At 37.0% G+C, this 135,303-nt stretch overlaps 1 protein-coding gene across 5 annotated transcripts; it reads right to left on the bottom strand.

Moving 5' to 3' along the window:
- Positions 1-20,770: 20,770 nt before the first annotated feature.
- On the bottom strand, positions 20,771-82,351 carry LOC140153540 (uncharacterized). 5 transcript variants are annotated; one of them, XM_072176315.1, is made up of 29 exons: positions 82,199-82,351; positions 78,381-78,508; positions 76,993-77,088; positions 76,424-76,511; positions 59,150-59,215; positions 56,887-56,925; positions 54,067-56,276; positions 50,211-50,411; positions 49,510-49,626; positions 48,630-48,654; positions 48,051-48,139; positions 45,423-45,500; positions 45,026-45,136; positions 44,497-44,568; positions 43,887-43,991; positions 43,136-43,167; positions 42,554-42,644; positions 41,640-41,697; positions 41,118-41,255; positions 38,275-38,413; positions 37,704-37,805; positions 37,041-37,101; positions 36,257-36,292; positions 31,317-31,384; positions 30,694-30,762; positions 29,796-30,124; positions 29,047-29,387; positions 28,149-28,200; positions 20,771-26,050 (listed from the first exon to the last, which is right to left on the bottom strand). In XM_072176315.1, the coding sequence occupies exons 1-28, from the start codon at positions 82,314-82,316 to the stop codon at positions 28,153-28,155; spliced, it is 5,055 nt and encodes a 1,684-aa protein (XP_072032416.1). In that variant the 5' UTR covers positions 82,317-82,351; the 3' UTR covers positions 20,771-26,050; positions 28,149-28,152. The 5 variants fall into 5 exon arrangements, with proteins under 5 accessions (XP_072032416.1, XP_072032413.1, XP_072032415.1 ...); XM_072176312.1 differs by lacking the exon at positions 59,150-59,215 and having other exon boundaries at positions 74,558-76,511; XM_072176314.1 differs by lacking the exon at positions 59,150-59,215 and having other exon boundaries at positions 55,861-56,276; positions 74,558-76,511.
- Between the last annotated feature and the right edge of the window lie 52,952 nt (positions 82,352-135,303).

The following is a 135,303-nucleotide window of genomic DNA, read 5'->3' as shown; positions in this document are numbered from 1 at the left end:
TCGGCGTCAGTACGGCAATACCAACCACTTGTCTTCAAAAATGAAAATGAAGATTTAAAAACTAGGATAAATTGCTGTTTTTTAGCTTTAAAATGACATCATGCTTGTTGAAATCAGATACAGAAAAAAATATTTTATGAGGCAAAACAAGCTCAAATTTCTTTTTATTTCCTTTATATTTTCTCATTTTATTTCATTGTTATCTACGAATGAAGCCAGCCGACAAGTGGTCAGTTTTGGTGTGATGGGTCACATATGCATTTTGAAATGTTGTTTCTAAGGTCACAGATTAGTTCATGTCCCTATCATTGCCTTAATGTATTCATAAGGTTAAATACTAGTATCTTTAATTCTCTATAATGGAAAAAATATGTCATTTCATCAAACACATTTTTCTCATACATGAAACTCTCACTACAAAAGACATTATTTAAGAGTAGAAGAGTGAATCCCTAAATTACTAAATTTCAACATATGATAACCTGAGACATTTCTTGTTTTTTAAAAACCACTAAAGTGTAAAGAAATCAATTTTACAGTGCGCCATCCTTTTTGGTACCTAAAAAGAACACATCAGGGTGGGAAAAAATTATATCCAGAGGATGAATTTGGGAAACTTTTCATCAAAATTGTTAAATCATGGTAGAAAACATTCTGCACATTATTCTGAAATTTGCACAATTTTGGCTATACATATTGGTATTTTTCAGTGATTTTTAAGCATAGGCGTAGAGCCGTGGGGGGGGGGGGGGATAAATCACCCCATATTTGCCGGGGGATGGTCCATGTAATCATCCCCCAATGTTGACGGCTGTATGTAGGTTTCTGAACAAATTAACCTCATATTTGGTCATTTTGGGCCCAAAAGTGCAAATATTTGCACGCTTCACTCACATTTGTTCATTTTTTGCACCATATTTTAAGTTTGGCATCAAAATGGCAAAATTTCTCGCGCGCATTTGTACCATAAACTTATTCTGTCGCTAAAAGGTACTGGATTCACTACACTTCAAGAATTTTTTCAATGTCAAAAAGAAATCTACGCCACTGTTTTTAAGCACCTTTTGCTCATGCCATGCCATCGCTTCTTTTTTTTCCCAACCACTGACCAGCTCTAATTGTGATATGTGATCATGAAGCCATATTCCAATTCTGAGACAGTGACTTTATAATGTCTGGTATTTCCAGTTTTCTTCACAGAAATGTGACTGTGTCATTATTTGAACAGACTATGTTATTTTCACTTTCTGAGCCCCAATGTTTGCATTCTGTTTCCACAAAATAGAGATATCAATGAGCCTGATCATATATACCAGGGTTGATCTAATAATACAGCCAACATATTTATAATTACTATACAAACATGCTATATTGCATAGTAAATATTAGATCTGTGACAGTCAGTCTTACTGGCGGACCATGTGCGTGTTTGGCGCAAATGATGCATGATGTAGGGCAGGTATCATATTGAATATGACATACAGTACTTTAGCTTCAGTACACACCACTGACTTGTCTTAATTCTATTAAACGTGATCGATCAAATTTGAATTTAAACCACATAATTTAAATACCACAAAATAGCCTCCCTGAAGCTCAATCCTTGAAATTTCAGAGAGAAATGGAACTTCTCTAAGTTACCTGTTTTTAATTCAGGCCCGGCGCAAGGGATTTATAAGTGGCGCGGCGCTAGAAATATACTATCCAATTCGAGCGTAGTGAGCGACGCGAGCGGAGCGTCTAACGGCGTGGGGTGCAGGGGCCCGGTTAATGACCCCTGAAATTTTTTTTGTTTCTGGATGCGCTAGGCCATTTCCTGTTGTTTTTTAAACAAAATTGTGGATATTCTAGACTTAAGTTAACACCAAAATACTAGGTCCCGGTTGCGCGAGAATCACGAAAAAAAAATCACTCTATTATAATTTCCCCCAATTTGCAATGGTTAATATGCAGATTAAGAACTTCACATTATAAAACCCGGAAAGGGGGGGGGGTGCCGCTTAGAATTTGAAAGTAGACCCATCAATATATACAAGGTGTCAAGGGCGGATCCAGGACTGCTTCCCGGGTGCTTTAAAATAAAATATCGTAAATGTAAAAAAATGTATCCTACGTGAAGCGAGCATCGTATCGCAGGGGGGGTGTCTGAGGGGGGATGTGCCCCCCTGAGAAGTAAGAAACTTTTTGCAAAATGAAGACCTAATTGAAGCGATTTGGTGGACCATTTTGTCTTTATTAGTGTGTAGAATTTTAGTTTGAAAAAACCGACAATTTGTGAAATGACATGGCATGAAGCCTTTCGTGGACAAGTTTTTCCTATTGTTGTAGGCCTATGTTTAAACATAAAATGGGCAAATGTTGAAAGCAGAAGCGAAAATGAACACTTGTTTATCCACTATGCAGGGGGTGTCTGAGGGGATATCAAGTTCCCCCTCGGAGCTGCAGAAGTTGGAAAATTTTGCAAAATGAAGACCTAATTGAAGCGATTTGGTGGACCATTTTGGCACTATATTAGTATATATAAATTTTTAGTTAGAACATGTTGAAAAAGCCGAAAATATTTGTGAATGACGGCCCGTCCATATGAAGCCTTTCGTGAACAAGTTTTCCCTATTATTGTCGTCTAGTGACTTTGGTGACAAAATGTGAAAAGCAATTTGCACATGCTTTTGGTACGAGGACCCGCCTTCAAGTAATGCCTAAAATAATCAGGCCTATATTATAGGCTTCCGATCGATGTGCGGTTTTTTAGGCATGGACCTACTCAATTACGTGCAATTTAACTTTTTCTCTCCTCCCTTTCTTCTTTTTTTTATAGCTTTTTTCCCCCTTTCTCTTCTCTCATTTCCTCTTTTGTGTGGGGGAGGAGGGCCCGCCCCCTAAACCGCGCCTGATGTAAAAGTTATGACCAATACGGGGGTCCAGTGTGTTGGAAGGGGCAGCGTCCCCTTGCCTGGGGAAATTTTGCATTTCTGAACTCAATTCGCCCGATTTGGTGCATACTTTTTCCTTTCTTTCTCTCTTTCTTTCTTTCTTTCTTTCTTCCTTTTCTCTCTCTCTCTCTCTTTTTTTTGCTTTGCTCAAAACTGGTGCGGCGATCGCCTGACCTGTCGCATAGGTTGCGCCGGCCCTGTAATTTGATGCCTTTTGGAATTTTACACATTTCTTAATTTGGTGACATTTTTAAAAATAATTTCCCAGGCCGTTTCCTTAATAAATTCTGATCTCTGTGCAGGAGAAAGTAATAATAATTTGTTTTTTATCTCTACAGGTAAACATGTAATTATTTTCCTTGTACTGTAACATAATAACTTCAATGTCATCATTCACTCTGAGCCAGTCATATCAACATGATACCTTGTGATGTTAATATGGGTCACAGATTACTTCTCAGATGTGACCCAGGTGTGTTTGATGTATGGGTCATCATTACATTAGTAACATGACACATTACTATGCATGAACCTACGGTGAGATGAAATAACAAGTTTAACTAGTGGCAAATGGTGGTCATAGACCACAAACCTAGCTGGGGCATGTTGGTGTTTTGGAGGTATCTGACCCCTGCAAAATGTTCGAAAATGTTCCCTGGTCATGAGGTTTGTTGTCACCGAGTTTGAGTCCCATACTCCTTACAGATGCCTAGAAAATTAAATTAATAAGATTTGAACCAGATAACCTTTGACCTGACCCCTGCACAGCGTTCCAAAGTGTTCCCCTGGTAAGTAAGTTTGTTGTCAGTGAGTTTGAACCCCGTACCCCTTACAGATGTCCCGAAAATGCATTTGACCTCTGCATGACCTTTGACCTGACCCCTGCAAAATGTTCCCTTGGTCATGATATTTGTTGTCACTGAGTTTGAGTCCCATACCCCTTACAGATGTCCAGATAATATAATTGTAAGATTTTACCCCCTTAATGACCTTTGACCCCAATTCTGTGTGTAAGGTATGTGCACTGGGTAAAGCCGATGCACATGTGTAAGTGACGTCATTGTGCTATGTAATATGTGGTAGAAGAAGCATTTTGAAGATATTTGGTTATATACCGAAAATGCCCCTTTAATGACCTTTGACCCCAATTCTGTTTGCACCATATGGGCACTGGATATAGGCGATACATATGTGCAAGTTACGTAATTGTAGGGTGTAACATGTAGGAGGAGAAGCATTTTGAAGTTTGTTGCCAGAAGAAGAAGAAGAAGAAGAAGAACTAGTGGCAAATGGTGGTCATAGACCACAAACCTAGCCGGGGCGTGTTGGTATTTTGGAGCTATACGCCCCAATGTCAGGGATTACTTCCGCAAGGTACAACCCGGTCGGAGTAACTTTAATTATTTGACCTGACCTTTGACCACGGTTGTTTGATGGGATCATTTATTAGTTTTTTTAAACAAAACGTCATGTATAACCAAATTTAAGGCATAAACAGCTAAAAGTGATATCATGCTAATGTATACAGATGCTTTTGAGCCATTCCCAACTTTAATTTCCCCTCTTTTGGCAGTATTAATCTCCTAACCCTTGCAAAAAATAAAGAAATATGATTTAGGATAAATAGCGCCATCTATAGTTTGCATTTAGTTAATAATGAAGCCAATTCTATATACATCAAACAACCGTGTGACTTTGGATGACCATTATGGTCTCATATTCCCCAAGCGTCAGGGATCGTTGTCTGCAAGTTACGGCCCAGTTGGAGCAACTTTAAATTTCTCCTGACCTTTGACCTTGGATGATCTTTACAGTTTTATACTCCCCAAGTGTCAGGGAACCTTGTCTGGGAGTTACAGCCTGGTTGGAGCAACTTTAAATTTGTTCTGACCTTTGACCTCTGATGACATTTGCGGTTCCATACTCACCAAGGGTCAGGGATCATTTTCCACTAGTTAGTCCAATCGGAACAATACTAAATTTGACCTCCAATGACCTTTGCGGGTTCATACTCCCGAAGTGCCACGATTGTTTTCCCCAAATTACAGCACAGTTGGAGTAACTTACAATTTGACCTGACCTTTGACCTTGAATGACCTTTGCGGTTTCATATTTCCCAAGTGTCAAGGATCATTTTCACTGAGTTCCAGCCCAATCGGAGAAACTTTGAATTTGACCTGACCTTTGACATCAGATGACCTTTGCAGTTTCATACTCCCCATATGTCAGGGATCATTTTCCACAAGTTACAGCCCAGTCCGAGCAACTTTAAATTTGACCTGACCTTCGACCTCGGATGACCTTTATGGTTTAATACTCCCCAAGTGTCAGGGATCATTGTCTGCAAGTTACAATCTGGTTGGAGCAACTTTAAATTTGTTCTGACCTTTGACCTCTGATGACCTTTTGATTCCACCAGGGATGTTGGCCAGTATTTGAAAAGAAGAAGACATAGAGAGATACATCTCAAAACAAAGAATGTGTTGACACTATTAAAAAATACATTAGCACTATTAATGACCACTACACTAGAAGTTTGCAAAATTTGATGTTAATTTGATCTCATGAAAAATCTAACTACTTCCAGTATATAATTGGACATAGTGTTCAAATGAAAAGTAATAAAAACAAAATAACATTACAGACTGACTTCGATTATTTTAACAAAACTAAAGAAACTGTAATATGGTTTTGATTTAGAATTTGGTTTATTGAAACTCAAGATCATGTTTCAAAGAAACAAGGAAACAAGTGTATAATTGCAAACAAGAAATCAACTATGAATGAAACTATAAGCAACATTTAGGCTATACCAATATTGCCTATACAAATAAACTGGAAAATTAAAGAATATACATGTGAAATATGTGAAATTCAAGTTATGTTACTCAAAATTGAGTATTTGATTGAAACGTATATATGCTTATTTCATTGTAAGACAGAATAGCTTATGGGTGAAGAAAGTAATTCTGAAACCATGTCGCTTTACGTATATAAAGGCATGAGATGACATGCATAAAAACAGAGACAAGTATGTATCTGATTTGAACGAGATACCTTTACTTTAAGCTCCAGACCAGTTACTCTCTAAATGTACACCGAGTGGAAAGAGTGGAAAATGAGTGAAATGGAGGACAACCCCTTGAGTGGAAAAATTCACTCTAAAAGGATTGAAAAAGTAGTCTATAATATGCTCTCAAAATTGTGAATATTGCCTAAAGAAAATGTACTTTATTTAATTTTAGAGTGTTTTCCACTCACATGCTCGAAATGGGTTGTCCTTCATTCAACTCCTTGAAAGAGTGGAAATTCACTCTTTTTTACATTTAGAGAGTAAGAACTGCTGACTTTAATACCATACCTGAACTATTATGTGTATGCTGCTTTTAAAATATGACTGCTTAATTACTTCATGTCCTCGGAATCTCAGCAAGCAGAACCAGAGCACAACATGATATTCCAGTGATATTCCATACTATATCTTACACTCAAGTCGAAAATCCTGCCATACAATAACTGTTACAATCACTTTGTACACCAAGGGCAAAGGTTACTATGAACATTTCTTCGTTGTTAGGGCAACACAGATGAATTATAACTTTTCCAATATATAATAATTGTGTTTGAAATAAGAGCTGACTATCACTACACTTCACCAGGGACCATATCCAACTTCCTTAAAGATTTCAGTGAGAACTACAGCTGAAGCTGATTTGTAAATTTTAGGAAGAAGATGCTGAACATTGCTTCCAGCACCCTAAGTTCCAGGGTAGAAGAACTTTCATCTTTTCCAGAACTTTGTACCAGTGGAAAATGATGAGTTGAACAAAAACAAGACAACTCTAAAGGTCCGTTCATATACCACCGCATTTGCACTTACTAGTATATTGATATGTTCATCAATATATTGACATTGATATAATGTTATTATGCATGTTTAATCTTTCAAAGAATTGAGATCTATACTAGGCCTATGTCACAGACATGCCTTATGGAAACAATGTTCCATTCTTACAGGAGGGGCATGTGAAGTGTCATGTTTCATTTCCCCAGTTACAGCCCCATTGGAGCAACCTTGAATTTGACCTGAGCTTTTACCTCAGATGACCTTCATGGCTTCATACTACCCAGCGGGATCATCACCCCCCCCCCCTCCACCACCACCACCACCACACCACCACCATCATCACCACCACCAGTTAAGGACTTTATTTTTCCGTATTCATATTATAATGGGAAACAGATCATTATATCTTTTGGCCAAAGAAACATATAAATATATCGATGTGGCCAAAAATGTACTACCCGTGTTTCCAGAAATGAATTATTACCCACTCACGACACCCAATCCAATCATGTTCAGACAGGATAGAATCCTTGAGAATTGTGATTCCTTATTCCTATGTCCACACTACTACATGTAGAAATCCTCAAATTTTGCCCCAGTCAGCTTTGGAATTGCAAAGGGAAGCTAAATATGTCCAGACATGCACAAACTCAACATTCATCACAAGTTTACCCCAACTGGGCACTCTACTCAAGGTAAATAGGCCTGCCCATTTGCTCGAGTTGAATACTATACCCCTTGTACCATACTTGGTGATTTTATTGCCTAGTACCACTCCTGAGGAGTGGAGTCAAAACCCATGTATCACTCCCATGTTTCACTCCAGACATAAGGAGTCACATGAGAGATTACTTGTCGCACCCTCTAGTATATACTTCAATAAGTAAACAGACCCACCCAAAGAGATGACCTGCTCCAGACATAACACATGACATGGTAGACTACTTGTAACATCCTCATAAACAGGTGTGCCCAGAGAGTGGTCCTTGTTTTCAATTAAAATTTTCCAGACAACATTATGTAACCTCACAACAAGGGTTCCATGTGAGTATATACTTTGAGGACACAACCATGACCTCAGCATGTTTGTAAACATAGATTGTCAACATACAGCATAATAGTGTAATAAATAACATGTGTTGGCCAGACAGTGGTCTCTTTTGCCATGTATCACTCTGGGCTGGTACAAGTAAGTTATTCCACTCGTGGCCTGAAGGCCACTCGTGGAATAACTATTACATGTCTGAACACACCTTAAATTGCACTTTGTGGCTGTGATTACCCAAGTATACAGGTGTCAGGGATGATCTCCAGCAATAGCCAGCGGTGCTTCATATCTACAAGGTGTCCTGAGGTGTCTAAATGTTAGCAAAAATGGCTTAATTACTTCAAATATGCACTTTAACGAGTGGCTATTAAAAAAATTAACATTTCTCCCCAAACACTGGTCAATGGGCCATGCATCAGTGCAAATGGCATCAACGTACTATGCTGCATGTAGCAGATATAAATTTTGAAGCTTTTTAGACTTGTACGGAAATGACCCCTTAATGAACTTTAACCCCAATTCTGTGTGCAACCTTTAGACACTGGGTATAGCCGATGCTATATGTGGAAGTAATATATTGTACTATGTAATTTGTGGCACAAGAAGCATTTTACAGGTATTTTGTTTTTATACCGTAACGCCCCTTAATGACCTTTGACCCCAATTTTGTGTGCAACCTATAAACAGTGGATATAGCAGATGCTTATGTGCAAGTGACGTCATTGTAGGATGTTGCATGTAGGAGGAAAAGCACTTTTAGCTCAAATCACATTTATGGCCTATTTGACCCCTCTGTAACCTTTAACCCATTCAAAGTCACGTGACATGTATGGTCGTGGTCAATGATGGTTGTGGCCAAGTTAGGTCAAAATCGGTCAAAGCATGTCTGAGCTGGAGCAAAAAATGTGTATTTTGTTGCCAGAATTTGGTGACCGATTAGGAAAACAATCCCTAGCCGGGAGAGACCCGGCTAGGTAACTAGATCTGGTTACAGATCTGGACCTAGCCGGGGCCGGAAATGCCAGTCTTATCTTAAAGTTTGAACCGGCTATTATGGACATCTCACACCATTAATGGTGCATCACTGTAGCATGTAGGTGCTTTATCCGTCTTCCATAGGCTGAGATGCAGCTACTTTTCCGTAATTTTAAACATTTTTTGGCAAATTTGACGTTTTGACCTCCTTAATGACCTTTGACCCCAAAATAAAAAAAACCTTATATACAACAAGAAAATGCATTGTTACAGTTTAAATTTAAAAAATCTACTATGCTTAGTTATGGAGATAAAAAGTCTTAAAGTTATTTAGCTTAAAACCGGAAATGACGTCTAAATGACCTTTGACCAAAAAATAAAAATACCGTGCATACATCGGGTAACACTAATGCATATATGAAGTTTATGTGACTCTGGTCTGGTTACGTTTTGAGATATAAAAAAATTAACATATTTGATGATTTTTGGTTTTTGACCGGAAGCGACCCCTTAATGACCTTTGACCCCAAAACTGTAAGCACCCCAAGGACCCTGGTTAGTAGCAATGCAAGTGTGTTAATGACAACACTCTGCTATGTAATTTGTAAAAGCAGTGATTTTTTGAATATTTTTAGCTTTCAGACCGGAAATGCACCCCTTAATCACCTTTGACCCCTTATCTGTGAACACCCTATAGACACCGATCAAAGTCAAGTCACATGACCTAAGCATGTCACCATCACATGTTATTTGTGGAAGAAGAAGCATTTTAGAGTTTTTTTGCATTTTTGCCATTGTGAGCAGGTCAAAGGTCAAATGGAGTTCAATGTCATGTCACATGTGGGGACATGGTCAGTGGTGTTTTGCGACCAAGTATAGTCAAAATCGGTCAAAGCATAACAGAGCTAGGCGTAAACGTGGCAAGTCACGCATGCGTGTTGCCAGAAAGAAGCAGAAGAAAGATCCGATAGCATCACAAGACCTAGCCGGTGTCCCGGCTAGGTAAAGAAAGAAGAATCGGATAGCAAAACAGTACCTAGCTCGGGGGGTTGAAAACCCCCCAGCTAGGTAAATATCAAGAGCATACTATAAATATCAATGTAAACTGATCTGATTTCTGCCACTGTACTGTTCTATAATAGACAACACTCAATTGGTTTCCAGGATTGCCTGATTGCCAGACCAAATGCGCAGTGAGTGCCACATCAAGGCGGTGGCAGATGTGATAAAAAGTAGCCCAATTTACAGTCAAAAGGCACCCAAAATCCTTCAATTTGGGCAGTTCTACCTGGGACTACCAGTGGTGTCAATCCATCTTAAAAAGTGGGGGAGAGGGGGAATTGAGCCTCAATTTCCCCAACATAGCTGAAAGTTACAAAAAGTGGCTAATTTTCTCAAACAGTGGGAGACGGCCAGATGTCACCCAATTGACACCCATGGGGACTGCTACTGAATTCATAGGGAAGAAACCTATTAAATTCAAGGAATCACCCATGGGGGATGACTACTTGATTCACAAAACATCCTTTACAAAGGGATTGATCACACTTGGAAAAGACCATTAAACTTTTTGAAGACTCCAAAGGCTGTGACCATCAACAAAATAAAATTGCCATAGAAACATCAGTACCGACAGCCGTAATACTTAAATGCAGCCCAATTTTGGGGAGTGTGGTATAAGTAGCCCAATTAGGCTGACAAGTCACATAGTCAGTTTCCAGTTCAATATATCAATCATAAACACTACGTGTAATGATTAGAATGATGCCAAGCAGTGGGAAGTTGTAACATAGGCCTAACGTCCAATTCTTACTCCACATCGCAGCGCGATGCGATGCTTTTAAAACCTCGCAGCATCCGCAATGAAATTAAAATGTACATTTTAATTTCATTGCGGGATGCTGCAAGGTTTTAAAAGCATGTGGGGTCTGCATCTCCTTTTAGGCCCTTCACAATTGATTCTTAGTTTCCTGTTTCATGGTTGAAAACAAGGGATGAGGCGACTTTTAATTATTAATTATTAATTATCTATTATTTTCTTTATTTTAAACCAAGTGGTCGCAACCTACATCAACCCGTTTTGACTAGGACCATGCATTTAATTATTTTACATCTATGTTTGATTTTATAATAAGTTATGGTAGAGTTAAATGTTCTTTGTTTATTCATCATTATAGTTGATATGAGCAAAGTCAGAAGAAGCCAAGGAAGTCATTTAAAGTTATTTTAAAAGAGAAAATCCAAAATAAAAATAAAATAATTAAATATTTTGCAATTCTCAACTTTGGACGCGGGCGGGAAACAGGAAACTAAGAATTAATTGTAAAGGGCCTAAATATGGTCATTCTGCTGATCAAGATTTTCCAGCAGCCAATCACAAGCCTGCACGGTTGCGATATCGCAACGCGATGCTATAAAGTTGAACAAAATCCAACTCCATCGCTGACCGAAATTTCCACAGCGCGATGAGAATTTTTACCGCCGAGCTTGTAAAAACCTGGCTCAGATTTCAGTTTTTATAGCATCGCATAGCACTACAATGTGGAGTAAGAACCGGACTTAATACATACAACTGTGATAAGGCTTGCAAGATATGCCACAGATAGCATTGATTGGAACATTAACCCATTAAAAGTTTTAATGGCATCTATAATTCATTTAATGAAATCCATGTGTGGTGCGAGTCTGATTACCAAGTGTTTGTTGCTGAGGTCGTAAGGGACCGTTCACAAACACTTGTAAGGGGGGCCTGATGCAAAAAAAATTTTATCTCAAAAAATTTTCGGGCCCCCCCTTTACAGACCTCAAAAATTTCAGGGCCCCCTTTTTGACATGAAAATTATGGGTCAACCCCATAGAAAAGCATATAAACTTAATTTTTCCAGGAAAATTTGTGATCATTTTTTTCAGGCCCCCCTCAAAAAAAAAAAAAAAAATTTTCAGGGCCCCCTTTTTGCATCAGGCCCCCTTAACAAGTGTTTGTGAATGGTCCCTAAGTTCAATAAAAGAAATGTTGCAATAAAAGTTTATGAAATCTATTTTGGGCCCGGTGGGTTCAGTTTGTATTTAAAGGTAGGACGTATGACCGTTCCAGGATTTGAAAATGACCCCTATTTCACGGGGAATCGAGGACATTTGCAGCAATTTAACCCCTATTTTCGCGAAATCAAGGAAAATTTGCCCCAAATACCTCCCCTATTTTCATCATTTTGAGGATGCATTTTCATTTCACCCCCTTATCACAAGGAATCGAGGACATTTTTCCGAAATAAATACCCCTATTTTTACCATTTCAAGTACGCTTTTGAATTTTACCCCTATTTCACAGGGAAATGAGGACAATAATAAAAACTGTAGCATTTCAAGGACAATTTTGCTCCAAAACACCCCTAATTTGGACAATCGCGAACAATTTTGTCCTCGAAAATTCATGGACATTTCTTGAAAAGTACCCTAATTGGAACCATCATGCGTACACATTGTCAGTGAAGACTGAACCCACCGGGATTTTGGGCTGCCAGCTGGCAAACTTTTTAAGATGATATTTAGCAAAACTGATACTGCTTCAAACCCAGATTTAATGCAAAATTTTGCTAAACATTTTGTTTGTCCTATTCTTTTTACCATCCTACAATGATGGATCCGCAGTGTGTCATAGTCCATTTGAATTCAGACCTGTACATGCATGTAGTGGTATGCATAAACGTTGGTTCATTAATATGTTCCAGGTGGTACAGATACACTACTTAGCATATGCAGGTGTGATGTGCCCTGAGTAATTTAATTTAATTTGATTATTTAACTTTGTTTACAAGCTGAAAGTATTTCATGAGATGGGAAACCCCCTGGTACGTGCAAGACAATGGTGTGGAAAGTCATTTTGGTATTCCCCAAATTATTGTAAACAAAGTCAGAGCTATGTTTGGAACTTGGAAAGCCCCAGTTCATTATTGCACCATCAGGAAAACCCCCCAGGAAGTGATGTAATGTGAAAGGTGAATGTGTGTAATTAATCTTGGGAAATCCCAAGATTGCAGCAATGTTGTGAAAATGTGATTGAAGTAATGGTTTATTTATAGATGATGGTTTTTTTGCATGAGTACTGATATAAAAAGCTTGAGGCTTTTGTTGGGACTTTACAGAATGTTATGTGAGATTGAAAACTCCACATGTGTGTGATGGTCTTCGTGCTTCAAAAAAGAAGTACATTTAACCAGTTTATATAGCCAATAATTGAGCTAATTTTAATACAGCAACGAAGAAGACAGCGAGCACACAAAAGTGCTCTTCCTAATCAAAGGATTAAAAGTTCTTCTGTCAAATTGCTGGAGTTTGCTGGGTTTGTGACTTCGCAGGACAAAAAAACAGTGGAGCTGTGTTAAAGAAACCGGTTCCCTGGAAAAAGAGTGATTGGTGAAAGAAACACCATTTTTGGAGAAAGCAGCGCAAGGAGATATATTTGAGGAGAAAGCAGCGCAAGGAGATATATTTGTGGAGATAACAGCGCAAAGGAGATTGGAGAAAGCATCATCATTTTCAGTATGAGGATTTTATACGCATAAGGATTTATAAGCGCAAGTGTACACTGGACTTCGTGAGGACAAGCGAATAAGGATATATTACATCAGTCGTCCAGAACATTGCAAGAACTCTAGGATCACCAACAAGAAGACAGCTGGTTAAGTAGTCATAGAGTAAAACTGTCATTGTGTGATTTTATTGTATATGCGATATTGTTATTATATGTACCGATCATACTCTATTTTCAATTAAAGACTTAGATTGTGTTAGCTTAAATAAACAGTGTATTTGTGTTGTGCATTCGTGTGAGTTCGGGTAAAAGGTGATTTTGGCCTTGAGTCAAGTACGACTCGTAACAAAAATTGGGGGCTCGTCCGGGAAGATACACTGTAAAAAAGTTGACATTAATATACTGAGTCTTGAAAGTGAAAGTACAGTATGACAGAGTTCAAAGCAGAAGAGTTTCTTGAAACTATAAATTGGGAGAAGTTTGATGAGTTGAAGAAGCCTGATTTATTGGCATGTGCCCAACATTATGACAAGAAAGCAAATAATCAAAAATGCCTTGATAGATGTTTTGGTCGGGGAAGATATTTTTGATGAATCCTATTTGGAAGAGAAACTTGAAGTAGAAATTGGTGGGGACTCAGCATTTAAGTTGAAAAAGAGTTGGAAATTCAATTAGAATTGAGGAAAATGGAAATGGACCAAAAGAAAATGGAAATGGATCAAAAAGAAAAACTGGAAATTATCAAGTTAGAGAATGAAAAACAAGAAAGACAAGAAAGATTAGATATGGAGAAACAGAAAATGGCAATGGAAGACAAAGCGCCATGAAAAGATGGCGCTGGAAGCACATTTGAAAGAAAAAGAAATTGAGTTTGAACAAGAGAAGTTGGCTAAGCTAGGTGACAAATACTCATCAAGTTTCTCCTCAAAGTCAAAGTCAGGGTTTGATGTTACAAAGTATGTAAAGCTTGTGCCTAAATTCAAAGAGAAAGAAGTTGACGAGTACTTTCAACATTTTGAAAAGGTAGCTACAAATTTGAAATGGCCTCCAGAGCATTGGACCCTACTGTTACAAAGTAGTTTTGTGGGGAAGGCCAGGAGACTTACTCAGCTCTACCAATAGAGAAGTGTAATAATTATGAAGAAGTTAAACAGGCAGTCCTTAAGGCCTATGAATTGGTGCCTGAAGCATACAGACAAAAGTTCAGAGATTCAAGAAAGCAAGCAGATCAAACCCATGTAGAATTTGCCAGAGTAAAAGAACAAATGTTTGACAGGTGGCTTGGTTCAAAAGAAGTCAAAGATGATTTCGCCAACTTAAGCAATTGGTTCTTATAGAAGAGTTCAAGAAATGTGTCCACGTTGACATTAAAACCCATTTGGATGAAAGCGCTAGCAAAATTAAGACGCTAAATGAGGCGGCGACAATGGCGGACGACTATGGCTTAACTCACAAATTGAATGGGAGTAGATTTAGTCAGAACAGAAGTTATTCAAACAGGTTCAGCCATAATCAACCTAGAGCAAATCAGGGTGGTACACAAGAAGTGAAACCTCAGTCTAATTCACAGCATAGTGCTGGTGGTAGAGGGACCCCAGGAGTTCAGGTAACAGAGCAAAATTTGGGACTGAATTTAAAGCCAAAGTAACTTGTACTCATTGTAAGAGACCAGGGCATCACGATGACCCAGTGTTATTTCTTAAAAGGCAGACAAGACGCACAAAAACAGCAGCAAACTGCTAGTAATACTGTAGGATGTGCAGTGTCACTTGAGTCAAAGAAACAAGTCAGTCAAATCAAGAAACAAGAATTCCCACAAAAGGGAGGTGAGACAGACAAGGTGTGTGAAGAATTTGAACCATTTGTGTTGGAGGGAGTAGTATCACTTGGTGAGAATGGTAGTCCAAAGCCCATCAAGATTGTGGGAGATACGTGTTGTGCACGGTCTATGATTCTGGAAGGAACTTTGCCCTTTAATGAGGATAGTTCAGCAGGTAATGCTTTGATCCAGGGTATTGGGATGGAAATAATTAGTGTACCTCTCCACAAAATTAACTTGACATCTGACTTGGTTTCTGGTCCTGTAACCATAGGAGTTAGACATGAATTGCCAGTCAAGGGAGTGTCCATGTTGCTAGGAAATGATCTGGCAGGGGGGAAGGTTTTTCCTGACCCAATAGTCACAGATAAGCCCTGTATACAGGATGATGATAGTGAGGAAGAGGAGATATTTCCTGCATGTGCAGTGACACGGGCAATGAGTAAGAGAGCCTCATTAGAAACAATTGAGGACAACCAAATTGATGACTTAGGCTACAATTTGGAAGACACATTTGTGTCAAAGTTGAATGAGAAAGAAGATCAACTTCCGTCTCCTGGGGATAAAAATACCCCTCAAAATGACACAGCCTCTGAGCATGAACAAATTGGGGAAACCATGAAAGACCCATTAAGTCATGACAAGCTGATTCTGGAGCAACAAAATGACCCAGAACTCAAAGAGATCAATCAAAGGGCATTGACCCTAGAAGAAGCAGAACAAAATTCTGTCTGTTTTTACAAACAAGATGGTGTGCTAATGAGAAAGTGGCGCCCACCTGATGTGCCTGCCGATGAAGAGTGGAAGGTAGTGCACCAAATTGTGGTACCAAAAGTCTACCACACTGAAGTTATTAACATAGCACATGATAGTCCCATGGCAGGGCATTTGGGTGTTAAGAAAACTCATGAAAGAATTCTGAGACATTTCTGGTGGCCCACTCTCAGAAAAGATGTTTCTGAATATTGCAAAACATGTCACATATGCCAAGTAGTAGGGAAGCCAAATCAGAAAATACCTCCTGCTCCATTAAAGCCAATTCCAGCCTTTGATGAACCATTTAGTGGGGTTATTATTGATTGTGTAGGCCCCCTACCAAAGACTAAGTCAGGTAATCAATACCTTCTGACAATTATGTGCGCGTCAACACGCTTTCCTGAAGCCATACCTTTGAGAAATATTAAAGCAGTGACAATAGTGAAAGCTTTAACCAAGTTCTTCACATTTGTGGGGCTCCCCAAGTCCATACAGTCAGACCAAGGATCAAACTTTACTTCTGGAGTATTTCAGCAGGTCATGTATCAATTAGGTATAGAACAGTATACCTCAAGTGCTTACCATCCAGAATCACAAGGTGCACTAGAAAGGTTCCACCAAACATTGAAAAACATGATCAGAACATACTGTTTGGAATTTCAGAGGGACTGGGATGAGGGAGTGCACTTGTTGTTTGCTGCTAGGGAAGCTGTTCAGGAAACTTTAGGATTTAGTCCTTTTGAGTTAGTGTTTGGACACACAGTGCGCGGGCCCTTAAAGTTGTTGAAAGAAAAGTGGCTCAATGAGAAATCAGATATCAGTTTATTGGATTATGTCTCCAATTTTAAGCATAGGCTTAACAGAGTAACTGATATTGCCAAAGAAAACTTGAAACAGGGTCAGGCCAAAATGAAACAATGGTATGATAAACATGCCAAAGAGAGAGTGTTCAAACCAGGTGACAAAGTTCTAGTACTGTTTCCAATTCCAGGACACCCATTACAAGCCAGATATCATGGCCCATGTGAAGTGGAGTCAAAAGTGGGTGAAGTAGATTATATTATCAAGACTCCTTGTAGACGCAAGAGCAGGCAGTTATGCCACATAAATATGCTCAAAGAGTATGTTGAAAGAAGTGACAGTGGCATTCCAAAACCTGTGTGTACAGTAAAACATGCTGATAATGTAGACAAACATGCCGATGTAGACAAAATCGCCAATGTAGACAAGAGTAAAGATGACAATTCTGATGTCACATTTGACCAGGATAAAGAGCTGGAGCACAAAGAGTATAATGTAAAATTGAACAATTCTGATGTGCTCACTAATTTGGACTCAAAGTTAGGTCATCTTTCTCAAGATCAACAAAAGTCAAATTGCAAATTTGATTCACAAATTTGACAATATATTTCCTGATACGCCAAGTAGAACAAATGCTGCATTTCATGATGTAGATGTTGGTGATACAAAACCAATCAAGCAGCATCCTTACAGAGTCAATCCATTGAAAATGGAACATCTCAAAAATGAGATTAATTATATGCTAGACAATGATATCATAGAATCAAGTAGTAGTGAGTGGAGTTCACCATGTATTCTTGTTCCCAAGCCTGATGGTTCATACCGATTGGTCGCATGAGACATGAGAGCTGCAAATGTTCATTCAAAGACAGACTCGTACCCAATTCCAAGAATTGATGATTGCATAGACAAAATTGGGAATGCAAAATTTGTTAGCAAATTTGATCTTTTGAAAGGGTACTGGCAGGTTCCACTCACAGACCGTGCCAAAGAGATTTCTGCTTTTTGTACACCATTTGGTCTTTACCAATACAAAGTTATGCCATTCGGGTTGAAAAACGCCCCAGCAACATTTCAGAGAATGGTGAACCAAATTGTGGCAGACATAGAGGGATGTGAAGCGTATGTAGATGATTTGATTGTTTACAGTCAAACTTGGGAACAACACATGGAACAACTCCATCAATTGTTTGAGAAGCTGTCTGAAGTACAGTTGACAGTCAATCTGGTAAAAGTGAGTTTTGCCATGCCACAGTCACATACTTAGGATATGTTGTAGGTCAAGGTCAGGTGAAACCTATCAAAGCCAAAGTTGAAGCAATTGAGCAATACCCCACACCTGTAAACAAGAAGGCACTCATGAGATTTCTAGGAATGGTTGGCTATTATAGAAAGTTCTGTCCAAACTTTTCAGAGATAGCAAGTCCTTTGACTGATTTGTTGAAGAAAGATGCAAAATTCATTTGGTCAGAACAGTGTGAAAATGCTTTTCACAAAGTCAAGTCAATACTCATGAGTTCACCAGTGCTAACTGCACCTGATTTTCAGAAGCAGTTCAAGTTGACTGTTGATGCCAGTGACATAGGCTGTGGAGGTGTTGTGATGCAAGAGGGTGAAGATCAAATTGACCACCCCATATGTTACTTTTCAAGGAAATTCAACAAGCACCAGAGAAATTACTCCACAATTGAGAAGGAGTGTCTAGCATTGCTATTAGCATTGCTACATTTTGATGTGTATTTGGGTACCACAGTATACCCTGTGCTTGTTTTCACAGATCACAATCCCCTCACCTTCATCAACAGGATGAAGAACAAAAACCAAAGACTGGTGAGGTGGAGTTTGACCTTGCAAGAATACAATCTGGACATCAAACATATTAAGGGAAAAGACAATGTAATGGCTGATGCCCTGTCCAGAATTGCATAAAAAGGGCTGATAAACAAAAATTTCCTTTAAAAGGGAAGTTGTGTGTGACAAGTAGTCACTGTGTATGATGAGTTAAATACTCAAAGTTGATAATATGTTGAAGTTGATGTAAAAGAAGAAAACATTTAAGAAAGTTTTCATTACATTCGAACTTTCTTCTTTTAAGGGGGAGGGTGTTATGTGCCCTGAGTAATTTAATTTAATTTGATTATTTAACTTTGTTTACAAGCTGAAAGTATTTCATGAGATGGGAAACCCCTGGTATGCGTGCAAGACAATGGTGTGGAAAGTCATTTTGGTATTCCCCCAAATTATTGTAAACAAAGTCAGAGCTATGTTTGGAACTTGGAAAGCCCCAGTTCATTATTGCACCATCAGGAAAAAACCCCAGGAAGTGATGTAATGTGAAAGGTGAATGTGTGTAATTAATCTTGGGAAATCCCAAGATTGCAGCAATGTTGTGAAAATGTGATTGAAGTAATGGTTTATTTATAGATGATGGGTTTTTTGCATGAGTACTGATATAAAAAGCTTGAGGCTTTTGTTGGGACTTTACAGAATGTTATGTGAGATTGAAAACTCCACATGTGTGTGATGGTCTTCGTGCTTCAAAAAAGAAGTACATTTAACCAGTTTATATAGCCAATAATTGAGCTAATTTTAATACAGCAACGAAGAAGACAGCGAGCACACAAAAGTGCTCTTCCTAATCAAAGGATTAAAAGTTCTTCTGTCAAATTGCTGGAGTTTGCTGGGTTTGTGAAGGCCACGCATCTGTCAAAAAACAGTGGAGCTGTGTTAAAGAAACCGGTTCCCTGGAAAAAGAGTGATTGGTGAAAGAAACACCATTTTTGGAGAAAGCAGCGCAAGGAGATATATTTGAGGAGAAAGCAGCGCAAGGAGATATATTTGTGGAGATAACAGCGCATAAAGGAGATTGGAGAAAGCATCATCATTTTCAGTATGAGGATTTTATACATAAGGATTTATAAGCGCAAGTGTACACTGGACTTCGCAGGACAAGCGAATAAGGATATATGACATCAGTCGTCCAGAACATTGCAAGAACTCTAGGATCACCAACAAGAAGACAGCTGGTTAAGTAGTCATAGAGTAAAACTGTCATTGTGTGATTTTATTGTATATGCGATATTGTTATTATATGTACCGATCATACTCTGTTTTCAATTAAAGACTTAGATTGTGTTAGCTTAAATAAACAGTGTATTTGTGTTGTGCATTCATGTGAGTTCGGGTAAAAGGTGATTTTGGCCTTGAGTCAAGTACGACTCGTAACACAGGTATCATAGGTAGTGTATGTGTGGCATCTAGTGGTACGTTAGTCACATAAAGCTGTTGGTCCTGTGTACCAAAGAATCATGTCAATGTATCAGAAGCTGTTTGTAAAGAGATATACGCCCACCCCAACCCATCTTAGGCTGCAGGATATTGTGCATAGTTAACTGTGCACGTAAAGCCCGTGAGACAATTTTACTAAACATATTGAGGTACAGAACATAAAAGGATAAAAGAGGACTAAAAAAAGGCTAAAAGTTTTAAGCAAACGAACAAATCAAACAGACCCAAATTCAGAATTTGGGAAGAGCTATGCTGTGGTGGTGAAAGACTAGACTAGTACTAATATTTACACAACCAAATCCAATAGCATTCTTACTGAACAAATTTTGCACAAATTGCTGCAAAAAGTAGATTTTTTTTTACAAATTTGGTTTTTTTCTTGGAAGTGGTGGGGGCAAGAAAAATATTGTGGGGAATTCCCCCTTGTCCCCCGTAGTGCCGTCACTGGTGCTAAGTGGATTTGCTGTATGTAATATGTGACATGATCTGGTCCGTGGGGGCCAAAGGCGGCAAATTTGAAATTGAGATAAAGGCAAAAATATGGAATAAAAAACAATAAAATACATAAGAAAATAGGCCTCACAAAACATCAGAACTTTAGAACGAAGTATGGTAGACCTTGGTTGTTTTCAGTATATGATAGCCTAATGTTTGTGTAAGGTAATAATTATTGTAACTCAATTTTCAAAAATGCCTCCTTTGGCCCCCATGGAGCAGACCGTGTCACATAGAGTAATTTAACAATAAGTAATGACACTGTAAACACAAAATATTTATCATATAAAACTGGTTTCATAATTTATTCTGCCATCACAAGCAAAATACCATTGGCAAATTGAAACATTTTTAACTTTCTTTCACTCTCCTATATGTGACCATCCAGCACAACTGAGCCCTGAAGTCGCCAATCATCATTTTTGAGATATTCAACCAAAATATTCTGCTTGAAATTAGCTTTAAAATTATGTATATCATGTCTATAGTACTTGACATTTAAGAAGTGAAAAATCAATAAAACAGTCAATAAATCCTTTGTTTCCTATTGTTTATTGTTAAGTTCAATGGAGCATATTCAATAGTGGCACTGGAGACATCCGGGCTCAGTTGTAGTGGATGGTCACATATTCAATTTGTATCCTGTATATGAGATACAGCTACCTTTTATTTTCAAAAATTCAATCCTTGCACACAAAAATATCATTGTGTTGGTTCTTTTAAATCAATTTTCAAATGATGATTAGCCAAATATTTCAGTATTTGTGCTATTAAAACTGTATAAGAACTAGCTCCGTTCTTGAACATCACAATCTAAAGTGCGTCTGCAGAAACTGAAAGATGGCTCAGTTCCTAAGACTAAAAGTTGCCAAGCTTGGCATTGGACAATATTTCACACACACACCCCCACACGCACTAACTACTAATATAATCATTACCAAATATAATCACATTTTTAGGGTATTCCAATGTATCATTTGTTGACATCTTTTACAAAATCAAAAAAATATTTTAAAACAGATATTCTTACTTAATTTTGCAAATTGGCAATAGACACTAACTAAAATTGTTGCAAGTATACATAATGTTTATAAGCACCAACAAGAATTTAGCATTTGCAATAATGTACACAGCATCAGGGGCATGTCCAGAAATAAGAGAAAACCATTGTAATCGAACATGGCGGTACACCACACAAATTGAGAATCTGCACTGCCCTGTATATTGGCGCCGTCAGCTATGGGGGAATAATTGGGATAAACAGGTCCTTTGCCAACAGTACGAGGAAATAAACAAAAAAAAATGTGACAAATTTTTATAAATATGTGCATGTGTCACGCCTTCGATGCAATCACGATTTCACTATGAAGCGTTTCAAATTGCACCTATAAAAGTCTGCAAGTGCCAGCACAAGCAGTGTTTATTTCCCAGGCAAAACATGGATACACCCAATTATTACCTCATACCCGAATAAAGATGGCAGCGAGTCCTGATTCTTCTTGTCTATTTATGCGGGGTATACCAAAGTACTCAGAGCATTTTAAGAGAGGACCACACACAATCAGTTCATTGCATATTAGAAAAAACATCAACCAAGTTGTTACTTTTATTAAATTATTTGCCCAAATTCCGAAAAATATTTACATTTTGAGCATCACAATGTTATCGCCATTGTGATGTTTTGTTGCAAGTTTGAACTGCTTCTGAGCTCTTAAATCAGAGTGGCAAGTTTTTGGGGTTTTTTTTTCACCAACAAATAGCGACAAGAGTCAACGTTTTGTACCATATGACCCTAAAAGTGTTTTCATAGACCAAGCTTTTATCTGACACCAAATTTATTACATAACCTCCTACAGCAAACTCAGAAACGGTGAGAAAATTCACCTATTTAGTGTATAGGAATGGTGAATTAGTGTGGTCCCTCTTAAAAAGTTTTATGAGATTCTTTCATGATCCTGGGCAATTCAATACATACTTGTGCAAAATCAATATTATTTTCATAGGGAGATGTTGCAAGAGCATCCTCCACACCAGTATACAATTGTTGATGTTTACTCAAATTAAATTATCCTCTTATCGCCCCAGACATCCAGATTTTCTCTTGGTAGGGGCTACATTTGATTGACAAAATCATACAGAACTACAACACATTATAATACAATGGAACCTTGGAACATTTTACTTTCATAAAAGGATAAAAAGAATTGCATGTATATGTCTACATCTAATATACTATTTCACTGGTTCAAACATTGAAACCTGCTAATATTACAACATTTTCTTTAATTTGACTATAAACTATGTTTCTATATGGTTCCTATTTCTGATATGAAAGTCAAACTGAAGCAGACATGCTCTGCTTGCATTGTATTGCACAGTATAAAGAGAAAACAAAAGACAACAAAACAAAGCAACTTATTAAAGATGGAATGGATCTTATATTTGCCTATCAAATAAACTTTTAGTGCTACATTGTTTTCAAATACTGATATTCACAACTGGAATCAGTGAAGTCCATCATGAGTCTCAAAGCCAATGAATTGAAGTAAAGAATGCCAACTCCAAAATGTCTGTATTATGTTACTTATAATGGTCTACATTTGGATTCTTTTACATGCACCCAATTCAATGCGCCTGCTCCGAGTATCTACTATTTTGCATGTCATGCAATTTAAACAATGTGCTAGAGATTTATATGTGCAAACCTTTATAATCGTCATGCTGTCCTCATATATGACAATCCAGTATGGTCAATTTTATACAGTAAGGAGTCCATTTTGGAATCCCATAAGAAGTCCACCTCCTTTGTAAATTCTTCATTCCAAACCAATTTATGTAACTTTGAAGCTATGACTTAAAACCAGCTTACATTTAACAGATACCTTCAAAGAATTATTCTTTGCTTGGTAAATTCTCTCAGAATTTTCTTTCTATGATTTAAAAAAAATTCCCAAAATAATGCTGCCTGATACAAATTCAATGTATCTCATAAACAACTAATACATGTACAAGGAATGTCATGGCACATCAGCAATGTGTAACATGATCATACATAATACTCAAATGGTACATTGTTTGAAGACTATTAAATTCTGATTGGGAGTTTCAAATGTTCTGAGGTGGTCAGAGAATTTTGTTATATCCTTCCAAAAAAAAGTCAGAATTTCCAATTTGAAGTCAAGTTGAACTACAGTTGAACAACCTTTTGAAAATCAGTTTAGCATGACTAGATTTTAAAGGGTTTGTGGTTTTATGTTGCCTTTACTAGTGACATTGATTGCAATATCTCAATATGCTTTATGGAATAGTGTACACATTTACTGTTATTAAAGTCATTTCAATACATATGGGACATGATCAAGGGGAATGAGTCACATGTCGGCCCTGGTCGAAAATGAGTTTTACACATGTTTCTAAAGAGGACATTTAGAGCTTTCAGAAACTGAAAACCCCATGTTGATACGACGTTTCTTTGTGAAGTTACGTCAATTTATCAATCGCTGAAAACAATATAAAACAAAAGAATTTTAACACTTTCTTTGCCAATATCTCAAAATCAATATTACCGACATCCGACTCATTTCCCTTGATCGTGTCACATATGCACTCAACAAATATCATTATTACAGGTAACCTTCCATAAATTCATAACAACACTTACCACATAAAGCAATGTCATAATACACAGAACAAGGGTGATAGATTCTCACTAATACTGCGCATATTCTATGGCAGAAGGTTAGCTGGGGTTAGTAAATATATAAGTAGCAGGATGATTTAATGAGCAGGGTAAACTTAAGGGTTAACTTAATGGGAAACCAATGTAATGAATGGATGGGTAAACTGCGCGCTAACTGCAACAAAGGTTAAACTTATTGGGCAAAAATGTGATGCTATTCATAGGTGTAGAGTCCAGAGAGATGGGTGATGAATCCCACCAATATTTTGATAAGGGGGGATATTCCATACAATCATCCCCCAATGTTGTTGGTTGCTTTGAAAGTAAGCATCCTGTTAGTACTACAGCTACTTTTCTTTTTCCTCAGGGGTGAAAAAGACTAAAAAACACTCTAAGAAATTCCTCAAAGAAAACAAGACAACATGTTATTTTATAACATTGTGTTTATTTGTTTTAAACCCACCCGAGTGATTTATGAATCATTATCAGAACAAAATACTAACAATTAGAACAATCGATATGTAACCCATCCGACAGAGATTTCAATTGACTGAGAGTAATTCTAATTAATGGCATGTTATAATCAAAGACAGAAAAAAAAGTTTCAAAAAAAAAGTTTGCATCTGATGACAAATGACATGTTAAAATCAAAGTTATATTCAGACAGAGATTTCAATTGACTGAGAGTAATTCTAATTAATGGCATGTTATAATCAAAGACAGAAAAAAGTTTTTAAAAAAAGTTTGCATCTGATGACAAATGGCATGTTATAATCAATGTTATATTCGGACAGAGATTTCAATTGACTGAGACTAATTCTAATTAATGGCATATTATAATCAAAGACAGAAAAAAGTTTTTAAAAAAAGTTTGCATCTGATGACAAATGACATCAAAGTGATATTCGGACAGAGATTTCAATTGACTGAGAGCAATTCTAATTAATGGCATGTTATAATCAAAGACAGAAAAAAAAGTTTCAAAAAAAAGTGTGCATCTGATGACAAATGGCATGTTATAATCAATGACAGAAAAAAAGTTCAAAAAAGGTTTGCATCTGATGACAAATGACATGATATAATCAAAGACATAAAAAAAAGTTTAAAAAAAGATTTGCATCTGACGTCCCTGTCAATCAAACTGTGGCACGACCCGTGATTGGTATGCATAGCGTAACTAGGGGGCGCCATCCCTAGTTAAGCTATGTTAACCGATCATGGGCCATGGGAAGTTCGATTGACGGGGGCGGAGGCGAATCTTTTTTTTTTTTTTATTCTTGTCTTCGATTATAGTTTCTGGAACTTTGTATTTAAAAGGAACTGACAACATATGATGTTAAGATGTCTAAAAACAAGACTGCTGTCAAAATTCCTAAAATTGAAATGAAATATGAAAAAGTATGAGCCTAAAATCTCTGTCAGAATTAAACAAGGTAAAAATATGAAGACAAAATGTCAGTTTTGGGTTTTTGGATTTAAAAGGAACTGACAACATATGATGTTAAGATGTCTAAAAACAAGACTGCTGTCAAAATTCCTTAATTGAAAATGAAATATGAAAAAGTATGAGCCTAAAATCTCTGTCAGAATTAAACAAGGTAAAAATATGAAGACAAAATGTCAGTTTTTGGAACTTTGGATTTAAAAGGAACTGACAACACATGATGTTAAGACGTCTAAAAACAAGACTGCTGTCAAAATTCCTTAATTGAAAATGAAATAGTATGAGCCTGAAATCTCTGTCAGAATTAAACAATCCAGGTAAAAATATGAAGACAAAAATGTCAGTGAGTGGTGATCCATGATCGGCAAATATAAATAATACTATATACAGAGTTGCTTTTGTTTTATGATATATACAAGTCCGGGTTAAGAAATCTGTAAGACAAAAAAGACACAGAAATACAAGATGGTTTAGTGATTAGTGATGTGGTAACAAAAGGATTAGTTCATATCAGAGAAGGTATCTGAACACTTCCCACAATGCATTTCTTCCCTGTGAGAATTTACTATTCAGTGTACTATAATATGGGTCGATAGTGACATGAAATACTTAAATTGCAAGGTCTGGATGAACTCTGTTAACCCTAACACCCATAAATACCACTTCTTTCTTTGTCTTCTCTCTTTTTTTGTTTCTTCTATAACTTCCGATAGCAAAAAGCAGGGTCGGGTGTTACGGTTAGATAGCATGTATTTTTCCAGATTGAAGCCTATGTTAACCCTAATACCTATAAATACCACAAAATACCACGATGAAAACCACTGCGCATGCATGAGTCCCAGAGTCTGCGATGACACAATCACCCTAAGTGTTATATGCTCACGGAATCGCTGCACGGGGCAGCGTAACACCCATGTAGCTACCGGTCCATGATCGTGTGCTTGGCATGCGGGGGGCCTAAGATGACTTCTTTCTTCATCTTCTCTCCCTTTTCGTTTCTTCTTTAACTTCCGATAGCAAAAAGCAGGGTTGGGTGTTAGGGTAAATTCAGATATTTTTTGTCACCATCGACCCATGTTGCACTGAATAGCAAATCAGTACAGGGAAGAAATGCATTGTGGGAAGTGTAAGACAGCTTCTCTGAGGTCATGTATTAGTTCATGTAATTTGACAACTTCATGGTCAATTTCAATTTCTTATCTGCATCAAAGGCTACTCTGAAGGTCTTGCCTCTGATATGATTAACAGTCTAACATGTGTGAGTGCAACCTAGTCATTTCTCATCATTTCAGTGCAAGAAAGGTGTACTGGCTATTACTGAGTTGCCCTATGTCACTTTCAAATTGATAACAAATTCACAATACATGGAGCGAACTCCAATTATGATAGCTGCCACATGCAAACAAGGCAGTTTACTTTGATCACATACATACAGTCTCCTTGCAGTCTAACATTAAAAGATGATTATTAATTCTACACTCATCATGTTTCATTTTGGTAATTGGAAACTCATTCAGAAAAGGTTGTATGTTGCCATAGCACATACTTACATGCCATGATATTGATTGAAAAATGTATATTGCCCGATCAGTGTAAACATTCAAACTGACATTGAGTTTGGTTTCCAGGGACGCATTGTTTACTTTGACTCTCATCTTTCTACATTTTTTAGCAAACTAATCTGATCTCAATTAGCGCTCGTATCTAAAATTGAAATTCCAGTTAGTAGAAACAAATGTGAAAAGTCACGAAAGGATCTGGAAATTCCAGTCCTTCTGTGAACAATACCGATTCCCTATTGCTGCTTTACTTCCACAACGAGCTAGTACTATATACTTATGAATTACCTCACCTGATGTGACTCAAATTACATTCAAAATAATAAACAAAATAAAAGAACAAACAAACAAGTCGCTCTACCATCTCATTCACAGCACTGATCATGTGCAATGTCGACTCCAATAAGTATTACAGATATATGAAAGCACAGTGTATCTTCATATTTTCTAGAATATTATTGTTCTATTTCACAGCTATTTGCTTATTCTGTTGAAAATCGGGCAGGTAACAAGTGAGGATCAGATGATACGTGGGATCGGAGTAGTAGGTACTACATAGGTCACACACAGTCTAAGGGTGATTGGAGACTAGGGAAGAGTTCTCCTATAAAAGAGGAGTCCAGTCCTGCAGCTGCTACACAGATTGAAGCATTTTATTATGTTCTTCTGACCAAGGGCCTACTTCTGAACTGGGCTGTGCCAGTTGAAATCCACACACCCACTATGGAAGACATGACCTTAATCTCCCACACAGGAAGTGTGAATTTCAAATGGGATTACATGAATGGGTGACTCCGTTTGAAATCTACACCCCCTGTGTGGGAGATTAAAGTTGTGTCTTCCATAGGGGGGGGGGTGTATAAATTCCACCCAATGATATAGCTCTATGTTACAGAACCTGTTCAACTTTGTAACTTTTGTTACAGCGATAAAATTAAAATCTCTTTTTATCTACGATATGCATATAACTTACCGATTTATGCTTGATGTTGGCTCTGTGAGCCTGAAGGATGCTGTTGCTGATCCTAAATAAAAATTTAAAAAAATGGTAAATCCTTGATGAACAACACAAAGACTTTTGATAAAGATAGTAAAATTTGGACATAGCATAGCATGCTCAATCTGAGGCTATTGACGGACATGTTGATACTACGCTTTATTTCGTACAGACATGAGTATTGCTATAGAGGGCTATACTACAGGCTGTATGCATTGTAATGTACAAACCGTAGTCTGGGAGTGGAAAAGTAACCTCAGATCGTGCACTGTCTATGTTTGTTCCATTGGGCTATGCCATTTGAAACCATATACTCCTATGGGAGACAAGACCTTAAACTCCCACAGCGGGTGTAGATTTCAAATGGAGTCCCCCATTCAGGTAACCCCATATGAAATTCACACTCCCTGTGTGGAAGATTAAGGTCATGTCCATTTTGCATATCCAAGATATTGCCTCCCAAGTATCTGCCATGTTATGTACTTACAGTCAAAATGTTTATACTCGAGCAGACAGATGGAGTAACACCGCATTTAAGGTCAATCGGAGCAGTGCTTGAGCTAGCGGAATTTTGTGCTCAAATATTGAGAAAAATGAAGCACACACTCACAGGGAGCTGTATTGATTCAATACGTGATATCCCAGGGCTACTTGTAATGGGTTTTATTTTCCCTCATGTGCATGATTTTTCCTGGGAGAGGGAGGGCACCTGACGGGTCAGTGGTTCAAAACCTGCTCCAGAGGAAACACTAGAGAAAAAAAGTTTCTCCTTTCTTTCTTCTTTCCTTCCCTGGGTGTAGGATTAAGAAAGAAAAACACTCTTAACATCGATAACATCAACTGATGACGTAAGTTAAACAAGTTTAAAACCTACCTCCAATGGTGATGAAGTCCTTGGGCCACCTCTCCGTGGTGGAGGTCCCCCTCTCATATGTGGTGGTGGTGGACCCGGTGGAAAGCCATGTGGTGGTCCTGGTGGAAACCCATGTGGTCCAGGTGGTGGTGGACCACGCATTCCAGGTGGGCCATGGGGTCCGAATGGTGGTGGACCGTCAAATGGAGGGCCATCGAAAGGTGGTCTGGGGCCATCAAATGGAGGGCCATCATAAGGTGGTCTAGGACCATCAAATGGAGGACGACCTGGAGGGCCATCGAATGGAGGACCAGGAGGGCCATCAAAAGGTGGACGTGGGCCTCTGCTACCTGGTCTCATACCTAAGAATGGTGTAAAAAAAAATGAGATACACATTTTAGTTGGTATTTTGCACACTGTATCAAAAACTGTGAAAAAAAGATGACCAATTACATTCCTACATCACAATTCTTGCCAATACTGAAAACCAAGCCTATGCACTTAAATTAAATATTGAATGATTTTAACAGACCAAGTACATGCACTACGTTTTTTTGGGTTCGAAATATGTTTACAATCAACAAAACAGAGAAAAGACTAATATAACATAATACAGGTCTACAATTAAAACAAACTTTCAAGAAGTAAATATGTGCCAGGGGTTTTCATATTTTTTTAAAATCATTAAGTATTCAATTTGTGTTGAACAATGATCATACCAAAAAAGGTTAAGGCCAGAAAAACATATCATAAATCTACTTTTCACATACCATCGCCATGGAAAGGTTCTGGTCCTCTCATCGGATCTCCATACCGTGGACCACCGTACCGTGGATCATCCATGTGTGGAGGTGGGGGTCCTCTGAACCCTGGTGATGATCCCCTCCTTCCAAATGGAGGTGGTGACGGTGTGCCCGGATGCGGGGGTGGTCCAAAGTCCATCCTAGGAGGTGATGGTGTGTACCTATCATCGTAGTGATGCGGAGGTGGAGGACCTCGTGGAGGTGGAGGTCCATCGAATATCGGCGGAGGACTATCCATTGGTGGCGGAGTGTGCTGCATACTGTTACGGCTTGGGCCTCGTCTTGATGGAGGTCCTCTGTCAGTGGAGAGAGAGACGGAGAGGTTATAATACCACTAACATTAATTTGGTTGAATGAAAGTGACTTGAGTCAATATCAGAAAATTTGAAAAGGGCAAAATTATTAAATGAGCAAATAAATGCAGAAAACATAAGAAATTGTGCATTTTAGGATGTCATAACTTCACAACCACATACGCTAGAAATATGGGGTTTTCAGCATAGCAACGGTCACCAAACGGGAAATAATAGCACAATTGTAACTCAAATTTAAGTAGATCATTGTGTCACATATTATAAGGACTTGCTTGTATACTTCAATAATGCATGTAAATGCTGTATCCAAGTAGATTGTTACCCATCAAGTTTCCAAGGGTTGCTACATTAAAATGAAACATAATGCTGGTTTCTTACAGTCATGCCGCTTGCCCCTGAGCGACGTGACGCTCACGCATATTGCAGACAAACAGACACAATCAAGGCTTGTGATAGGCTGATACATCATGCATTTTGATACAACCTGTAGAATTGACTCTCTTTGCATAATTACTTCATTGATATGATGTATATGAATATTAAAAACTTACGGTGGATGGAATGGAGATGGGCCACCACGTGAGGAAGCAAAATCCAGAGATGATTCCAAATCAGTCAGCCTGCGAAGGGGAAAACAATCATATGAACAAACAGGTTATTTAGCTTCCTGTGTCAATGATGCACATGTTCTGAATAAGGAGTAATGGGCTATTACAGTTAAAATCCATATCCCTCCAATGGAAGATTTGGCCTTAAAAATCCACACAGGGGGTGTAGATTGTAAATGAGTCATTCAGGTGACCCCATTTGAAATTCCATAGGGGGTGTATGGATTTCAAATGAAATTGACCTTTTCTGTAAATCCTATAATTCCTTGCGGTTTATACCTGAGATGTTGCAATGCGCAGAAACGACGTGTGATAAAAGATGTGCACATCGGTGTGACGTCTAACCGGAAGGAATTATGGATTCATCATAAAGATCAACAGCCCAATTTTCTCTCAGACTTGCTAAAGACCCACAAAAGCCCATGTACCAAAATCACATGACTAGGAACAAGTGCAATATTAGTGATTTCTCCAATATAGATTTTCTTCCATTTTCTACCTTTTTGCAAGCGTATGTAATGCAATCATTATGTAAATACAATTCTACAATATTTTTTTCAACTCACTTGTGTCTTAGACCGGCATTCTCCCTCTCTAGTTCTTTGACTTGACGTTCTGCTGCTCTAACTGCCAACTACAGGATAAAGAATACATTGGTACAAGGAAATAAATATGGAGGCAAGTCAGAGGAATTGTTAACATTGTTACAACTTTATTTGTACATGAGGGCGCACCATCAAATCACTCCACATGACATTTGATGTACCAGTGAAATGCAGTTAAAACAGTCCACCGCTTATTTGAGCTTGTTGCGACTTTATTTTCTAAACGTATGGACAAAATTTGTAGGTTTTTAGCTGATTTGCTTCCGACAAGTATCTACATGAAGAAATCTGAGAAAATGTCCCAATTTTTTATTTTAGAAATAAGTTTTGTCGTGAATTTGAACAACGTCCAGTTTGGAAAATTAAGAAATTTTTAGGATTAAATTAGCACCTTTTTCTTTGTGGCAAAATAGCAAAAAAGTTGGTGGTTAGCAATATATACCGTTAGCTTTAATTTGATACTAAGCTTTATATGTTTTTCAATTGCCAAAATGGATCCAGAAGTGCATCTTTCTCTGTGTAATTCAATGGCGCGTTTAATGGTGGTGCGCTCTCACATGCCAAAATAATGTTCAAATTTACAAAATTGTTCTTTCACATGGTCATGATAAAAAACATACTCTTATAGTCAAAATCTAACATGTAAAAACATCTGACCTGAATAAAACATGTAATTGAATTAAGAATGCAAGATTACAACAGATAAATAATAAACATCTATATAAATAAAAGGAAGATTGCTCATCTTGTGCGCAAGTGTTCTCCGAATTGCCGTGACTTTCGACTTTGATTTAGTGGTTTATTGATCGGGTACATATTGCCATTATTTCATCGGACATTCGTTTTTGCACAAATTGATGGTAACTAAGAGAATAACATAAAAAACTGCTGTGTTGCTATGCAAAATCGCATGCAGTGGCATTGTGGGTAATAAGGACAGTGTGAATCGCGTAGTATAAATATTTACATTCAAAACCATACGCAGAGCAACATTGCCCGTTTTCTGCCAACTGCGAGGTGGCCAAGAAATGATTCAGGCTATCTAGATGCGCAACAACGCATAATTTATTAATGATCTTACGAGCTTTTAGCCTCTACGCATGAGCTACGCGCCCCATTTTCCGCCACTGCATCGAGGTTGGCAGCCAAGAGAGTAAGGCTACGACGCGTGAATCAGGAGCCCCGAGGTGGAGGCAGTCAGTGTACAATTTCATTATTTATTCTAGCTTTTAAGCCCCACGCAGAGCTACGCGCCCCATTTTCCGCCACTGCATCGAGGTTGGCAGCCAAGAGAGTAAGGCTACGACGCGTGAATCAGGAGACCCGAGGTGGAGGCAGTCAGTGTACAATTTCATTATTTATTCTAGGCCTATGAAACGTCGTTTAGTTTTACAGCCAAATTCATACGGGAGATTGAGGAATATATATACGGGAAATGCATTTGGTTGAAAACGGTCAAGAAATATGGTTAAAACCGGGTGTTTTTTCCCCGGGCTTTTTTATTGTCGAAACTCAGTGGTAGCGCGTAGGGCCTACCGTAACTAACTGGCAGTGCGTTGGCGTTAGTGCGTTGGCGTACAAGGGATGTGACGCGCACGCACGGGCGCATATGCATAGGCCAACTTTCCGTGCCTGAGAAAAATACTTCATGAGAAAAGGAAGCTAAAATAATGAGAACATAATTAAATGCAAATGGGAAATCACACGCTAAGCAGGAAATATGAAAACTGGGAACAAAATATGTAGAAAAAAGCCAAAGCTAAAAGGACAAACGTAAGAAAGGGTAGATTTATAAAATAATAAATAATAATAAATAACATCAATAAATAAATAACATGGAAACGGAAAATAACAGCATATATTTATTGGAACAAAATAGATCTATGTAGAAGAAACTGAAAAGGTTACAGTAATAACTAAATGAAACGGGAGCAAAAACTAATCAGCAAACGTAAGAAAAAAAAGCTAAAATCAGATTAAAATCAATCAGGAAATATAAGAAAAAAGAAGCTAAAATAATGAGAACAGAATTAAATAAATAACATGGAAACGGGAAATCGCAAGCTAAGCAGCATAAAAAAGAAGCTAAAAGGAAAGCGTAAGAAAGGACAGATTTGGAACATAATGGGAATTCGGTTAGGCCTAAATAAATAAATAACATGGAAACGGAAAAGCACTAACTAAATAGCAATTTTTTTTAAATGGGAACAAACTAGGCCCATGTAGAAGAAACTGAAAGAAAGAAAGAAGCTAAATGGAACTGCCAGAAGGGGCAGGTTTAGAAAAATAAAATTTACTTTTTCAATGATTCTACTTTTCAGTAATTCCTCCTGTTTTAGTGATCGCTCCCATTTACTCATCTAGCGGGGACCCGCGCGAAGCGCGGGTATCCCGCTAGTATAACAATAATTGAACATATGCAACAAAGCAAATTGGAAAATAATAATGTTCTCTCCTCATAAGAGTCAATCAAGTTAGGACTTCTGCACATAGCTGCACACCCACACCAGTCCACCCCACTCACACAACTAACACGCTCACCCCCACACCAGTCCACCCCACTCACACAACTAACACGCTCACACCCACCCCTACTTAAAAAAACATGTGCTTTCGCACACACCCACCCCCCCTCACACACACTTTTAACAATATGTGTACATCCATATCAAAACGATGCACTTGTCGGCTGCTACATGTGTCTCATTTCACATAATAGCTAGGAATAAATACAAGACTCATCTCCGATGTGGAGGTCACTTCAAATCATCCCAAGTCACATGGTTTAAGAATACAGATAACATTCCTTATACAATTTGACTTGGGGATGATTTGAAGTGACCTGCACTTGATATGAGTCTGGTATTTATTCCTAGTTATTATGTGAAATGAGACACATGTAGCAGCCGACAAGTGCATCGTTTTGATATGGATGTACACATATTTCAAAAAATGTGAAACATAAAATGTAATCAAAAAAAAAAATTCAAACCAAATCTAAAACGATTCCATGATCGTAATTATTATCATGATCACAAAAATGTAAATAATATTTTCAACAGGTTTAAGTATGAACGGAATTGCACCAAACTTACATGTGAAAACTCAGTGCACCTCTCCTAAGAAATAAAGAGTAGCAATTGTGAGTTGATTGATTTTGAATTGATAGATAGTGCTGCTTGAGTGACATTAAATTGTCTGATCCATATGACAGTTTAGCACCAATAACTGTTTTTATAGTCAGTGATTGGTTTATCAGTCCATGTGTTATACCATGATTCTTTCCTGGTAAATCTTTTGCTTATTTAGGGCGGGCCAGTCATCAAGGTTGTTCCAGTTTAGAACATTTCAAGCTTGGGACATGACCCATAAAAATTTGTACCAGTGCAGCATTGGGCTATATTCCATGTAAAATCCACACTACCCCTGTGGAAGAATTAGGAAATATCTTCCACAGAGGGAGTAAGAATTTCAAATGGAATTAGCACATCAACCAACACTTTTTGGAACTCACCCTCCCTCTGTGGAAGATTCAGGTTGAATCTTTCTCATCAGAGGGTGTATGAAATTCAAATGGAGCTGCCTAATGTGTTCATTCCATTTGAAATTCATACTCCCCCTGTGGAAGATATTTCCAAAATCTTCAACAGTGGTAGTGTAGATTTTAAATAGAATAGCCCATTACATTATCTATCTCTTCACTCACTTATTTTCTAATCACACAGATAGGTGCCGTCATTTTTGAAAGTCAAATGCGATTTACAGTATAAAGAAAAAAAAAAGAAAGAGAATATAAGGCCTAATAAAAAATAAATGAATTATGTAGGTGTCCCATAACCAAAATGAATGCTAAAAAGTGCTCCTAACATTTTATTTACCCGTTGCTGTTGTTTCCTATTTTACACATTTTGTCAGGATTTATGATAAAATATGCCTCAAATTTCAAACAAATTTTGGAAACTTGAATAGGTGTAAATAAAGTTTGTGACTGATTGTCATAGATTTTATTATTTCCTGTAATAATAAGATTTGCTCATAAATATTCCAGGTAATTTGTCATGATATAATTTATTATTCCCCGGTACTTTATTTCTTAAACCAAAACTGCAGAAGGGCAGTAAAATTGTTCATATGAACCATCCTATAGTAAGCAATTCAAACATTTTACCAGCAATGTTGAAGTGCTTTAAGGGATCTGGAATGAGCGTTTTGAGCGTTTCGACAGTATTTTTTGTGAGACACGAGAGCACATCAGACATATCGAATTGCATTCTGAATACGAAGAATGTCTTTCTGATATCAAATAATTTTCATTTTTTTTATGACAAATTATTAAAATTTGATATTTTTCACATTTTTGATATATAACAGTCCTCAAAGTAAATTTTATAAAACTAATGACATATTCTTAAAGTGTATGTAGCTGGGAGGAAAAGCCGACGATCAATTGAACATTTTGACCTTTCATATTGAAGATATGGATTTTTTTCCCAAAAAGGCCCATTTTTTTTTAGTGTTTTGGGAAATAAAATCCATATCTCCAATACGAAAGATCAAAATTTTCAATTGATCGTCGGCTTTTCATCCCACCTACATACACTTTAAGTATAAATCATCAGATTTATAAAGTTTACTTGAGTACTGTTAAATATATATATCAATTTTTAATCATTTGCCATAAAATGTGTATTACACTGCAAATTTCAAAAAATCAAAATTATTTGATATCAGAAGGACATTCTTCAGTATTCAGAATGCAATTCGATATGTCTGATGTGCTCTAATGTCCCACAATAAATACTGTCCAAACGCTCATACCCCTTCCCTTAACTATCAAAAATACTGATAAATCTTCTACAAATTACTCCAACACAAACGTTTGAAAAAGCTATTGCTCTTACCCATGCTTCATGTGCCTTCTTGTCATAGGCTTGAACCTACAGAGAATAAAATACATAAATAGGATCAGCAAATTGTGACATGATCAACGGGAATGAGTCACATGTCGACCCTGGTCGAAAATGAGTTATACATGTTTCTAAAGAGGACATTTGAGCTTTCTGAAACTGAAAATCCCATGTTGATATGACTTTTCTTTGTGAAGTTACATCAATTTATCAATCGCTGAAAACAATATAAAACAAAAGAATTTTAAAACACTTTCTTTGCCAATATCTCAAAATCAATATTAGCGACATCCGACTCATTTCCCTTGATCGTGTCACAATTTGCTTTTATTTTCAGTTTACAATCCTACTGCCCACACAATTTACTCAGAAAATACTATTGAGACTTCGTAAGTGTTTTGCTGTCTCAGTATACTTTGCACGCTGCTGGTAATCAAGGTGGCCATACACCACTACACCACCCTATTCAATCTACAGTATAAATCAATGTTGCAAAGATCAGCTAAGTTTCTTATGGGTAACCTGCAACAAATTAGCATTGCTGTCCTAAACTACTGTCCAATAATGCATAGCTACACAAACAAGCACCAAAGTAGCAGAATCCAGATTCACTTGAGTTTCACACAGCTCCTCCTTTGAGAATACACGGCATAAGTTGTATTTATCAGTATAGGGTATTTCACCAATTGAAACCATTTTCTATACCATGAAACTACATCACCCTCAATACACTTGACAAAATCTCTATTTTATTGTGCCTGTGCTTTATGTTAATTACCTCGTCCTTGTGGAGTTTCTCGGTCTTTTCCATTTCTTCTTGAAGATCCTTGTTCTTTTTCCTATAATAACAATAAGATTAGTCAAAATTACCAATTTGTAAGGTAGAAGTGCAGATATGTTTGGGTGAGTGTGTGTATCTGTCTATCCGAATGTTCCTCAGTGTGTGTGTGGGGGTGTGGGGTGTGCATGTTTGTGCGCATATCCAAGCGGGGGTGAACACTTTATGTGTATGACTACATCTATACTTCATCTACAATCTTAGAAAAAAACACTTTAAAGGCCTACTTGGAAATTATTCCCCTTTCTACCCCCTAAATGTTGCAATGTACAATGTGCTCATGTTCACCATATCGTCTCTCCACATTGATTGGCGGGGAAAGGGGAGGGAGTGTGCGCGAAAACAAACAGTAAGGTAACTCTATCATAATGATTAGTTTCTAGTGACTCATACAGTATGCGCACTTTGGTAAGAAGAACATGGGAATTAGAGTAAAAGTCCGTTCATACTACACCGCATTACTTTTTGCTGCAACTCGTCACATTTCCAAGTTCAAATGTATTTAACTTTATTAGGATAATGCAATGCAGCATTTCGCAGTACAACATACGGGAAAATCATACTACTTGGCATGTCTGTCTAAGCCCTGACTCCCATACTTACAAGAGGCTACTTCTCTCTGCAAGGATGGAAGCTTTGCTGTCAGTTTCCTTTTTCAGTTGGCTATCAGTCTGAAGACGCTGGGCTTCTTCCACACCAATTTTCCTGTGCAACACAAGAACAACACATAATAAATTTAACGGTTTTAAATTTTAATGAATTTACATGTAATGTTCTTCCCATAGAATTCAACAAAATATTCTACTTCTTCATGAGTAAGACAATAGCTGATCTTAAATATATTCACAGACGAAATCATTTTAGTGAGTTAGCTCATGTGACGTTTAGCCCTTCCTTAGCACCAAAACAAATTTGTCACTGGTGATGTAAATAAGAGGGGGGGTCTTCTCACCTCTCTCATTTAATAAGTTGGTAAGGGATGAAATCAAAACTCAACCGGCGGTTGACCTCCGGTTCTGCCCAGTTCCATCCGGTGTTTATTGTTCTAAACAATGGAAACTGGACAGAACCGGATTTGACCAGCGGTCAACCACCAGTCAAATTTTGATTTCATCCCTAACAATGTGCTTTGTTCTATCGGGGCATAGAACTGACATTTATCCATCAGGCCTACCTCTGCATATCAATTTCTTTGTTCTTGAAATACTCTTGCAGCACAGACAGCTTAGTTGTTGATTCTTCCTTCTCATATTTCATCTTCTTATTTTCTTGTCGAAGTGCTTCCATGGTGTGCTGATCGGCACTTTGCTTCACTGAATATAATCATAATAATAATAATATTTAATAATGCCATTAAGATTTAAAATTCAAGGACTTTTCAAGGACTTTCAAGGTCCATAAGCATGATTTTCAAGGACTTACCACAACACAAAAATCATGATGCGGCTCTCCAAAGTGACTGCTCGTCTCCACTCCCCAACTTTTGTCAAAATTATACTTTAGGTAAAATTCAATTTTCAAGGACCTTGTGCAAATTTCCAGGACTTTCAAGGCCTGGAAAAGGTGTTTTCAAATTCAAGGAGTTTCAAGGACCGTGGGAACCCTGCAGAAAGCATATGATTTTAAAAAGTAATGCTGTAAAATATGAAAGGGAGTAAATAATTTGGCTGAAGCAAAATTCAAACTGGCGATCTCTGATTTGTGTGACTAGTGCTCTACTATCTGAACTAACAAGCCCTATGATGGCCGGATATCCCAGTTACAAATATCTTTGTTCAAGGCGCTGGTCAGAGTCATATCCACATTATGATACAACCCAGGAAGCAACAGTACAGGGGATCAGTAGAGATGCTGCTTTTACTAAATTTACAAATATTGAAAAAAATTTTTTTTTAATTCAAATTCAAAGTACATAAACTATTCCCTGTTTGGCTTAGGCACTGGGCTATACCAGTTGGAAGACATGACTTCAATCTCCCACACAAGGGGAGTGAATTTCAAATGGAGCCACCCATTCAGTGTCGTCTGCTCCAAAATGGGCTATTCCAGTTGAAATCCATACACCCCTATGCAGGCCCACAAAATCCACGGGACCGCGGGACCGGCGGTCCCAGAAAGAAATTAACAGCTGCAGAAAAATTTTTAAGCCAATAAAAAAAAATTAAAAAAATAAATAAAAAAAAAAATCGCAAAAATTGTAAGTTTCAAACTCTCAAACTCAACTTCAAGATTTATTATTTATTGTTTTCCACCTTATTATATGCCTCTTTGTCCATTTTCCCTTCCCTGCTCCCTATCTCCATGTTCAATTTCAGTCATTATTATCCATAAAATAAACTCAGTAAGCGTCGTGGGTCGTCGCCAGCGACTCGGTGCTCATTAAAATTCTGCAAGGACAACGTTAGTCTTTTGTACAGTCTTTGTGAGCCTACTTCGCCCACGTGCTCCAAGTACCCGGATTGACACAATACGATGCATGCGGAAGTGACCAGTATTAAATGACAGACACCCAACACGCTATTTTTAGACATAATTATCTTGCTTAATTTAATTATTGTTTGGTATGAGTTTCGTATGAAAATGGTATTCCCAGCATCAAGAAATATTTCTCATTTTGTTTCTGCCTTAGTATCAACTTTTAAGTCCTTTTTGAAAAAAAAAGGGTTTTATTGTCAAGCTATTTTACGAACGAGGCAATGCTGACTCGTGAAGCGAAGCAAACGTAAACACAGCCGGAAGGCATGCTGTCAGTGCACAATCAAACTTGCCCCATTGCCACTGCAGGATTTTTGCAATAGAAGCTACCGGGAACCAAATTACATGGACGGCAATGGCGCCACTGCACGACCCCAATTGAAACCAGCCAGTCCACCTAATTAATTATTCATGAGCCCAGCACATGACCAGATTCGCAGCCATCGGAAAAAGCCGAGGTGGATTTATGAATGAAAACAAGCTTTTATGAAGATCCGGAAAGTACCGATTGATGATTTTCGGAAAATTAAAGATGGCGGGCTGTCACTACAGTTTTCAGAATGGGAAAACATGCTACCGAGCGGAAGTTATAGCTGTTTGAAAAATGACTTTTACCAGCATGAAAACACACAAAATTTGTGAGTGTCATAGAAGCTTAAATTTCATCCTTTCAGTAACTTGATTTAAAAATTTGTTATGGTAAAGAAGGAATTAGTTTAGCGTAAATGGAAGTTTGTTTCATGCAGTCATGCTCTTGTTTACATTGCTCGGTTGTGCATTTCCCAAGGCTTGTTCGCAAGCAATATTCATGATGGTTTTTCTCATGAAATTCGACCAAAAAGGTACCCATTTAAAGGTGCAACATTACATATTTTCACACAATTTTTATCAATAGCAGGTCATTTTATGCTATATGTGTTAATGTGTTTTGAAATTTAAAGTCCTAAACATTTCCAAAAATGGTCCAAAACTAGGCCCAGATCGCACCAGAGAGCATCAAAATACCTTTGGCTTCCAGGGCCCTAAGGCGGGCCCTGGACCCCAGCAACCGATGGGGACTTCAGGCTACGCTTCGTGATATTTGACAGAAAATATTTGCCATTACAATTTAAGGTCCCAGAAAGAGTTAACATTTTTTGGGGCCCTGCCCCTATGTAAGACTTGACCTTAATCTTCTACACAGGGAGTGTGAATTTCAAATGGAGTCACCCATTCAGTGTTGTCTGCTCCAAAATGGGCTATTCCAGTTGAAATCCATACACCCCCTACGGAAGACATGACTTTAATCTCCAACAAAGGGCGATGTTCATTTCAATGGAGTCACCAATTCAGATAGCCCCATTTGAAATTCACACTCCCTGTGTGGAAGATTAAGGTAATGTCTTCCATAGGGGGTGAAATAACCCATTACAAGCATGTGCTCAAACATGCAAATTTAGGACATCACAGTTCTCTCAGAGAAACACTTAACTTGTGGGATAAAAATTAATAGTCAAACTAATCCTCAGCAAACTTGCACTTAAATTCTAGGAGTTTACTCACGTTCATGTTCTCTGATCTGAGTCATTGCAGCATCAAGATCTTTTTGCAGTTTTTCTAGTTCTTTCTCCATCAGTGCATTTTTAGCATTGACCCGGGATGTATCCAGCAGCTGTCTGACATGTTGTTCATTGTCAACTTCTGAAAACGAGAATTAAACACAAAATTTAGTAATTAGCATTTCATGTAAATGCAAATACATGAACAAAAATTGCAAAAACAAAATCCATACAGAGAATGCAAAAACATTTAAAGGGAAAATGCAATACAAATACAATTAAAGCATTCTAGAATAAATCTCCCAATGTATTGCTATTAAATGCTCAACCAATCATAGTTATTTATATGAGACCTAACACCAGTAAAGGAGGTGAATATGGAATCAAATGAGGTAAATTGGTAAATTTAAACAAACTACTTATACACATCACTGTATCAGACTTTGGTACTTAATTTTTTCTGAAAATGTTTACAATTATGATTAAGTTAAAAGATTTTTAAAAACAGTATACTGTGTGTACCCACCTGTGCCATCTTCGTCGGTCTGGTTGCCTTTCATTTGAACCAAGCAGTCTTTCAATACCTAGAGAGTGAGTCAAAATAAAGCAAAATTATTGGTCAAACTGAATTCTCTTTTTGCATAAACAACTTTTTTTTTTCAATTATCCAGGTTGAACAGGAAAGTGATTGGTCAAATATTTCACAGGGACATTGGGATATTCTAGTTGAAATCCATACCCCCTATGGAAGACATGACCTTAATCTTCCACATAGGGAGTGTTGATTTCAAAAGGAATTTACCTGAATGGGTGACTTCATTTGAAATGCACACTCCCTGTGTGGGAGATGTCTTCCATAGGGGGTGTATGGACTTCAACTGGAATGCCGCAATAAAAGATGCTTGCTGATTATTTTTTGGGAGCAATTTTTTGGAAAATGTTTTATACTGAAAATCTCTAATTGGGCCATTATCCGAGATCAGGTTTGCGACTGCACTTTCCCAAAAAAACTTAAAATGTGCGTGAAATTGGGCAAAAAGTACCAAAAACAGGCTGAAATTAAATAAAGTTATGGAAATTTTGACTTAAAAAAAATGAATTCAGTTTTTAAACTGAAAATTCTCTTGCCTGCGAGATACTGACTCATGTTACGTTTGGTGTTTGGTGTTGATTCTCAATGATTCAGGGGCACGGTGGCGTAGTGATCCACAAGACTTTTACTCATAATCGGGAGGTAGTGGGTTCAAGTCCCAAAGCGTCAACATGTTGTGCACATAGACAAGGCTCTCCACCCCTATTGACTCTCCCCACCCATGTGTACAAATGGGTACTGGCTTTATTCAGTCTGGCCCAATCACCATGAGTGATGGGCACTCAAAAACTGTGAACACAGGTTCATCACTTTCACCTTTACAAATCTGAAACATCTGTGTAACTTACTTCAATTTCATTGGTCTTGTCATTCACCTTGGTGTCAAGCTCTTTGTTCATTTCCTCCTGGAGTTCCAGCTTCTCTTGGATTTCATTCAACCTAAATAAAAACAAAAAAAATGTTTGTTATATGATTATAAAAAAGTATTACAAGCGATGGTTAATAATTATTACAAGTCAAATAATTATGAAAACTTGTGTTTTTATATTAAATTATTCATATTACCTAAAACAGTGTAATGATAAGACTAGAAACGTCACGGTTTTCGATGCAAGGCATCGATTGGGATGCCTTCACCACGGGGCGATTTAATTTTGGAAATATATTATAATAGCTATTATGTCAAACTGTATGAGTGGCAAACAAACATATCCTCACATGACCTTTGATATCTGTATGTAACCTTGGATACTACCAATACTATAACATTTGGCATGGTGGAGCCAACCAAAAGGCTAAAAAGGTAACAGGCTGTTGACTCCTCGCTTAAGTGCAATAAATAAACACTCAATACTGGATGCATTTCTTTAATCATAGTGGGTTTATTTTACCCCCACCCCCAAAAAAAAAAACCATACACATGGACTCACCTTTCATTGAGAGATGTGAGGTTCTCATTCATCTAGAGGGGAAACGAAAAACAGAACAAAGAATTTAACATCCTCATTATTATATGGTCATATAATCTAAGATGTTTTCCCCCACATTAAACATTACACACCCTGTATGGAAGACATGACATTAATGCTCTGCATGCTAGCCATAGGCTTCAACATAGAGAGTCCAAGTTTGGAGACATTTTCTCAAAATATCAAGAGCTATCTCAAGAACCAATGAACCAATACTAGGCTTGTTTGTACTCATTCTAATGCATTTTTAATGCTGATTCCAAATATGGTCATGAAAATTTACATTTCTGAAATTTTTGAATTTTTGAAAATTTGTTCAAACTAGTCGTCTGCAGTCTTTAATCTTCCAAACAGGAGGGCTATAGATTTCAAATACAGTCACCCATTCAGGTAACCCCATTTGAAATTCACACTACGTACGTGGAAGATTTAAAGTCATGCCTTCCATATGGGATGTATGGATATCAACTGGAATAGCCAATATGTGCCAGGACTGTGGTTCTAATTACTTTTGCATTCCAAGAGTTTGACGAGGGAAACTCTCATTATGAACAATTTTACGAGTACAAATTAAATAAACTTGTTTTTTAGGCTGCCGATGCACAAGCAACACACAAATATTAGCATTAAAGCCATATATATGGAGTCCGACTAAACAAGTCGACCCAAGTAAGCAAGCAAGCGTGACAATTTGCCCAGATTGTGATCTCACCATTTTGCTAGAGCCAAGCAGTTCTTGGTTCTCCTGATAGATCTTGTCATTCTCTTGCTTCAGCTCCTTGTTGGCTTCATCCACATCCTGGCTGCTTTCTTCCAACTGCATGATACACAAGACAACATAAAAATAGATGTGTGTTAGTTCACAGGTTTAATTTTAACTAGAATTACGTGGTTCATAATTAAGGTGGCCCCACAACAAAGGTTGGTAAATATAAAGAATATTATCACAAGACCAAGTTTGAAGTTGATCTGTGATTGCTTTTGAGTTGCAGAGTGGATTAACCGAAATATAGGCAAAAAATGCAAATGAGCTCATTAATATTCATAAATATGCAAATAATGTGACACAAAACTATACAGCACATGATGCCACCATACCCTATCACAGTACCAAGTTTGAAGTTGATCGACCATTGCGTTGGAGCTGCACAGTGGATTAATGAATTTGCTTCCTCAAAAGATATAAAGAAACAAACAAAGAACCATCGGGGCAATAATGTGGGGGCCAAAAATTTCACACAAAATGACAAATTTCCAACTTATGCATGATCCAGAAAAGATTTTGAAGAATAATTTGCGTATCAATATCTATTTCATCTTACCTCCTGGATCTTTTGAAGAAGTTCACTGTTCTCTCTCTTCATTCCCTCCCTTGATTCTTCATACTCGTTGATCTGGATCATTAAACAAGATTGTAATAAAACTGTAAGCAACTGTACAACAAATGTCCCAGCCATAGACCTAAGGTTGAATACAGTACAAATACATACATGAAATTGAAACTGCAAAAAAACTAAATTTTAAAGCATTTTTTTTTCAGAGGTAAACCTTGTGGAAGCCCAGGTTGCTGTAATTTAAATCATTAAACAATGTTTTCTGCATAATGTACATGTACCCTAGTGTTACTGTTAAGCTTTATCACATCACACCATGTCAGCAAACGGACTGGTAAATCAAATCAAAGCTGAGAAAAATCTTGGGAACTGACAAGTTGCGACACACATTTTAATTTTTCCATCCCCATCTGACCTGAAAGTATTTTTACAAAGGCACAGTGTTCCCATCCCTTTGCGCCCTCCCTTAACCCTAACCTTACCCTAACCATAATCCCTAACATTGATCAGTACTTACCTTTTTCTGAGATTCACTGAGGTCTGCTTGAATCTGGTCATATTTGTTCCGCTCGTGATCGAGTTTGATCACAGAAGCATCTTGCTTCCTTTCCAAGTCCGCACGGATAGCCTGTAGAAAAAATGTCAAGGATTCAATGAATTACATTGGAGAAAGTGGACTGTGTTATCAAGGGGAAAATACTGCACCTCTATGCATGCTGAAAAGTTCATCAATGCCTTCTTGTCTGCATTCTGTATGTCACTTAGGCGCGCTCTGCTCTTTTTAGCCATTTTTTGATAATTTTCATCAAAGTTCCCCCTTGCCACACCACTACATAAAAAATCTATGCGATCAAAATCCATTTTCCAACATGCAACCTTAATTTCTTTTATCACACAACTGTTTGAAAACTTACCAGGAGTTGCTTGTTTTCCTTCTCCATATTTGTGTAGTTTTTCTTGATTTGAGTCAGCTCCATGTGGGATTTCCTCCACTAAAAAAAGTATAAAAAAATACGTTGAAATTCACATACTAATATACTTTTTCTATTAATTCTGAATCTAGGCAATGGTGTGCTAATGTCATCTGGCGGTTCAAGTGACCTTCAGAGATTGCGCTACTCCAGCTGAAATCCATATGTGACACGATCAAGGGAAATGAGTCGGATGTCGCTAATATCGTTTTTGAGATATTGGCAAAAACAGTGGTCAAATTGTTTTGTTTTATATTGTTTTTGGCCATTGATAAATTGAATACCTGAGTGGAAGAAGGGCCCAACTCCAATTTTTTACAAAAATTAGTTAGACCCATCACTTTATTGCCAGCAGACTGTTCTTCCTTGTGTGTGAAAGATGAGCCAAAATCCTCGCTCTAAATAGTTTTCCATGTACCCTTAATCATGGTTTTCATGGAAGAAGGGCCAAACTCCAGCTCGTATTAAGACCTGCACCGTTGCCATGAAAACATCATATATAATTTCGAATGTATGTAATATTGTATGTTCATGTATTGAAGGTCCCCTGAAGACGAAAACATTCTGTCTATAAAACTTTGCAAAATATTACGTTTTTTCTTAATATCTCAAAAACAGTTTTGATGGAGTTGGGCCCTTCTTCCACTCAGGTATTCAATTGCTCATAACTTGGTAACCAGATGTCCTATTTTGGTGGGGTTTGCATCAAAATGTAGCATTCGTAAACTGCAAGAAAATGAAGTAAAAATCTTGGAATTGAAAATTGCCGACATGTGACTCATTTTGGAATTGAAAATTGCCGACATGTGACTCATTCCTCTTGATCATGTCACATATATCCGCTATGGAAGACACAACCTTATTCTCCTACACAGGGAGTATGAATTACAAATGGGGCTACCTGAATGGGTGCTTCAATTAAAAATTCACACTCCCTGTGTGGAAGATTTAAGGTCATATCTTCCATAGGGTTGTATGGATTTCAACTTGAATAGCCGTTTTTGAGTTTTAAAATGTTTACGCCCATTTTATTGTATGGTTACCATACATACACTTGTCATAAGTTAAATTAGAGCATGTTACACGGCTCATTTGGTCTTTTTAAAGCCTGTCAAGCCCCCGATCACGATTGTACACTTTTTTGGCAATTGTAGCTAAATAATTTAAACTGTAATTTTATCTAGCATTATTAGGACAATGTCACAGGGTTCAAATTACACACATTTTTTCTAAAACCAAACACCTTCATAAAACTGTCACATACAATATAAATATCATGCACATGATGATCAAGGGATCAAGTAATTTTTTCAGAAATAGTATTAATCAAATTGCAAAAAAGACAGGAAATATTTTCTCTCCCCCACATTTCCTTTCCCTCCCTCCCAGGGCTGGATTTACCATTTGCTGGCCCCTGAGCATGGCAATATGACTGCCCCTCTGGCTCTTCGGATGGTAACAATGTGTGCAAAGCATCACACACAAAATTTAGCCATGTTGAAGCTAAAATGGTTAAATATGGTTGAAATTGGAACAAATTTGTGTAAAGCATACAAAAAATTGAACTTTTTAAGCTGAAAAGGTCAGATATGAGATTAATTTGGTCAAAAATCACACATGCAAGCATCAATTTTGGCCCTCCCCCCCCCCTCTAGATTGTGGGCCCCCTAGGATCAGGCAAACTTGGCTCTGTGGTAAATCCGGCCCTGTTCCCTCCCTTACTCATTCACCTACCCAATCACTCACTCCCTTACCCAATTTCTCACTAACTCACTCACTCAATTTCACTCTCTCTAACTCACTCACTCAATTTCACTCTCTCTAACTCACCGTAACCACTCTCAAACCTTCAATCACATATCCGCTCACATACGTAAAAAACTGCAGTAACTCCTAGGGTAAAATATATCACATAGTATGATCAATGCAGTGTGGATGCTTTCAAGTCAATGTTGTTATTGTAAAAACAACATGAAGCACAAGAATTATGTTGATGGGATTTTCTCCAAATATATATTCATACAAAAATCATCGGACCATCATGGTTTTACTTAGTTGTACTTTACTGTGTTCGATTTTGGAAGGTACGGGTAGAGGCTAAAAACAGATAATGAAGCTCATACAAACGTGCACTTTAATGCAAAACTCCTTTCAAGTGAACTTGATTATGTTAAAATACAACAATGAATCGTAAGTGGCAAGAGATACCTCCATTATTTAGGTACTGGGTACATATGATATACCAATTTTTCACTCTGATATGGCATGTGCGCATTTCATTCAGCTCAGCTTCAAATAGCTAGCTCGGAGCACTGGGGTAAACATGCATACGCTTAAAGACGTCACACAGATAAAAAGCTACTTTAACATGTTGACGTCACTGCCACATCAGGGTGAAAAATGGTATAGCATGTGATGTGCTGGAGTTCACTCAGGGCACAGTGCATTACAATTCTGAAATGGACATTCGGAAGAGCAACAGCAATCATGCAGAGCAGTGTGCCTATGAATTGGCGGTAGTATTTCCTAGTTAAGAAACAGAACAGCATCCCCATTTGCAAGTCAACTTACCATGGTAGTATTCATGTCCAGGGCATCTTTGGTGTCTCGACATTGACCTTCAACTGTTTCCAGCTCTTGCCTGTGTGCTATCAATAAGGCTGTAAAATATAAAGTATTGTTAACATATGCAATAGACTTTGTCAAATCAAAGTTTTCCGTAGACAGTTGTTTGTGATGACTTCGGGTCATCATGCATTTCATGCAATCGTTAACTTACGCCCAGTACTTGTACTAGTTGCGATTTAATTGCGAAATATGTGTCACTGCTGAGCGCTACAAGTGTGAATTTACCTGAGCGCAAGAACGCTAGCGTTCGCTCTATTATGCATGTAAAACTTTTTACTGATAGTACTGACTAAATTTAGGCAAAATGCTGATAACCTGATTACCAGAAATAGTTCAAAGAAGTTATTAATTATTTCTTTTGTATTTCACCATTTTCTCAAACACAAAAATATCTTATTTTAGAAACATTTTCCCTATAATGTAACCACACAATCAATTTGCTTTAATCACAATTAAATAATACTGACAGTACAAATAAAACCATACAGAGTAATAATGAACTAAATCATGGAAATCTCTTACCTTTTGTCTGTCTGTTTCCACAGAACTGTCAGGAAAAGTAAAAAACAAAACAAATAATATTATCAATTATTATTATTAATAAAGTCCAAATAAATAATGTTCTTGATTTTGTCTGATTTCACACCAACTTGTTGACATAGAGGGTGTCTGTGCAACCAAGTAAAACTGACAACAGAAGTTTCAATGCAGGATTTGCACTCTACATTCAGTTGAATCTGGTGCATAACTTTGAATTATTGGTGTGAATTATGAAAAGCTAATTACAGGCAATTTCATTCTGAAATACATGCAGCCCATACCCCTTCATAGCTGCCATTTTCAAGTGTTACTATAGAGGCCTTCAGCCTTTCGCCATCTTGTGGGTACAAATGATACGCGTGTTCATGCGTCGGACACTACGCGCAGGGCGCAGCTTGCCATGCAGCTGTTATCACGCATCGACACAGTGATTTTGCTGTTCACGCATGGAGATCGAACGACCATCGCAGTGGGTACCCACAAGATGGCGGCATATGACGTCACGCTGACGGCCTCTATTGGTCCAGTTAGTTTAATGGATAGGGTCTGTACTGTTCTATAGCTTTATTTAGAGAATAAAACATGCAATACCCGAACGCATTATCGCATGATCACTGAGGATCAACATCACTGTCCACTATTGTGTGAAAACCAATCAAATTATGTGAATTCTTTACAAGCCACAACCACTGAATAAGAATCTCTTTTAGCTGATGCTGCGCAAGTTTAAAAGTACAGGTCCTGGGCGTGCCCGTATACTCCTGGCTGGCCAAAGAACAACCACATAATGTCATGTCACCTCGTCTACACACCTACACTGTAATGATTATTAATTTTCAAATATATTGTTTCTGACACTTACACAACAGGTGAATACAAAGAAGGTGAATACGATGGCGGCAACCTGCAGGAGTAAAACCACAGACCATGGGATGCCCAACAAATCACTATGGAGTACCGCCTGCATGCCTTCTGGCAGCTAGAACACAACAAAAACAGTCATCATAAATTATTGTTGATATCAAAAAGCTAACTACATAAAAACGATAGCATGTATCCAATATACAAACCTTTTTATCAATCCAAGATGTCCATTCACTTTCTAGTGAGAGATACATATACGTGGATACAGGGTTTCTCTGCCAGAAATTTGTTTGACCGAAATTGCCGTCACTGTGTATCCTGGAACCTGAAGCGTACATCCCACAAGAAAACGTACTGTACGCTCTGCTGATTGCGTGTATGCGGTGCTAACAGATGCACTCTCAGAACCGCACATATTGTATTGTGGGAAGGAATTTTGGTCAAACTGACTTCAGGTAGATAACTCAATGGCCACATATTGAGCAACTGCAGTGATTTACCTTTTGTGTGTATCACATAAATTTTCGTAACATAAGTGTAAAGTCATGATTGCCTTTTGTGTGTATCACCTAAATTTTCATAACATAAGTGTAAAATCATGATTGCCTGTTTAAATCTGGTCATAAAAAATCAGCATCTACGGTCAGATCTTATAATTTTTGTTCATTTTTTATGACAAAATCTTACAAATTCACATACCAGTTCAATGGCAGGTGCACAGAAGTGATGAAGTCCAACTATCATTGGCCACACGCTCTCAACGGTAGAAGATACAAAATCATCGATCACGGTGAACACCGATGTTGAATTCTCTCGTTGGGTGAAATCGATTTCGTTCTCTTCTTCTATTTCAACTGTGACTCCGTCGTCATCGTCATCTTCGCCAAAGGTTCGAGTAAACTAAAGGTCAAAGTTCACAAATAAAATATATGAACTCAACACATCATGCAATTGTGCCTGCATATATCTTATTTACATATGAAGTTATGATGGTTAAATTACTTACATATCACTATGGGGACACTGCAATTGGGAAGGGTTAAAATTGGATGTATCCTTGGTGTAAGATATTCACGAGTTACACTAGTTTAACGACTCCATTGATGAATTAAGCAGCCTATTGACTGAAGCTGTATTAATTCTGCAACAGAAGATGCCAGTGCCAGTTCCATGCAGTTTTACACTAAGGATAAACCTAAATTGGGGCACTTTTGCACTATACATGGGTGAAATAATGTATCCCAATAAACATCATTGAGCATTGCTACTCGGGTGATCAACATGCTAATTCACGATGCCAGTGCTACCTACAGTCAAAGCCACAATGCAAGCTTATGCAAAACAAACAGCGCCAATATCCAATATTGTATGTGACAGGGTCTTTAGAAGTGACTGGGTCAGAGACTATAACAGACCTGCCAACCTACCGAAGTCAGAAAGAGGGACATTGAGACCAAAACCTTGTACATGTACACAAACCAGGTACCGACAAATTCAAAGACTTGAGGTGTGCAATACTTTCAGACTTCAGAGAAGGTTTTGCAGGTCTAAATTTATCACAATAGACTAAGGAGAATGCTATAGCAAAATTTTAAAGTGAAATTTGCATCATTTTCTGCTGTTCTTTCATTTAAATTTGCCATCACTGAAATTTTCAGAAAGCAGGACTGTCCCTCTTTTTCACTTTGGTAAACCCCAAATGAGGGACAGTCCCTCAAAATGAGGGACAGTTGGCAGGTCTGAGACTAGTATACCTGATACTAGTCTCAGGTCTGGACAATATTGCAACTTCATCTACTAAAAGATTAAATTTTATGTAGGGTTTTATAATGGCAAATTCTACTGTACAGTGATCTCTACGATGATTCAGTTTACTCTATGGCAGGGCTCATAATCAACTGGCCTGATGGCCCCAATTTGGATTAGTTTGCTGTGGTCCTCAACTTGCCCATGTGTACTTCAACTTGCCGAAATAATTACGGTATGTGATAGGTGCTTCCAGTGCATGATAATGCAAGTGCCTCTATAGGTGACATTTTACTTACAATCCTGGAATTTAATTTACCAAACCCAAACTTTCAGTTGCCAAAGGGTAAGCCCTAAATTAGGCTACTACGATTGAAATCCATACACCACCTGGGAAGACATGACCTTAATCTCCTACACAGGGGGTGTAAATTTCAAATGGAGCACCCATTCAGGTAACCCCATTTGAAATTCACACTCCCTGTGTAGAAGATTAAGGTTATGTCTTCCACAGGGGGTGTATGGATTTCAACTGGAATAGCTCCCTGTGTGGAAGATTAAGGTATGTCTTCCACAGGGGGTGTATGGATTTCAAATGGAATAGCTCCCTGTGTGGAAGATCAAGGTTATGTCTTCCACAGGGGGTGTACGGATTTCACAACTGGAGTAGCCACTGAGCCCTGCTGTACAGTAATCTCTAAAATGACAATGTTAATTTAGGGTTATCTGTAAGTCCTAACAGGCACTACAGTAACTCATACAAATATTTATTTTTGACAATGATCTTCGTTTTTAGGAAACTTCTTATAATATTATTTTGTAGTATCTCAGTCATTTTACATTTTTCCATGAAAAAAGAGATAAAGCTAACATGTTTTCCGCAGAAATTCTGACATCCGTAACCAAACATATACCTATAAATGACTCAAATATAATCGCAATTTTTAATGAGCCATAGGATTTTGAAAATAAAATTGTGCGCATGTGCAATTTTTGATCAGGCAAACTCAATTCAGCTGATATTCAGAAAAGTGCAAATAATAAGGTGTTATTGGAGATATCTGGTTAGTTGGCCATATATACCGTTTGCAAGTCAAACCCAAAGTTTAACTTGCGACTCCCGCCAGCCACCGATTTTAGCGCTGAAAAGGTCAATTCTCTTTGACACACACCAATATTTGTAGTTAGGTTGGAATGTTAGCAAACCACAGCCCCCTTCTGTTAAAATTTAAATAAAAGTATGAATTGATCAACTTGAACTGATCAACTTTTCTATGAATTGAACGAATCCTGCAAGTTTATCAATATTTCTTTCGGTTTTACTTCTCGGTGACAAGACAAGTTTAAAATAAATAAAATAAATGTTGGTATTTACACAACGCCTTTCACATGTACCAAAGCGCTTTACATTTATTCCGCTGTCGTTAGAATATGTCAGCTGTCGTACAACGCCCAACGTATGCGCATGCCTTTAGGCGATACTCAATGGACAATATTCATAACAGCTCCCCATTTCACCTCTGGGTAGAGAGAGTAAGTGCAGTAAAGTGCCTTGCCCAAGTGCACAACATGATGGCACCACCGGGGCTCGAACTCACAATCCACCAATTACAAAGCAGAGCCCATACTGCAGTGCCACCATAAACTTAATTACTGCACAGCATGTGATATGATAGAGCCACATGAGGAAAAGGTTGCCAAAGATATATTGAGTTTGATGCTTTAACATAAACATATCATTGTTTCAACTTCCATTATTTTTGCAGTAGGCTATCATGGTCCCAAATTAATGAGGTTTTCAAACTTGGCAGTCTCTACTCAAAATGGTGCTCAATTTTCAATTCAATTTGATATGGGCCATTTAAAAAATACCCATCACAATCAATGTTATGTTTGCTTAATTAGATATTGTTATAAAATGTGATAAACCTGATGCAAGATCGATCATAAGTCTTTGTTAAATGGCCCTACATGTACGTCATATTTTTGCATGCTGCAAATCTGACATGTTATTTTGACTAAGATAATTTCCCCTGTAACCTATCATGGCTATATCATACAGTCTCATAGTAATGTCACTATTAACCTCTAGAAATATTGAAAACAAACATGATTTTGTCATATTTCCAAACAAAATGAGGGTGAATGTACATCATGATTATGATGAATATACATGTGTGCTAACAAACTAAGGAAATGTTGGACATTTGCTAGGAACATTTTTTGGTTATTTCGTTTTTATCTTTTGCCATAATTCCAAACCACTTTAAGCAAGCACTCACTTGGAAACAAAACACAATCGAGACACAATGTCTCCAACAGACAAAATGTATCAAAAATGTCCCTTGCATATTAACAGTAAGAAATGACTCATACATATATGCAAATTAACATTGGTGTTATATATGGCTAAGCACATGTGACAATATCAAGCAAACTGAAGATAAAAATGTTGCAAAAGATGTTGTAGAGCTTTAGGCTGATTTGCTCAGCTTAACCTGGCTATCCCAAGTCAATAAGTAGAGAATTAGATCACAAACTGCAGTATACCATGCTCCATGAAGTGCCAACATCTTAGTGCCAACAAATCTATCCCCACTTTGCTTGATTTGGTCACAAATGGTGAGAAATGATGCAAGGAGAAAGAAAGAAGAGCTGAAAGAATGACAAAACCAAAAACATACTACCATAAAGAAAAAAAAAAAGCATGTGACTTCACCACAGCTTGGCTGGCTGGCTAGCTGGCTGGCATGCTATTTGCAATTTCATCAAGAGACAAAGAGACACAAAGATAGCTTAAATCTCTCACCCTTCGGTTGAACCTTCCTCTCCTGACCGGTTCAGGCTCATCCCGAATCGTTGGCTTTCTCTGCTTCAAGTCTTCCCTCTTGGCTTTCGTGTCCACGCTTCCATGAGGCGGGGAGTTCACACTGGCAGGACCAGGAGGATGCACCTCTTCGCTGTCGTCATGGAAAACCTCATCAGCATGTTCTTGTTGTTGTTTGAAAAGATCTAAATCAATTTCAACAGTCAATTGTTCATCTACACCACCATTATTATTATGGGAATCACCAGGCTGGGTTTTCTCTTGAACTGGTGGTTGTGTTACCTCAACAGTATTGATGTCTTTAACTTCCTCTTGAACTGGTGGTGGTGGTTCTACCAAATCTGCCTCTACCACCATATCTTCAGGCTTATTAACATGGGAATCACCAGGCTGGGTTTCCTCTTGAACTGGTGGTTGGTCTACCTTGACAGTATTGATGTGTTTCAAATCTGCCTCTACCACCGTATCTTCAGGCTTATGATCAACCTGATTGGGCTCTTTTTGAAACTTTTCACTAGCCACAACCAAGGTTGGTTTGGCATGATCTGAAAGTCCGCTGTCCTCAATAGTCCTATCCACAACATCCTCATTTGTCACCGAATCGCTATGAGGGACATCTGCATCGAGATGCCACTCCTCAACATGACCCGCAGGATCTTCCTCTTGATTGCTCCCAAGAGGATCTTCTGGTGATTCTTCCTGGACTTGTTTTGGATCATCAAAGAAAAGATCTGCATCATTCTGACCTACTACATGTAAGTCTTCCATTGGAGCTTGTTGCATCTCTTGGTCGTGGTTTTGGTTAATGTCATCAAATGTAGGAATTCCATCTTCATTATTCTCCTCTGCAATTAGATCATGATTGGTGTCAACAGGTTCATCACTTATAGGATCAGTAATAGGAATATCATTGTCATCTCTTTCAGTTGGAATTTCTATCTCTGGTTGATGGTGTTCTTCCGTTGGCATACCAGAATCTAAATGATCCAATACCTCGTGTTGATTTTGAACATCTTCAACTATATTGGGTCCTTGCTCCTCTACCTTCTCCACCTGCTCTCCATGGTGAAGTGTTGCCGAGTCTGATCCATCACTACTTGTCTCCTTGGTTTCTACTGGAGGAATATCTATAGATACCTGCTCTTGATGGTCTGTTGGAATATCACCTTGCACTTGCTCAGTGGCATCACCTTGATTCTGCACTGGTTCCAATTCTTCATGTTTTTGGTCCATTGGAGGACTCTCTGGCTTAGTATCCCCATGCGGTCGGTACGGTTCAGATTTTTGAAATCCTACCCTTCGTACAGGATCTTTGATTAATCTCTCTAATTCCGTAATAATGCGTTCTGGATTCCCTACAAACTGAGGATGTTTTGAAAGTATCTTAACATACTCTGCCATCTTTACTTGATCGAGATCAGGATCGGAAGGTAACGACAGCGGTCTTTGTGTCTTGGGCTGCTCATCTGGAAGACTTGGTGTTCCTTCAATGTGCGAATCTGATGACAGACTATCGATGGGTGGGGTTGGCTCTAAGTGTATTCCACCATGACCCGGAGCATTGGGGACAGGAGTAGGTTGTAACGCGATGGTATCAGATGCCATATCCGGACTTGGAGTCGCATCTTCATAATCATCAAAGTAAAGAGTTGTTCCATCGATGACTTCATAGGACGGAGTTGCTTCTACTTGTACGGTTCCGTTGCCTTCACCATCGTTTATTTCTAAATTAACACCATTCTTATGACTAGAAACACTTATATCGAGATTGTTTACCTCATCAGACTCTCCTTGGTTGACTTGAGGTTGATCAAAATTAGCATTAGGATCGCCGCTTTCTTCTGGCGCACCAGCATCATCATCCCCTTCTCCAAAACCTTCGTCCTCATCGCCGCCGCCATCATTCCCCTGATTTGCGACAACACCTTCGCTGTTGATACCATCGTTTTGATGCAAATCATTCTGATTTTGTTGATGATTTAACATTGCATCATCCCTACCAACACCGTCTTGATTGATGTTTGTCTCAGGTGTGTTTGGGCCAGCAGGTTCGCGATTATGAGGGGCTTCTTCTACAGTCTCCTTTGGAGACTCAATGTGCTCGTCTAGATTCTGTCCAGCAGCACCCTCTGATGGTTTAAGGGTGTCCTCCTGTGCAGGAACAGTGCCATCTGGTGGTGTGTTGGAAGAATCTGAAATGAACAATGACCAATGTGTATGTTAATATCTAAGATTGGCAAAATGATAAGGGCTCGCAGCTTGAAATTTTAACATCTATATAGCTTCAAAGTTCAAAATTTGCTGTAATCAGTAAAAAGTACAGGTAGGATTGTTAAGGTTAGCAACTATTTAAACTGTTGCGATTTGGTAATTCACAGCATCTTCCGAATGGTAGTGAGATATACTTTTATAGGTATTGTGGTTTTTGAGTTATATTGTAAAGAGGGCTGAAACAACAACACTTTTGAAAAATGTACATAGCTCATTAACAACAATAAATCAAGCAAGTTTTCAAAGTATACGATTTGTAGAATGAACTTTTGCAAAACATCAATATGTTATTTTTCAATAATACATTGATTTAGATAATGAAAATCAATTTTTCTGGCTGCTTCGACCAACAATACCTAGTCTACACTTAAAGGTGAAAGTACTCATCACATGATTATTTAAACAAGCGGAAATCTGATGGGGCTGTCATTTGGTTTTACAAACGAATGACCGAAAAAGAGAGACTACTGCATGAGCTGGCTTCACCGCTAAAAATATTGGCAACTACATATAACTGTAACTAACACATACCTCCAACTCCTTCATTTGATGTGTCAGAAGATGTTTCACCTAAAAAACAGTATTAAAAGAACAAAATTGGTTAATGTCTTGGAATAGACTGTAATAAAATAACTTTTAAACTGATTTTTTTTTCATTTCCTTTCTTGTTGTATAATAGAAATTAATTAGTCAACATTGTGTAAATTTCTGGACAAATTAATGTTCATCTTGAAAAAAACGTTTTGGCTAAAATTGGTCAAATACAATCACTGTAATTAATATTCAGTTGTCAACAAAAACATTCCCTTGTCTGCCAAATTCTAAATTGACCATGCATAATTTTGATCTTTTTTTCCCTCACTGACTTTCAACACATTCATACTGTTTAATTTAACAATCACATGCAATCATGTACACCATGCATTGATATGAAAGCATGCGTCGTGGTAATGGGCTAATCCATTTAAAATCCACACCACCCCTGTGGAAGATTTTGGAAATATCTTCCACAGGGGGTGTATGAATTTCAAATGGAATGAACACATTAGGCAGCTCCATTTGAATTTCATACACCCTCTGTGAAAGATTCACCCTGAATATTCCACTGAAGGAGGGTGTGTTTCAAACGGAGCTACTGATATGTTCATTCCATTTGAAATTCAACCTCCCCATGTGGCAGATATTTCCAAAATCTTCCACAGGGGTAGTGTGGATTTTAAATGAAAAAGCCCAATGAGTGAACATCTACAAATGATTTAAGTAGACATGCAAATGTAAAAGGGTTAAAAATGATGAAATGAAACACTTCAAATCTCATGCATTTTATATGAAGAGATACAAGACAAACATGACACACTATATTTAAAGATGTTGAGAACAAAGGATCCCCCCCCCACTCCTCATTCTCACGACCTTTCCCACTGACTGCCCCTCCGACTTCAGGTACCCTTTACTGAATACTAGTGAACATGATTAAAGCGTATGTAACACCCTTGAAATAAATTGTCTTAAATGTATTCAAAACACCCCTGTGTGACTTACCAACCCCAAATAAAAGTACTTTTCCTTGTTCATATTGTTTTTAATTTGGGAATTCTTGATCCCCTCCCCCAATCAAATTCAAATATAAAATACCAGCACCTAATTTACATACCTTAATTATCATGCAATATATTTATGAGTAATGGAAGGTTTTGAGCTTTATAATTGATTAATTTTATGAGGTAAAATGATTTGTTTGTTTGGATTGCATGTACAGCCACAGACATTTCAGTCAAAACTAGAACCTTTGCCACAGATTATTTGACGCATAAAATTAGTCCAAGCTGTGCGTGACCACGCATAATTAATAAGTACTTTGTAACATCTGTGTTTAGTTGTTTATTACATATAATGGGCTATTCCAGTTGAAATCCATACAACCCCTGCGGAAGACATGAACTTAACCTCACACACAGGGGGTGTAGATATCAAATGGGAGTCACCCATTCATGTAACCCCATTTAAAATTCACACTCCCTGTGTGGGAGATTAAGGTCATGTCTTCCAAAGGGGGTGTATGGATTTCAACTGGAATTGCCTATTTAGTGAGCATCAAATGGTTCAAAAATTCTGACTAAAATGACGTAAATCTGTGTTCTTAATGATGCAAAACTCATTTTAAAGCATATGTAATTGCTTTCACAGAGAATGGGATTTTGGTTTCAGCAAACATTTTCAAAATTCTCAGTGAGGGTGGGGCTTATTAAGCACAGAAAATGTGACAAAACTTTCACGTTGACTGGTGGCATCTTCAGATTATCCATGGTAATAGTTTTTAACACTACAGTTATGATAATACGACTTACAAATATACAAAATGATACAACTGTGTATTTCACATGCATTCAAAAAATGGTGATAAATTCAGAGCGCATTATAATTAAGGAAAATATTCCTTCTTACTTTTCAATTAACTATCTATATTTGTACAGAATCAACCCTGGACACTACTGGTCATCTAACAGCATTTCTGATTGGTTGATAACTTGAATTGCTCATTTCAATTGCCAATTATGACTAGGCTTTAAACTATTTATGGTAAACTTGCATTTGCAGATTATCTTATTAATACCCTTCTTGATTGGTTCAAAATTGGACACAATATTCATTTTGGCCAATCGGCAGGTAGTTCTCATGGGGTTAAGGTTTGTTCCTTTTTCATGCAGGGTGATTGCATAATGATCATGCTATATAATACAGCAAGGGGAAATAGAAAATGAGCGACATTGAGTTGAAATTCTTTCAGTTTTACCAAAGAGTAAAGTCAGCCAAGAGTAAAAGGCAGACAACCAAGAATATAGCGTTGAAAGAATGCTCCCTGTTTTGAGCAAGCATGTAATGATAAAAAACAAAAAACAGAGAGTACAGGAGAAAAGTTGATCAGACACATTTCAACTGAGGCACATTCAACGCTACATGTACAATGATTGGAATACATTCAAAATGCCTCAACCATATGCAGATAAATTGACAAGAAATTATATCCAACAAGTTGTCGTATGTTTGTATGGATTTTTGACAAATGACAACAAAGTTGGAAGTTTATTATGGCATATTAGTAAAGATGTCATCCCTTAACTTAGTGGTGACTTGACTCTATTTCAAAATATGAACACCTCAGTAATGTGTATTAAAGTACTTCAGTGACTGACGTGTGTATTGTTGTAAATGTTTTACGATGTTATGTTGTGTTATCATGTCACATCAAAACATGCCACGTTGCATGAGGCAATATTGTGTCATGTATAGATAATGCAACCTTACAAATGCAAATACAAAACCTATGAAACTTTTCACCGATCAAACTACATGTAGAACATTTTTATGTACAAATGCTTTCTATAATCATTTCTTAATGGAGAGACAGTACCCTTGGGTGTAACAATTAGACGGACGGAAAAAGTCAACATCAAATTCTTTAAGTACACAAGGAATCAACACATTTTTACACACAACAAATCAGTTGGAGAGCGATACTTCTGAATTTGACACCAATGTAGTTTTACAATCCACCCTCATGCTATAATAGATGTCAGTGGCATAGCGTCAAAGGGGCACTGGGGGCATGTCCCCCCATCTGAAATTAATAAAATCCCACAGGAAAATTACCGAAAAATGGCTTTTGCCCCCTCCAATCAGGCCCAGTGTCCCCCCATTCATAGTCAGTGCCCCCCCCTCCAATAGGATGACTCACGCTATGCCACTGATAGATGTCAGAAAAAGGTGGGGCACAGGCAAAATTGTCACAGAAAAGGGAGGTTGTAGGTTGAATAAGCCCTTCACCAATATGTTTTAAAATTTCCACTGTGCTGGGTAATCAGGATCAAGACAGTGCAGGATATAAGTAACTGAAAACTGTTCATCACCACCTTGAAACTTTGGTGGGCCTGTTCCATTATTCAATTGGTCTTTGTCGTCCTCCTTGTTGGACTTATCGGTAGGCAACTGCACCAAGAAGTCATCTGTGACTGGAGATGTCATTTCCCTGATGGAGTATGCAAGCCCAGCAAATGGACGTGGACACAGAACTTCTTTGCGAGATAAGGGAGGTAACGTCACTGTTGTCCAATCCTTGGTGTTCAACATGGCAGTAAGATCAGCTTCTGGTAATGGTGGTTGAGATATAGGGGTACTATCGGAAGATGTGTCAGGTGTATGTGGCTGTGTTAGTTGTGAAGGCTGTGCATGTTTAGTGTTTGTGTCTTGGCCTCTTGTCTCAAAATTATTGTTAATGCAATGCTGTGTGCGATGAATAAAATCGGGCATATTTTTCAAGAAACTATACCGTTTGACCAATTTACATTTGTCCCCTGCTGAACTTATTCCCCCTGTAATTTTAACACTTGCATCCAAAGATATCACTGAAGGGTTTAATAATAACGAGTCCACACTTGCAACATCAACCCGATATGGTTTTGAACTTGTACCTGTAACATCCATCGGACAAAATTGTTTCTCCAAACTGACAACTTGGGACAACAAAGGCCTTACACATTTGCCTGTGACGTTCACTGGACAAACAAAATCTTTCAAATCCAAAGAACCGCATCTGGATAAGCTCTCACATGAATCCGAGTCACACCGTTCATTCAAACCAACTACACCTGACAGGGAATGTCTTGGACATCTTCCTTTCACACTCACTGGACTAAACTGTTCTCCAGCACTTCCATAAAATTCAGTCAATTTATCACATGAGCCCTTCACAATTACTGGACAAATTGGTTCCACAGCATGTACTTCTGCCACAGATGCTGGGTTCAAACCTACGAAATCAACCAAGTTGACTGTACTACACATGCCTATCACATTGACTGGGCAGATCTCTTCTTGATACATTATAGTCATAAGATCAGGAGATGATAAACTTCGCTCTTTCAAGCTCATAGAATAAGACCATACCTGTTTGACACATGTTCCTTTCACATTCACAGGACAAAATGGTCCCTTTGCAGATGTTACTACTGAGATCTTGCTGGCAAACCCTTCTTCCAATCCAAGGATAGAACCAGCCCAGTCAGACCTGTCACATTGCTCTGTGACAATCACTGGACAAATTGGTTCCACTTCAGATGCATCTACTGAAATGTTATTGGCAAACTGTTCTCTCAAGCCAAGGATAGAACCAGCCCAGTCAGATCTGTCACATTGGTCTGTGACAATCACTGGACAAAATGGTTCCACTTCAGATGCATCTACTGAAATGTTATTGGCAAACTGTTCTCTCAAGCCAAGGATAGAACCAGCCCAGTCAGATCTGTCACATTGGTCTGTGACAATCACTGGGCAAAATGGTTCCATTTTAGATGCATCTACTGAAATGTTATTGGCAAACTGTTCTCTCAAGCCAAGGATAGAACCAGCCCAGTCAGATCTGTCACATTGGTCTGTGACAATCACTGGACAAAATGGTTCCACTTCAGATGCATCTACTGAAATGTTATTGGCAAACTGTTCTCTCAAGCCAAGGATAGAACCAGCCCAGTCAGATCTGTCACATTGGTCTGTGACAATCACAGGGCAAAATGGTTCCATTTTAGATATTTCTACTGAAATGTTCTTTGCAAGCGGTTTTCTTAAAGACATGATAGAACCAGCCCAGTCGGATCTATTACATTGATAATCTCCATTTTTGGTTCTTGTTTTCTTCATGAGTCTACAACTTGGACAAGCAGTTCTCTTTGATTTTACCAATTCATACCAATGCAATGCCGGAGATGTGGTGGGTTTGGATTGTATTTTCTTTCTGAGTTTACAAGTTGTTCTCTTAGATTTGACCAATTCATACCAAAACAATGGCTGACATACATTAACTTTGGTTGTTGTTTTCCTTGTGAGTCTACAAGTTGTTCTCTTTGATTTTACTAATTCATACCAAAGGAACGGCTGACATACATTAACTTTGGTTGTTGTTTTCTTTGTGAGTTTACAAGTTGTTCTCTTTGATTTCACCAATTCATACCAAAGGAATGGCTGACATACATTAACTTTGGTTGTTGTTTTCCCTGTGAGTCCACAAGTTGTTCTCTTAGATTTTACCAATTCATACCAAAGGAATGGCTGACATACATTAACTCTGGTTGTTGGTTTCTTTGTGAGTTTACAAGTTGTTCTCTTTGATTTCACCAATTCATACCAAAGGAATGGCTGACATACATTAACTTTGGTTGTAGGTTTTATGAGTTTACAAGTTGTTCTCTTTGATTTTACCAAGTCATACCAAAGGAATGGCTGACATACATTAACTTTGGTTGTTGGTTTCTTTGTGAGTTTACAAGTTGTTCTCTTTGATTTTCCCAATTCATACCAAAGGAATGACTGACATATATTAACTTTGATTGTAAGTTTCTTTGTGAGTTTACAAGTTGTTCTCTTGGAGTTTACCAATTCATACCAATGCAATGCCTGAGATGTGGTGGGTTTAGATTGTATTTTCTTTCTGAGTTTACAAGTTGTTCTCTTAGATTTGACCAATTCATACCAAAGCAATGGCTGACATACATTAACTTTGGTTGTTGTTGTTTTTGTGAGTTTACAAGTTGTTCTCTTGGATTTTACTAATTCATACCAAAGCAATGGCTGACATACATTAACTTTGGTTGTTGTTTTCCTTGTAAGTTTACAAATTGTTCTCTTTGATTTTACTAATTCATTCCAAAGCAATGGCTGACATACATTAACTATGGTTGCTGATTTCTTTGTGAGTTTACATGTTGTTCTCTTTGATTTTGCCAATTCATACCAAAGCAATGGCTGACATACATTAACTTTGGCTGTTGTTTTCCTTGTAAGGTTACAAGTTGTTCTCTTTGATTTTACCAATTCATACCAAAGCAAGTGCTGACATATATTAACTTTGGCCGTTGTTTTCCTTGTAGGTTTACAAGTTGTTCTCTTTGATTTTCCTAATTCATACCAAAGCAATGGCTGACATACATTAACTATGGTTGCTGGTTTCTTTGTGAGTTTACATGTTGTTCTCTTTGATTTTACCAATTCATACCAAAGCAAGTGCTGACATACATTAACTTTGGTTGTTGGTTTCGTTGCGAGTTTACATGTTGTTCTCTTTGATTTTACCAATACATACCAAAGCAATGGCTGACATACATTAACTTTGGTTGTTGTTTTCCTTGTGAGTTTACAAGTTGTTCTCTTAGATTTTACCAATTCATACCAAAGCAATGGCTGACATACATGAACTATGGTTGCTGGTTTCTTTGTGAGTTTACAAGTAGTTCTCTTTGATTTTACCAATTCATACCAAAGGAATGACTGACATACGTTAACTTTGGTTCTTGTTTTCTTTGTGAGTTTACATGTTGTTCTCTTTGATTTTACTAATTCATACCAAAACAATGGCTGACATACATTAACTTTGGCTGTTGTTTTCCTTGTAAGGTTACAAGTTGTTCTCTTTGATTTTACCAATTCATACCAAAGCAATGGCTGACATACATTAACTTTGGTTGTTGTTTTCCTTGTAAGTTTACAAGTTGTTCTCTTAGATTTTACCAATTCATACCAAAGCAATGGCTGACATACATTAACTTTGGTTGTTGTTTTCCTTCTAAGTTTACAAATTGTTCTCTTTGATTTTACTAATTCATACCAAAGGAACGGCGGACATACATTAACTTTGGTTGTTGTTTTCCTTGTGAGTTTACATGTTGTTCTCTTTGATTTTACCAATTCATACCAAAGGAATGGCTGACATACATTAACTTTGGTTGTTGTTTTCCTTGTAAGTTTACAAGTTGTTCTCTTAGATTTTACCAATTCATACCAAAGCAATGGCTGACATACATTAACTTTGGATGTTGTTTTCCTTGTAAGTTTACAAATTGTTCTCTTTGATTTGACTAATTCATACCAAAGGAACGGCTGACATACATTAACTATGGTTGCTGGTTTCTTTGTTAGTTTACATGTTGTTCTCTTTGATTTTGCCAATTCATACCAAAGCAATGGCTGACATACATTAACTTTGGTTGTTGTTTTCCTTGTGAGTTTACAAGTTGTTCTCTGAGATTTTACCAATTCATACCAAAGGAATGGCTGACATACATTAACCTTGGTTGTTGTTTTCCTTGTGAGTTTACATGTTGTTCTCTTTGATTTTACCAATTCATACCAAAGGAATGGCTGACATACATTAACTTTGGTTGTTGTTTTCCTTGTGAGTTTACATGTTGTTCTCTTTGATTTGACCAATTCATACCAAAGGAACGGCGGACATACATTAACTTTGGTTGTTGGTTTCATTGGTTTCTTTGTGAGTTTACAAGTTGTTCTCTTTGATTTTACCAATTCATACCAAAGCAATGGCGGACATACATTAACTTTGGTTGCTGTTTTCCTTGTGAGTTTACATGTTGTTCTCTTTGATTTTACCAATTCATACCAAATGATTGGCTGACATACATTAACCTTGGTTGTTGTTTTCCTTGTGAGTTTACATGTTATTCTCTTTGATTTGACCAATTCATACCAAAGGAACGGCTGACATACATTAACTTTGGTTGTTGTTTTCTTTGTGAGTTTACAAGTTGTTCGCTTTGATTTTACCAATTCATACCAAAGCAATGCCGGACATACATTAACTTTGGTTGTTGTTTTCCTTGTGAGTTTACATGTTGTTCTCTTTGATTTTACCAATTCATACCAAAGCAATGGCTGACATACATTATCTTTGGTTGTTGGTTTCTTTGTGAGTTTACAAGTTGTTCGCTTTGATTTTACCAATTCATACCAAAGCAATGGCGGACATACATTAACTTTGGTTGTTGTTTTCCTTGTGAGTTTACATGTTGTTCTCTTTGATTTTACCAATTCATACCAAAGCAATGGCTGACATACATTAACTTTGGTTATTGGTTTCTTTGTGAGTTTACAAGTTGTTCTCTTGGATTTTACCAATTCATACCAAAGCAATGGCTGACATACATTAACTTTGGTTGTTGGTTTCTTTGTGAGTTTACAAGTTGTTCTCTTGGATTTTACCAATTCATACCAAAGCAATGGCGGACATACATTAACTTTGGTTGTTGTTTTCTTTGTGAGTTTACAAGTTGTTCTCTTTGATTTTACCAATTCATACCAAAGCAATGGCTGACATACATTAACTTTGGTTGTTGGTTTCTTTGTGAGTTTACAAGTTGTTCTCTTGGATTTTACCAATTCATACCAAAGCAATGGCGGACATACATTAACTTTGGTTGTTGTTTTCCTTGTGAGTCTACAAGTTGTTCTCTTTGATTTTACCAATTCATACCAAAGGAATGGCTGACATACAATAACTTTGGTTGTTGGTTTCTTTGTGAGTTTACAAGTTGTTCTCTTAGATTTTACCAATTCATACCAAAGCAATGGCTGACATACATTAACTTTGGTTGTTGTTTTCCTTGTGTGTCTACAAGTTGTTCTCTTTGATTTTACCAATTCATACCAAAGGAATGGCTGACATACAATAACTTTGGTTGTTGGTTTCTTTGTGAGTTTACATGTTGTTCTCTTTGATTTGACCAATTCATACCAAAGGAACGGCGGACATGCATTAACTTTGGTTGTTGTTTTCCTTGTGAGTTTACATGTTGTTCTCTTTGATTTTACCAATTCATACCAAAGGAATGGCTGACATACATTAACTTTGGTTGTTGTTTTCCTTGTGTGTCTACAAGTTGTTCTCTTTGATTCTACCAATTCATACCAAAGGAATGGCTGACATACAATAACTTTGGTTGTTGGTTTCTTTGTGAGTTTACATGTTGTTCTCTTTGATTTGACCAATTCATACCAAAGGAACGGCGGACATACATTAACTTTGGTTGTTGTTTTCCTTGTGAGTTTACATGTTGTTCTCTTTGATTTTACCAATTCATACCAAAGGAATGGCTGACATACATTAACTTTGGTTGTTGTTTTCCTTGTGAGTTTACATGTTGTTCTCTTTGATTGTGCCTATTCATACCAAAGCAATGGCTGACATACATTAACTTTGGTTGTTTTCCTTGTGAGTCTACAAGTTGTTCTCTTTGATTTTACCAATTCATACCAAAGCAATGGCTGACATACATAAACTTTGGTTGTTGGTTTCTTTGTGAGTTTACAAGTTGTTGTCTTTGATTTTACCAATTCATACCAAAGCAATGGCGGACATACATTAACTTTGGTTGTTGGTTTCTTTGTGAGTTTACATGTTGTTCTCTTTGATTTTACCAAGTCATACCAAAGCAATGGCTGACATACATTAACTTTGGTTGTTGGTTTCTTTGTGAGTTTACAAGTTGTTCTTTTAGATTTTACCAATTCATACCAAAGCAATGACTGACATACATTAACTTTGGTTGTTGGTTTCCTTGTGAGTTTACAAGTTGTTCTCTTTGATTTTACCAATTCATACCAAAGCAATGGCTGACATACATTAACTTTGGTTGCTGGTTTCTTTGTGAGTTTACATGTTGTTCTCTTTGATTGTGCCAATTCATACCAAAGCAATGGCTGACATACATTAACTTTGGTTGTTTTCCTTGTGAGTCTACAAGTTGTTCTCTTTGATTTTACCAATTCATACCAAAGCAATGGCTGACATACATAAACTTTGGTTGTTGGTTTCTTTGTGAGTTTACAAGTTGTTCTTTTAGATTTTACCAATTCATACCAAAGCAATGACTGACATACATTAACTTTGGTTGTTGGTTTCCTTGTGAGTTTACAAGTTGTTGTCTTTGATTTTACCAAGTCATACCAAAGCAATGGCTGACATACATTAACTTTGGTTGTTGGTTTCTTTGTGAGTTTACAAGTTGTTCTTTTAGATTTTACCAATTCATACCAAAGCAATGGCTGACATACATTAACTTTGGTTGTTGGTTTCCTTGTGAGTTTACAAGTTGTTCTCTTTGATTTTACCAATTCATACCAAAGCAATGGCTGACATACATTAACTTTGGTTGCTGGTTTCTTTGTGAGTTTACAAGTTGTTCTCTTTGATTTTACCAATTCATACCAAAGCAATGCCGGACATACATTAACTTTGGTTGTTTTCTTTGTGAGTTTACAAGTTGTTCTCTTTGATTTTACCAATTCATACCAAAGCAATGGCTGACATACATTAACTATGGTTGCTGGTTTCTTTGTGAGTTTACAAGTTGTTCTCTTTGATGTTACCAATTCATACCAAAGGAATGGCTGACATACATTAACTTTGGTTGTTGTTTTCCTTGTGAGTCTACAAGTTGTTCTCTTTGATTTCACCAATTCATACCAAAGCAATGACTGACATACATTAACTTTGGTTGTTGTTTTCCTTGTGAGTTTACAAGTTGTTCTCTTTGATTTTACCAATTCATACCAAAGCAATGGCTGACATACATTAACTTTGGTTGTTGTTTTCTTTGTGGGTTTACAAGTTGTTCTCTTTGATTTTACCAACTCATACCAAAGCAATGGCTGACATACATGAACTTTGGTTGTTGTTTTCTTTGTGAGTTTACAAGTTGTTCTCTTTGATTTTACCAAGTCATACCAAAGCAATGGCTGACAAACATGAACTTTGGTTGTTGTTTTCTTTGTGAGTTTACAAGTTGTTCTCTTTGATTTTACCAACTCATACCAAAGCAATGGCTGACATACATTAACTTTGGTTGTTGTTTTCTTTGTGAGTTTACAAGTTGTTCTCTTTGATTTTACCAACTCATACCAAAGCAATGGCTGACATACATTAACTTTGGTTGTTGGTTTCTTTGTGAGTTTACAAGTTGTTCTCTTTGATTTTACCAACTCATACCAAAGCAATGGCTGACATACATTAACTTTGGTTGTTGTTTTCTTTGTGAGTTTACAAGTTGTTCTCTTTGATTTTACCAACTCATACCAAAGCAATGGCTGACATACATTAACTTTGGTTGTTGGTTTCTTTGTGAGTTTACAAGTTGTTCTCTTTGATTTAACCAATTCATACCAAAGCAAGTGCTGACATACATTAACTTTGGTTGTTTTCTTTGTGAGTTTACAAGTTGTTCTCTTTGATTTTACCAACTCATACCAAAGCAATGGCTGACATACATTAACTTTGGTTGTTGTTTTCTTTGTGAGTTTACAAGTTGTTCTCTTTGATTTTACCAATTCATACCAAAGCAATGGCTGACATACATTAACTTTGGTTGTTGGTTTCCTTGTGAGTTTACAAGTTGTTCTCTTTGATTTTACCAATTCATACCAAAGCAATGACTGACATACATTAACTTTGGTTGTTGTTTTCCTTGTGAGTTTACAAGTTGTTCTCTTTGATTTTACCAATTCATACCAAAGCAATGGCTGACATACATTAACTTTGGTTGTTGGTTTCTTTGTGAGTTTACAAGTTGTTCTCTTTGATTTTACCAACTCATACCAAAGCAATGGCTGACATACATGAACTTTGGTTGTTGTTTTCTTTGTGTGTTTACAAGTTGTTCTCTTTGATTTTACCAACTCATACCAAAGCAATGGCTGACATACATTAACTTTGGTTGTTGTTTTCTTTGTGAGTTTACAAGTTGTTCTCTTTGATTTTACCAACTCATACCAAAGCAATGGCTGACATACATTAACTTTGGTTGTTGTTTTCTTTGTGAGTTTACAAGTTGTTCTCTTTGATTTTACCAACTCATACCAAAGCAATGGCTGACATACATTAACTTTGGTTGTTGTTTTCTTTGTGAGTTTACAAGTTGTCCTCTTTGATTTTACCAACTCATACCAAAGCAATGGCTGACATACATTAACTTTAGTTGTTGTTTTCTTTGTGAGTTTACAAGTTGTTCTCTTTGATATTACCAATTCATACCAAAGCAATGGCTGACATACATTAACTTTGGTTTTTGTTTTCTTTGAGAGTTTACAAGTTGTTCTCTTTGATTTTACCAATTTATACCAATGCAATGCCTGAGATATGTTAGCTTTGGATCTTATTTTCTTTCTGAGTGCACACGTTGGTCTCTTAAATTTGCCCAAATCATACCAAAGCAATGCGTGAGATGTGTTAGGTTTGGATCTTATTTTCTTTCTGAGTGCACAGGTTGTTCTCTTAGATTTGCCCAAATCATACCAATTCAATGCCTGAGATGTGTTAAGGTTGGACATTGTTTCCTTTTGGCGTGCACAAGTTGTTCTCTTTGATTTTACCAATTCATACCAAAGCAACACCTGACATACATTAACTTTGATTCTTGTTTTCCTTGCAGGTTTACAAGTTGTTCTCTTTGATTTCACTAATTCATACCAAAGGAATGGCTGACATACATTAATTTTGGTTGTTTTCCTTGTGAGTTTACAAGTTGTTCTCTTTGGTTTTACCAATTCATACCAATACCATGCCTGAGATGTGTTGGGTTTGGATCTTAATTTCTTTCGGAGTGCACAAGTTGTTCTCTTGGATTTTACCAATTCATACCAACGCAATGGCTGCGATGTGTTAAGTTTGGACCTTGCTTCCTTTTGGAGTACACAACTTGTTCTCTTAGATTGGCCCAATTCATACCAATTCAATGCCTGAGATGTGTTGGGTTTGGATCTTAATTTCTTTCTGAGTGCACAAGTTGTTCTCTTTGATGTTACCAATTCATACCAATGCAATGCCTGAGATGTGTTAAGTTTGGATCTTGTTTCCTTTTGGAGTACACAACTTGTTCTCTTAGATTGGCCCAATTCATACCAATTCAATGCCTGAGATGTGTTGGGTTTGGATCTTATTTTCTTTCTGAGTGCACAAGCTGTTCTCTTAGATTTTACCAATTCATACCAATTCAATGCCTGACATACATTAACTTTGGTTTTTGTTTTCTTCATAAGCTCAGAAGTTGTTCTCTTAAATCTGACAACTTCATACCAATACATTGCCTGACATATGTTATCTCTGGCTCTACTTTTCTTTGTACATTTTAATTTTAATTCTTTTAATTTGCCCAACTCGTACCAATGGAATGGTGGACATCTCCTAACTTTAATTTTTGATTCCAGTCCAGATGATAATTGTTCAAATTTGGTTAATTCATACCAATGCAATGCGAGACATGTGTTAGGTTCAGGTTTGGATGAGGGTTTTGGTTTGGATGAAATGGTTTCATTAATTTTATTAGTTGTGTCAGATGCACTTTCCCCTGGTTTGTCAGAAACAGTTTCCCTTGTTTATCATGAGTTGTTCCAGAAATAATTTCCTTGTCATTTTTTGTGTCAGAAACTCTTTTCCTTCTTTTATCACGAGTTGTTCTATAAACACTTTTTCTTTTTGTGGTTTTATTACGAGCTGTTTCAAACCAATATGGCATCAAACTATCAAACTCCTCATCCGACTGGGTTGGTTTTTCATCCTGGAACAATCCAAACCAACTGTGCATAGTCATACACATTCCATCACCCAAAGTTTCTGCAACCGGTTCCGCCACCACATCATCATCATCATCCCTCCCCCTCTGTACCAAACCATTGTGCAATGACGACTGTGCCAATATCCCGTCACTATCACCTTTCACTTTCTTTCCCAATTTTGTCTTTAATTTGCTCAACTCATACCAAATGCATTTGTTAACTTTAATTTCCGGCTTGGTTGCCAGTCCAGAGTATAGCCGCTCAAATTTGCTTAATTCATACCAAGGCAATGCATGACATGTGTTACCTTTGGTTCTAACTTTCTGCATGAGTTCAGCTGACAATTTCACTTGATTTTTAAACATCCATTTCTCAAATTCATACCAATACCATGGAGGACATGTGTTAGGTTTGGTTTTATATGAAATGGTTTCAGTTGTTTTTTGATTAGTTGTTTTAGATGAACTTTCCCTATGTTTATCAGAAGTTGTGTGATAAACAGTTTCTCCTGGTTTATCATGAGTTGTTTCAGAAGCAATTTCCTTGTCATTTTTTGTTTCAGAAACTCTTTTCCTTCTTTTATCACGAGTTGTTCTATAAACACTGTTTCGTTTCATGGTTTTATTACGAGCTGTTTCAAACCAATATGGCATCAAACTATCAAATTCCTCATCCGACTGGGTTGGTTTTTCATCCTGGAACAAGCCATACCAACTGTGCATAGTCATACACATTCCATCACCCAAAGTTTCTGCAACAGGTTCCTCCACCGCTACATCAACATCATCCCTTGAACTCTGTACCAAACCATTGTGCAATGATGACTGTGCCAATATCCCGTTACTATCACCTTTCAAACATACCATATCCTCACTCGCATAAAACAACTTAAGCCCCCACACACATGCACCACCATCATGCTCTGGCACCATCATCCCACTATCATGATCAACCACCACCAAATTATTGTTAGTAGTAACCATGTCCAAATCAGTTGTATCACAAACATCACAATGATTTTCATTCCAACAAAATGATAATAATGGATGGACAACCTTATCACTAAGATGACTACATTTCACTGTACTCTGAACTTGTTTCTCTGAACGGCCTTGTTTGTTAACTACTTCTTTCCTAGACTCTTTCAATTCTGGAGCATTACAATACACATGGGCTTTCAAAAATGTCTGAAAATCTTCGGCTTCGCATGATTTGTTACCTATTTGGTGTTTAGCATTCATACCAGAATGGTTTGATGCAAGCAAAATCTTTTCTCTGGGATTATTATTTTTTGAGTAAGCACCTAAATCTAAAGCATTTGATACTGGACAAAAATCAAGAGCGGCACTAAGCGAGGTGTATGCTGGAGAATGAATGTACAGTGGGTTAGCATGTTTGCATGTTCGAATACTATCAAATTGTGTGTGAATGTATGTGGTATCGCTATTGATGATATCATGTATGTGAGTTTGTGTGTTGCCACCTTTATTTCTAAACACTTCCAGGCGCTTCATTAGAACTTCTAACTCTTTGTACTTCTTGGTGGGTATTATCCATGTTGGGGTGGTGTACTTTTCGAATAGGATGCCACGGTGCGTTTTGGTGGGATACTTGGGACTGGAATGCAGCCACTGCCATGACCACAATAGTGGATGCTCCACCCACATGTTTTTCTGCTGTGTTGCTGCAAATTATATAGTTGGGTTGCTTAGTTAGTAATGAGGTATTAGTTAATCATACCTACTTAATTAATCAGTTAATTATGTGCACTGTGAAGGATTATTCAAAATTTGCAATTACATTAATATTTAACAGTAAAACAAAGCTGTGAAAACAAATGTATTAATTAAAGTAAACATGTATGAGCTATTGTTATAATCACACGTTACATTCTGAAAAACAGAATCATGCAAAATAATAAGTACACGCTCCACAACATAAAGCTTCTCATGTATGTGGTAATCATGGACATCTGCTGCCCACACCATTAATACAGGCTATATCAAATGATTGGTAGCCATCACTTTTCATTGAAAATGGACAAGTCTGACACAAATTCAACATAAGATCCAAAACAATGTGTCGATTAATTAAACAAGTCGTAAACTATTCATTCTGGACATTTCAAGAGTATCCAATGTTGTATTTGGAAGAGGCAGGCTTTTCAACAAACATCAAAATTATTGGGTACCAATCTTTTTGATACAGCCTGTATTGAGCATACATGTACGTGTTCATTGTAGTTACAGCTCAAAGCTGTGGAAAGAAAACGGTTCATGTTAAATTTCTTTGCCACAAGAATAATGAAAACTCCCAAATCTATCTTAAATTGCTTGTAAACCAGCTTTTCCCTTTCTTAAATGTTTTTTCTCTGAAAAGTCTGGAAATTTGCAACCTAGTAGGATAATACTTCAAGGATGTTTTCACTGCAAAATCATGGTTAAAAATTAAAGAAACGATGATAAAAAAAAGACTTTTAATCCGATTCAATATCTGTTCATGTAAAACAACTGCAACATTCATGTTATACATGTATGTATCTTTGTAAAATAAACTACTGACACTACAAGATGCAATATAATTAATATGAGTTGTAAAAAGGTACTACAGTGTACAATGTAGGCTAAAAGCGATGCTTATTGGTCATAGATTTCAATGCACCTGGTCTCAACCAGTGTTTAACAACTTCCCTGTTGTTGTTGTCCAGCTCTAGATAGAGAACACCAGACAACCTTTAAGTTTATAGCTAAACACTTTTTTGAGAATACCAGCATTGATTCTAGTATATTGAGCCTTAGCATGTTAATGTGCTTAATAGATTTGTTCCTGTTTCATAGCTGTGATTGAAGTTTGGTTCTTTTGAGGGCTATATAAAAGATTGTCATTTTTACGTACGATTCAACTTGGAAGTGGAAGGTTACTTTAGGATGTGGAGGCAGCATGCTTATAGAGCAACCAGGGTTAAGTTGATCAACTTGCCTTGCTTAGAAATAAAATTATTATGATCATTAGGGATGGTTGCTTTAGTCATGTTTGGCTTTCTCGAGATAGTAGTATAGCATCCATGTATGATACATGCGCAACCAAAGGTGGTGCATCTGTAGTGCATGATGCAGCGCGGTTGAAGTGACTACGCCATACAGATACGCCACCTTTGCTTGGGCGTGTATCACATGCGGATGCTACATACTCAAAGAAGCCAAAATTGTCTACAGCATTAGTATGTAGGCCTATATGGGCTTACAGTAAGAATTGCATTAGTACAGTATCTATGTTACATGTACATTATTAACAAATGTTTTCTATACTTTCCGAATTGTAAATCCCACACTGTGAAACAAATCTAATAAGCACAAGTATTAGTATGGTTTACGGATGTTCTATCACTATTCTTTGATCAGCATCAAATAGGCACAAAATCGAACAATTAGTATTTAGTACTGCATCTGTTAAAGAAGACACGCTTTTTGTGCAAAATCTATCCCTTATGCGCTTGCACAGAACAAAGAAATTGGAACAACTACGTCAAGTATCCATTGTAACTTTTACAGGTGCAATATCCCTGTGCAAAACCTTTTATGAGATTTGATATCATTCCAAAGTATTAATGTAAGGATTATGAGCCCCCCCCCACCCTACAAAGTATAAATACGAGGACCCTATACCCTAGTTTGGGGCTGATCAAAGTGTTATGTGTTAGTGGTTATTGTTTGGTTATCGGATGACTTGGTTAATCACACAGGCAGGCAATTAAGGTGGTGGTCAAACATCCATGCAGGTGGTTCATTGGTTGATGGATTGCAAGCTATACCTGGTGCATTTCTTGTCTCTTCAACTTGTTCAAGGCTCACTGCATCTCTCATCTCATGGCTTTCATCATCAGCGTCTTGTCTCTGATGACCTGTATCTCTCACATACTGATCACTTGCGCTATGTGTCCCTTCCAGCTGATCTCCAACGGTATCTGTAGTAAGCGCGTCATCATTTGTATCCAATTCATCTTGCCCCATCATCTCATCTATTTCATCCTCAATTGACAGCGCTTTTACTTTTCCTCCTCCTCTGTTCACGCTTTGCTGTATTGCTTCTTTTTTTCTCTCCTCTTCCATTGTTTTGATTTCAGATTTGTTAAATTCCCCTACATCACCGAATAAAGGCTCTCTTTCTTTTCGCTCTTTCAATTCTTCTTCCCACTTTTCACGCTCCTCTTTCGACCTTTCTTTATCTTTTGCGATAACGGCATCCACAGACGAGAAGTATTCCCGTATTACTTTTTCACTATCTTCAGGTTTATGATCACGTATGTCAACCCCTCTTTTGGCATGTGCATCAGTGAAGACATGCTCTGGGGTGACATGATCTTCCTCTATGCCCATGTCCCCTGTTTTAGTCCTCAGTAATTTGTGTGCTTTTTCCTCTTCCTTCTTAGCATCGCGCATACTATCTATATCGCTATCTCTTTCCTTAGCATCAAATATATCACCAAGGATGTCATCTTCTTCTTCGTCATCATCCTCTTCCTCTTCCTTATCTCTCTCTCGTAACCGACGATAAAATGCTGCCATTCCATCCTTCTCTTCTTCCTCCACTTCATCTTCATCACTTTCACTGCTTACGGCCTCATTTACATTTATTGCTTCCATGACATTCTCAGTACCAGCCTCATTTACATTATCTTGTTGATGAATTTGCTGTTGATTTTCTTGGTGTCCAGGTAAACTTTCAAGTATTCTATCCTCTTCAGGCATATAATCTCCCTCACCCATAATCTCATTGACATTCTCAATTTGTTGTCGATTTTCTTTGTGCAAAGGTAATTTTTCGATTATTTGATCTTCTGCTGGCATATATCTATGATCTGTATCAGGTTGCTGATTAGATGGTGGAATATCAGTTGGTCTTGTTTGCTCTACTGTTTCCGTATGCATTGGAGTATTATTCTGGACCTCAACATCCTCTACTGTATATCTACCTGCTGAGTGGGTATTTTCTGAGGTAGGAATGCTGTTAGAATCCGCTTCTGTTGCTTGAGAACTAGGCAACGGACTCGAAGGAACATCTAGTTGGATCTTCCGGGAACCACCAGAGACTGTTTCAACGACCACTTCCTCTTTAGTCAAAACATCTGCTGGTTCATGTTGACCATGAAGCTGCTGGTGGGTGGTATCGGGCACATTCTCATTTTTGTTGGGATCTACTTGTTTCATGCCCCGCTCACTATGTCCGGTGCCTTGCCGTATTTGTACAACTTTCCTATCTCCTTGAATATCCACCCTGTCAATAGGTATTTGCTTATCAAGGTGATCTGAAATATCGTCCGGTGAAATTAGTCTTTCCTGAAATCTTGATGAACCGTGCTGATTACCACGCTGCTGGTTTGGATGCTGATCAGGCACCCTGTTTACATGAATACTACTCTCCGAGCCTAAATTCCCACTTGCTCTGTGCTGCTGCTGCTGTACCTGTAAAATTCTTTGATCATTACTTTCAATGTTATTTACATTATTATCATTACTATTTTCACAAGTTTGCACAATTTGATCTTGGTCTGATGTGTATTTGGTACTTGTTTCATCTGTATTTACTGTAGTAGTTTTGGAATGCTGAGGATGATTTAGATTATGTTGATTATTCTCATTGGATACAGGTGCATGTTGGTTGAGAGATGGTGACCTACCTGTGATGCCATCGTTCCCATTAGGTGGTGTCTGAGCTTGGCCAGAGGGTGGAGTGTCCTCCAGTGCAGGCACATTGGGTAAAAGAAGCTGCAGGAAAATTAAAAGTTAAAAGCTCTTTCAAATATCAATTTACTGTCAATTATAATGAAACACATTTCAAGCTTATCTAATGCCAGGAATGTGGTTTTTGTAAGCTGTGAAGGGAACAAAAATACTACGACTCATAATCGGAAGGTTGCGGGTTCGAGCACCGGCGAAGCCATCGTGTTGTGCCCTTGAGTAAGGCACTTTATCTCGATTACTCCTCTCCACCCAGGTGTGAAATGGGGAGCTGTTATGAATACTGTCCATTGAGCGCCGCCCAAAGGTATGAGCATGCCTAAGGCATTGTATGGCAGCTGACATATTCTAACGACGGCGGAATAAATGTAAAGCGCTTTGGTACATGTCCACATGTGAAAGGCGCTGTATAAATACCAACATTTTTTTTAATTTTTTACTAAGGTACAACATCTTTTTTGGTCCTATAGCCATGTAGTCATATTTAAATGTAGAATGATGTACTTACCCGAGTTCTCACTCTATGAAAAGTATGTTCACTAATCACACTTTTCTCCTCTACATCTGCTCTGCTTATAAGGCCTCGATCTCCAGTCTTCAATGACTGAAAAAAAAGATACATAAGTAATTGCACATGAACTCCATGTGTTCCTGGTACATGAAGACTCTTTACAGCTGTCAGTACACAGAAGTGCCAATAATATTAACTGCTACTTTGTGGATTATGAATTCTTTTGTTCATGGCATGGGTAATTTGCCAAATCATTTTCACCCCTTCTGGAGGTAAGTCAGTTCAAATAGCTATAGCCTTATTTTACTTGTCTGGTCTTGTTTTGAGTTCACAGAACTTATTCATGCATTATTTTATAATTTAGCATCAAGTCACAAGCATTAAAAGGGCTCATATTGAAATTCTCTTACACAGGAAGGTGTGCGCCATCCTGCAGCTTTCCTGTGCTAGCCTTCTTTTGTTAAAATCCTGGGCAGGGTGTATCACTGATGCATATAATCCATCCGTTTTATGACCGAGCTTTCCTGAGGCGCGCGCTTAGCGAGGGGAATCCTGCCTTCTTTCTGTGTGAAAACGTGGTAGGGTATTTCAATATGAGCCCTAATTTTGCCTGTCCCAGGAGCAAACTGCCTGTCCGAAATGATGGGTGGATAGCAACAGAGATTTGTTTTCCACAAAATGTTATTTTTCGCTGATTACATTATATCCCCTTTTAATGTTGAGCCAACAAATGAGATAAAACAAAGGAAATTATTTCATTCCAGCGCCTATAATTAAGGTCAAGGTGTGCATTATCTTGCAGACCGTTATTAATTTGAACAGATCTTCACACACAGCTGGGACGCATAAGGGCTCATATTGAAATACCCTACCATGTTTTCACACAGAAAGAAGGCAGGATTCCCCTCGCTAAGCGCCTCAGGAAAGCTCAGTCATAAAGCGGATGGATTATATGCATCAGTGATACACCCTGCCCAGGATTTTAACAAAAGAAGGCTAGCACAGGAAAGCTGCAGGATGGCGCACACCTTCCTATATAAGGGAATTTCAATATGAGCCCTAAGTAAGAGGCATAACGAATACACTTAGGTTATACATCAATGATTCAATGATAAACATGCACGAGACGTGTCACTCGATCGGTGACACAGTGAATAAAACCGCAGATCTCCAGGTTTTATTATAAAACTTGATAAAACCGCTTCAGACTTAGTCTTTCATATGGTATTTTAGAACACTACTGAGCATTACAATCTGAAGACATGCAAAAAGAAGAAATTTAAGAAAAATTGAGGGCTTCGCTGTCGAGCAAATCACTTAAATACTAAAGATACCCTTTCAATCTTCATTCTGTAACACAACACTGAACACTTGGGGCTTCTTACCTGCGCTAGCCATATTTTATTGCCACTGTTCTTCCCTAATATGGTAATCTCTTCATCCGCAGCATAGGACAGATATGATGGTTCATGACTGTCAAATGACGAAACGGTCTTACCATGAGAAAGGGGCACTGCAAAGAAACAAAAGGTATATGTCATGGTTAAAAGTTTACAGCATCTTTTGAAGTTTCTAATCACTTTGATAGTCAAGAAACTTATATCTAAAATTACAAAAACAAAAAAGTATCCTGACCAGGGGTCGCATTTAAGGAGTTTGCGCATCCAGAGACTCCTTATTTTTTGTATTTTGGCCATTTTGGACTCCTTAAATCACAAGTTGAAAGTGACCAAAGGGTCCGATAAAAACTGTATGGACTCCTTAGTTTTACGATGCACGGAGGCGTAAATCGGTATAAGAATCGTCGATCAAAAGTAAAAAAAACAAGGCGGTTCTCGAACCACGAGTCTCGCCTGCTTTCGCGATTACTTTTGGTCGAGGTAAATGAATTTGGTGGTTATCGGCTGGGCACGATTATCTGGCTGATGGTGACCGTACCCATCAAGTCTCATGGCCATGCAACAGGTTTTACTAATTTGACCTCGGATGACCCTGGTGACCCTGAAATGACCTTCCAAAAATTTGGCTTTAAATGTTGACTGTACCCACCGAATTTCATGCCTATCTGAAAGTTTTTACTAATTTGACCTCAGATGACCCCTGTTGGCCTCGAAATGACCTTCCAAAAATTTGGCTTTAAATGTTGACTGTTCCCACCAAGTTTCATGCCCAGACAACAGTTTTTACTCATTTGACCTCAGATGACCCCTAGTGACCTCGAAATGACCTTCCAAAAATTTGGCTTTAAATGTTGACTGTACCCACCAAGTTTCATGCCCGCATACAACAGTTTTTACTTAATTTGACCTCAGATGACCCTGGTGACCTTGAAATGACCTTCCAAAAATTTGGCTTTAAATGTTGACTGTACCCACCAAGTTTCATGCCCGTACAACAGTTTTTACTAATTTGACCTCAGATGACCCCTGGTGACCTTGAAATGACCTGCCAAAAATTTGGCTTTAAATGTTGACTGTACCCACCAAGTTTCATGCCCGTACAACAGTTTTTACTAATTTGACCTCAGATGACCCCTGGTGACCTTGAAATGACCTTCCAAAAATTTGGCTTTAAATGTTGACTGTACCCACCAAGTTTCATGCCCATACGACAGTTTTACTAATTTGACCTCAGATGACCCTGGTGACCTTGAAATGACCTTCCAAAATTTGGCTTTAAATGTTGACTGTACCAACCAAGTTTCATGCCCATACGACAGTTTTTACTAATTTGACCTCAGATGACCCCTGGTGACCTTGAAATGACTTTCCAAAAATTTGGCTTTAAATGTTGACTGTACCAACCAAGTTTCATGCCCATACGACAGTTTTTACTAATTTGACCTCAGATGACCCCTACATGACCTCAGTGACCTTGGCGCACTAACCAATACAAACCGGTTCTGTCTCGGGTCAAGATGCACCCACCCACCAAGTTTGAGGAACGTGCGACTCATAGTCTCCGAGAAAATAGGCGGAAGGCAAACTTTAACCAAAACTTTAACCAAATTTGTCACATACACACACACACACATACACACATACACACATACATACATACGGAAAAGTGATTATATAGTCTCCTGCCTTATCAGGCGAGACAATAAAAAATCAGTAAATCTTCCAAATTACCACAGGCCAACGACACTAATAATTTCATAAACATAATTCTTGTCGATCATGCCACTGTTTTTCCGTACCGTACTAATAATTTCATTGGAATATTTGTCAAGTTCCAAAGTTCAGAATTTCAGACAGGTTGACTCCTTAAATTCTCATTGGACCCCTTAAACGTTGGTTTTGCAGGTACCGAAGGGTCCAGAAAAATTTAATTGGACAGTTATGACATGCATGGGCTGGATTTTACGATTGAGGTAAGGTTTTCGGCCTGTCCCTGCGTGAATATTGTTAGTTTTCAGCATCAAAGAAACTTGCGATGACCAGTTTTTTGCGGACACTTTGATAACAGGTAACTTGGCGATCTTTTCTTTTAGACCACCCGAGTTAAATAAGGCCCTTCGCACTTGATTATTAGTTTCCTGTTGAAGATTTTGGAAGAGGGACGAGGTGTCTAATTAATTATTTTGAGATTTTCAATTTTGGACGCGGGCGGTAAACAGGAAACTAATAATCAAGTGCGAAGGGCCTAAGGTTAAAATAACGAATTTATCAAATTAAACTTTCGCATCAAGGTTAAACATGTTCTAAGCTATACAAACATACCTTTTATTTTATCGAACAAGCTTTATTTTGTTCCAAACTCCGCGTTTTTATCGCAATTTTTGACGTAAAAGAGCTGAATGCAAAACCGGCGATGCAAACTCCAAAACTTTCGCGTAGCACGGGCGCTTGATGTACGCTCGTTTTGGCAGTGATTTACGCTCGCGTATCAAGCATTTTCAAGCGCGTTTGACAACATTTTAAGTACTGCATGACGCAATTTTGCATAATTCAAGATGGCGAATTTCTCGAAAAACACGATGTATTTTTCTTTAAAAAATTCCCTCATTTCACAAATTCTTTGCCATTTTCCACTCATCTAATCATGTTTTCATGTGACGGAAGTGATGCTGATTTTATGAAGGTATGTGTTTTGCATTTTCAATAATTTTTAAATTATTTTTGGAGACAAAAACTTCCCAGCAGAATAGCCGTTTTCACTTGTGTTCAAAAAGTTGTTTTAACCTTGTTTTTTACCCCATAATTTCCCTCATTTATCGAAGCCCTGCCCTCCTTCCAATACATTAAACCTGACTCCAAAGTGTTTGGCAACTGTTAAACCTTGATGCAAAATTAAAACTTGATGCAAAAGTAATAATTTAGTCCCTATATAGCGAGGGTGGTCTAAAGGAAAAGATCGCCGGTAACTTTAATATATAGGCCTAAAATGTTTACAAAAATATATTGGTGCACACGTTGTGCATGTATTCAATTGTGCGACATATACTATAGTAGAACCAGAGCAATTTAAACAAGCACTCCACACCCATTTCCACATTAAGGAGTTGGGAATCAAAGACTAATTAAATCTTCTGCATGCACACTCATCCCTGCTCATCAGCTTCCCTTAGGAGGATTGGGCAGTAGTCTCAAGAAGAAGAAGAAGAGTGGAAAAGGCTAGAGAAACTCAGTTAGGCTGACTCGAGTGAATGATGTGAATCCTGATTCAGTGATTCTAAATTAAATCATTAACCTGATTGTTTTTGGAACAATAGTTATATAGTTTTCATGTTTTACTACTTGAAACTGTGTATAGTAAGAATTCCAATTGAATGAGCGCAGCTTTTAACAGCTGCACTCGAGCCAACCGCGATCGTATATTGCGTATTTCAAACTACAAGCGTGAGCATACGACCTTGGATACAATGCTATCCAATCACAAGTGCGTTGGCATGGTTGGATTCACTTCCGCGTTACTCACGCGCAGTCGCACATGCTGGCGTACATCGCGCAGTGTACGCAAAAATTCGTCACGCTATTGAAAGCTGCGTTCATTCAATTAGAATTCCCACTATAGTCTGGCTTGGTGCTCAATAAATGCTTCTTGTGACGATCGTTGCAGGTAGTTTTGCACTCACTGGCAGAGCCAAAAACATTTTAGCTTTAACGTTATCTGATTGACAAGGTTTCCAAATTCTGCACTTCCGTTCTAATTCTGTCAAGTTAAAATCGTGTTTATTTCTAATTTGAAGCAAAAGGCTTACCGTTACAAGCTGTATCTACACACTCTTGAAATTCAGGAATCTCTAAATCTGATACACTGTATGAACAAATTGCGCTAAACAGAATAGCGGCAGAAAAGATGAAAGATATTGCCATCATCACAGCCGCTCTCCATTACAGATCGCAAACATGTACACAAAACCACGTAGACTTGAATTACGTCATAATCGCCGACAACGTTTGTCATAAGGCTGACATACTTTCCCTTAGCGGCCGGAAGAAGGGGAAGGGGCAGGGTCACCGCGGGGTAAGCAACTTTTTAAATGTAAAAGGGGCAGAAAAAGGGAGACAATTTTACCAGGCAATTTTGGTAGATTTTTGGCAAGTCAAAAGGGAGCAAAATATTTTTGGCAAACATTAATTTCTTTATGGGGTAATTTCAACCAAAGTATTCTAGTCATTTTTTCTCTATTAGGCCTGGGGGGGTCAAAGATTCGCGTAAAAAGGGTCTTTTTTCATGATCGGGTATTGTACTTACGTATCGTGAATAGGGTATCTAAAACAAGGAAATTTAAGAAAAAGGGTATACCTTGTACAATAAAATCACAGTTTTGGGACCTGTAGCATGGAATAAAGGTTAAAAGTTATGAACTTTTGAATTTGTGTTTTCCCAGTCAGTATAGCGCTAGAACTAAACACTCCAGTGTCCGCAGGGACCCCCGAACTTACAGAAAATTAAAAAGTAGGGGGTCCGGAGTAGAGTTTGGTGAGTCCGAGTTGCACAAATGCAGTATAAATAGTACCGGTATGTCTGCAATAGCGCTATAGGCCCTAGATTGAAAAACTGGGGGTCTTCAGGGACCCCTGAACTTGCAGATAATTTAAAAACAGGGGGTCCGAACTCTATTTTGGTGGGTCCGGGACCCCAAAAAGCAACCTATAGGCCTAGCGCTACCCCTGTTCCCAGTTATCATGAAGGGTTTCAAGTCAAAATATGAATGATTTACTTGCTTCTAATGGGGCTAAAAATAATGTCAATACTTAGGCTATTTTTAAGTTGCACTTGTCATATTGTTTAGGGGTGCATTTTCAGACATCGTTGCTGTTTAGGGTGCTATTTGAGACTTCGTGGCCACGCATGATATACCCCCTTGTCAATGACCAGTCCCTCCCCGGGATATGGGGGAGCCTAAACTTGTAGCAACAGGGGCGTAACCAGACCTGACCTTCCGGGAGGGGGGCAAGATTGAAAAATTTCCCAATTTCTGATCCGAAGTTGTAGTATTTATGTGCGAGCGGCTTGCCGCGAAGCGTTTAACGGGTGGGGTCCAGGGGCCCGGCTTAGGGCCCCTGGTGAGAATCAGTGGCAAAGCCCCGGCAGGTCAAGGGGCGGGGCCCCTGAAGCTCTGGTTTTGGCATATTAGAAGCTAAAAAGTCAGTGTTTCAGAGTACAAATTTCACAAAAGAAAGTAGTAGGCCCTATAGATCTTCTTCCCTCTTTCTTTCCTTTTCTCTTCCCCTTTCTCTTCTCCTTCCTTTTTTTCTTCCCTCTTTTTCTTTTCTTCTCTCCCCTTTTCTTCTTCCCTCTTTTTCCTTCTTTCCCTTTCTCTTCCCTCTTTTCTCTCCTTCTCCCCTTTTCCTCCTTCCCAATTTTTTGCTCTTCTTCCCAGTTTTTTTGTGCCCGGGGCAGCCCCCCCCCCCCCGGGCCACCCCACTGGTTACGCCACTGTGTAGCAAACTTGCCGGCCGAGTTGGGGCCTGGGTGTCACTTGGCAGGCCGAGAGGGCAGGCAAGCACACATTTACGCTAAAAAGGCTTAGGAAAACCAGGAATATCATAGGCCTATCCCTGGGAAAACACTGACAGAAACGTTTAAAATATGCATCTACGCGCGCCTAGGTAGACCATTTCAAGTTTGCATTAGGGGCTGTGCAATAATTATATGTACCCCCGGGGTGGTGAATTTTCAAAATGGTCCGTACCAAAAATCGCTTGCCCTTCCCCCCCCCACCCCTTTGGTCGTGCCAAAAAACCTTTGCCCCCCCCCCCTTTTTGACGTGCCAAAAATTCTTTGCCCCCCCCACCTTACACATACAAGATTTTGGGAAACCCGAATTTAAAACCTTAAATTGTCTTATCATATAATGCGAGCGCATCGAGCAGGACATTTTGCATATTTGAATGTGTTTCTAACGTTTTTCTATAATACACCTTTTTGCGGCTTTTTTGGGCGTACCTAATATAGAATGGTGCCCAAATACATGTGACAAAAATTGCTTGCCCCCCCTTCGACCTGCCAAAAATCGCTTGGCCCCCTTTCGACCTTCCAAAAAATGCTTGCCCCCCCCCTGATTTATAGTGCGCAACACCGTTCACAGGCACAGCGCCTAGACGTTGATCCACATGCCTCAGCCAGTTAGGAGCTGCGGGGAAATCCCGGAATCCCCCCTCCCCACATAAATTTTCAGGATAAAATAGCAAATTGGGACGGCAAGTAAGTTCTTTAGTCAAGAAACTGTTTCATTGTATAGAACCTTCAGCTTGTAGAACCTTAAGGAACCATCAAGAAAGGACCCTCAAAGGGTTCTAAGTATGCCAGAAAAGGGTTCTTTAGCCAAGAAAATGACGTTTTAGTACCAAAAAGGGTTAACACTACTTTTCACTTCTATTTAATTTTGTGATAAGTCCCTGAATTAGTGAATTAAAAAAATCCTAGGCCTATTTGAATCTTTAAGGTTCTTATAGAACTTTTCAATATTCTTTAGAACTTAAACATTGCTTAGCTAGCTATAGGGTGCTGTATAGACGAATCCAATGAGCCGCATGCACCAAACAGGTGTTGTGAGTGCCCAATTGGGTGGATTAAACCCGCTTAAAATTCAATGTTATATTCTTTTGTGTTGTAAACTGTCATCATTCTTTTGTCTACGTGTAACACGGGTGATAGAATGCAGTTTAAAATACCCTTCAAGGCCGCATCATTTCACATTTTAGGTGAGATAGCTGGGTCCCCGTCTTGGATATGGCTGCCATTGAGGTGTAGGAATGCGTGAAATTGGATTCGTCTATACGGGACCAAAAACGGTTTATAAGTTATTGCACCTTTTTTTTCTAAGAGTGTATAGACAAAAACACTATTTTATCGACGAGTGTTCTTGTCAAGCGTAATTGAACTAGACAGTAAGAAAAAGAAGGCCACTCCCAACAAATCCAGTGAGCAATTTTAACTTTAGTCTTTAACATTATACAGGACTAATGGAGAAGACATTTTAACCCAAAGTAGGCCTAATAGGCTAACCCTGAGCAATTTTAAAGCATATACTTTTCTTTATACTTTAGCTTTGATCGTTTATCCAACATCTGGGTATTATGCTTAAAACCATTTCCAAATATGCATGCAAATGACGGTTAGGGAGGATTATGGTTATGGTGAGGTTTTTTAAAACCTGTGGAATGGAGCAACATGAAACGGCCCAACATTTGGAAGTGCGAGACGTGTTAATGTCAGCCTTGAAGTAAACCACGAAATTTAACATAGCGCGTCTCGAAAACGCGTCATTAGTGCAGTGCGTGAGTAGTCATGGTAGTATGCGTGGGTAGTCCACAGGGGTAGTCATGGAGTGTAACTACGCACGCGTATATTTATCGCGTATATAAATGGCATAATCGCAGGCCTATGGATTTACGTGCTGAATCAAATAGTAACGAGGTTTAGGTTTTCCGTACGCAGTGGATGCTGTACCGTACCGGTGTAGATCATGAGATGCGATCACCAGTGTGATGCTGAAGAACACAGCCTTTTCTGTCTCTCCTCTCCTTGCTCAACTGTTCAATCTATCCCTTCATACTGGCTGTGTCCCCAGCGCGTGGAAGCTTTCCCGTGTGATTCCAATCTTTAAATCGGGTGACCGCCAGTCTGCCTCCAACTACCGTCCTATATCGCCCCAACCGATCATCAGTAAACGCATGGAAAGAGTCATTCACCAGCACATCCTCCAACATCTCAATCAGAACAACATTCTCATTCCTCGGCAATTTGGTTTTCTCCCCAAGTCCTCGACTTCCGATGCCTTAACAACAGCTCTTCATGGCTGGTATAATGCTCTGGAGAACCGGCACGATGTTGCTGTGGCCCTCTTTGATCTTACAAAGGCTTTCGACAGAGTACCCCATGGTCTCCCCCTCCTCTCCAAACATCGTGATCTGGCCACACTCTGCCACCTGTACAAAATCCTTCACAAGCTATGCTCTTCGCCAAACTCATTTAAACTGCACCCGCGCCCTGGCCTTTGCAATCTCAACAGCTGCGCCCTTGTTATTCCGTTTTCCCGTCTTTCCCTGTCTCAAAAATCCTTTTTCCCATATGCACCTACCCTATGGAATTATCTCCCTGACACTGTAGTCAAATCTCCATCCCTGGCTTTACTCATCTAGCGGGACCCGCTAGTACTTTCAACTTTCAACGTTCCCCCCTTTTTTTTTATAGAAATAGCGCGGCATATAGGGCGAATGCCGATTTTTTAATTCGCCCATGCAGAGTAACCGTGCGCGTTTTAGGATTTTTCGCTACATCATGTTTTGTACATCTACACTACTACTGAAGTTGGCATTTAGAATCTCATCCCGATTCATTGTATATATCTTTCTACTCTAGAAGTAATGTTTTACATTATTTTCTCTAAATTTTTACTTTTTTATCTACCCAAGATACCATTTACGGTGCGATTTGTAAATCACCCGTTGCGACACGCACCATCTGTGAACACGCGCGATCCCACTTACCGCATGCATCATTTACGATCTGCATCATTTTCTCGGAACGCGCCCGCAAACGGCTATCTTCTGTATCTTCTGCATTTATCTGCTGAACGAGATAAGGAGGCACACCACTGACGTTAAAAGATTTCGCAATCAAAAAGTGCAACCCGTAAAATAGTCCCCGTAATACGTCGAAATTGAGCTTATTTGTGTCATTTTTCAGCCAATGTGTGTCTGAGATACGTATGCTATATTAAACCTGAGATGGTTTTTATGAAATTATGTGCAGAAAAAAAATCCAGGCTGTTTTGGCGGATTAATCGCGCAAATCATGTATCGATGTAAAATCTCAAATCTACCAAAAAAACATTGACAACGTAAAGAAATCATAACGTTTAAAAAAACCCACCTCGGCTCACTTTTTGGTCCCATTTGTAAAAGGTACTGATTTAAACTTTATCATATTTATATAAATCTAAAACATTTCCAGAAGTGTTATGTATCTTTAATGTGCAGATGCGATATTAATTTGTAAGCTTTCTGGAACGACCTGAAAGGTTATTATCTTGTTCTCGCATGGTAAGCCAATATCCTATTGTGTTTTGTTTTATAATAATCATGATTAATGATTGAATTAAACGAATAACAAGTAGGCTTGTAATCTTGTTGGAAACGCTGTATTCTGTTGAAATAAAATAAAAACACTGATTTGCTGTTGGTATTCAAAATGGGACCAAGTTTCAAAAAGTGAGCCGAGGTGGGTTTTTTAAAACTTGCTGATTTCTTTACGTTGTCAATGTTTTTTTGGTAGATTTCTTTTCTTTTTATGAATGTAGCCAAGCAGCTCCAAGCTTGGAAAGTCATCAGGTTACGAAGTGCTCCATAAAACGAATAAAACGAAAAATAGATGTTTGAAGTTGCAATTCTTGATTCATGACAATAAATAATTAAACAAAACTTTATCAGTAGTTTAAAACTTGATCGTCACGCGTGACTGTAATGTAATGAGGTGTACACAATGATCAATATACATTTTAATATACTTAAATTATTCAAGGCAATGTAAATAATTATGTAAAGAAAATATAAATATGAACAACACACACCCAATGTTGACAATGCCAGAAAGACACAGAGAGTAAGTCCGATTTAGGCCTACTTCAAGTCGGAACTGGTAAATGCGCATAAGCGTCTAAATGCCCCGACTAGGCAAGATAATCGTGTTTTAATGTTTGTGGTTCTTTGTAGCCCTGCGGGGCAATATACTTGGCTATCCGAATTTCGTGGTTTGTGGTTCTTTGTAGCCCTTTGGGGCAACATAGTTGGATATTCCTATTAAGTGGCGGTTGTCGGCGATCTTTCGTGGTTTGTGGTTTTCATCAAGCCTTGCCATCTATCGGGAGCTAATTTATAGTTTAAGCTTGTTGGATATCCATATTTCTTGGTTTGTAGTTCTTTGTAGCCCTGTGGGGAAATCTAGTTGCAGATCCAAATTTCGCGGTTTGTGGTTCTTTATAGCCCTGCGGGGCAATCTAGTTGGATATCAATATTGAGCGGCAGTTGTTGCCGATCTTTCGCGGTTTGAAGTCTTAATTTGTTAGATATCCATATTTCGTGGTTTGTGGTTCTTTACAATCGATAGGCCTGCGGGAAATCTAGTTGGATATCCAAATTTCGCGGTTTGTGGTTCTTTGTAGCCCTGCGGGGCAATCTAGTTGGATATCCCTATTAAGCGGCGGTTGTCGGCGATCTTCCGCGTTTGTGATTTTAATTTCCTTCAAGCCCTGCCCTCTATCGGGAGCTTAATTTATAATTTAAGCTTGTTGGATCTTTCGTGGTTTGCGGTTTTCATTTCCCTCATCAAGCCCTGCCCTCTATCGGGAGCTAATTTATAGTTTAAGCTTGTTGGATATCCATATTTCGTGGTTTGTGGTTCTTTGAAGCCCTGTGGGGTAATAGTTTCATATCCAAATTTCGCGATTTGTGGTTCTTTATAGCCCTGCGGGCAATATAGTTGGATATTAATATTGAGGGGCAGTTGTTACCGATCTTTCGCGGTTTGAAGTCTTAATTTGTTAGATATCCATATTTCGCGGTTTGTGGTTCTTTATAATCGATAGGCCTGCGGGAAATCTGGTTGGATATCCAAATTTCGCGGTTTGTGGTTCTTTGTAGCCCTGCGGGGCAATCTAGTTGGATATCCCTATTAAGCGGCGGTTGTCGGCGATCTTCCGCGGTTTGTGATTTTAATTTCCCTTCAAGCCCTGCCCTCTATCGGGAGCTTAATTTATAATTTAAGCTTGTTGGATATCCATATTCCGTGGTGTGTGATTCTTTGTAGTCTTACGGGGCAATCTAGTTAGATATCCAAATTTCGCGGTTTGTGGTTCTCAATATCAATATTCAGCGGCAGTTGTTTGCGATCTTTCGCGGTTTGTGATTATTAATTTGTGACAACTTATAATATTTATTCCAAATATAATTTCAGTCTGAGCTGTGAACAGAGACACTGATAAATGGGTTTTAAATGACGAAGATGTCATGATAGTCAGGCATGGTGAAAGCATCTGGATGGTGAAAGTAGGCCCTAGGCCTAGGCCTAAATGTGAATAAAAAATCAAACATGTTTGTTTGATGAAAAAAAATATAATTATCACAATACCAATGGATGTTCGAAATGGTGTTATTCTTGATTTATGACAATAAATTGGTTAATAAAACATTTAAAAAAAAGTGGTGAGAAGTTTCGAACTTGAGCAAAAATTCATAAATGGATTAGAAGTCCATGGCCTTAACCGCTTCGCCACTGGGACGTCTCGTTATAACGAGGTGTGAAAGTGGATTATTTATTAATATGAATGTATGCTGTGGTCCGGAAAGAATAAAAGAATTGTGAAAAACTTGATTTGTTGGCGAATGGGATCCAGAATTTGTATGTAGGGTATCCAGGAAAATGCTAGGATATATTTGAAAGTGAATCTGAAAAAGTGGTGCGACAGTGACAGCCATGTATGGCTGTAGCAGTGACGAAAGATTGTGGATATCAGTATGATTAGCTATGATTTGCCACTAATTTTGGCTATGAAATACCGCGTGAAATAAAGCAAGAATGTTTGTTTATTATCAAACAATCGCATTGACTGTAAGATTGGTGTAACTTTTTGAAATAATGAGTTATTAAAATATGACACTTTGGACAGTAAATAAGATTTAGCATGGTTTTAGATATATTTTGTACCCAGCGAAAATATCATAGAACAATAGCGTTTTGTTCCGTGTAAATATAGTCTTGCGGTGCATCTGTTTATTCTTCTTTATCAGTCGTTTTTTTTAAACTTGCTGGTCATGCTACCGCATGACTCTAATTAAGTTTTCAACAGCTTAGAAATCACGGGATGCAGTAAAAATGTCAAATTGAAGATTGCATCAAATAAAATGATGTTTTCATTTTTGTCTGCTGAGTTGAGCACAGAATTCCATAGAATTGTGTGCTCCTGATCGAGATATATTGATATTATACAATAGAATTAGGCCTACCGGTGCTATATCTACTGAAGTTCAAATTGAAATTTCAAGCAGTGAAGATTTCTTTTAGGCCTAAACCTGTTTATTTCCTGCTTGCTTAAAAAACATTTAATTTTGACCGTCATAATTATTGGAAATTTCTTTGTCTTCAGTAGACAGCACCACTAACACGGCTTTAAAATAATAAGATACCTCGTTGAAGAGACAAAATGACAACATCCATTTAATCTGAATTAGGCATCTCTTCAATAGATAGCAAAAACACGTGGATGTAACAAAATTATAGGCCTATCGAGAGAAAAATATCATAACACTAAAGAAATTTTAATTCGATCTTTAGCAGATAGCACCGCTAAAACAACAGTAAAAACATCGATTTATTTCGTTATAGGAAATAACAAAATGCATTAAATTTGAGCTATCTTTAGTAGATAGCAAAAGAGCAAAATATTGATTGAAATAAACGAAAGGCTGTCGTACACAATTTATAATTTAATAATATTCTGACTTAGGATTGTGAACAAAAGTTTTTCAGTGTTGTCATTTTAGAAATTGAGAAAGATTGAATATATTTTGTTAGGCCTATCTACCTATGATAGCATTTTTAAACCTAATGAAATAATACCAAAAAAGAAGGAAATCGTAAGACTTAGCATGAGACGAGTCAGAAAGATCATTTGGTATATTTTTTATATTTCATGTTTGTCTGTCTGTCTGTTTGTTTGTTTGTTTGTTTTTTATCTACCCAAGATACCATTTATGGTGCGATTTGCAAATCACCCGTTGCGACATGCATCATCTTCTGTGAACACGCGCGAGCCCACTTACGGCATGCATCATTTACGATCTGCATCATTTTCTCGGAACGCGCCCGCAAACGGCTATCTTCTGAAGATAGCATTGCGGGCCTAATAAAACATCAGAAAATATTTCACAAATTTAGAAAACATCTGATAGGAAAGTTTGTTTTTGATGTGTTTTATTTGTTTGTTTATTTTTTCCGGTATCTACTCAAGTTTTTATTTTATTTTATAAAATACAAAAAGGTAAGGAAGTTTGGCAATAGAGGAAAGTAAAAACAAAAATTCCTATCGTTTATTCTCTAAATTGACCGCATCATGATTCAGTACGGCGCGAAACGGCAAAACTGCATTGACCGGGGCTGCGTGCTTAGAGAAAAATCGGCATTAGGCCGAATGCAAAGCTATAAAGAAATGTTAAAATGACGAAGCTGACAAAAATTACTATCTTCAGAAGATAGCAAGCAAAAAACATAAAAAATAATAATTTAATTCGCGCAGAGTAATCGTGCGAGTTTTAGGATTTGTTTTCGCTATATCTACTGAAGATAGTATTTAGAATCTCATCCCGATTCATTGCATCTTTCTACTCTAGAAGTAAAGTTTTACACTATTTTCTCTAAATTTTTACTTCATCATGTAGCGGCAAAGTGTTGTCATTTTAGAAATTGAGAAAGGTTGAATATATTTTCTTAGGCCTATATACTGATGATAGCATTTTTAAACCTAATGAAATAATACAAAAAAGAAGGAAATCGTAAGACTTAGCATGAGACGAGTCAGAAAGATCATTTGGTATTTTTTATATTTCATGTTTGTCTGTTTGTTTGTTTGTTTGTTTGTTTGTTTGTTTGTTTTTTTATCTACCCAAGATACCATTTACGGTGCGATTTGCAAATCACCCGTTGCGACATGCATCATCTTCTGTGAACACGCGCGAGCCCACTTACGGCATGCATCATTTACGATCTGCATCATTTTCTCGGAACGCGCCCGCAAACGGCTATCTTCTGAAGATAGCATTGCGGGCCTAATAAAACATCAGAAAATATTTCACAAATTTAGAAAACATCTGATAGGAAAGTTTGTTTTTGATGTGTTTTATTTGTTTGTTTATTTTTTCCGGTATCTACTCAAGTTTTTATTTTATTTTATAAAATACAAAAAGGTAAGGAAGTTTGGCAATAGAGGAAAGTAAAACAAAAATTCCTATCGTTTATTCTCTAAATTGACCGCATCATGATTCAGTACGGCGCGAAACGGCAAAACTGCATTGACCGGGGCTGCGTGCTTAGAGAAAAATCGGCATTAGGCCGAATGCAAAGCTATAAAGAAATGTTAAAATGACGAAGCTGACCAAAATTGCTATCTTCAGAAGAGAGCAAGCAAAAAACATCAACAAAACAAAATAAAAAAAAAAAAAACATTGCCTAACACGCGTTGTAGATGATGATTCAGTACGGCGCGAAATGGCAAAACTGCATGGACCGGGGCTGCGTGCTTAGAGAAAAATCGGCATTAGGCCGAATGCAAGGCTATAAAGAAATGTTAAAATGACGAAACTGACAAAAATTACTATCTTCAGAAGATAGCAAGCAAAAAAACATAAAAAATAATAATTTAATTCGCGCAGAGTAATCGTGCGAGTTTTATGATTTTTTCGCTATATCTACTGAAGATAGTATTTAGAATCTCATCCCGATTCATTGCATCTTTCTACTCTAGAAGTAATGTTTTACACTATTTTCTCTAAATTTTTATTTCATCATGTAGCGGCAAAGTGTTGTCATTTTAAAATAATAATATTCAAAAAAATAAGAAGAAAAAAACAACAAAAAACTGCCTAACACGCGTTGTAGATGATGATTCAGTACGACACGACAGCAAAACTGCATTGACCGGGGCTGCGCGCTTAGAGAAAAATCGGCATTAGGCCGAATGCAAAGCTATAAAGAAATGTTAAAATGACGAAGCTGACAAAATTGCTATCTTCAGAAGATAGCAAGCAAAAAACATAAAAAATAATAATTTAATTCGCGCAGAGTAATCGTGCGAGTTTTAGGATTTGTTTTCGCTATATCTACTGAAGATAGTATTTAGAATCTCATCCCGATTCATTGCATCTTTCTACTCTAGAAGTAATGTTTTACACTATTTTCTCTAAATTTTTACTTCATCATGTAGCGGCAAAGTGTTGTCATTTTAGAAATTGAGAAAGGTTGAATATATTTTGTTAGGCCTATCTACTGATGATAGCATTTTTAAACCTAATGAAATAATACAAAACAAGAAGGAAATCGTAAGACTTAGCATGAGACGAGTCAGAAAGATCATTTGGTATATTTTTTTATATTTCATGTTTGTCTGTCTGTCTGTTTGTTTGTTTGTTTTTATCTACCCAGGATACCATTTACGGTGCGATTTGCAAATCACCCGTTGCGACATGCATCATCTTCTGTGAACACGCGCGAGCCCACTTACGGCATGCATCATTTACGATCTGCATCATTTTCTCGGAACGCGCCCGCAAACGGCTATCTTCTGAAGATAGCATTGCGGGCCTAATAAAACATCAGAAAATATTTCACAAATTTAGAAAACATCTGATAGGAAAGTTTGTTTTTGATGTGTTTTATTTGTTTGTTTATTTTTTCCGGTATCTACTCAAGTTTTTATTTTATTTTATAAAATACAAAAAGGTAAGGAAGTTTGGCAATAGAGGAAAGTAAAAACAAAAATTCCTATCGTTTATTCTCTAAATTGACCGCATCATGATTCAGTACGGCGCGAAACGGCAAAACTGCATTGACCGGGGCTGCGTGCTTAGAGAAAAATCGGCATTAGGCCGAATGCAAAGCTATAAAGAAATGTTAAAATGACGAAGCTGACCAAAATTGCTATCTTCAGAAGAGAGCAAGCAAAAAACATAAAAAATAATAATATTCAAAAAAAAAGAAGAAAAAAAACCACACTGCCTAACACGCGTTGCAGATGATGATTCAGTACGGCACGAAATGGCTATATCTACTGAAGATAGTATTTAGAATCTCATCCCGATTCATTGCATCTTTCTACTCTAGAAGTAATGTTTTACACTATTTTCTCTAAATTTTTATTTCATCATGTAGCGGCAAAGTGTTGTCATTTTAAAATAATAATATTCAAAAAAATAAGAAGGAAATATAACACGCGTTGTAGATGATGATTCAGTACAACACGACCGCAAAACTGCATTGACCGGGGCTGCGCGCTTAGTGAAAAATCGGCATTAGGCCGAATGCAAAGCTACAAAGAAATGTTAAAATGACGAAGCTCACAAAAATTGCTATCTTCAGAAGATAGCAAGCAAAAAACATAAAAAATAATAATTTAATTCGCGCAGAGTAATCGTGCGAGTTTTAGGATTTGTTTTCGCTATATCTACTGAAGATAGTATTTTAGAATCTCATCCCGATTCATTGCATCTTTCTACTCTAGAAGTAATGTTTTACACTATTTTCTCTAAATTTTTACTTCATCATGTAGCGGCAAAGTGTTGTCATTTTAAAATAATAATATTCAAAAAAATAAGAAGGAAATATAACACGCGTTGTAGATGATGATTCAGTACAACACGACCGCAAAACTGCATTGACCGGGGCTGCGCGCTTAGTGAAAAATCGGCATTAGGCCGAATGCAAAGCTACAAAGAAATGTTAAAATGACGAAGCTGACAAAAATTACTATCTTCAGAAGATAGCAAGCAAAAAACATAAAAAAATAATAATTTAATTCGCGCAGAGTAATCGTGCGAGTTTTAGGATTTGTTTTCGCTATATCTACTGAAGATAGTATTTAGAATCTCATCCCGCTTCATTGCATCTTTCTACTCTAGAAGTAATGTTTTACACTATTTTCTCTAAATTTTACTTCATCATGTAGCGGCAAAGTGTTGTCATTTTAGAAATTGAGAAAGGTTGAATATATTTTGTTAGGCCTATCTACTGATGATAGCATTTTTAAACCTAATGAAATAATACAAAAAAAGAAGGAAATCGTAAGACTTAGCATGAGACGAGTCAGAAAGATCATTTGGTATATTTTTTTATATTTCATGTTTGTCTGTCTGTCTGTTTGTTTGTTTGTTTTTATCTACCCAAGATACCATTTACGGTGCGATTTGCAAATCACCCGTTGCGACATGCATCATCTTCTGTGAACACGCGCGAGCCCACTTACGGCATGCATCATTTACGATCTGCATCATTTTCTCGGAACGCGCCCGCAAACGGCTATCTTCTGAAGATAGCATTGCGGGCCTAATAAAACATCAGAAAATATTTCACAAATTTAGAAAACATCTGATAGGAAAGTTTGTTTTTAATGTGTTTTATTTGTTTGTTTATTTTTTCCGGTATCTACTCAAGTTTTTATTTTATTTTATAAAATACAAAAAGGTAAGGAAGTTTGGCAATAGAGGAAAGTAAAAACAAAAATTCCTATCGTTTATTCTCTAAATTGACCGCATCATGATTCAGTACGGCGCGAAACGGCAAAACTGCATTGACCGGGGCTGCGTGCTTAGAGAAAAATCGGCATTAGGCCGAATGCAAAGCTATAAAGAAATGTTAAAATGACGAAGCTGACCAAAATTGCTATCTTCAGAAGAGAGCAAGCATAAAACATAAAAAATAATAATATTCAAAAAAAGAAGAAGGAAAAAAAACACACTGCCTAACACGCGTTGTAGATGATGATTCAGTACGGCGCGAAATGGCAAAACTGCATGGACCGGGGCTGCGCGCTTAGAGAAAAATCGGCATTAGGCCGAATGCAAAGCTATAAAGAAATGTTAAAATGACGAAGCTGACAAAAATTACTATCTTCAGAAGATAGCAAGCAAAAAACATAAAAAATAATAATTTAATTCGCGCAGAGTAATCGTGCGAGTTTTATGATTTTTTTCGCTATATCTACTGAAGATAGTATTTAGAATCTCATCCCGATTCATTGCATCTTTCTACTCTAGAAGTAATGTTTTACACTATTTTCTCTAAATTTTTACTTCATCATGTAGCGGCAAAGTGTTGTCATTTTAAAATAATAATATTCAAAAAAATAAGAAGGAAAAAAAAACACTGCCTAACACGCGTTGCAGATGATGATTCAGTACGACACGACCGCAAAACTGCATTGGCCGGGGCTGCGCGCTTAGAGAAAAATCGGCATTAGGCCGAATGCAAAGCTACAAAGAAATGTTAAAATGACGAAGCTGACAAAAATTACTATCTTCAGAAGATAGCAAGCAAAAAACATAAAAAAATAATAATTTAATTCGCGCAGAGTAATCGTGCGAGTTTTAGGATTTGTTTTCGCTATATCTACTGAAGATAGTATTTAGAATCTCATCCCGATTCATTGCATCTTTCTACTCTAGAAGTAATGTTTTACACTATTTTCTCTAAATTTTTATTTCATCATGTAGCGGCAAAGTGTTGTCATTTTAGAAATTGAGAAAGGTTGAATATATTTTGTTAGGCCTATCTACTGATGATAGCATTTTTAAACCTAATGAAATAATACAAAAAAGAAGGAAATCGTAAGACTTAGCATGAGACGAGTCAGAAAGATCATTTGGTATATTTTTTTATATTTCATGTTTGTCTGTCTGTCTGTTTGTTTGTTTGTTTTTTATCTACCCAAGATACCATTTACGGTGCGATTTGCAAATCACCCGTTGCGACATGCATCATCTTCTGTGAACACGCGCGAGCCCACTTACGGCATGCATCATTTACGATCTGCATCATTTTTTCTCGGAACGCGCCCGCAAACGGCTATCTTCTGAAGATAGCATTGCGGGCCTAATAAAACATCAGAAAATATTTCACAAATTTAGAAAACATCTGATAGGAAAGTTTGTTTTTGATGTGTTTTATTTGTTTGTTTATTTTTTCCGGTATCTACTCAAGTTTTTATTTTATTTTATAAAATACAAAAAGGTAAGGAAGTTTGGCAATAGTGGAAAGTAAAACAAAAATTCCTATCGTTTATTCTCTAAATTGACCGCATCATGATTCAGTACGGCGCGAAACGGCAAAACTGCATTGACCGGGGCTGCGTGCTTAGAGAAAAATCGGCATTAGGCCGAATGCAAAGCTATAAAGAAATGTTAAAATGACGAAGCTGACCAAAATTGCTATCTTCAGAAGAGAGCAAGCATAAAACATAAAAAATAATAATATTCAAAAAAAGAAGAAGGAAAAAAAACACACTGCCTAACACGCGTTGTAGATGATGATTCAGTACGGCGCGAAATGGCAAAACTGCATGGACCGGGGCTGCGCGCTTAGAGAAAAATCGGCATTAGGCCGAATGCAAAGCTATAAAGAAATGTTAAAATGACGAAGCTGACAAAAATTACTATCTTCAGAAGATAGCAAGCAAAAAACATAAAAAATAATAATTTAATTCGCGCAGAGTAATCGTGCGAGTTTTATGATTTTTTCGCTATATCTACTGAAGATAGTATTTAGAATCTCATCCGATTCATTGCATCTTTCTACTCTAGAAGTAATGTTTTACACTATTTTCTCTAAATTTTACTTCATCATGTAGCGGCAAAGTGTTGTCATTTTAAAATAATAATATTCAAAAAAATAAGAAGGAAAAAAAAACACTGCCTAACACGCGTTGCAGATGATGATTCAGTACGACACGACCGCAAAACTGCATTGGCCGGGGCTGCGCGCTTAGAGAAAAATCGGCATTAGGCCGAATGCAAAGCTACAAAGAAATGTTAAAATGACGAAGCTGACAAAAATTGATATCTTCAGAAGATAGCAAGCAAAAACATAAAAAATAATAATTTAATTCGCGCAGAGTAATCGTGCGAGTTTTAGGATTTGTTTTCGCTATATCTACTGAAGATAGTATTTAGAATCTCATCCCGATTCATTGCATCTTTCTACTCTAGAAGTAATGTTTTACACTATTTTCTCTAAATTTTATTTCATCATGTAGCGGCAAAGTGTTGTCATTTTAGAAATTGAGAAAGGTTGAATATATTTTGTTAGGCCTATCTACTGATGATAGCATTTTTAAACCTAATGAAATAATACAAAAAAGAAGGAAATCATAAGACTTAGCATGAGACGAGTCAGAAAGATCATTTGGTATATTTTTTTATATTTCATGTTTGTCTGTCTGTCTGTTTGTTTGTTTGTTTTTATCTACCCAAGATACCATTTACGGTGCGATTTGCAAATCACCCGTTGCGACATGCATCATCTTCTGTGAACACGCGCGAGCCCACTTACGGCATGCATCATTTACGATCTGCATCATTTTCTCGGAACGCGCCCGCAAACGGCTATCTTCTGAAGATAGCATTGCGGGCCTAATAAAACATCAGAAAATATTTCACAAATTTAGAAAACATCTGATAGGAAAGTTTGTTTTTGATGTGTTTTATTTGTTTGTTTATTTTTTCCGGTATCTACTCAAGTTTTTATTTTATTTTATAAAATACAAAAAGGTAAGGAAGTTTGGCAATAGAGGAAAGTAAAAACAAAAATTCCTATCGTTTATTCTCTAAATTGACCGCATCATGATTCAGTACGGCGCGAAACGGCAAAACTGCATTGACCGGGGCTGCGTGCTTAGAGAAAAATCGGCATTAGGCCTAATGCAAAGCTATAAAGAAATGTTAAAATGACGAAGCTGACCAAAATTGCTATCTTCAGAAGAGAGCAAGCAAAAAACATAAAAAAATAATAATTTAATTCGCGCAGAGTAGCCGTGCGCGTTTTAGGATTTTTTTGCTATATCTACTGTATAGCATTAAGAATCTCATCCCGATTCATTGTATCTTTCTACTCCAGAAGTAATGTTTTATATTATTTTCTCTAAATTTTTACTTCATCATGTAGCGGCGATTTTTTTCTTTCTAATAGGGGGCCTACATTAGTTCCGATCTGAAAGTTTAAAGCGATATTACAGACTCATCACTTTCCGCATCTGACTGTTTCTCTATTTTACCTCTTCCCCCCTTTTTTTTTCTTATAGCTTGGGATAGGCCTATAGGCCGAATGCCGATTTTTTTTAATTCGCATTTATTTCGTTGTATGAAATTAAAAAAAATGCATTAAATTTGAGCTATCTTTAGCGCATGAAGCAGAAATATATTGATTGATATAAACAAAATGCTGTCGTACACAATTTTTAATTTAAAAATATTCTGACTTAGGATTATGAACAAAAGTTTTTTCAGTAGGCCTATTGTCATTTTATTTAGTCAATTCTGCTGTTTTGTTTCTCATGCTGGTTTTGCTATTTACTGCAGATTGATCGAATGGCGCGAGCGATTGTGTAAAAAAACGCGTGACCAAAATTACACCATATCAATTTAATTTAAGCTACAGAAGATAGTAAAAACACGAATTTAACCGTGATTTTAAGAAAATGACGGTCGCAAGACATGCCGTAATTTGCTCGATTTTGGTACCCGGTGTCTTTTACGCTCATGCATTGGCTTGTACGGTGAATGTTAAAATTGAAATATCTCAAGAACGGAATATCGTATGAGGCTGAAACAAACTTTGAAACAAAGCTATTAGATTTCTCTATCTGTTGTTTTTAATTTGGCGTATGTTGAATTCGTGTATTTTTGCTATCAACTGCCGATTGCTCACATTTAAATGCGTAGTTGGCTGTCGTCTTTATCTGCTGAACGAGATAAGGAGGCACACCACTGACGTTAAAAGATTTCGCAATCAAAAAATAGTCCTCGTAATACGTCGAAATTGAGCTTATTTGTTTCATTTTTTCAGCCAATGTGTGTCTGAGATACGTTTCGCTGATGCTATATTAAACCTGAGATGGTTTTTATGAAATTATGTGCAGAAAAAAATCCAGGCTGTTCTGGCGGACTATTCGCGGCGCAAATCATATATCGATGTAAAATCTCAAATTAAGTTTTCAACAGCTTAGAAATCACGGGATGCGGTAAAAATGTCAAATTGAAGATTGCATCAAATAAAATGATGTTTTCAATTTTGTCTGCTGAGCACAGAATTCCATAGAATTGTGTGCTCCTGATCGAGATATATTGATATTATACAATAGAATTAGGCCTACCGGTACCATATCTACTGAAGTTCAAATTGAAATTTCAAGCAGTGAAGATTTCTTTTAAACCTGTTGATTTCCTGCTTGCTTAAAAACGTTTATTTTTGACCGTCATAATTATTGGAAATTTCTTTGTCTTCAGTAGACAGCACCACTAACACGGCTTTAAAATAATAAGATACCTCGTTGAAGAGACAAAATGACAACATCCATTTAATCTGAATTAGGCATCTCATAACGCTAAAGAAATTTTAATTCGATCTTTAGCAGATAGCACCGCTATTACAACAGTAAAAACATCGATTTATTTCGTTATAGGAAATAACAAAATGCATTAAATTTGAGCTATCTTTAGTAGATAGCAAAAGAGCAAAATATTGATTGAAATAAACGAAATGCTGTCGTACACAATTTATAATTTAATAATATTCTGACTTGGGATTGTGAACAAAGGTTTTTCAGTGTTGTCATTTTAGAAATTGAGAACGGTTGAATATATTTTGTTAGGCCTATCTACTGATAATAGCATTTTTAAACCTAATGAAATAATACAAACAAAGGAAATCGTATAAGACTTAGCATGAGACGAGTCAGAAAGATCATTTGGTATATTTTTTTATATTTCATGTTTGTTGTTTGTTTGTTTGTTTGTTTTTTATCTATCTAAGATACCATTTACGGTGCGATTTGCAAATCACCCGTTGCGACATGCATCATCTTCTGTGAACACGCGAGAGCCCACTTACGGCATGTCACATTTACGATCTGCATCATTTTCTCGGAACTCGCCCGCAAACGGCTATCTTCTGAAGATAGCATTGCTGGCCTAATAAAGCATCAGAAAATATTTCACAAATTTAGAAAACATCTGTTAGGAAAGTTTGTTTTTGATGCGTTTTGTTTGTTTGTTTGTTTGTTTGTTTGTTTTTTCCGCTATCTATACTCAAGTTTTTATTTTATTTGATATAATACAAAAAGGTAAGAAAGTTTGACAATAGAGGAAAGTAAAAACAAAAATTCTATTCTCTAATTGACCGCATGATGATTCAGTACGGCGCGAAACGGCAAAACTGCATTGACCGGGGCTGCGCGCTTAGAGAAAAATCGGCATTAGGCCGAATGTAAAGCTATAAAGAAATGTTAAAATGACGAAGCTGACCAAAATTGCTATCTTCAGAAGATAGCAAGCAAAAAACATGAAAAATTATAATATTCAAAAAAGAAAAAAAAGAAAAACATTGCCTAACACGCGTTGTAGATGATGATTCAGTACGGCACGAAATGGCAAAACTGCATTGACCGGGGCTGCGCGCTTAGAGAAAAATCGGCATTAGGCCGAATGCAAAGCTATAAAGAAATGTTAAAATGACGAAGCTGACAAAAATTGCTATCTTCAGAAGATAGCAAGCAAAAAACATAAAAAATAATAATTTAATTCGCGCAGTTTTAGGATTTTTTTTCGCTATATCTACCGGTACTGAAGATAGTATTTAGAATCTCATCCCGATTCATTGCATCTTTCTACTCTAGAAGTAGGCCTAATGTTTTACAATATTCTGGTTTTGCAAATTCTTTCCGATGAAAATGAAAGTTTACGGAAATTATAATTATAGGCAGAAGATAGCAAGCGAAAAACATAAAAATAATAATATTCAAAAAAAAAAAAAAAAAAAAAAAAAGGAAAAGAAAAACATTGCCTAACACGCGTTGTAGATGATGATTCAGTACGGCACGAAATGGCAAAACTGCATTGACCGGGGCTGCGCGCTTAGAGAAAAATTGGCATTAGGCCGAATGCAAGGCTATAAAGAAATGTTAAAATGACGAAGCTGACAAAAATTGCTATCTTCAGAAGATAGCAAGCAAAAAAACATAAAAAATAATAATTTAATTCGCGCAGTTTTAGGATTTTTTTTCGCTATATCTACCGGTACTGAAGATAGTATTTAGAATCTCATCCCGATTCATTGCATCTTTCTACTCTATAGAAGTAATGTTTTACAATATTCTGGTTTTGCAAATTCTTTCCGATGAAAATGAAAGTTTACGGAAATTATAATTATAGGCCTATTGATTTTGATATTAGTGATTTTGTATTAGGCCTACTTGTAAACAAAATGTATGAGATAAAACAATTCTTTTGATATATATTGCCATCATTTTTGCTTGAAATATAAGTTTGTTCTTGATTCCTCAAACATGTCAAATAAAAATATCGCAATGCTGGAACTTTGCTCCCAAAAGGAAACAAAACGTTTTTTGTTGCTTTCTACCGTAGATAGCACTAACCGCTCACGGGGATGCTGCTATCTACCATGTCTACGGTAGACATTAGGAACTGGTCAGTTAGTACTAATTGCGTCGTTGTGTTTCTTACCAGTAGTAATAAATTATAACCACATAGTCATGACAAAAAAACACCCTTTCTGACTTTTATCAGACCATGAATTTTATGAAATAACTGGAAAAATTAATTTAGAATACAGTTTAGAATAATAATTATTCTACTACGCCCGCCGCTTCGAGAAGTTTGTTAGCTGCATCTGCATCTGTATTGTGATGGTGGCGCTCATACAGTTCTGTAAATGGACCTGAAACGGACAGAATGCCAGCAAGTTGTTGTTTAGACTAACTGAAGCATACGATGCTTGGAATACAATGAGTTCCGAGGTAAATCCATTTGAATGAAAATACACATTTACCATTCATAGATGAATTGAAATCGTGCATCAGGGCTGTTCTTTACATGGATAAATATTTTATCACCTATTTTTTGCAAAGGAAATAAGTTACATAAACTGGGAAGTGAAATTAATCGGCAATCTACAGCGCTGGCGGCCCATATTGGCTTAGCACAGCGATAGCGTTTGGTAGTTCCTGCATCACGGAAACCATGAACGACGTGAAAGCTGGGAATTCCAATTCACACGGGAAAAACGGTAATTTTGCGACAAGTGGTGATCAACGAAGAAACGGGGGAGGAGGCGGAATGACGAGTTCCATGAAGTCGAACAAGAAATGGGTCAGGCTGGCCACAGTGCTAGCCTATGTTCTATCTGTGTCAATGGTGGCAATTGTTTTGGCCATATATTATAGTTTCTTTTGGAAGGCTGCTGCACCAACTGCTACACCACCACCCGCAACTTCTGGAAGCGATATACTTATCACAACGATGATTCCAGAAGCACTCAGTAAGTCATTTGGTTATTGATATTAAATGAAAAACCTTTCTTAGTTATACAAGTTGAACGTTGGGCAATGATATAGCCAGCTTTCTTGGTCAGGGGAAAATCAAATTTTTGGGGCACGGACGAAAAATACATATCCGGTTTTGTTTTTAGAGAGACTGTACATGTCTTTGCGCTTCCAATAAAAGGCTTCAATGTGTAGCACACAAAAATGTTGTATTTTACACTATTTTAGCATATGATCGGGGTGAATTTTGGTGGAAAAGGGCTCCTTGCCCCCTTTTTCATTTGCCCTCCAGGGGATTTTCTCTTTCATTTTTTTGTCAGGGGGGCACTTTTTTCTTTAATTTTTAGTCAAGCAACCCTGCAGCCAGTACAAAAGTAATTTTATTCTTCAAGCAAAATGTAATAAAAAGTTTGTTTTGTTTGTTTTATTTCTTCTTTAACCTGGGACACTCAATCAGTTGAAAACACAATTAATCATCTGTTCTTCCTTGAGGCCCAGGGATTACAACATTTACATAACATAATTATTACTTAAGGTTTTAGAAATACTACATACATTCAAATACACAATAAAATTGCAAATTTAGATCAATATGATGCCTACAAAATAATTCAAAATTACAGTGTAACTTTACAACATGTTTAAAATACTATTATTAATACTACATACAATTATGTATGTAGTATTAGATAAAAATATTGTCTGTATGTATTAGATAAAAATATTTCTCAACCCACAAAACCAGACAACAGCTGAGTGCATGTTCAAAATAATGAAAATATAGAAATAAAATATTCCGAAAAGCAATGAAATAAGAATATTTTATCCACAAGACTATAAAAATGGTAAAGGTTCATCTCTTTGCTTACAGTACAGGACAGAGTGCACAACTGCACATCTCGTTTTTTGAAGCAATTATGGGTCACATTCTTCTGTGGCAAGACTATACAATTACTGTATTACATGTAGAAAATTTCTTAAATCCCATTGTAAAGAACCATGCATGCATGCAAAGTTATATGGACCATCCAATGCACCAATGCCCTTATTATGTTTTATGCAGTGTTCAATCAATACTTTTAAAAATATATTTAAAAATAATATATCAGGGTCTTCATTCATTGATTATGTCACAAAGTTCAAATGAATGACATTGACATAATTGCTTGTGGTTTTCTTTCAAATTAGTGCATACTATCTACTGAAGACAGCAAGTCATCAATTTAATATTATTATACTGGTGTAATTATTGTTCTGCTCAATAGGCGTAGATCCTGGGAAATGGGGGGGTAAATCCCTCCAATATTTTGACAGGGGGATGGTCCATACAATCATCCCCAGGAATGTTGATGCCTGTATGTGGGTTTCTAACCAAATTAACCTTATACTTTGCCATTTTAGCCTAAAATTCACACAAATTTATTCCACTTTTGCACCATATTTCACCAGTTTAGCTTCAATATAGCAAAATGTTGCGCATGCTATGTGCACATTTGTACCCTAAACTTATTCAGTCGCCAAAAGGTGCTAGATTCACTATACTTCAAGACATTTTTCCCAATCCCATCCCCCAGCAATGTCAAAAAGAAATCTATGCCACTGATATGCTCTCTACAAAGTTCAAATAAATGACACTCATGCTAATTAATGCTATCTACTGAAGACAACAAGTCATCAATTACTATACTGGTAATTGATATGCTTGCTTTATGACTCAGTTAACCATTGACTACGCCTGTTATCATCTCCATGCAACATCATTATTTTCTCATTTTTTTTTTCAATTCAGGGGATAGTATTAAAAAGTAAATTGCAATAATGAATAAGGCAAAAACATGTTTGTTTCATGTACATGTAGGTATGCAAAACCATATTATTGAAAGAATCACTTTTTTTAATTTTATATAATTACATTTTGTGTCAGGACTTATATATAACTGAGCTTCAATTATAAGTCAGTTAAAAAAAGGATTAGAAACTCTATTATAAAATTATTAATAATATTGAAATAAATTTTCTCTGTGGTGTTTTATGCACTGGTATGAAAATATTTAATTTTTTCTGAAATTTCTGAATTTTTATTTGCTAAATCTAGAAGCAAAATTCAGTAAAATTGCTCCCAAATGTAAAATGCATTTCATTTACACTGAAAAGAAAATTCTTTCTTTTTTAGTCTAAACATGATAAATTTGTAACATTATTTTGATTTCTTGAGTTTAGCATGACAGTCATGTTCAAAAGTAGCCACTGTGTTTAAAAATGTTTCTGTTGTAAATTGTTTGCAATAAAATATATTTTTTAATTTGGGGAGGAACCAGCAACATTGGGCTATTCCACTTGAAATCCATGCTACCCCTGTGGAAGATTTTGGAAACATGTTCTACAGGGGGAGTATGTTTTTCAATGTCTCTGGTCAAGGTTAATCATTTTGAAACCCATACTCCCTCTGTATTATGGCTTCAATAGCTGGAGTGAGTATTTCAATGGAAATTGTCTATTCTATTCAAAACTTATACTCCCTCTGTGGAAGACTTTAGTTAAATCTTCCACTAGGGGTGATGTGGATTTGAATGGAATAGCCCATTCCAAAGAATGCTCCTATGTTACCCAAATGGAAGTTACCCAATTGTCTATTCTATTCTAAACTCTTACTCCCTCTATGGAAGACTTTAGCTAAACTTCTCCACATTCTAAATAATGTCCTTGAAACATATCACTTGAACTAGTTTTGTGAAAGACTCCCTCATCAATTCATGGTTGGCATTGAAACTGTGATGCCATTGAATCTGTCAAAGGAGGAGGGGAGACACGTTTGTCGCTCCTCATTCTTTCCATCCTGTTCTATTCCTTGTATGCATTGATCAATGTGAGGGTAACCCAAGGCTTCTCAATGGATCACAATGTTTGAATCAAGATTTCATCATTCATACATGTAGGCACATCGACTGCTCAGTGCCAGAAGTGGTTAAGGGCACCGGCTGCCCTGTGAATATTTGGCAATTTACACACAGTATACAGTAATCATCTACACATGGCAGCTACTAACACATGGTAGCTATTGCACTTAACCCATTTCTGGCACTGAGCAGTCGATATACTAGTATTAGAGACAGGGTGTATGATGAAATAATCACATCAGGATTAGATCGATTTATGTAACTGGTGATAGCTGCCGTGTGTCAATCTTGATGGTTACTCAAGTTAATTAAACACAGAATATACCTGAAAGCATAGAACAAGAAGAATACCTGAAGACAAGAATGATGTGTATTTGTTGTATTGCATGAAATGTTCTAACAGATTAAACAAATGTCATTTTAGTAATACAAAAATGGAATTAAAAAGGAACCAATTTGACATAGGGGAGCTATTGGAGTTAGACCAATTGGTTAAATTCTGAGGTAGCGATATGTTGTCTGCAATGCCAACATTATGTGTTATAATTATGTAAGGCATCCTAGACTTACATGAATGAGATATGTCAGTAAACAAAAAGATTCAGATTTGGGTCAAATTGATTTACAGACATGACAGAGCATGGCCAAAAGAAATTTCCTACATCTTCATTTAATACCAGTATCATCCTGGAAACCATAGATAAAATTATTGTGAGGTTTTCAATCTGCTATAGTTTGTAAATGGGTCAATAATTTGAAATAGAAAAATTAAAATTGATTTTACCAGACGTGTGACTTGTTTTGCTTGAACGCATCGCAAATTAAGCTTGGAGTCCATTGCTTAAAAAAGGGGAACAATTTTGTCACTATGGTTTGCGTTAAGTGTTTGCAGACAGATAATTATACTTGAAGCTATTTTCTTTCAGTGGTGTGTGGCACTAATGTGGGAGTATATTTTCTCAATGATTATGTGTAATATATTTGCCATGCTCCGATCATGATATATTATCACCTTCAGAGTGTATGACGTACAAATCAATTTCTGAGATATTATACCATGGCAGCTTGTTGAAATTGATGTGCTCTGTGATATTTATGTGGTTACAAGACATAAACCATGTACAGTTCATAATGCATAATACTTGCGTGGTAACTTCACTGAAACAACTACAACAACAAAATAAACAGTGATTTTCTCAGTAGCGATCATTGAAAGCAATTTTCTTCAAGTAGTTTTGTTGACGTCCTTTACATGTAAAGTTGTTTTCTTTAAACTTCCGTGGTCGTGCCTGTGCGTATCGCGTACACGAGCGTAAACACAAAAGCAATAAACAATCACGCTGATTGGCTGATCAATGCACTTGACAACAAGCCGGCTGACCCATTGGTCTTCTGCGCGGCGCGTAGTAGGCGGCTTTGTCACTTCTACGCGATCGCAATTCACCAGCGCGTACCCGGACCACGGAAGTTTAAAGAAAACAACTTTAACTATTATTACTTCACCCAGGGGACGTTCACTCTTTAAAGAGGCGTGGTCCAATTTTTCATGTTCTGTTTTCTATTGTAGATTGAGGCCTACCTTTAAACAATATGTTTCCAAATTTCGAGGTGTATTGCTCCAGTGGTTTTGATATGAGAAGCAAAAATGTGTATATAACAATGCCCCATTGGTGCCTAGCCTCCACCACATACTTCATGTTTAATTTGGTTTAGTTTAGTCAGCCTATCCATCATTTTGGTGGTCTACCTCTGGGTCTGTCCCCTTGGATGTGAGCATCGATCAGTATGGAGTAACATGATGGTGTCATTCTTTGGTTATGACCAAAGTATATATAGCAGAGTCTTTTTTGTGTTACTCTATCGACAACAGATTGCTCATTACATAGGCGCTTCCTGATTACTGTGTTTTGGATTCATCCAATATCTTCCTTATAAGCACATCATCTCAAAGACGAGGAGTCTGTCCTCATTGACTTTCTTCAATGTCCAGGTCTTGGCTCCATAGAGCAATATTGATAGGATGAGGAATTTGTATAGCTCTATCTAGGTGGTATGTGTTTGAGTGTCCTTGGAATTCCATGTTTTTAAGTTTCTGAACGGCCGGGCCTCTATTGCTTTCCTTATGCTGAGTTTTATGTCATTATGACTTTACCTTTAATCGGCGACATCATGGTTGATGGCAAAACATACTGAATTTTTTGGCACTCTTGAGTTGTACATATAGTATATAGGGCTTATGAAAAGAAAGACAGAAAAATGCGCTCAGTAGAGAGATGCCCTCAAGCGTGACTAATCTTCAATTAAAGTCATTCTCCACTTCCATTAACAGTTAAATTAGGAGGATTTGACCTCTCATATTTGCCTGATAGCGAGTTGATGCCTTCTAGTTTTGCTTTTATTGTACATAAAAACGGAAAAATCAATTAGTTGGGTTTGCTTGTATTGCCGGCCCACATGGGATGTGGATAGGGACTGGGGGCAGTTTTCACGCATATCAACTTATCTTATCCAGGAAGGCTTTTAGGCATATGACATCATTTGCCCATTACATTGATATGAACAGCTAACCGATTATGCCGTAGTCAATAATTTGTTGATGAAATACGTGTTAGGCGGGAGTGTGATGGTAGTGGGAATAAAACAGTAACATGTAGAGAGAATTGAAGTGACGTATCTTGCTATAATCGCCATGGCATTAATTAAGCAAACATTATTATTAGCTTTAGGCCCGGATCTTGGTACATAGCTCTTTGGTATTTTGCTGTTTAATTGACAGAATATTTTGTTATACAGGCTATTCAAGTTTCATACTACCCCTGTGGAGGCTTTTGGAAATATTTTCCACAGGTGGAGTATATTTTTCAAATGTAATTGGTCAGGGTTAATCATTTTGAAACTCATACTCCCCTGTATTATGGCTTTACCTATATCTTCCACAGATGGAGTGAGTATTTTGAATGGAAGTTACCCAACTGTCTATTCTATTCGAAACTCATACTCCCTCTGTGGAAGACTGTAGCTAAATCTTCCACAGGATTTCAACTGGAATAGCCTATCTAATGAAAGAGGTCAATAAGAGCAATGGAATTTCAAAATTTTTACACACATTTATACTGTTTTTAAAATGTGCTTGTTGGGTACCAGCATTTCTGTAAAAATGTGAAGGATTTTCTATATTCACTGTGTTGTCTTTTTTAAAGACATTTCTTGTCACACTTAATTGATAATTACTTTTTAAAACCTTGGACTACAAGCTGTATCAAAATGATTGGTACCCATCATTTTCATTGATAATGCATGAGTCTGACACATCAAAATTCAACATAAGATACAAATAATTTGTAATCGTAATAAGTCATAAACTATACATTCTGGACATTTCAAGATTATCCAATGTTGTATTTGAAAGAGGCAGGCTTTTCAATAAACATCAAAATTGACCAATCATTTGATACACCCTGTACAACTTCACCATAGCAAGATGAAGTAGAAGTTGGGTCTTTATGTGTCGGCAAACCTATATTGGGTCTGGGTAGAGTAAATACATTGAGCATTAGTGTTGTCCCTTCTGCAGTAAATCCCTTCTATATAGCTCGGTGAAGTGTTTGGTTATGATTCCAGAGATGCATGCATGGTCTTTTGGTGAAAAGAAAGTTTAAAGCCATAATGTGTGATTTGTTTCACAGCGACGCCCTCAATTTTACTCGGATTTTTACTTGTTTTTTGGGCATTATTATAATGCCCAGTGATGTACTAAAATACCATGTAAAAGACTAAGCCTGAAGTGCTTTAATAACAGTAACATTTAACTTTTATATTAAAACCGGGTCGACCCGGTTTTATTCAGAGTTCCTCGATCGAGTGCTTGCTAACATCACCCGTGGATGTCAGCTTATTGTATACACGTCGAGCGCGATGCTCCGTGCAGTATTACATGTTACGATCGGTGAGCGTAGTACACGCATTGTAGGCGCTTTTTTGTAATTTTGCTATTTTCTTCGTTATACCTCATTTGTTTGGCTCGAAATTAAAAGGGGATAATGTGATCAGTGAAAACAAACATTTAAATAGGAATCTATTCTTTATGCAAATCACACATTATTGCTTAAATGCCATTTAGTGAATTCAGTGATTCTCTGTATAAGCTTAAGGCTTTATTTCATAAATAGCCAAGTGAATATTGAAAAGCCTTTATGCTTTTTGTAGATGCATATAATATTCTTTGTTTTCTTTGATTAAGGGATAATTCCACAAAATTGGGATATGTTGCGGCATTTTGAGCCATTAATAATGACACAAATTATACAAAGGGGATTGTAATGACATGAAAATGCTCTTGCCACATTTAATAGTTTTTGTTTTTGATGATTTTTATTAAATATATGACAGTCGGTCCATACATGTATCCTTATTTAAGTCTAATCTTCATTTTTCTAATATAATCTGACATACAGGCTGTATCAAAATGTTTGGTACCCATCAGTTTCCAGTGATATGGATATGACTGCCACATGAAAATGAAACATAGGATCCACATAATTTGTTGATCAATGTCATAAACAGACATATAGTTAACAATTATGGTAATTTCAAGAGGATCCAATGTTGTATTTGTAAGAAGCGTCTTTATCAATAACCACCAAAACTGATGGGTACCAATCATTTTGATACAGCCTGTAGTCTTACAATAGATTTGTAATATTTCTAATATTCATGGTTTTATTTAAATACATTTAGGCATCATCCTCCACTAGATCATGACAAAACAACTTTTTGTATTTCTAATTTCTCAATTAGGTCCGGTTTATACTTTTATTCAACATCGATTGATACAACAAGTATTCATTTGGTTTGATTTCCAGTCATGTTTAAGGGGTACTACACCCTGGCCAATTTTGTGCCTATTTTTGCATTTTTCTCAAAAATTATAGCGCATTGGTGACAAGTAAGATATGTATATTATAGGGGCAAGGACTACAACTACTCTTCTGAAAATTCAGCATCTCACGGCAAGCAGTTATTGATTTATTGATCAAATATGGGTTTTCCCTCATTTTTGACTGTAACTCCACAACTGTGGTCTGACTCTGTGCTGAAATAAAATTTCCAGTGCAATAGTTGTAGTCCTTGCCCTATAATATACATATCTTACTTGTCACCAATGCGCATTAATTTTTGAGAAAAATGAAAAAAAAAGCAAAAAATTGGCCACGGGTATAGTACCCCCTTAACTTCTACATGTCCTAACTCATGTTTGTTGGATGTCACTCAAATCTGTAATATATTTCCACCAGATATTCAACATCAAAAAATAAGAAGATATAAATGAATTGAAACATTAAATAACGACACAGCAAACACAAAAAGTTTTACAGAAAACCTTTTAATTTAAATGTCGGATTATATAAATTTAGGGTATATAACAGGATTTTTGAAAACATGCTTCAAAACATACTAAAGTGTTATTTAAGTGTTGACAAAATATTGTGTAAAAATGTTTGCCAACAATATTTTTACAGTAACATTTTGACATGTTTAAAATGTTGTTGTAGTGTTCTTTATATAAAATGTTTTAGACATTTCATGAGCTTTATATATCCTGACATTTAAATGTTAAGGGGGTACTACACCCCTGGCCAATTTTGTGCCTATTTTTGCATTTTTCTCAAGAATTATACCGCATTGGTGACAAGTAAGATATGTATCTTATAGGGGCAATGACTTCAACTACTGTACTGAAAATTCAGCAATTCAAGGCAAGTAGTTATTGATTTATTGATCAAATATTGGTTTTCCCTCATTTTTGACCGTAACTCCACAACTGTTGTCTGTGCTGAAATAAAATTTCCAGTGCAGTAGTTGTAGTCCTTGCCCCTATAATATACATATCTTACTTGTCACCAATGTGCAATAATTGTTGAGAAAAATGCAAAAATAAGTACAAAATTGGGCAGGGGTGTAGTACCCCCTTAATAAACCAAAACCTGTTTATACGGATTTAAAAACATTTTGTTGTTTATTGTTTGTTGGGGAATACAAAATGAACGAATATTCAAAGAGACAAAGAAGAATATGCAGTATAAATCGGTCCTTATGTTGTATTTGTACAATGTAGTACGAATTAATGTACCATATGACTGAGTATTTGCTTTGCATGTCATTGCCATTTTACAAATTTATTCACCCATAACAAAATAATGGAGTGAAAACCAGGTAAATTGTATTTGTTTAGCAAAATCAACATTGTCACTAAATACATATAGGGGATTCCACGAAAGTCCTGAGGGCTTTAAGTACGTATATTACAGAAGGAGATTTAGAGTGCACGCTATTTTGGATAAATGTGGATTTCAAAAATGGTTTACAGTGAGAGGCATAAAATATATGGAGAAACTTTTGAAAAGTGTTTGCCATCCAATCCAAAAACCTAACCATTTAATAAACGGTGGGTAATGGTAGTTAACTGTGCTTCATTGAAGTAAGACATGCTTATTTTGCTCTGAGCTTATCTTGTTTGCTACTGAGTTCTATTTGAACTTGCCTTCAGTTTTTGACTTGAATTTGTTTTTAAACTACAGCATGTAGTTTTCGTTGTTTGCTTTTATATTTTGTTGTCTGTCCCTGAAGAAGTGCAGTTTATCTGCTCGAAATGTCGGTTGTTTTTTGTCTGTTTGGTTTTGTTTGTCTGCTCCAGGTTACTTTTATCCTTGTTGTTTTTGCAGGTTTAGCACTTTTGTGAGCCTTGGAACTGGTAATTTTGGCTATCGAACTTTGCCTACTTCCTATGCCTACATTTGCTGGTTTTGCCCCCCCCTGCATATTGTCTAGTCTGTATTTTACTTGTTTCCCCACATCAAGTTGGTGTACCTTGCTCGTTTTCTTTTCTTAACCATTTAATACTTTAATCCTAATCCTAATTCAAACCTTAATCCTAATCCGGGAAGGGGACCACTTGTATTTCAAGTACACGCTCAGAAAAAATACTCAAAGCAAGTATTGATCATTAGTGTAAAATGGACCCAAAGCAAGATGGTTATTTTCCTACCCTAAACAAGTATTTTATGAGTTTTCCTACCCTAAGCAAGTAAATATGAGTTGAAATGAACACACCTAGAATTGCTGGTAGCAATCAGTAAAGAGGCCTGAAGAAAAACCAACAAAAAAGCACACATTTTGAGGGTTTTTTGAGTACAATATCACCCAGAATTTTACCTTCATTTCAACTGATTTTTGTCAGCATATTGATGCAGAGTTTAGCTAAACTTTCCCTATTTGCTATTTTTGATACCCTAAGCAAGATACTTACGTAACGTGCATGGCATTAAACAATACCCTTTTTACATGTTTTTTGGTATGCGGGTAATATACAACTTGAAACACAAGTGCCCTGGACTCTAATCCCAAATCCTAACTCTAAACAAAACTCTATACTTGTATAATTGATGTTTGCCCCCAAAATAGGCTGAATTTGGGAGTTAATGCCACCGGAGCACCATGATAGCCCTGTCCCAAGTCTGCCAGCAGGGGTAACCTTTTGGACCATGTTTATCAATAATTTTTCATTTTAAATTCTTTGGTTACATTACAAAACATGTACTACATCGATCAAAAGTGGACTCTTCCAAAACACACATCTCATGATATCTCTAATTGAGTGAACATTGCAGTTAAATATTCACCATAGATGCCCGGGCATAGATGAAGATGCCCCTTGCAGCAGCGGCCAAGAGTAATCGTCCATACCTTGATATCAACAGGAAACTCCGTGCATTCACATAAAAGGCTATTAAGGATCATTAAATACTACAATTTCTCAACCAGTATCCGCAGCGAGACAGCTCGAAACCCCAGCATTGCCTCAAATGCTGCTACTTAAAATGATTAGTGGATGGAAGGATGGACAATGAACTCCTAAAGTTATGCATGGGATAATTATTGATCTTTATAATAATTTCTTCAGGCAACATAATGACAGTGAATTCAATAAACTAAGGGTCGGTTCATAGTGAATATTCGAAGCGAATATTCGTTTCGAATACTTTTGTGACGTCAAAATATATACGACAACGAATAAAATATGATGACACGCCGAGTTGAGTCGGATTAAATATCGCGCAACTGATAGCGAGATACTATTGATTTATATGAAAGGCTCGAGGTCACCTGAATATCGTTCGTCGACCGATGATTTCAAAAATCCCCAATGAAAATTAACCTGCACAGTTGTGCAAAATACGCCTGGATAGTTCCAAAATGGCTGATAACCAACCGAAAGAAAGCGTTATTAGTGCGGTACAAGCGTACCCATTTTATATGACATAAAAGTAAGGGACTATTATAAAGACGTCCAGAAAAAGGAAAATGCCTGGCAGGCAATAGCATTCCAATGCTGTAGTGATGGTAAGTTATGTTTTATGCAAATAATATGATATTTAGGCTTACAAACATAACCTACAAATGTACAAGTGAACGGTTCATTGTTTGCTAAATCCAAGAGAGATCACCCGAAAATCTATGCAAGAGAAATTTCTACTGCTGCTGATGAAAAATCTAGTACCAGTAGGCCTAATAAATTCATAAAAAATAAAAATAAAATAAACATTTAGAGCGTAATGTTTTTACTCACTGCTCATCTGATCCACTTTCCCGGAAATATCGATACTCCTTTTTTCCTGACTTTCCAGACATAATTATGAATAAACATCAAAATTAATGTTTACAAAACAATCAAATATATATATACATTCGTTTGCATTTTGTACATTAATATTAATATTAATAATGTACAAACATTAAAAAAGGGGGCCTAAGAGTATGTCTATTTTTAATCATATATTAATTCCGCCATGCCCAAACATATTTTATATATGAAATCGTGTAAAAACTGACCCCTTGTAAATCTATGGACCCCCAAATTCCAATCAAAAATAAAAACAACTTTGTTATCAAATACACTAGGCCTATACATTGTATTACAGGAATTTAATAGGCCCTAGATGGTGCATTTTAATAAATAAATAGATTAAGGGCTGGGGTATGAGCGTTTGGACAGTATTTATTTTGGGACATTAGAGCACATCAGACATATCGAATTGCATTCTGAATACGAAGAATGTCATTCTGATATCAAATAATTTTGAATTTTTGAAATTCGCAATTTAATACACATTTTATGGCAAATCATTAAAATTGATATTTTGATATTTAACAGTACTTGAAGTAAACTTTATAAATCTGATGATTTATACTTAAAGTGTATGTAGGTGGGTTGAAAAGCCGACGATCAATTGAAAATTTTGACCTTTCATTATTGAAGATATGGATTTTTTCCCCAAAACACCAAAAAAATTAGGTCTTTTTGGAAAAAATCCATATCTTCAATATGAAAGGTCAAAATTTTCAATTGACCGTCGACTTTTCCTCCTGCTACATACACTTTAAGAATATGTCATTAGATTTATATAATTTACCGAGGACAGTTATATATCAAAAATTGAAAAATATCAAATTTTATAATTTGTCATAAAATTTGTATTATATTGTGATTTTCAAAAATGAAAATTATTTGATATCAGAAAGACATGCTTCAGTATTCAGAATACAATTCGATAGGTCAGAGGTGCTCTCATGTGCCACAAAAAATACTGTCGAAACGCAATAAATGCTCATTTTAGATCCCTTAACACGGGTAATGGACGAGAAATATTTGGCAATACCGGATTGACCACATAGGCAGTGAATAAAGAAATTAATAAAAATAAAAATAAATTAAATGAGAAAATGAATGCAAGGACATTTGGTAAAGTATTGTTTTAGAATGCGAAGGAGTCCTAAATGTTATCCTGGCCCAGGACACTGATTAATGTAAATTAGACCCACATTTATTTTATCTACTTTTGCCAGCATTCAACCTGTTCAAGGTAATTTATGCCTATTTTAAATAAAATTCGAAATCTGACGTATCAACGTTGTATCGTGCACAAATTATGATCCGAGACTATTTCATTTGACACGGTTGTATGGATTTCAAAAGATCGGTCCTATGATAGATATCGATTAGAGAATTACAGCAAGAGACTTTGAGGATGCCGTAATCCTCTTGACCATCAACCAATCAGATAGACATATTTCAGAAATATATTAGTAGAGTTGAAACTTGTTCAACTCTTGAAATATATATTTCAAGTAATCTCGTTTCACATTTAGCAGCAGTTTGGCTTGCAATAAAGTCACGAAGGGCGGTAATGCTAATATACGATCACGATTTCAGTCAAATATTGGTGCAAATATACGATTTCGGTCAACTATTTGGCTATTCTTTGCCCAAAATTATGAAATGTATATCAGTAACAACTCTTAGGAGGGTTTTCGAGTAATTTTAACGAAATAATGAGGTAAAATAAAAGAAAACCCACTTACAATTTTGGACTTGACGCTTAACTGTGGTGTTCTAGGGAATTAAAATATCACAATTAATATGTTTAATTCAAAATCGTTGTCCTACAAGCACATGTTAAATGGCTCGATTCACATTGGGTATAAGTTGGGACATTGTCAGATTGTGTGAACATTTTAAATACAAACAATAAGGTTGAAAAAGAAAAAGCCATTTAAAAATAAATTTAAAAGATCGTCTATTTGTAGCTTTATGACACTGAATAGACCAAATATCTGCCTCTGACGAAAAAAAAGTTTTCCATGCTGATTTGTTTTTGTAACGAGTATGTCATTTAAAAAAAAAAAAAAAAAAAAGGCGGATATTACTTTTTCAAAACTCAACGCATTACTATTTATAGGCCTATAATTATAATTATAATGTTATACTTGATTAGATAACAATTAGCCATGTGTTTGATAATTACAGAAAATAAAATATGCAAAATTGTTTCTCAAAGCAAATTAAATTACCTGGAATATGATTGCATGGTGTTAAAGTATGCAGTTGTGAATTGTAAACAAAATGTGAAAAAAGAAATGGCCCTCTTGCATTATATGACCACTGGGGGTCACTTATATTCAATTTGCTCCTCCTGATCATCATCAACCCCCCAAATTATTCAAATGTTAATACTTTTTTACAACATTTATTATGCCTACTGTATTGGTCTCATCACAAGCTTTAGTTTGACACCAAATTTAACTACATAGGCTGTAGGCCTCCCGGGGTAGGCCTATATTATGAACCCTAAAATGTTACACTTAAAACGCATGGTCACTTATTGAGTTATTTATTTCTTTATTAACTTATTAATTAATTTATTCATTTTTATTTTACAGACATTAAATCATGACAGTAGTTCAATATTGAGTTTACCTATTATTGTATTGACTACGTTAAAGAAATTCTCTAATTTTTTGCTTACCTAGGTCAACGGGCAATACTTGTTAACAGTCGGGCAACGCTGTGAATTGTAGAAATATATCTTTCTCCGGTTCATAGTTTTATATTGAAGCCGCATATATTTTGACGACCAAAAAGTATTCGAAGCCGAATATTCGCCTTCGAATATTCACTTTGAACCAGCCTTAATTTGCAAATTGTTAGTCTTGTGATTATCTGAGTTGCACTCATAATGACCTACACTTGCTTACAGTCACACTGAGGAGATGTCACACAGTGTCAACACCCTGTATTATAAATATTTTTTTCCATACAGCTCAATACTCCGTTGAAATCATTATTCTATTATTGACACAGATAAAGAAAGTTTACATATGCATTGTGTTATAGGGCTTGCACCTGGAACTTAACTGAATGGGCTAAACGTGTTCCTTTATACCTATAAAGTAGAATTGTAATTCTCAAAATTAAATATATCACAATTTTTACTTTGGATTTCAAAATCTTTACTTTTAAAATGCAGTAAAAGATATCCACAGCAAGCTGCAAGGCCCCGCTAATTAGTTACTGCTTTTCGAGTGAGTGTACTGGAAACAAAACCCTGGTTTTACCTGAAAACAAATCAATTTTCTTGTAATAGAAACATCATATGGGGTACTAGAGCATGCACAAATCGTTATAATGTGTAGAATATAGAAACTCTGTGTGTATCTCATATGATAGTCATGGTATGCTTAGCCTGAGTCGCTCGGCCTATCTCGAACAAAATCGCGATGCGTAGCTGTTGAAAAAACGAGAGGAGTCGCTGTACTATCACGGCAATTTTTGACACGAAGATATAGGATGATGACGGTGTGACCCGGCAGTCACACTGACGAGATGTCAGACCTGAATGAATAGGAGACATCGTAAGATGATCAGTGGTGTAACTAGACATTTTCATGGGGGAGGGAGGCAAGCGGGGGAAACATAATAAATGAGGGGGCAGGCATCATTCATGTTGTTTGGGTTTGTCAACACCCTCGTCGCACTGGGTGACAGAGGGGGTCTGAGGAGTCTTTGGATCTGCTTGGAATGTATTCCCGGAACAGTGGCGCCCGGCAGTGGCGTAGATTTCTTTTTGATATGGAAGGGATGGGATTGGAAAAATTGTCTTGAAGTATAGTGAATCCAGCACCTTCTGACGATAAAAGAAGTTTATGGTACAACTGCGGGAAAATTGTTGGCATTGAAGCTAAACTGGGGTTAAACATGGATTTTCAAAAAGCATCCCAAACACTATAAGCATTGATTTGAAAATGCACCCCTGAACAAGTATGGCAAGTGCCATTTCTATACCATAAACATGTATTGGCATTGTCTAATTCCCTAAAGCAAAAAAACAAAAAATAAATGCAGCAAGAGCATTTTCATGTCATTATAATCCCCATTGTATAATTGTGTCATTATTAATGGCTCAAAATGCCGCAGCATGGCAGCTTTAATGTCCACGTCACATGAGATTTTTCAAGATATGATATGACCGTCAACATCCTGTACCATCATGTAACTGTATAATGATGAAGTGACTGGTATGGTGATTCTATTGATATGTTTATGTTAGATGTACATAATATCAGTATCGAACACACACTATAAAGCTGGGGCCAGGGATCATATTCTCTGATGTTTGATGTAAAAAAAGGATATCGGATATAGGCTCAGTATTTTTTCTTGTTGAATATGTATGCTACGCGCTTTGACTCTACTGTTAATGAAATAGATTATTTATGAATCGGTAACAGAATATAAATTTTCGTTAGTAGAAATGGGCTAATCCATTTAAAATCCGCACCACCCTTGTGGACGATTTTGGAAACATCATCCACGGGGGAGTATGTTTTTCAAATGTAATTGGTCAGGGTTAATCATTTTGAAACCCATACTCCACCCATAACATAGCTTTACCTACATCTTCCATAACTGGAGTGAATATTTCAAATGGAAGTTACTCAACTGTCTATTCTATTCAAAACTCTTACTCCCTCTGTGTAAGACTTTAGATAAATCTTCCACAGGGGGAGTGTGGACTTTAAATGGAATAGTCCAATAATCATGCAGGTTCTGATGAATATCACAATTCATGGATTTTTTTCCAAGTTGATCAAATATTCATGGCACAGTCCGTAGTAAAATCAACTACTTGAGGGAGGTTCAAGGACTTTGAGTTCTCACACCAAGCATAACGGTTTATGAATATGGATAATCAAAACATAAATATATGGATCTATAATAAGTTATATAGAAAGGTGATTGTCCTCTGGAACTGGAATTATGATGTATGTGGGCCACATGTTACATCTACAAGTGTAGATTTCAAAATTTGAAAAGTGGTCTTTTGGTGCCAGGTGGACTTACATCATTGCCTGAAAATGGCACTTGTAACCATGACGATGATTCCAAGTTGCAGTAAATTGTATTGATTTTGTATTCAGTGTAATGAAAGGAAATCTGTGTAATAATCAGAGTGTTTTTGTTTTGTATTGTTAAAATTTGTATGCAAGTGCAACTTTCAAATCTGGACCTCACTACATTAAATTGACCGGTGTTTTATTGTTTTCTGGGCGATCGTATCAAATGAGGTGTCAAATGCGCAGAAATAAATTCTGCTTCCAACGCATTTTACAGATTTGTAATACAATAGCCCCTTTTTGAATAATAGCCATTATTTAAGGGGGTTAGTTACTTTTTTTGTTTATTTCATATACACACCTAGATAACCAATAAGAGAAAACTTTGTTGTACAATTACACGGGTGCACACTCTGCGTAGTACGCACAGTGCTTTTGGATGCGTTCATTTTTCTTCCTGGTTGATGCATTTATATTATCTTTCATTTTCCAACATTTTTAGTGGGCTCATGCATTAGACATATCAACATCTCAGTTAGTACGTACGCATGCATTATTGTACAATTTCACTCCCAGCAAATGATACACATTTATTAACCTATAAATATATATATATATATTCTGGTTTGCTAAAACGACCTGGCTACACCAAACGCCGCAGCGACATTACTTTTACTCATATAACTTGTCACATTGTGTATACAGGGTGTATCAAAATGATTGCTACCCATCAATTTTGATGTTTATTGAAAAGCTAACCTCTTCCAAAAACAACAGTGGATACTCTTGAAATGTCCAGAATGCATAGTTTATGACTTGTTATACAATTAATCGAGTTTTTATGTGTCAGGGTGCATCTGGGGGGGGGGGGTCACTCCCATTGTGGCATGTACACCATCCGCGATAATCAACTTTTGAAAAGCACCCTAAACAAGGATTTAACCCTTGGCTAAAACGATACCCTAAACAAGTAACACGCGCCTGTTTTCACACCCTAAACAGTGATTTTATTTCTTGCATCAAATTATATACCCTAAAGAAGGATTGGCTCACAGGCCCCATGACTAAATTCATGAACTTCAATCAAATGGCCCGGTGCAACACAGGATGAGCCGAAAGGAAAATTATGCAACTGTGATATTTTCGTAAAACCACATACTTTTTGAAGATCATTTCCCCTCTCATATTTATCTCTCCATCTGTTCAATTTACATACCCTTTCCGCATATTAGCACATTGCAATTTTGCTACCCTTTTTTCCAATTTTTCATGTTTTTGACACCCTAAACATGATACTCGCGTATCGTGCCTATCCACGAAAAACTACCCTTTTTACGCGTTTTTATTATTGCGGATGGTGTACAGGCCATAATGGGAGCGACCCCCCCGGGGGCTCCCGGTGGGGGCTGCATCCATTATCAACGAAAACTGATGGGTACCAATCTTTTTGATACAGCCTGTATTTAGTAATGGTATAGTTACACCAAATGTAAAGCCATCATACATGGTGATACAATGTCTTAACACTCCATTGATATAGCTTTCTCTTTCATGTTTTCTTTACAGCCGACACGGAAAGTCCGCAAAGATGAGAGATATAACAGACCAAGTGACGTGTGACCAAAGCTGAGAAAAACGCAAAAAGACACCATTTTACACCTATCTACGATGACAACATCCTTCCAGATTATCCTCCAAGGAACTGTGAAATGGATAAAGCCGTTCAAAAGGGCATTACTAGTATCACCCGACAGACGAGGAGTGAATTTGAAACGAACGTGAACACTTGTAAACAAGTAGAGAGATGACCTGCAGTGATGACTTAAATTGTATTCAATTTGCCATGCAGTATATTCTGCGAAACTATATGGTAATAATGAGAAATGGTGATGATGAAAGCATTATACAAAAAGGAACTATATTTGTACTTTGGTACAAGTCTTCAATTTCAGGCCTCAAGCTTGGCTAGTTTGGCTTCAAGTCTGTGACAGACAACTGGCCAAGCTTTTAGCCTATGTACACGATGGAGATGGCTTGCCTGATGGCTAGCCATTTAATAATTTCTACTGCCTGTGTGATACTAGTTTGCAGGAACCTCAAACAGTGAAATTACGATTGGGGATGCATCGCTCAGCTTTGTCGAACACATGGAACTTATTTATGGAGTACGTCACTTGGATTTATAGTTTTTGTATGTTGTAATATAGACAAAAAATTGAAAGGTATATTCATATTCTATGTACATGTTCATCAGTATACTTTCACAATACAGATTTGTATATGTCTTCACATAATTGGGACATGGACTGTGATATTTGACCTCAGGCAGTGGCAGCACTACAGGGGGCAAGGGGGCATTCCCCCCCCCAAAAAGGCAACAATTTTGCAGCAGTTTTGCACAAAATTAGTTAATGTTGCCCCCCCCCCCCCTGAAATTCACTTTATCCCCCCCCCCAATTCATTTTACTCCCCCCCATGCCACCACGAAAAAAAATTCATGGTGCCACCACTGGATCCAGGTGCATGAGGAAGTCATTTGAAAGGGGAGTTAAATATAAATTGTCTTGAGTTTTCCAAACTGTATGCCTTATAATGGAAATCTGTCACACAGAATACAACCTAAAGGGCATATCCAGTGGCTACACCAGGATTTTTTTGGGGGGGGGGGGTGCAAAATGAATTTCAGGGTGGACAAATTAATTATATTTTACACAAATAGCCGGAAAAGGTGAAAGTTTGTGTAATTTTGGGGGTTTCGCCTTAAAAGTGGGAGGCAGGCAAGAAAAATATTTGGTGGGGAAAATGCGACCCCCTCCCGAACTCCACCACGGGACATAACATACTAAGCAATCGCTTTGAGTGTAGCGTTTTGTACGTACTCACTTCAATTGCTGATTGGCAGAGTGACTGCCGATATCTATCCGATAATTTGCTAGTGTGCCCGAGCGTCGTCGTCATGTGGGCAAGTCAGTTGACGTCAAGGTAACTTCGACGCTCGGACGTTTGCACGCTACTAGCGATTGCGAAAATGCTACCAAAGTTTGATCACTGCGATTGCTAGTATGATATGGCTTTATGCGCAAATTATTTTCTTGCAATTTAGTTTACATTTTCTCCCAAATTCTTGCGCGCACAAAAAAGTACAAAAGTTTAAAAAAACCAAATGTTAAAAAAGATCCCAGGAGGCACCAATGAGGTCAAACATGATAGAAATCTATGTCATGTTCACCTCTAGAGGTGAGATTGTACATGATGTTTTTTTATTAAATATAAATCATATTATGATTACTATGCACACAATATTGAGTAATTTGCACATCTCTCTGTATGTACAGTACATGTTGGGATAGAGATTTTTGTAATGTCTATATAATTATACAGGACACATTAATTAACATTTTTAAGGGTGGCACAATGCAAGATGCTGTGTTCACATTTTAGTATATTATTAATGCATTTTTTGTTTATTGATACTTGAAGATTGTTTCCAACACAAACTGGTTCCTGAGAAGCACTAGCAAGGCCACAGGAGATAGAAGGAGGAAGGGTCTTGTCCCAGGGTCATGTACCCCAGACTTGCTGTTTCTTAGTGAGATGACAAGAGGTGGCAGAGGACATGGCATTTCCACCAATCGTGATCCTGTCCCTGTTCCCTGATGCCTCTTTCCCACCCAAGGGTGTAGCCAGCTTTCTTCTATGGGGTGGGGGAGGGGGAAAATTAAAATCTTCATGAAAATGTGCACCTGTAGCATGTAAAAATTTGGTATTTTACACCTTTTTGGCACACGATCTGGGTGAATTTTGGTGGGGAAATGTGTTCCTTATCGATTTTCCTTTGCCTTCCCAATTTTCTCTTTCATTTTTTGTCAGGGGCACCTCTGTCCCACCTGCCCCCCCCCCCCCACTGGCTACAATACTGTTGCCAGCCCCATTCCCCCTCAATTACATAAGTCTGGTTAAGTCACTTCCCTTCTTCTCATATAGCATATGGAAATTTGGGGTTATTACTGCCCTATCAAACTGTATCATGTGCTGTTCCTTCAGGAAGCCTTTGGAATTATCAGTCTGAAACACTGTCAGTCCGAACCACAGCTAGTCCAAATTTTAAGGGTTAGGGTTAAGGTAAGGGTTAGGGTTAGCGTTAGGTAAGCTTAAACTTCGGACTAGCGGTGGTTGCGACTGACAGGGTTTCGGACTGATGGGGTGCACCCTTGGAATGCTGGGGTAGGACTTCATAGACTGTAGGAAGGGAAAACCTGAACTTGAAAACAATTCATATCACCACTCTTGCTGTTGGCATTGAAGAAAAAAAATTATCAAATTTTTTCCCCTCTCTCTTCATTATCATAAATTTAAGTATTTTCCCCTCCAAAATATGTCTGGAAAAGATGCTTTTGAATTTGGTTGAAATCAAAATTTGGTGTGAAAACTAACAATTTGCAACCAAAAGAGTGCAAGTGTGGTATTGTCACGTAGATTGTGGTATATAAAGCTATTTGGAATCAATAGTTATATTATATTCATCACTTCAGTATCAAAATCCTGCAAATCGTCGTTGGACAGGAAAAACCTCCTGTGTCAGCATCCCACAGGGAAGGTGGGGGCAAGACTTCTCAAGGGGGCTGCCCCTTGGCTACACCACTACAAAGTAGTCTTTAAGTTTACAGGAACAGAACACAATGTTTGATTAGTAAACCAAACATTTTTAAAAACATCCTGATTGGCACAGTCTCATAGATATACTAGATGTTTGCATGACTCCTGATTTTCTCTCACTCTCTCTGCAAGCATCAAATTGTAGTTTGCCTAAAACACAATCAATTTCCTCTGTGACAAGTAATTGACTTTAAACTCCTCTATGTGTACACACGCACACAGTACGCCTCGGGTTAAGAAAAAACGTCAGGACATTTTTACAAAGTCAAGGAAATATCACAGATCCCTAATTTATATTCGAGTAACAGTTACAGTAACAAGCCATTACTAAATTGAAAATAAAACTATGGATGATTTGGATTGACAATGCCAGTTTTAGAACAATGTGTTTGAAATATTTAATTTCCTCTATCTTAAAAGGTTATTTTCTACAGTTTGTAAAGTAATTGCACATCCCGGGTTGCACATATTAGATCAAAATGATGTCATGTCATTTTATTGTGTGTACAGGAGTACAACGTCATATCAAGCTATAAATGGAAATTATATGAGAATTAATGCATGCATTATTACTGTTCTATGCATTCATAATACTGGGTTCATATAAACTCTTATGATTTGTGCATAATGTTCAAATAAAGGGCAATTGATAGTCTTTGTCAAAGACTACTCACAATGGAGAAAGTACGAGATGCTTAGCGGCGAGTCATGATGGGGGGGGGACAAGCAGCAAAGATGCGAGCGGAGCACTAAAGGGGCGACATGAGCGGTGAAGCCGCAACATCAAGCTGCTAAGCAGTGATGAGATTATGGAACCACCCCGGGAACCACAGGTGGTACCCAGTAGTTCAGTAGTTTCTCTGTCTATGGATAATATACTTCCATGGTCCGTAGCACAGACTTAGACTAGGCAATTGATGAATATAGCACATTCACACACAAACACCCACAAACTTTTACCACTTTTCCATTTAGTGGGTTCTTTTTTACATAAAAAACAACAACTTATGTTGCAACTTCAAACATAGTATAAACTTTGAAAACAAAAATATCATAGGAAAGCCATTCATGTCGATACCTATAAATCTTTGTGGCTTGGGACATGGAACACTTTTAAAATGGATCAAACTTTCATCAGCAAAAAATGGATCAAGCTTCCTTTAGCTAAAAATCATAAAATCCGATCCAGACATTTTTTCTAATAAAATGTTCTGTGCCAATGATTATGAATAATAATGTTCAAGGATAAGTGATCATGCATGGTCTGGGCTATTCCAATTGAAATCCACATTCCCCTGTGGAAGATTTGGAAAATACTTTCCACAGGGGAGTATGTTTTTCAAATATAATTGGTCAGAGTTAATCATTTTGAAACCCATACTCCCCCTGTATTATGGCTTTACCTATATCTTCCACAACTGGAGTAAGTATTTCAAATAGAAGTTATGCAATTGTGCATTCTATTCAAAATTGATACTCCCTCTGTGGCAGACTTTAGCTAAATCTTCCACACGGGTAGTGTGGATTTTAAATGGAATAGCCCAGCAAACAAGACTATTATCAGAAGCGGAATTCCAAGCTTTTATGAAGAACAATAAAAATTGAAGTAGAATGCTTATGAATAAATATGAAATTTTGATTTCTCAATGAAAACATTTCTATTTGATCGAACAGACTTCATAAAATGAACATCATGCATGGTTCATATGTAATTAGAATAAAAATATAAATTCAGGGTTTTTTATATATATATATATATATATATATATATATATGTGATGTGATCAAGCAAAATCAGTTGGAAGTCAGAAATATTGATTTTGAGATATAGCCAAACAAATGAAGTATTTCCTTTTATTTCCTATTGTTTTGGAAACTCTTTAACTGCTCACATCTTTTGAACTGGTTGTCCAAATTCAATGGGGTTTTCTGCAAAATATAGTTTTGCAAATGCTGTTTATAATCCTATAAGAAACTGAAAATTAAATATGTCGGACTTCAGACTGATTTTGCTTGATCACACCACATGTATAGATAGAGACCATAACTCTATTAGATTATATGTGACGTGTCATGTCAAAAGGAGACACTTTTGGGCAGGTTATGAATTTTGAGGTTTTTACATATCTTAAATATAGAGATATTTTGCTCCACGACGCCGTTTTCCAAAATGAATTTGGACATTCCTAAGTAAAGATATTGAGTTCGGAAGTTATGGTATTATAAAATTGGAAATTGAGATATCGGCCTTTAAAAATATTATTGACAATGTTGAGAGTGGGAATTAATTTGAAAAATGTCTCAAAAAATACAAGATGCCAGTTACAATCCGGTCTGAAACTATCAGACAATATTTTTAACATTAATAACATCACAAATTAGCAACAAACCCAAATTGTGAAAAAATCACCCACCAGCAGATTTTTGGCTATTTCTCCATTTACGATCCTGCCCAAAAGTGTCTCCTTTTGACATGACACGTCACATATATAAAACGCATCTTATGCTGATGAAATATAAATTCTTAAATGGAATAATTTCATTTTCAGAGAATTACGAAAGCTCTGAATAATGATCAAAGCGAATAGGATAAACCTTGCTGGATATATAGTGTAGACTTGTTTTTTATTATAGAATCATGATTTTAAAGAAGAATGACTTTTGAATAAGAGAAATAGGCTATATATATTTGAATTTGTAACAAGTTCTTTTATACAACAAAAGCTGATGCTGTAAGCTTATACTTGTTGTTGGGAAGACCTATTTTTTTTATTTGACAGCAGAGTTCATGATCAGTATTTGCAGGTAAATTGAGCTACCATCGGCTAGAGGGAATAAAGGATGTTATTTGCTGAGTGGATGCGGGCAGACGGCCATTAATATTTGATGGTGATGAGCCATCTGATACTAGCCGTGTCCAGTTTTAAGTCTAGCTGATGGCTGAATGTTGAGTCTATAAGTGTAGATCCAACTTTGAGGAAAATGCATGTTACAGCCAAATGATAAATTTTATATGTTTATACAGATAAAACAATTAAATTGTACTTTTAAATGGCACTTGTTAAGGGTATATGATGTATTGTTGGTCGAAGCAGCCAAAAAAAAAGTAGTTCACAGCATCTTGCGAATGGTAGTGAGCTTTAGCAAAAATTGCATTGCTCAATTCATAGCAAGCGTGTAGAAGAATTCAAATATCACAGATATACTTTTGTAGGTCCTTGAGTTATGTTGTAACAACAACACTTTTGTAAAACGTACATAACTCATTAACAACAATAAATTAAGCAAGTTTTCAAAGTATATGATTTGTAGAATGAACTTTTGCAAAACACCAAAGTGTTATTTTTCAATAATATATTGATTCAGATAATGAAAATCGAAAAAAAATTTGGCTGCTTCGACCAACAATACTTCGTATACCCTTAATACAACTTAACAATTATTTTAAAAGAAATGGGTAGAAATGATGGGAATTTTACACTTGTGTATTGGACATGTACAGTGTATACAAGTAAACTATAAAAATATATGCAAAATTTAATGCAACGAAGCCTAGGATTCAGTTCAGTGCATAAGTCTAGTAAAAAGATATTTAAAAACCTGGTCAAATAGAACTCTTTGCAGCTGATCAAATCAGAAAATAACCATGGCTACAAATTTGGAAATAGCCCGGGGAAATTGTAAGTTGTTATTTAGTTTACGACTCTCCTGAAAACAAATTCTATTTTGTCATGATATGAGTGTGTTAATTATTTCATTTTATAAGAAGCTCTAGGATAATATATATTTTATTTAATATATACTCCCTGTCAAAAAAATCCCCCCCCCGAATGAAAAAGTAGAAAATATAGGTTTTGCGTAACACCGGGGCGTAACAATGGTTATCTTCAGTTTTCAGTGTTGTATTTTTATCAACTAACATCAAAGACAGGACTTTCTTAGCTTTACTACAACCAAATTTCATTGACATCGGTCATCAACTTCTGGAGACAAATTATCATGTGTTCATTTGTACTTGGACCACTACCCAATGTAATGTATGTGGGTTTTTTTTACCATGAGTATATTTGTTTTTCTATTGATATACATAGATTGAAGGTGACTGGATATAACTGACAACATAAACAACTGATCATTGAAATTAATTGGAATTAAATTGAAAAACATATAATAATAAATGTGATGTCATTTAGACAAATTAATTCTGTCACTTAGAAGAGACAACAAGTCCTGGGCAACCAGTAACCGGTGAAATTCTGCACTTCAAACTCTTGCCCATTTTATAATGTCAGTGGCTTACATCACTAGGGACCATAATGGCCTCATGCATCCCAATGGCATAGTTCAATAACCTCCATTAAACACTCATAGTGCAAAATTTGACCTCAAGTTGCAGAGTATGAGTTTTTGTACCCAAATTTTCAAAGGTCATTCAATGAATGTACACATGTATTGGGGTTAGACAACTGTGCCAAGATAGATGAGCATGTTGTGGATCCTAGTACATGTAGGAAGATTTTCAACCTGGGCAGTGATGGGGTTGCTGATAAAATGAACATTTGTTGATGACCCATTTTGGAGTGCCCAAGGGAGGCCCCCCGAATCAGAAAATTGTGCCAAAAATATGTCAAAAACACCAATTTTCATGGTTTTTAATGACATTTTTTTAGTTCGCCTGGAATTATTGGGGGGGCCGAGTTCCCTGCAAGCCCCGGTTTCTAAACCTGAACTGAAACAAATAAATACAACAGATTATGAACACATCTTTTGGCTGTAACTTGGCTGCAATTTCAGTGACATTACTATACCATTTGCTTAATCATGTTACATGTAGTGTGTGTACCATGTACCATAAAATGATTGAATTTTGCTGGTACTCAATTTCATATTATCTGATAACCAGCATATTTTCACAGCAGGTTAAGTTTGTGTATCCAAAAAATTCAATGGTGTTTTAATATACAAACTGGTCAAAACACCAAATTTGATAAAATCTGAATTAAAATACAAATTTTTACAATTTCACAAAATTAGACACCTTGTGAAATAGATTTGTTTTCTAGTATATTAGTAGAAAACAAGGTTGTATTCCATAATGGGACAACTGGATTCAGGTGTTACACTTAATGTACGTAGCATTGTAACTTGACCTATGCATTACATGCAATGAGTTAGCAAAGCCGAGGAAAGAAACGACTCGCACTTATCACATAATGCTATTACACTCCGTTAACACCTACTTGGAGATAAATTGTCGTCTGATTTGGCACCATTAAACATTGGGCTATTCCATTTAAAATCCAGAATACCCCTGTGGAAGATTTTGGAAATATCTTCCATAGGGGGAGTATGGATTTCAAATGGAATTAACACATTAGCAACTCCATTTGAAACTCACGAACGTTTCAGGTTGAATGTTTCTCAGAGGGTGTATGAAATTCAAATGGAGCTGCCTGATGTGCTTATTCAATTTGAAATTCATACTCCCCCTGTGGAAGATATTTCCAAATTCTTCCACATGGGTAGTGTGGATTTTAAATGGAATAGCCTTGTGGTGAGGGTTCTAGCATGTGCTAGCATCATTTACTGCTTATAGAATGATGTTAAAATGCATATTAGACAAGCATTTATTACAAGATTAACATGCACATTAACTTTTTTATGAGCTTCTATGTGGGGATCGATTAAATTAGACAAGAGGAAACGTGTTTAAACATCATTCAGACTGAAATTAAATGTCAAAATATCATGATGTTGAGTTGATGAGATTACTACATTTTATGCCTGCGACAAAGTTGTTCCACAATTCTACATGCTATTTGTTATTTTCTCCTAATCAATTCGGCAATGTACAAATTTTCAAATTCAATTTGTAATAATTTTTCTATAGAGTGTAATGTATTGTCACTGTTGTTAATGTTTAAAACATGGTTGCACAGTCTCACTTTTCATGAAGTTGTGCGCATTGTTTATCATGATACAATGTCATCTCATGTTCTCTAGACCACTTTAATTTGACACGGCAACCTTGGATTACAAGTACTGTATAAATTCTACATATCTTGACATTTATTCAGGCTTCCACTATGTCCAAACTTACTGCAGAAAGGTTTATAAACTCCATGTGAATCTGAAGATGGAAAAAAATCACATAATCCAAATTATACGTAAGATAAGAATAAGTAGAAGCATACTGGTATAACATGACTGATTTTAGCATCTCGTATTAAACTAAATTCATTTAAAAACAGGCTCCAGAAAACAATCTACAAATGTTCAATGTTGACCTTTTTTTTCAATTTAGAATGTATTAGTTAAGGGATCTGGAATGAGCCTTTTGAGCATTTCGACAGTATTTTTTGTGGGACATGAGAGCACATCAGACATATCGAATTGCATTATGAATACGAAGAATGTCTTTCTGATATCAAATAATTTTCATTTTTTGAAATTCACGATATAATACAAATTTTATGACAAATTATTAAAATTTGATATTTTTCACATTTTCGATATATAACAGTCCTCGAAGTAAATTTTATAAATCTAATGATATATTCTTAAAGTGTATGTAGCTGGGAGGAAAAGCTGACGATCAATTGAAAATTTTGACCTTTCATATTGAAGATATGGATTTTTTTTCCCAAAAGACCTAATTTTTTTGGTATTTTGGGGAAAAATCCATTTTCAATACTGAAAGGTCAATATTTTCATTTGATCATCGGCTTTTCATCCCATTCTCATACACTTTAACAATAAATCATCAGATTTATAAAGTTTACTTCGAGTACTATTAAATATCAAAAATATCAATTTTTAATCATTTGCCATAAAATGTGCATTACATTGCGAATTTCAAAAAATCAAAATTATTTGATATCAGAAGGACATTCTTCGTATTCAGAATGCAATTCGATATGTCTGATGTGCTCTAATGTCCCACAAAAAATACTGTCCAAACGTTCATACCCCTTCCCTTAACGTCTATCAAAATTGGATTAACACAGTGAGATCATGTAAATCTATTTTGTCATGATCCTATACAGGCATATTCCATGTTATGTTTAAGGTTAACGTTATAAACTTGTCTTTCTTTGATATACCTGTCTGCAACCTTTTGACTGCTGATCATATTCTGTTGAAAAGGTTATTTCTGTGTGACTGCTTTTGACAAATTTAAGAAATTTAAAATTTTAGATCAAATTTACTAGTGATTTTTTCGGCTTGATACATAAGTTTATACCTTGCTTACATATTTCTTGTGTTTTAAAGCATGCGTGACAGAACTATATGAAAATAATACACAAAAGTTTAGGTACTGCAAACATTTGATGGTACTCGCTGTAGGTTTGATGATTTGAAGTCGGAAAGCAAAATGATTGATAATATGTCGATTGGTTGGCGGGCTAACTCTTATTATTAAAATTAGCATCTTGGGAGATGGGGATGATGGTGAGATGGGTAATTGTGTGAGGCTAGAATTGAAAGATGATGTGCGATAACATCTATAGATTGCTCCCTTGATATGACTTGAAGTGTGTTATTGGCAAAACACTCTTTCAAGTGTTTGCATCGCGTTGGGACATAGTTACTTCAATTTAAAGCTGTCTTCAGCAGCTACAGGTTCTTGTAGCATTTTATTTGGTTGTTTATTCAAGTATAACAAATAGAAAATGCAAATTCATTTCAATCCAGTTTATTTTTTATGGCGTTTTTTCGGACATGTTTTTAAATACAAACAAGGTTAGCAGGCAGTTAAAAAAACCCTATTGGGTAGTTGCCATCTTCAGTAGACAGCAAATAAATCTAGTTGTGCAATAAGTGATGAAATAATCAATAAGACAGCAAACTAGCATCCATGTCATGGTTAATTTGTGCTATCTTCAGTAGATAGCTTTTAAATACTGTAAAGCAAGCAATCCAAGCAAGTTCAGCAAATATATTGTTTAATGCTATCTTCAGTAGATAGCAAGTGTCTTTATTAAGATAGCTGACCATTTTGCAATAATTTGGGCTTTCTTCAGTAGGTGGCTTTTAAATATTATAAAGCAAGCATGTACCATTACATATTGTCAGTTTATTTGATGCTATCTTCAGTAGATAGCAAATGTCTATGGTATGATAGTTGACTGTTTTGCAATAATTTGAGTTATCTTCAGTAGATAACAAAAGAATAATTTTTCTTTTGATTAATTGCTGCAGTAGATAGCAATTATAAACCAAGTATTTATATTTAGTAGAAATGAAATAACATTGCATCTTGTGTTTGGAATAATTCACTGCATGCTGGCCATAGGTTTCAACATAAAAAGTTTTGAGATATTTTCTCAAAATATCAAGAGCTATCTGAAATACCACTGAACCAAATACTAGGCTTGTTTGTACTCATTTCAATGCACTTTTCATGCTGATTCCAAATATGGTGATGGAAATGTACAATTTCGAAATTTTTGAATTTTGATTTTTTTTGTTGCCCCTTGTAGTCTGCGGTCGACACTCGCATGGAAGGGGGTTAATTCACTGCTTGGCAAAAGTAAAGCACTTGTGCTGTTACCGCAAAATATCAATAACATCATGAAAATTGCAAAGTTATCTTCAGAAGATAGCAGAATATTTATAGACAAATATGTGGTCATACTATGTATAGCCTGCATAGGTTAGGTATATTTTAAGAAAACAATTTTGTTAACAAATTAGATTTCCGAGGATGGGTATCGGAAGCAGATATGTGAAATTTGAGAGTAAAGGTTATGCACTTACATGATTGACAGGAAGATTTGGAGTCAATATCATAATGTCTTAAGGATATGTTACTAGTGGATTCATGGTACTTCTGCATCTATATAAATAATTATTTTGAAATGAGATATATCTAATAACAACATTGCAGTACATAATGTACACACATTATTACATTCCCTGTCTGACATGAAAACATTAATGCTGGTTTCATACTTTCTGCCACTTGCCGCTGAGCGGTGTGACGCTTCATCATGCCACTTGCGCTTGTCTGCAAGCGGAGCGGCAGCGGCATGACTCTGAAAGCCACTCTTGCTGCTCAGCACCACTCCAAAATCGTCTTTTGTTCTCATACGTTAGAGCGGCACCGCTCTAAGTTTACTTGAATTCAACTCCCAGCGGTGGAGTGATCGATATTTTGGCTTGCCGCTGGTCACCGCTAGCGTTTCTGGTGCGACTGCGCAGTGAAGCAAAATCATCTTCAAAGCGGCAAGCGGCAGGAAAGTATGAAACCAGCATAATACTGGGTGTATATTTCTGTAATGGTTGCTTTATACAACAGCATTTGGGCTGTTCCAGTTATATTCCATACACCCCTTATGAAAGATGTGACTTTTTAAATCTTACACATAGGTGAATTTCAAAAATTGCCTAAAATGGGTGATTCCATTTGAATTCTACACCCCCTATATGGGAGATTAAGGTCTGTTTTCCACGAGGTGTATGGATTTCAACTGAAATAGCCTACTTCTGTAATGGTTGCTTCTTACAAAAACATATATCTTCAATATTTACATTTGCCCACGGCAGCTGAAAGGTGTATCCCATCATGCCATAATGTGACTGCATGTGCCATAGAAAGTATACACAAAATACACTTCATCTGCAAATTACTTTTCAATCAGTGGTGCTTAGACTTTTGTTTGAAAAAATATGACCTCTGAAGTATTGCAAAACTATCCATAGCTCTCAATATTTAAGCACCTCTTACTATTGTTTGTTTACATTTGCTATGGATTATATACACTGCATTGCATGATGGGATACTCCTTCAGCTTCTGTAACATTTGCCTAATATGATAGGGCAACATACTTTTCAATCACGGCAAAAGGCAAAAATGGCTTCATTTGCTGCATCAATCTGGTACAATCAATCAATATTATATGCAAGCCTTGGTCTTGCTCAAACCACGCCATTATTATATTAGCTGGTATTCATTGGTGTCCTAGCAACGTGAGGTTTTTTCTTTATCATGCCACATAATGGTTTGTAAAGATTGCTCGTTAGCATATGAATACTTTACTCTGTATTACCAGGATGTTATTAGTATGTATACAATATGATCGTTAAATTTACTGATGTTTTGATAGTAATTATCTTCTCGTTAGATCATTAGTGCAAGTCAGGTGATGCAAATGATTATGTAATCCAAAAGCGTGGATGTCCATGACATAGATAATGCTGACAGATTCAGTTCATTCCAACAGTTGATTCCAAAAGTCTACGTAACAAACACTAGATATGTTTTTGCTCATTTGGACACTTTATTCTTATTAATTTACAACATAATACTTATAAATTGTTGACATTTTTGTGGCTAAATTGGGTTATTCCATTTAAAATCCACACTACCTGTGGAAGATTTGGGAAATATCTGCCACAGAGGGAGTACAAATATCAAATGGAATGAGCACACTGGGCAGTTCCATTTGAATTTTTCATACACCCTCTGAGAA

Source organism: Amphiura filiformis, chromosome 5, assembly GCF_039555335.1.
Source record: "Amphiura filiformis chromosome 5, Afil_fr2py, whole genome shotgun sequence".
Lineage (NCBI taxonomy): Eukaryota > Metazoa > Echinodermata > Ophiuroidea > Amphilepidida > Amphiuridae > Amphiura > Amphiura filiformis.
This window is presented reverse-complemented; position numbering and strand designations above follow the sequence as displayed.

Excerpts from the sequence above, each read along its gene's own strand:
- LOC140153540 (XM_072176312.1), bottom strand. The coding sequence starts at position 82,316 with ATGATGGCAATATCTTTCATCTTTTCTGCCGCTATTCTGTTTAGCGCA. Across the intron at positions 41,698-42,553 it reads ACAAGACCAATGAAATTGAA|GTATTGAAAGACTGCTTGGT; the intron begins GTAAGTTACACA and ends CTCACTCTCTAG. Across the intron at positions 31,385-36,256 it reads AGAAGGCACATGAAGCATGG|TTGGCAGTTAGAGCAGCAGA; the intron begins GTAAGAGCAATA and ends TTTATCCTGTAG.